At 42.3% G+C, this 121,896-nt stretch overlaps 6 protein-coding genes, 1 long non-coding RNA gene and 1 other non-coding gene across 8 annotated transcripts; 3 read left to right on the top strand and 5 right to left on the bottom strand.

The window, feature by feature from the left end:
- Positions 1-41,838: 41,838 nt before the first annotated feature.
- On the bottom strand, positions 41,839-50,126 carry SOD2 (superoxide dismutase 2). Its single transcript, XM_036380560.2, has 5 exons — positions 50,073-50,126; positions 48,716-48,918; positions 44,621-44,737; positions 43,835-44,014; positions 41,839-42,510 (listed from the first exon to the last, which is right to left on the bottom strand). The coding sequence occupies exons 1-5, from the start codon at positions 50,099-50,101 to the stop codon at positions 42,365-42,367; spliced, it is 675 nt and encodes a 224-aa protein (XP_036236453.1). The 5' UTR covers positions 50,102-50,126; the 3' UTR covers positions 41,839-42,364.
- A 3,045-nt stretch (positions 50,127-53,171) lies between these two features.
- Positions 53,172-78,748, bottom strand: WTAP (WT1 associated protein). Its single transcript, XM_036380561.1, has 8 exons — positions 78,536-78,748; positions 74,368-74,405; positions 74,229-74,284; positions 69,400-69,458; positions 67,705-67,832; positions 61,079-61,257; positions 56,207-56,361; positions 53,172-54,395 (listed from the first exon to the last, which is right to left on the bottom strand). Exons 2-8 carry the CDS (start codon positions 74,395-74,397, stop codon positions 53,812-53,814), a joined length of 1,191 nt encoding a protein of 396 aa, XP_036236454.1. The 5' UTR covers positions 74,398-74,405; positions 78,536-78,748; the 3' UTR covers positions 53,172-53,811.
- A 3,026-nt stretch (positions 78,749-81,774) lies between these two features.
- On the bottom strand, positions 81,775-85,934 carry LOC118684661 (uncharacterized). Its single transcript, XR_004979880.2, has 2 exons — positions 85,416-85,934; positions 81,775-85,200 (listed from the first exon to the last, which is right to left on the bottom strand). It is a non-coding gene; the product is annotated as an uncharacterized LOC118684661 (long non-coding RNA).
- On the top strand, positions 85,871-94,828 carry ACAT2 (acetyl-CoA acetyltransferase 2). Its single transcript, XM_036379689.2, has 9 exons — positions 85,871-86,042; positions 86,131-86,265; positions 87,412-87,593; positions 88,726-88,843; positions 89,624-89,767; positions 90,829-90,951; positions 91,644-91,798; positions 93,898-94,008; positions 94,578-94,828. Exons 1-9 carry the CDS (start codon positions 85,994-85,996, stop codon positions 94,743-94,745), a joined length of 1,185 nt encoding a protein of 394 aa, XP_036235582.1. The 5' UTR covers positions 85,871-85,993; the 3' UTR covers positions 94,746-94,828.
- Positions 94,829-95,012: 184 nt separating this feature from the next.
- Positions 95,013-103,565, bottom strand: TCP1 (t-complex 1). Its single transcript, XM_036379688.2, has 12 exons — positions 103,418-103,565; positions 101,776-101,861; positions 100,907-101,035; positions 100,458-100,555; positions 100,033-100,143; positions 99,202-99,383; positions 98,492-98,618; positions 97,985-98,160; positions 97,149-97,272; positions 96,048-96,240; positions 95,571-95,734; positions 95,013-95,317 (listed from the first exon to the last, which is right to left on the bottom strand). Exons 1-12 carry the CDS (start codon positions 103,488-103,490, stop codon positions 95,101-95,103), a joined length of 1,680 nt encoding a protein of 559 aa, XP_036235581.1. The 5' UTR covers positions 103,491-103,565; the 3' UTR covers positions 95,013-95,100.
- Positions 102,437-102,572, bottom strand: LOC118685777 (small nucleolar RNA SNORA29). The gene has a single exon (XR_004980034.1). It is a non-coding gene; the product is annotated as a small nucleolar RNA SNORA29 (small nucleolar RNA).
- A 1,394-nt stretch (positions 103,566-104,959) lies between the features above and the next one.
- On the top strand, positions 104,960-108,425 carry MRPL18 (mitochondrial ribosomal protein L18). Its single transcript, XM_036381422.2, has 4 exons — positions 104,960-105,108; positions 105,553-105,733; positions 107,730-107,964; positions 108,223-108,425. Exons 1-4 carry the CDS (start codon positions 105,057-105,059, stop codon positions 108,292-108,294), a joined length of 540 nt encoding a protein of 179 aa, XP_036237315.1. The 5' UTR covers positions 104,960-105,056; the 3' UTR covers positions 108,295-108,425.
- Positions 108,426-109,497: 1,072 nt separating this feature from the next.
- On the top strand, positions 109,498-120,953 carry PNLDC1 (PARN like ribonuclease domain containing exonuclease 1). The gene is made up of 19 exons (XM_036381327.2): positions 109,498-109,573; positions 110,031-110,088; positions 110,205-110,278; positions 111,199-111,232; positions 111,357-111,480; positions 112,109-112,197; positions 112,461-112,567; positions 113,937-114,016; positions 115,018-115,155; positions 115,747-115,816; positions 116,069-116,154; positions 116,378-116,433; positions 117,498-117,565; positions 118,368-118,421; positions 118,637-118,679; positions 119,220-119,319; positions 119,769-119,944; positions 120,112-120,210; positions 120,752-120,953. The coding sequence occupies exons 1-19, from the start codon at positions 109,498-109,500 to the stop codon at positions 120,816-120,818; spliced, it is 1,599 nt and encodes a 532-aa protein (XP_036237220.1). The 3' UTR covers positions 120,819-120,953.
- Positions 120,954-121,896: the final 943 nt, after the last annotated feature.

The following is a 121,896-nucleotide window of genomic DNA, read 5'->3' on the forward strand; positions in this document are numbered from 1 at the left end:
TATTGTGACACTACTCTGTTTATGTTTGTAAGGAAGTCCAATATTCTGTGCAGTCTGGAGGAGAAGAGACCGACCAAAACCAGGGATGTAGCTCTGCAGGGGATGCTAGGAACTGCCTGGGAAGAGGGATGAATTGGTCCAGCAGAAAGGACATACCAATGGGATGCAAAGCTTCAGGAGAAAGTCAACATTCATCCCCGTGCCCCCAGCCAACAAACAAAGAAACAAACCAAAACCAAACAAAACCACAAAACCAAACAAAAACCACAACCAAAAAAACCCCAAATCCCCAAACCCCCACAACTTGTTCATCGTGTTACCACAGGAGACACCAACCAGGAGTGACAGACTGACTGATTGGACTGGCCAGCACTGTAAGATCACATTTTCCAAGGAGGTTATGCTGGAAAACAAAAGTGCACAGCGAGGGCAGTCAGCTGGGATTGTCTGTACTGACACAATGCCTTTGGAGAAAAACCACAAGTATCACATGGCCCTAGGACCTCTTTGGCACGTGACAAACATAAATGGGCAGGAAAAGGGCTCTTTCTGCTCCTTCCCCTCAGAGAGGCCTTTCCAGGCTTCTCTGTCCCTGAAGGAGAAAGAACACAGTATAGCTTTGCTGGAAAGCATGTAAACAGATGTAGTATCAAATACTCATTTAGCCAAGCACTGAATTTTCCCTGGCACACATTACTACACAGTTGCAAAATTTCTTATGAGTCTGTAGGGGAGATTCCTATACTGCATGATCAGAGACAAAATTCCCGCCCACTTCAGCAGGGCTGGAGTTTTACCCAGTCTCTCATTCCTCCATGCCTTTTTCTGTCTGGAGGAGGAAGTTCACACTAATCTTTCATATCTTGGGCTGATTTCTATATACACTCAGTTACACCAAGCCCATAGCTTTGCTCTGCACCATCCTTCAGGTGCAGCTCCCCACCTTTATGCCCTTACAAAGAGCAGCAGCCAGAGCTGAAGGAACATCCTATTGCTTTCAATAAAAACACTCCTATGGTCTTTGGATTTTTCTGTTTTCTTACTCCAAGACAGTCACTTTAATTTTGTATTACTTGACCTGTATTTCAAAGTACTTTGTCCCCTTTGGGATCTGAAGTAAATGAAAAGTTATCATAAGCTAGAGGTTATAAAAGAAAAAGTGCTTGCACTATCTGAGCAAATATGCAGCAATCAAGTTCATTGCAGGGTTCTTGCCTCACAGAAATCCCCTTGATGTGCAAAAGATAACAAGGTTGCCTGCCAGACATTTATTCTTCTTTCTTCTCACTATGCACAGAAAAAATCAGGGGCTAAACCACTGTGATAAGATAAGGATCAAAGTGACAGATCAAACTACTGTAGCCAAAAACTGGCAAGAGTCCCCATGATTCCCCATATCAGGGCAGTCTGGTGGAAATCCTGTGGCATCAGATCCATCCTCTGCTGCCCAGCACAGGGAGCTGAATGAGCTAGAGAAGAGCCCTGCTGGATGCAGGTCCTACAGTGGGAAGTCCATGGGATTGATGGATCTCATCCCACTGGTGGGGTGTCAGGAAGGAGTTCCCCATTCCCACAGGTGCTGGCCTGGGTGCCACTAAGGCTGGCCAACAGGGAAAACCAGCAGCAAAGCTGCTGCAGCATATCCCAGAGAGCAGGAGGAGTTCCCCCTCAGTCCCTGTGTGTGCCCTGTGCTCACAGCCAGGCACTCAGCCCCTTCCAAGTGCTGACACCAGCAAAGCCATCTGCTGATGGGGGTCTGATCCAGGTGTCCCCCCACTGCTGCACAGCATGTTCCCAGTGGAGCCCCATGGGTCCCCCTGCCTGTGGGAGCCATCACCCTGCACCCCTGCTCAGAACCCACCTGACTCCACCTGGCTCCAGGCCAATCTCCTCAGGATGCCAAGGCCACAGCTCCGACACCACCTCAGAGATGTGCCTGAGAAGGCCCTGCACTGGCCACCACACTGGCCACCAAAGGTGCTCACCAGACTTGACAAGGGCAGGAGGTCCAGAATGAATGCATTTGTAGTGTGTTTTCCCTAGGAGGAGAAAAAATACCACACCAAGAGAGAATTTATGTAAAAATTGAACAGACACATGCAATGCTTTGCAAAGGAGGCCTGACTTTAGGATTAGATCATTTTAATAAGACACAGTAATAGTGTCTGCCAAAATACTGGCCATGTTAAGTGTCTCTCTATCAAAGGACTGAGCAGTGAAACCTGCGTGCTGTATAGCAACCCTAATTACCTTAAATCACATTTACCTCCATACTTTACTTATAAATGGTCATTTGACCAGTTCAATTAAACTGCACTTAACTGATGTCTATTGCATTTGCATGTCAGTGTTACTCTAAGACACCAGCCAAAATTGGTGTGAAGAACAGTGAAAGCCTCAAACCACAAAAAAGGGCGAAGATTTGCTTTGAATGAAGTAAAATGAAAAGTATTCTAGACATAGGTTTGAAAGTTTTTTGACACAGGTACAAAAACTACTCTCAGACAGTGTTTTAAATAAAAAAAAATTATACAGAAGGACTGTATCTCTAACAGATTAAAATGCTAGCACAAAAATCAGTATTACCATAAAAAAAGGGTAAGCACAAGCAAGCACAGTCTGTAGGGCATGGGAAAGATGAATAAGTAGAGATGCTTATGGTTAAAAGTTCCCAAGTATAGAAATTAAAAAGGCAAGTAGTTGTAAAGAAATGGAAATTTTTTTTCTACCATGTAGAGAAGGTAGAAGGACTGAAAAGTGTGGCTGATGTGCAAAATGGAGAAGGTTGAAATGAGGGGTAATCTAGACAAGTCCTACAATCTGAGTTTTTAATAAAGATGCTGATCTCAAACATGGGAACAAAGATGTAAGAAGTTGACACTAGTTGGAGAGAGCAGGTTCCCAAAACCAGGATGTAAGTAAATTTGAAAGAAGATAATGCATGAAATGTCAGTGGCACATACTTTCCTTCCCCTGTAACCCTGGAGAACCTACAACTGGAAAAGGGGGAAGCCATAGTAACTAAGGGCACTATGGCAAGCAGAAAAGGCAATGAAACCTAAAGTGTATTTATTTAGGAGGGCTAACATTTTGGGGTACAGGACAACTGCTTTCTGGAAGAAGAAAATTCAAAAGACCTGTTCTTTTTGAGCTCAAGTAAAACATTTCCCACTGCATTTCTTGTGGGGACAGCTGCAAGTGACAGCAGACTAAAAGCAGAGAACAGACTGTGTTGGAAAGGATTGGTGAAGTTCATCCAGTGGAGAGTACTGGATCTCATAGCAACACTTTCTGAAATGACCTGAATGACCTCTTACAGTTTTTCATGTGTTAATGAAATTTTTGCTAATGCAACATAGAAAGGAACTGCCAAGAGGCAAGGGCTGCAATGTCATTTGGGAAAAAAACTGGATGACCTTGAAGTCTGGAACAGTAGAAATTAAATTAAAAGTACAAAGTCATATACTTAATGTGCAGTAGGAAGGATCTCTGCTATATCCCAGGAGTTTGTTTGTGTGAGATGATGGAGGAGACAGACTGAAGTGTATTATTTAGGGTGATGTCAAGCCAAAAATGTGGTGCATCCATAAGAACAGTAGATGTGATCACAAGATGAAAAGATATTTTGAGTACAAGGACTCATGAATCAGTGGGATGACACAAAGTTCTTGTGAGGCCTAATTTGTACTGCTGTGCACAATTTTTTTGTAAGGAGTAAATTAAATTGGAGTAGTGCTAAGCAAGGTTACTGGGGGGATCAAGTGACCAGAGAAGTTACTCTACACAAGAAGAACAGAAAAATAAGGCTGAAAGTGTGCAATTGCTCTCTAAAGCTGTATCAGTTAAAACACACCAGGGATGGAATATACCTTTTTTTAAAAGAAAGGTAAAGTGCACAAAACCCCAAGTCAATAAAAATGGTCCTTAAGTGGCATGATTTCCTGCAGACAGCTCTGGAAAAGGGTTTGGGACAGGTATGTAGGGTTAAAGCAAAGCCTGATCCACTGATTCTACTTATTGCTTTCAGGAGGAGAGGAGAGGAGAGGAGGTTAGGATGCATTAGGAAAAAAGTTACCTCTGAACTGGAGCTCTTACTTCACTGTAGAGGTCATTGGGTTCCAACCCCACCCAAGGCAGCTGTGCTCAAGCTTTTCAAACTAAGCCCAAAGCTTGTGACTGTTTTTGGCTAAAGGAGAGAACAGAAGACTGCTTGAAAGGAATTCTTGGAAGGAACAGGGAGGGTGGAAGAAGAAAGCTGCACATGATGTGCTTGTCAGGGAGGATGCAAAGGGGCATCCACCAGAGGTGGAATAATGGAGATCCAGCAATGGCTGGAAATACCTGAAAATCAAATGGATAAATCAAGGGTAGCCAATATGCAGCAAAAGGGGATGCAACAAGTGTGCCTGACACAAATAGCACAGGCAGCCCTGAATACCTCTTCAAAGGCACTTTTTTTTTTTAATAGAAATGAAATTTACGACTCATCTGGGATTCATTTCAATGTTATTTTATTTTGTAAGGAAATGCTCCACATTTCATCTAATCATTTGCAAATGGATGGAAAAGGTAGGATGTGTTTAGGAATCCCCAATACATATTTTACAAACAATCCTGCAACTCACCTCCGTCATTCCTCTGCTCCGGGTGAGTCACCAGCAGACATAAAAGACAAGGAAGGAAGCACTGGGGTTAATGAAAAACAGCCTGCTCACAGACTTGATTCTTATGTTAACAATCAAAGTAAACAGAAGATACAGTATTCCTTCCAAAGCAAAACCACTCCCTTTGTTCAGAGCAAGCCAAAACCAAAACAGGAATAATCTATTCCCCATAGTGTTGCAGAGGAAGAATGAATACATTATGCATAGGAAAAGTCCTGAAATTTCTGTAGCACTGTCAGTGGTAACAGGAGCTCCTATATGGGGGTAAGGAAAGCAACTCCCAGCCATGGTTAGTCTTTGAGTGGTTATCCATGTGCACAATCCATGGTCACTGGGTGGCCTTGCAGATGTTCTCAACATCCAGCAGTGATGGTGAGTGGATGTTCATTGGATACTGCTATCAGCATCCCCATTTGAGCTGCCCTTTTAATTTATTAGGGTCCTTCATTTCAGAGATGTGGTTTTTTCTAGTTTGCCCGCATCTTCTCACCCAGGAATGGTGGGCATACTGGGAAACACAGAAACTGGAAAAAGGAGACCCTGCAGAGGAAAAGGCAATGAAGCCTGACCACCCAACAAGAGCTACTGTGTCCTGTGGCTCTTATTCTCATTATTGTATGTAAATCACTACTTGTATCCTTTCCTCTGTTACTTCTCCTCAGAAGCCTTATTTAGTCAGAGGATCCCAGATAATTTCAGCAGCACAAAGAATTGCCCTTTCCAAACAGACCTGCCCTGGGAATGTATGCCTCTGAAAGGATGTCAGGTGCTGCTGATGCAAGTACAACACCACCAATTGCTGGGACAGCTGGACTGGGCTGCCTTGGTGGCACTCTGCTGGCATGGTCAGCACTGCCTGCCTAAAATTACTGCTGCATGGTGTGCTCCTTCCTCAGAATTCCCAAAAGTGGCTGTGCTGGCAGAGCTCTTCTGTGCAGAAACCTGAGCTTATCTCATCCTGGTACATTCCCTACACCAGTCAGAACAGGATTTCATGCAGCAGGAATAGGTCAATTACCCTGGGGCATCTCTTTCAAAATAAATCTACAGATCATGTCTATAAACAATACCTTGTGTGTCTATAGCAAGAAAAAGTACTCAATCAATCAATCAATCAATCAATTACCTATCTCAAACAGCATCTCCCATTCTTTCAGCTGCTCAAATGATCAAATATTCACCTGCAGTCAGGTCATTAAAGGGGAGTCTCTACTTCAAGCCTACATTGGACTCACATCTCTGGATCTACCACTACTGATGTGCTTCTATCACATCTGGCCAAGTGTGACTCTTTATTACACACATTCTGTCAGAAAGCATTGCTGCTAACTAGAAAGGAGGCTCCTGCAGATGAAAGACAGGAATTCAGCTGCCAAAGGAATCATGCCTAGAGAAATTTCCCCAGAAAGTCTATTTCTTAGCCCACATGTCATATTATTTGAAAACTTAAAATTTCTATAATTTTCTGAAATGGATAAAAAGTCCTTTCCTAAATGACAAGTTACTTCAGGACCAAACAGAGAGTTAACTTTCTGTGGAACAAGTTTCTTCTCCTCCTAAAGTCCTGAACCATAATGCTTTGCACCCAGTATCTATTTCACTTACTGGCCTGCTCAAAGGTCTTTATTGTCTGTTAGAAAGACCTTCAGCTTGTTGAAATTATACTGCATCCTAGCTGCCAGTAAATTCCTCATGCCTTCCCTCGGCATTCAGTCAAATAAGCAAATAATGTGTGAATAAAAACCTTTTCCTTCTTAACAAGAAATCTTATAAACAATAGAACAACAAATTACATCTTTAGAAGTACCAGATAACTAAAACTAAATCTTAAAAAAATGTACTTCTGTAGGAAATATTATGAGCTGTTTACTCTGAAAAACAATTGAGAGCATTGACTCGTGTTTCACTAGACTAACAGTATGGAAACAAGTTGCAGCGGTGGAAAATGCAATGTGCATCAGGCTTGTTAAGCATAACCCACCCTAGAGATGAACACACAAATCCAGGCAATGAACATCTCTGCCCATTTAGCTCTGTGTCTGTCCATAGGACAGAGCAGCTTCTCTCCTGTGAACAAAGCTCTTAAGCCACTAAGCCTTTAGACAGTGAATAGTTCTCTTTTCTTTCACACTTAGCTATGACCAAGCATCCACACCATGGTAGGTGATGCTATTTGGACCTGATGATTCTCCAATCTTTAAGTCTTTGGAAACAGTATGGGCAAACCTTCCTCTACAGTGGTGGCTGCAACACTGGTGGGATGAAAAATGTTTTTCCTGATCTTCCTCTCTCACACCAACTTGCACTCCAATATGCTCAGGCATCCTGGGATGAAGAAGAAGTGGTTCCAGCCACTGATGTGGGAATGGGAGCAAGGCCACCCCTGCAGAGGAGGTCTGTACAGGTGGCACCATCACAGTGGCAGGGAGGGAGACCAGGAGAGGATACCTTTATGATGACTGGGGCTCACCAAATAATTTCCATAATATGAAACACCCCTAGAAGAAACACCTGAGCAGGTGCTATGAGACTTGGTACAGTTCACATGGTACCTGGCATCCCTCCATTAAGAACCCAGCAGCTCTGTGATGCTGATAGAGAAGTGCTGACCTACATCTGCTGGAAGGTTGGCACTTTTATTTTGTCTCTGAAGCAGCTCCAATTCAGAGTGATCAAAACACTGACAGACAAAGCCTGCGTGTCCTTTTTCAGGATAGTGTTGATATTTTTGATATGTCACACTGATACATCAATATCTGACTGGAGATTTCTCCTCTAGTCCTATTAATACTATAAATGTTCTGCAAGAGGACAAAGTTCATCACTTTTGCCTCAAAAACATAAAAGCAGACATAAATACAAAGCAGAGAAAGGATCCACCCTGAAGTCTCTTTCCTTTATAAGTGCTAAAAATATTTGAGTAGGTCTTGATGCAGTCCCACAGAGTTAAGTCATTATATACTATTGACTTTGATGTAATACATTTACTATTATCTACTGACATGTTTTATGATAGTTTCATACCATGATTGACATAAACCACTACAAAACCTCATATCTGAACTCAGATCAAAAGAGATTATGCACTAACTCAGACAGATGCTTTTTTATTCAGTTCTCTCAGAAATGCCTGGAATTTCTATGGCAAGCTTTCTTGGGACTTTCTGCAGATAGCTGGTCAGGCACTGAGCAGTCTGCAGATTTACAAAGCTTGCTGCAGAACTTATGAAAGCTGGAAGGAAACTCATTTTCCATAGCTCAGGCCACATTTTTCTCTTGGAGAGCCCTGCATTCCATGGGTTTCACTGTCTGAGTTTAATATATATGACATTCAAGTTTCTAAATGTGTTCTCTGTGAGATTCTTTATTTTTTGTTTTTCGCTACCACAAATACTTTAAAGCAGGCATCATGATAGGAAAAACACTGGAAGAGAAGTGTTAGATGATAGAAGGATGAAGTAATAGTATCATCATTTCCCAAAGGCTGATGCACTCAGAGAAGTCTGCACAAGATGGCCATTCATTTAGAAAGGAGAGTTAATAGGAGATAACTGGCAATTTTTTTTTTAATTTTTTTTTTCTGAGCTGATAGTCCCAACCCCTAGTGACCACCAGCTACCCCTGGTTTCAAGGCTCCTCAAGGTGTGGCCCTCCTTCTGACACAAGAAACACCCTCTCTGTCAGCAGAGCAGACATGGAATTTCTGAGCATATTGACAATCTTTACATTTTCTGACAGTACCAGCAATCACAGGAGGAGTTTCCTGTGAGCACCAGCAGCAAGTGCCCTATTTCATAAGTCTGGAACACAGAGTTATTTAGATCAAAATTGGAACTTGACACACATTTCTCCCTACATACCAGTAGAGCTGGGGCTGAGCACTGGGACTCTACAGTGACTTGCTTGACTTGTGCTCCACAATCTCTGTGGTTGCTTGTAAAAACCTATTGCTACCTGCTTATCAGTGGTTACTGCATGTGTTGTGAGATTTGGCAGCAAGAAATTGCCAAAGTGCAAGACAGAGTCTTGTTTCCTGTGCAGTGCATGCCACTAAGTTGATGCCACCCTTGGGGACAGGGACCTTGCTAAGGTAATTCTGTGTGCAAACCTTTGTGGTCTTGCCTTGTTGTGCCTCTGCACAGCCTTGCTGTGAGGTCCAGGAGCAGCAGAAGAGCCTTTCTTCTCCTTTCTCCTCCTCCTTCACACCTGGTCCCCTTGGCCCCTCAGCCAAGAATCCTGGGAAGTCCTAGCGCTACTGACTGTTCTCACAAGCACCCTTAAGTCACTGGCCACGTCCGCAAAGCTGGAAGGCAAAGCCCAGCTGTGGGAAGGGAGACTAGAACTGGGCAAGGACTCAGTGACAGCCATCGCAGCAAACACTCAAAGCCTGACCCCCTTCCCAAACACTGCCAGCTTCCAGATGGAGGGGTGGCCATTCCAGGCTGTCCTGTGCCCAGCCCTGCCAGCATGGAGGGAGAAGCTGGGGGCTGGGGGAATAAGGTGTCCCAGGGCTTGGATTTGGTTGTGATCCATCCCCCCCTGGGATGCAGGCAAGAGCACTGAAATAGGCAGAAGAGCAGTTCTGCCTAAAACACATTTCTTTACAGACAAGACAGCAGTGACATGGAGAGCAGTCCAGAAACATGATGTCATCCTTTTTATCATCCATAAATCTCCTGCTTTCTGTACTCCTAGCCAACTCTATGATGTGGATCAAAGTTTTCTAGAGAAGGAATAGGAGCCCACTTGTTATTTCCCATTAAATACCCTGTTGATCTGCTGCAAAGGGATATCAAACACTGTTTATCCAAATCTATAAATCCTGTAAAACTTAACAGAGGGATTAGGATATCGTTTCAGCGCAACTCCATTACGTATGCTACAAGAGAAATAATGTTACCCTGAAAGGATGGCACTTGCAAGTTTTGAGAAACCAGTCCCATAGAATATCCCCTTTGCTTCATATAAATACTCTCACTAAAGTCTTGAGCCTTTAGCTCTGCTGAAACCATCAGACAGATGAGTGTCCCTTTTAACCAGATAAACATCATGGCGGAGGAGGTGTCACCCTGAATTTTAGGACTGGTTTCATGTAAATGCAGCACTGTAGAGCAGACTGAAATATGATTCAGGAGACATGTAGGAGGACAAAGATAAGGTATGTCCCCCAATAAGTATCTTTTTTATCTAAGATACTGCTGTCAGTATCGAAGTATTTAAATCGCTTAGGACATAGCAAAAATCCATGTTTAGCCAAGGTCAAAAAGCAGTTGACCACTACTTAGAAAAGGAAGACTCAAGAACGTGTTCATCTCTGTTGCAATATATTGCCTCAATTTGATTGGCAAGTTAAAAGAAACATTCAACTTTCAATGTGAGTGCAAAAATGTTGGTGAGCTGAGAACCCTCAAACACTCCAAAACGTGACACTCCTAACACAATGCATCCAGCCCAAAGAGACTGTCCTAGGGAAAGTAATATGCTTATCTGAGGCAGAGCCTGAACCTATAGTCTCCAGCAATCCCTAAATTATCTTTGTATAGAAAAACTACTGTGGAGTTCCAATGTTAGTGCTCTGATCCCACCTCTCTCCCTGTGGTACCTCGTATTTGTGACTTTTGCACATTTACAAAGAGTTTGCTAAAAGCAGTTTGCGGGTCAGTTGTAGCTGTGGGTGTGATGTGAGGTGGATGTCTGTCAAGTGTGGGGAAGAAGGAACAAGTGTTCCGCTGCCCTTTCCAGACTGAAGCCTGATCCCTACTGCTGCTCTTGTGGACTGGGCTCACCCCACCACATTTACACCTGTACTCACCAAATAAAGAATAAATTCAGGTTTATTGTTCTTCTTCACAATATGTGTGAACTCAGCCACACAGAAAGGTGCCAAAAGACCTGAGCCTCAAGGCACTCTTGTATGTATCAGAAATCCTTGAAGAACTGCTCATACTTATAAAATTAATACCCTTGAGGGACTGCCAAAGTTATGGTTACCAACAACATAAATGGCAGATGCATAAGAGAAATGTGACTTTGCAGCAGGACTGCCTGCCAGAACTAACTCCTGCAAGCGTTTTCTGACTCACTGGGTAACCTCACCCTTGTATGTCACTGTTGTCAGGCACAACACATAATCAGCTTTCCATCCTGCAAAATCAGCAGAGTGACAGGAGCACAGATGAGGCAAACATAGGAAAGAACAGGTGTGTTATTTGGCTCTTGCTGGGTTACACCCATCCATCCTCAGCTGGACTGTCATATACAAAACCATGCTTGCCTTTGAGCCAGGAGATCTGTACCTTGGTAAGGACTGACATCAGTATGTGTGGGGTATTAGCAAAATCACATCCCCTTCCTCACTTCAGTTCAGCTTAGTGGTCTTCCCTTCATTCAGGGACAGATATCTTTGATTCTTGTCATGTTTAAAATCAGGAGGAAAATCTATAGTCTTTATCCAGTCTTTGCAGGAAAGGCATTTAGGTATTTTTTCCTGAAGAGCTGTGCAGAACATTTTTCAATACAACAAAGGCAAAGATCATCCTCCAGTTCCCCACATGATCTCACAGCAGTTCTGCCTATTGAACATTTAAACCAGGCTTTTCTTTGAAAAACAACATACCATGGACAACTCAGTCCTCAACAGGATGTGTGCATCAATCTTTCTTTTCCTTCAGAAAAGATGGAACAGGAGATACCTGTGTTTTTGTGTGAAAAGGACAATTCCATCTCCCTGCTGCAGGGAAAACACCTAAGACTCAACCTGAGCATTCCGTGATCCACCAGCATCCCAGGCCTGATGCATCCTGCCAGCGCACAGAGCCTACCAATACATGTGAAGTCATTTCAAAGGGAGATTGCTTTGGGGAGGAAGAGCTGCAACACTGTGCCACCATGGACAGTCAATTAATCTGGTCAGAGCTCAGCAAGCACGACACAAAGGTGCTGTCCTGTGGGGTGTGGAGTGGGAGATGCCTGTCCTTGTGTCCTGCAGCCATTAGCAGGTTATGCTGGATTAAATGCAGCACCAATGTAAGAGAAGGGGACAAGCATGTGTTGGGTGCAGGTGCTGACACTGCAGAGTTTGGTTACAGCACCCTCTCCCCCTACACCTCAGCCCTTATCTCACCTAGCATCAGTGGCCATCCAGAGCCATGTTCTCAGTAAGCAAAGGGTATCTAAAATCTGCATCACAGAAGCTGTAACTATTTAGGCTGTTACTTGTTGGTATTTCTTAAACAGTGTATCTGGCTATTCTCACAGCTTGTGAGGCTGGAGCTGTTCTGTTTTTTTACCTAGGCTGTTTACAGGAACATCAAACATACTTTTTGAGAAGTATAGATTATTCGTATTTATTTATATAGAGGAAGTGCCTAGAAATTCTAGGCATGGACCAATGCACAGCTTGGTATGGTTTTATTCAAACATAGAACAAAAGGATTTTCCACCCCACTTCAAGTCCAAGACCAAAACAAAAGAGAAAAACAGCAGGCACACATGGACCATAAGGAAGCAACATCTGTGTATGATGATTGTTTACCGTACAGCTTGCTGGGTTTGATTGATTAAAGACTGTGAATGTAATTTTGAATGAAACATCAGAATTAAACATAAGAATGGTTGTGCTGGGTCAATATAGGCTGCTGAGTTCCCTCCTCACCACTGTGCATGATCTCCTTGCTTTTCCAGCTCCAGGGCTGATACCTTTGCTGGACTTCTCTGTGACGATGGCTGTTCATGCGAGAATGACAGCACATTCCCATCCATCTTCCTTGCCTAGAACTCCACATTCAGAAGAAGTGCATTGTGACTTAGACACCAATCCCAGAGGCAGTTCAGATCCACACACAACTCCCAACTTCGGAATTTCCTCTGACCTGAGTGACTGCAACAAAACCCATGTTTGACCAGTGTACTTTATATAAGCTGTACATCACAGTCAGGTGATGGTGGCTTAAAACACTCTCAGAGGAATGCAGAGCTGTTACTGATTTACACCGCTGCTCTGAAGAAAAATCCTTCCTTCCTTCCTTCCTTCCTTCCTTCCTTCCTTCCTTCCTTCCTTCCTTCCTTCCTTCCTTCCTTCCTTCCTTCCTTCCTTCCTTCCTTCCTTCCTTCCTTCCTTCCTTCCTTCCTTCCTTCCTTCCTTCCTTCCTTCCCTCAGTAGAACATCTTCCCCCCATCTTTTGGCTCATTCACTTTAAGGAGAATATTTAAACCTAGTAGAAGAAATGCAATTTCTGTAATACTGCTTCACTTCCAGAAAGATACTCATGAAAACAAGGTGCAGGTGTGCACTTCTGCCTGTGCCTACACATCAGCTGCTCTTTCAAAAATGAATCCATCTGTTGTTCTTAGTTTTCCATTATTATTTCTTGCCCTCCCAATGGGTTTCAAAAGTTAATAGAGCTTCTTCAAAATGATGATAGTGTCCCCTTTTCTTGAATAACAGGAAAATCTGATACTCATAGTAATGGTTTATTTGAAAAATCTTTCCACTCAGCTACAGTTATGAGTAATACTTAAACATACTGTAAGATCATCAGTCTGAGACATCTGAGCAAAAATTCTTCTTTCTCTGATATTTTACAATGCAACTGAGGCTGATGGGATTTAATAAAGACATTTATACAAAGAGAGCAGTGTTAAAAGAGATGGTAAGAGCACTTTACAGGTGCAAAATGTCGGTCACCCGGTCACCCTCTCAGCAGATGCAGGTGGGTGGCTCCAGGGATGGAAATGCTTTTGAATATGGCACTATCACCTCCTGAGAGTCAGAAAAAAGTGGGGGTCCATTGCCTTCCTCTCAGGCATTTTGCTTGTAGTTGTTCATTTTCCTTCTTTTCCTGCAAGTTATTGAAATAACACATTTAACCTGGAGCCACAAGGGGTATTTCCTGCCAAACTGTGTAGACTTACTTTGATTCTGCTTCACTGGGTGAGAAACCAGACTTCCTTTTTTACACTGCTTCAATCCAAGGCCAGATAATTTTCTCCCTTCATCTGGCTTGACACAGCCTCACAAAGAACAAAAGGCACAGCCATGCCCCACACCACCAACAATTCAAGTGCAAGGAGAGAGGCAGGAGATGAGCACAACCCTCTTGACTCCTCCTGTCTTTGAAGAAGTGATGAGTGGACAAAGTCTGTCCCTGGTCCCCAAATTTATGGCAAGAGCTGTTGTTCCAAATGCTGCTTGCCTTGGGCTTGTCTCATCCTTTATTCCATGATGGACCTTTGAGTGGTGTCTGACATCTCATGGGCACCTGGGATAAGACAATATCTTGAAAGACCATCTCTTTTCAGATATGCCAGAGACCAAAACAAAACTGGCATACTGTCTGAAATAAACAGGATCTTGGTAGTAGTTACTGAGTTTCTTACATCTCAGTAGCTGCCCTCCATCATTTCTGTACCTGGGCATTTAATCCCATCACCAGGTGTTTCTCCCTTACAAGTTAAACACACCCATTTCAAGCTGCAAGGATGTTTCTCTGGTGCATTGATGAGGAATATACACCTCACACAAATACACAGCAGCCTTACTTGCTGCTCAGTGTTTGTGTCCCAATGCCCTCAGGAACTCCAGCCACCCCAGTCTGCAAGCAGAACAGCCTCCACAATGAGCAGGAGGAACCACAGTGGCAGCATCCTCCTGCCAACCCTGTTCTGTGCTCCAATCAGCTTGTGGGTGCCTCTGCCCTGGCACAGGTACCCTGCTGTGGGCAGAAAGCAGAGTGACCTTCCCCCCAGTGGTACAACAGCAGCTTCCTCTCTGGTGCTGCACATCTGGAAGCATCACTACAGCCACCTCAGCCAGCAGTGCAATCTCCTCCAGGCTGCTCAGGAGCAACACAGCCACGAAGCCCTTACTTAAGTGCAAGTACCTCATGAAGTGTAGGGGGATAGAATATAAGTAAATAAAGGTGGTATAGAAAGTAATCCTACCCCCTAAAGAGCTGCAGCTGGGTTAATTATTAAGCATTAGGAGCAGGCCTGACTTTACAGGCCACAGCTGTAGCCAATAATAAGAGTGCTATAAAAGAGTGGATTGGTTGGCTAAGGGGAGCTGGAGTCAGTTGGCTGCTGTGAGGACAAGGAAGAGTTGGTGCCTAAAGGAGCTGCCTACAAGAAAGCATCAAGGAGGTATGAAACTCTAGCAATGTGGAACCCTTGCAATGTCATGACAATTGAATTCTTGTGATATAATGACAACAATAAAGGGTAAAAACAATTTCTATGGCAGTAGCTAATCTTTTCTCTCTAGAGGAAATCTCCCCAAAATGCCTGTCTCAGGGTCTGAGTGCTTGGAATTTTGGTAGAGGGTGTGTAATTAATACTGCAGAAGAACAATTAGTGAATTGAATGCTTGTGGCTAGAAGGGCAAATGGTTTGGCTGAGGCAATCCCCAGTAACTATAGAGATCACTGTAATTAGGAGGTTAATGCTGTCCCAGGAGCCTGGAAAAGGAGCTGTCTTCCTGCTGGGGTCAGTAAGGAATTTTCCCCCCATTCCTCACCATGCAGCATTGCTTTGTCCAGAGGATGTCCTGACACACATTCCAGCCTGGGAATCTGGTGGCTAGCAGGACAGCACAGCAAATGACCAGTGCTGAGCTCCAGCCCTCAAGGGGAACACCACAAACTTGAGACCACCGTGGAAATGAGCCCCGGTAAACCTTTGTCTTACAGCTGAAACCACAGCTATGCCATTAGAGAGCATCCTCTGTTCCAGCAGTGACCCCCCCCCAGCTCCCTGCTCTGGCTGCCCACATAGATCAGCATTGCTTGGCTTGGGGTACATCAGTGCTCCAGTCCTCTTTGCAAAGTCACTCTGGCTTACCCAAACAGCAATTCCAAATGTCTCCTCTCCTCCTCTTCCCCTGGCCCTGCAGCATTTGGGGAAAGTGCAGCTGAGGTAGGAGATGTCTGCCCTACAGCTGCAGGGGTAAGTGACAGGCTCAGGCAACAAAGCTAGACCTGAAGACAAAGATCTTATTTATGTCTCTCCAGCTTGCCAAGACCTGTTTTTGGGGTGGGACATGACAGTGAGGAGGATGGCATGAGTTATCTTCAGGACTTCCTAGTCAGGTATGGAGCTGTAAGCATGGGCAGATACTCCTGATTATACAGAATCATATATGTATATATAAATATATCTACATGTCCCTAACTATAGCCATGTGTGTATAGAAGGGATCTCTGTACATGGCAAACCCATCAGTGAGCAGTCCTCCTGTTGGAGCACTCTAAGACCTTGGCTCAGGTCACATTATCTATAAAGAAGTAGAACATTATTTTTCCAACCTGTAGGCTGAGGTAACAGGCTGGGTTTTCCTCCTTCAGTTGAAGAATACTGAAATACTCAGAGGTCCCAGGTGAAGCGTAAATGTGCCAATTCCATTAACTTCCTTAATCATTGTCACAGCATCACCATGAAAACACATTTGTCCAGAGGTGAATTTTTCCCTAATGGAACAAACAGAAGTATCTGTAAGAAGTATTGTGCCCCTTCCTCCTCCCACAGAAAGCTACGTGAGAGACCGGCAAGACAGGAATCAATGAATCCAAAAGGGCCACGTAACAAGAGCAAAGATCTCTCTGCAGTGGCCTGGACCCAGCCAAAACTTTCCAGCTGTTCAGTTTACCTTCAGCAAGCACAAACCTGGCAGGTAAAAATGGAGAAACACCTTGGGAGTTGTTGCTTTGAGTTCAGGTCTTCCCTTCCTCATGCCCCCCATTCCTTGGGAGCACACCAACAGAGCTTTTGCTTTTTCCTGCAAGCCACCATCAGGCTACATGGACAGGAGATGACAGCCAGCTCTCTGAATTAAAATGACTGGCAGAGGCTTCCAACCATGCTCATAACTGCCTTGTCTTCAGTGCAATTACTTCAATTCTTCTTATTAAATTATCTGTTTACTGCAGCTAATCAAACAGGAGAATGTTTTCTCTGTGAGTCAGAGAAGAGTTTGGTTTTGGTAATAATGAAAGATGACAAACTCACATTTTCCCTTTGGTAATTCAAGATGATACAGCCCAGTGAATTTTTTTGCCTGCTTGACAGTTGCAGTCCGTATCTTCAACTGGGACTCTTAAAAAAAAGATGGGGACAAAATTCCCTTCAGAAAATATCATTGATGGAATTGACGATCAGTCCCACACCATGGGATGGCTGCAGTATAATTCTCTGAACAGAAAAGGAAAACAAAAGAAGCTCAAGTTGCTGAGAACCAGTGGACACACTGTGAGATTTTACCAGAAAAGACCTAAGGGATAGATGCAGGTGGATGTAGAGAACCTGCTTCAGGAGTACAGATGTACCACAAAGGTGCATGTTAAATGAAAATAAATTGCAAGGTGAACAGTGGTGGAAAAGACGACACACACAGTCTCCAAGGGGAGGCAGGTGGAAGAGGCTAACAACAGGATTTCAAAGTATCCATATCAGGATTTCATGATATTAATGTTCTGAATTCCTATTTCAGCCACTGAGCATAGTTGTAAATCTGTCAGTCAGCAGATGCTCTAAGTCAGAAAATACATCTCATTCCAATGCTTTGGCAGCAAGTTACAAGCAAGTTTGTTGTGTCAATGACACACATTCATGTTCAAATGTTTTATTGCATCTGAAGTTCACTTTTCACCCTCAAACAGGGATTGGAGTGTGAGCACTTCTAAACCTCTAGAATAAAACCTTTTCCTAAAAACACATTCCTAAGCCCGTTGCCTGACTGAACTTTCAGCTAAGCCTCAGCCAACCCAATAAAAGAAGTTATTGGCCAGTCACTAATGATTAATAATATGCTTTTGATAGGAAATATTTCAGGAGAAGGAGATCCCATTGATGATCTTGCAGAAAGAAAGCCCAAGAAGTCCAGTTGCTTGCTGAAGCACTCACACCCCCACACCACTGTATCTCCAGAGAGGACATCAACTCTACAGAAGTGCCGCATTTTCAGCACTAGAGCTAAGAACCTTCTTAGGCTTTTCTAAGTCTCTAATGTTTTGAAGCAACACAGGAATAATTGCTCTTGGCAAGCATTCTCTCCAAAATGTGCAGATAGTTCCTATACAGTAAAAATGAAAGATAAAATTGCACTGTGAAAGAGGAAAATTTATAAAACAGATCTTCCTGAGAGGAGCCAAGCTAAATGTGTCTAGCAGCCTTCAGGAACCTGCTCTGCTTCAGCTCCTGTTGCCCAAACCACAGGGCAGTTCTGGGCTTGGCAAAACTCTGAATGCTCATGCTGTTTACCTGGGGATCCTCAGTATGCACTCCCTCCAGGTGCACTTGGAAGCCAGCACCATCATCTTTTCTGTGGCAGGGCCAGGGACTGCTTTCATCACACAGCTTTGCTTGTAGAGCAGCACTTCTATATATCTCCAGGCTCATAATCTTTGTTTGTTTCCAAAATCTCTCATGTCCTTTCTCTGAAAATTTTCTTCCCTTCCCTATCATCCTTAGGGGTCTTCAGAAAAAGAAGCAGCTTATCCTCCTTCCTGCTTCTCCAGTGAGTCTACACCTTCTCTCTTTCTTTTTCTCACAGGCCTCCTGCCCACTGTGCCTGTGACTGGATGAGCTCAAACACCATCCAGGTCTTAGCTGCTCCATCAAAAAACTTCATTATGCATGATCCTTTGTGTGGCTGCTAGCAAGCTTATGTCATCCTGTTCTTTTTACTGGGTGGCACATGTCAAATCTGCCAAGGTGCATCTGCTTTCATGAACCAGCTGAAATTACAAGTTTTTCTTCATTTTCTCATGGAGAAAATGCAACCAGAACCAATTTCTCTCACAACAAGGCCTAAATTTATCCTAAGTATTCAAAGCAGAGCTTTTTGAAGAGTTTAACATAATACAGTGTGAGGTCACATCAAAAGAAGTGTGACCAGCAGGGTGAGGCAGGGGATCCTCCACCTGTGCTCTGCTCTGGTGAGACCCCACCTGCAGCGCTCTGGGGTTCCACCACAGGATGAGATGGATCTATAGGAGTGAGTCCAGAGGAGGGCCATAGAGATGATTAGAGGGCTGGACCACCTCTCCTTTGAAGACAGGCTGACAGATTTGGGATTGTTCATTCTGGAGAAGAGAAGGCTCTAGGGTGACACTTGAGCAGCTTTCCTGTACCTGAAGGGAGGCTACAGGAGAGTTGGACAGGGACTTTTTACAAGGGTGTGTAGTGACACGACAAGGGGGAATAGCTTTAAACTCAAAACAGGCAGGTTTACATCAGATATAGGCAAGAACTTCTTTCCTGGGAGGCTGGTGAGGCACTGGATTAGGTTGCCCAGTGGAGTTGCAGATGCCTTATTCCTTAAAGTCTTGGGGAGGGCAGGCTGGATGGGCCTTTGAACATCCTGGACTAGTGGAAGGGGCCCCTGCGCATGGCAGGGGGATTGGAACTAGATGATCCTTAAGGTTCCTTCCAACCCAAACCATTCTATGATTCTATGAAGTCCCATGGCCAGATGTTTCCACTGTTGTAAAGAGGATGGAGGGTTCACAGCTTGTTGCACAGCTGCAGCTCCATTGAGGCCTGACCTACCTGCTGCTGCACTTTGTGTCAGCAGCCATTGCTGAGTTAATCTGAACCATCTGGCTCTGCCATCCTTTAACAGCCACACATTTTCTGCATATTTTCCTGTCATTGCAGTGCTGTGTTCCAGGGTCTTTGAGAAAACATCTGCCCTGAGGCTCCCCCTTTTAGAATATCTTTAAAATATGTCACCATCTCCTCACTCTTAAAATCTCTTCCCTTATCCCACCACAAGTACCTGGCCCCTCAGTGACCTACCATTTCATAGCAAGGTGCTTGAGCAGGAACACTCATTTCTTTGTAATGCTCTGACAGGTTTTGATCCACTGGTTTGTTCAGTGTGTAGCAGAGAAATGCCTCTGCTTTAGCAAATGCCTCTTCTCTTGGCTGTTGTAGGCTCTCTGCTTCTTGGCACGGGTGCAATGTCAGAAGGAAGACCTCCACCCCATCTCCCCCTGAAGCAGCCCAACCCCAGGCAGAAATTCCTTTGGTCCTTGCATTGTAACAAACCATTTTTTCCACTGCCCCAAAACCCATTTGCACCACACACCAGCCATGACCACTCTGGAATCTTCACTGCTTGCTCTTCCCCTTGTCACCTTGATTCTCCTCCGCCCTGTACGTGCCACAGTCTTTTGCTGCACCCTCTAACAGCCCACCATGTGCTGTCTCCATTCACTTTATCTTCAGGCTCATTTTTCTCAAGCAGTAAAAGCCAAAATGCACTGCATGTCAGGTCCTTTGGACATCACAGAGAGTGGCTGATTCTTTACACACCCCTGCTGAATGAACAGAATAGTTCTTAAATTCCCTATTCTGAAGATAAAAAAAATTATGAAAATTGATTGTGAGGGCCCAAAAACTGTTTTCTCATGCCCTATGGGCATGGTTCCCCATGTAACTGTTATTTTACAGCTAGTTCCTGATAAGAACAGTTAATATCTGCTTTAAGATGAAAAAATCATCCCCAGGTCTTCTCCACAGCTCAGCTTTTAGCTGGAATTTTCTTATGTTTCACAAAGAAAGCCACCAGAATGTTCACAACTGCTAGGCAAACTGTTAGTATTTTAGCTCCAGACTATCAGTATAAAGAAATGCAACCTCTTTTTCCAAAGATTTGATAGGCATGAAAAATCTGTCTTGCTAATCTGTCTTGAAACAGAGAACAAGGAGTAAACCTTCCCTTGCATCTGTCAAAACACATAATTTAAGTGCTCAATGATTTGGTTTGCATGCAAATACGGAAAGATTAGAAAAACAGACTTTGATTTCCTCAAGTGAGTTTATATACTGAAGGCAATTGACTTAGCTAATTTGAAAATGTGAAGTATGGCAAGGATAAAACAGATCTGTAAGAGATGTCCTGGGCAAAAAACAGGGAGGAAGAAGTGCCCAAAGAGAAGGATGTCACTGACACCAGCAAAAGTGTGACAAATTGAACTTAATGACATTAGCTTGCAAACTGGGAGAAATCCCTGGGCTGGAGTCCTATGAGGCTGAAGGACACCCCCAGACTCTGCTGGGAGAAGCAGCTGGCATGCAGAGAAGAGTCCCCTTGGCTCCCCAGAGGGATCTGCTCTGGCAGCTGTGGCCCTTTGGCAACCCTCAGCACAGCCTGCAGCTAATTTGTGGCAGGTGTTGTCTTTCTGCATCTGAGAGCTGAGCCTTAGCCCAGCAACTCAGCTGGTCCTGGTTAACCAAAACATTGCAGAATCCTAGAGATAAATTCTAACATCTTAGAGACCTCGAGGATGTCACTGCTGTCACCGGACATTATTTTTGTTTATTTGAATGCAGCATGCTACAGCATTATCTGTGTTACTGTGAGGATCTGAAACTGGAATCTTTGAGATGAAAAGAAGAAATTGGTTGATTCTTCCTTCCCTTTTTTTCTTTTCCATTTGCTTTTAATTTATTAAAATACTTGTGAATTTTCCTGGAGATTCACCAGGAATAATTCCCAAGGGACTAATACTCGTCATTTTTCTGGATCCAATTAAATCTAACATCCACTGCCTTCATCACTAACATATGTTCAACAGAGCTAAATATTTCATCTTATTGTAAATTGCATATAATTTGGCTTCTTTGTTTTTCTTTTGTGGGCACTGATAGCTGTTTTCTGCTCTGAATTTGTCATCAATAAACAGAACTCATCCAGAGAGAGCAGCTAACTGCTTGTGTAAAGTAATCTATCAGAAGAGGTTCCCAAAGAATGTTTGTAATGGACATTACAGAGAGTTACAACCATTTCTAAAATGGGGGAAATGTTGCAGTTCCTGCCACTGTTCATTGCTCAACTTGGCTTCTAAAAACACTGGCAAACAGACATATGACACTGCCAACTTTTGCAAATGTATCAAAGTTCCTAACACTGAACTTTTTTATGAAGTCCCCACTCCTGAAAGCATATGGATTAGATGAAAATCTAAACTTTCATTTGTTATAAAAACACTGTCTTTCTAAACCACATGGTTAGAAAACCTTGGTAAAACGTGTGTGTCATCTTATCTGGATATACTGATGATACCTCACACAAGCAGGTTACCTACTCCACTCTGGAGTCCATGAAAGAGGCAGATTATCCTGCTGGTACCTCCACACATTATCCTGCCCTCTCTACTCACTGAGAGCTCAAAGTGAGCCTGAGCTCAAGGAGGTGGAAAGAACTCCTCCTTTGTGTTCACACATGTCCTGCATTGAGCCCCCAATAACTTGATTTCAAAGGAAATCCAGCAGTGGAAACAAGAAACAAATCCATGTGGCTGTGTGTCCCCACCATCACCAGCATTCCCTCTCCAAATTGTGGTCTTGCCTGAACCCTCGAATGCTGGGTGTTGCCTGAGCCACAAAGACCATCAGCTGCCCTGGCAGAAAGCTGTAAGGAAATAGAGGTGGTGGAGATGTGAGCCAAACCAGTCCCATGGGTGCCAAATCATATGGAAGAAGACAAGAAGCACAGATTGTGACATGGGAGATTTTTCTTAATATTAGGAAAAATCTTTTCCTCAGGAGGCACTGCTGTGCTGGAGCAAGTCCCAGGTACAGGGTGTGCTTCCCTTCCTTGAGGGTTTCCCAAGGACTAATCCAGTCTGGTGTCAGTACAGAGTAGGGCTGAACTAGGTGTGGTTCAGGGTTTATCTCCTGCCTGGCCCAGGAGATTTCATGATATCCTCACCCTGAAAGAAGTGACTGATTATGCCAGCCCGCCCTAGAGAGAACTTCTGACACACTCCTCAGGTGCTGCTTGGAGTCAGCAGAGAACCCATTTTGAAAGGCATTAATTGTGCTCCACAGGCTGGAACATGCTTCATTCCCATTTTTAATGCTCATCCTTTGTCTTCACTTTCTTAGAGCAGCTGCGAAATAAATCATAAAGTCTTAAGAGCTCCTTTCAAAAAATGGTTGTTCCTCTCCTCTCCTCTCCTCTCCTCTCCTCTCCTCTCCTCTCCTCTCCTCTCCTCTCCTCTCCTCTCCTCTCCTCTCCTCTCCTCTCCTCTCCTCTCCTCTCCTCTCCTCTCCTCTCCTCTCCTCTCCTCTCCTCTCCTCTCCTCTCCTCTCCTCTCCTCTCCTCTCCCAAATGTTTTATAGCCCCAGAAGACTTGTTTGAGAGTTAGGGATGTTTGATGATGACTGGAAATATTGTGTTAATAGAGGGAAATGCAAGTTCTGTGAAAGAAAAGTATTGTGTGCTATGCAAATTTAGTAAAAGACTATTTGAAAGACAGTTTATCATAGGTAAAAGTGATTTTGAAAGAAGTGATGGTTAGGAAAACCTAGCACTTGCTGTCACTTTCTAAGGAAGATTCAGAATTTAAAAAGCCCAGAAGACAAGTGGAAAACAACATGTTTTTCTATGTAAGATACAGCTAGACATGGAAGTTCCTTAAGTATGCTTCTGAAAGAGCAGGAAATGCCATGGGAGGAAGAACAGAGTCATTTCACAGTTTGAAGCTCAAAAGCTTATCAACATGGGGAATGCACCCTCATGGACCAAAAAATCACTGGGAGATTTTTCTTCATATCAGGAAAAATCTTTTCCTCAGGAGGCACTGCATTTCTGCTTCATAAAAACCCTAGATGCTCTAAATACTGCATTTAAAGAAAACATAGGGAACAAGAAAAATGTCATCACAGTGCAGGTAGCAGGCATGTCTGGACACCAGAACTGGAAAGCAAACTGAGCTCTTTGGGGTTGGAAGATCAATTGCACAGGTTTTGGGGTGCAGCACCTGAAAGATCTGAAACATTAAAGATCTGCTGCAGAAAGCATGCAAGGCTAGGAATAAGAGGAAGATTTTTTTTTCCAAGTCAAAAATTGGTACAAAAAGGCAAACACAACCCTACCCCAGTGGAGAAACAGCCTATCATTGTGCAGTCTTTCCTCTCATTTGGCATCTCCACAGCAGCATTACCTCATCTTGGCTGTTTGGGCTGTGGAAGAGCAGAGGCAGAAACATGCTCCTAAGGTCACATGCACACTTAGAAGTTACATTGCAGAGTACCTGCATTGCAGCCAGCAATAAACAATCTCTGTCCATGTAAGTTTGCTTTCAAGTTGCCATGTGTCCAGCACATGGGGAATGCCCTGGGGAATCAACACACTTATGGGCAGAATGAGCAGGAACACACACAAGGGAGAGGCATCAAGAGCAGTGAAAAATTCACCCTTAATCATCTGTGTGCTTTTCACAGGCTTGCAACAGAGTTTGTAAATGCAGAGCTCCAACAGCCCAGCTGTAGCAGGGTCTTGGTGGGACATCCTCCCTCTGAAGGATAACTGGTGCCCAGGTAGATGGCTGGGCAGGAAATTAGTTTAACCTTTCATTCCTGATGCCGCAGCGTTCACATTTGCTCAGGAAAAATTGCCAAGGGGATCCAAAAGCCCTTCAGTGGTTCTCATGCACCCCCAGGATTGGGACTAGGAAATGGTAATGCTACCCATCTTCAACAAAAGGGAGAGCTGCTGCAGCTTTGGGGGCCACTCTGCCCTTCTCAGAGGGATGGGCAGAGGCACCCTCAGGATACCCACTTGGGCTTTCAGTCAGGAGCAAGGAGGAGGCCAAGCCACTGCTGGACAATGAGCAAAGTGAAGACTGCTTTGAAGGGTAGATTTGTAATGTTTTTTACATTACTTTGCTAGCTGGACAGCAGCATGGAGCATCTGTTTCCAGCTAGAGAACTGCTCATGGAAAATACTCTGGTGATGGCAAAGACTCCCTTCTCCCTCCCCAAAGCCTCCCCCCGAAGCGCACAGGGCTGGATTGCAGGCCTCACTGCTCAGGGCATTTTGCCTGTAATCACTGGCAATAGATTTAGACATGTAGTCCAATTATGTCCCAAAATTTGTGATTATAACAGAATGATTTATGCTGCAAATGAGAGAGCTAATGGGTCACATGACTTGTCTTCCTGTGTTTCTATTTGTTTCCCCAGTGTTTGGGTTTCTTTTCTTTTCCACTTTTGGAGAGTTGGGGTTTGGGTTTTGTTGCTGGTTTGGGTTTTTTCCTGCCAGAGGAGCTGCCTCCTCATGGCTTGACTGTACCAGGCAAGAGGGAGGAGGAACGCCAGTGGGAAGCAGTGACTCGACGTGTCTTGCACGGTTAATTGGTTTTAATTTATGAGCTGTAGGCAGATGGTGGCTGCAGCACATTAAAGCTTCTTTAGGAAATAACACATAGATTTTTCCCTCCAGTGCCTGAAAATTTTGCATCCTGAATAAAAAGTTTGAGACTACACAGCCCAGCATGAGCACTGTGGTAGCACCTGTGTACAGCTGATGAGCCTTAGGCTCCATTGTTTTCCAGGGCTTTTGTTGCATGAAGGCAGCTAAAGAAAAGCACAAGAGCTCCAACAAAATCAGAAAAGCTGATGACAACAGATGCTTGCTCCCTCTCACCCTGTGCAACACTGTCTCCGTATCTGTTTATCTTCCCTGAACTGGTGAGAAACCTCAAAGGAAAAAGAACAAAGTAGAAGCACGCAGAATCTTGGAAGAGAAGAATAGCTGCTGCTATGATTAAAGGATGCCAGATGGGAAAATCACAGCACAGAAATGCAGTGTGGGTCACTACAGCGGGAAATATGGCTCTGCTGGTGAAGGCAGACGTGGTTGCAGACACCGTGTGTCAGAAGCTTGGCATGTACTATTACTGTTACTAAATATTTAATCACAGGTCACTTGGAACCTCTGGTTATAGAAAATGTTTGCAAGAAGACTGAGCAGCTGTCTGGATCTCTGCTGACAACTGTAGAAAGGCAGATAAAACCTTTAATTCTGCCATGACATGAGGACTCCACCATCAATATCTTTCCACTCCAAACAAACTTAGCATGGGATGCTGCAAATATGAAAGTCTACTTGGGTTCAAGTGACAACTTTACACATTCATGAACCAGAAATACTTCAAGAGCTATTACATACTCACTTCTAGCTTATACACAAATTTCTGGAGGAAAGGGAAGCATCCCTGTGCATTTGCCCCAGTCTTGCACCATTCCTTGGCTTCGAGTGGGAGTAGTGGCAGGGCTCATCTTGCTGGGCTGGCTGAACCTCTGTTCTGACCACTCGGTTGGTCTTATGTTCCTGTGAGATGCATTTTATGATAAGTCTGGTAAATTATTGGTAGATCATTTCCACACCTCCTCTGAGATCTTCCTTCCATGAAAGAGCACATCAGATGTTACCTACACAGTAGTTTTCATCGGTGTAGTAGCTATTGAATGTTTTAATGAGTCTGATTGAGCCAATGAAAGCTTATACACAGGCACAAAGTGCTGTAATACTCGATTTTAACTTTGAACTTTTTTTATTTTCATCAAATGAAATCAGAATAAGCCACTCTTTACCCCCAGTAGTTTACACCTATGCTGTCCTATATAGCCACACTGGTTAGATTATAATTAATCCCTGATATTTTGCATGGAGAACAGACCTTTCTTGCAGTTCCTTGGGCATGCTTTGCTCAGCACCATGAAACCACAGCTGCAGCTGTGGACAGAAATTTTTGAGAGAATATATAAAGATGATACAATGTTAGGGTCTAGCATGCCACTCTGCATGCACAGGGTTCCACAAACCCCTCTCTGGTTGTTGGGGGTGAAACACTGCAGCATTGACACTCTGCACTCATGCCTCAGATTTGAGGAGGTGGAGAGACATCTTTTCCCTGGAAAGGCTGCTTGTAGTAACAGAATGCCTTTGAGGCATCAGTCCCCATATGGGATGAGCACTTTGTTCCACTGCAGTAAGGAGATCAAGCCTAACTTGGATTTTGGACTGTTTTAGAATACAAGTATAAATAGGAATTATACCCAACACATACTTCACTCCTTGCAGTGACAGAATGTGCTTAAAATTGTTCTTTCCATTTGTCTGTCCCTGCTTCCAGTAAAATGATTCAACCTTGCACACTATTCAGAGCTTGAACCTTGTGGGGGTTATTTTACACGCACATGTCTGCAGAGATGAGAAACTCTTCTGGCCATAAGGCCATACTTGATGTGTGAAACAAAATCATATGGAAAATATATTGCAAAGAACCATATTGGGAATCTTAAAGCTTCAAAAATACAGTATTTAAAGCAGCTGACTTCTATTGAAGGACAGGGCAGAAGAAGTTGGTAAAGACTCGTATCCCAAACAAATCTCCAAACAGAAGGCAACTCCCTTCATAATCCCAGTTTGATGTTAACCAGCCTCCTCACACTACAAGCAATATATACCCTGAGGTCAGAGCAACCAGCTTTACCAGGTCAACACATTCAAGCCGCCCTTGTGCTCAAGAAAAGAAAGCATTGAAAGCCTCCTGGGCTCACCACAAAGAGCAGGACTGTGCCAATCCACACCATCAAGAGCGTGAGCAGAGTTTTTGTTGGCACCATTCTTTGTAACTCCCTGTTCAGTGCCTGCTGCTCCAGAGCACGGGCACAGCCTCTGTGGGCAGGCTGCCAGGAGCCTGCTGGTGCTGAGGGCTGGTGCTTCTTGCACAGATCATCCCGGCCCTGGGCACCTGCAGCTGGTCCAGCTGCCGTGGCCTCCCCCAGGCCGCAGCTCTAGAGCAGTGGGGGCAGAAGGCAGTGGAGGCTGAGCCCTGTCCCTGCCCTGGACACAGGGAGAGAGGAGCAGAGCTCCCCCAGAGCCTGGGAGTCCCTTTCCCACAGCCTGGTTTCCGGGAGCACTGCAGTCCCCATCCAGTGGCTCCTGCCAGCACTGCTGTTTTCTCTCTGGGCTCCTCTTGGCTTCATCCTGTGCAGCTGTGCTCTCCACATCAGAAGGGACTTTTCATAGAAAAGTGAAATTAGCAAAAATAAAGATAGTTGAATGCATTTTGTCTCACCAGAGAGACTGCTTGTGGTTAGCAAATAGACATGAAATGTTATAACATAATTTCTAACAGTACCCTATAGAGATGACTTGTCTGTTAAACATTAAATAAAACTGGCAGGAAACCACCATATTGACTTAATAAAGCATAACATTAACTGACACCAAAAAGCAACTTAGTTAAGAAGTAGAAAACTTTACAACCTCAGTTATTTGAAAAATAAAGAGGTAGCCCAGCAATTAAATTGAAAGTGGTCATTAGGGTAATTTGCACTATTTTGTTCACTGCAATTAAACATGATGCCATGAATGCATTGGGTTGGAATTTCTTTGACTCCGTTATTCTTCTGACTAGTCCTGATCAAAAACATATTAAAATACTAGCTGCCAGTTGAAAACCATACACTGTTTGGCAATATTCGTTTAGAGATATTTCTAGCTGAAGCAATCAAGGCATCAGAGTTTATGGATCACACATCTTCCCAGTCCACAGTGGTACATACATTCTTGACATACTCTGTGGCTCAAACTGGATAACTAGAGTACTGCCTGGGTCTAAGTGAGGCCCAGGTATTGTTAATCCCTTCTGTCTTTTAACTGGGATTTTGCAAGAACTACTATGCCCAAAAAAAGGAGAAAAACACAGTAAGATGGTAGAAGGTACTTTCTAGTTCATACTTGTTTTGGTACTGTGTTCACCCTCGTCCTGACTTAGCTCCTTGTGCCATGGGGCCCAGAAGAGCCTCACAGTCTCTACTGTTCTGCCTGTCATGAGTAGCTTTGTGGAAAATCATAGGATGCTCAAATGGCTGGTGAGGTGGGATCAGTGTGAAATCACAGAGGGGTCAACATCACTTGTTCATGCTGCGGGCAAGCCCCTGTGGCAGTGCAGCTGTTACTATTTTAATTGCAGTACCACAGCCTCAATTCCTGATTGTTTGTGTAGGGAATCTAGGGTACCAGATCGTCTCCTGATGACTGTCAGCAAAGGGCTGCTACAACTTCACCTTGAGGTGGTGCATGACATGATCTCAAAGCATACCATGAGGGCCTATTCCATAACTGGTTGGGCCCTGACACTATTCCTCTCTATTCTCCCCACTGTCTGAGGTGTCTCCTTTTTATCACAGCTCCTCAAATAGCACAGTTAGTCATTTGCTCACTTCTAGATGTACAGCTTCCCTAAGAGAATCAGCAATTACCCCTTTTGCTTAAGACAAGCACAACCCATGTTGGGGTATCAGGGCTGCTTCCAGCTGCCTCTTTGCCAGGCTGGTGCAATACTTCAAACACCCCTGGTGTGCAACAAGAAATACAGCTACTGTAAACATTTTCCCAGTACTTAGGCAGCCACAGGAAGAGAGAAATGTGGGAGTTTTTTGGTAGTTTAAAGAGTGTGTAGTACCATGAATTATAGCAAGTACCTAAATCTCCTAAGTGGTAAAATATAAGGAAATTAATTAGGAGAACAAAGTAATTATATGGAGTAAATGTATAGGAGCAATTGATTCAGCCTTTCTCCTTAAACTCTAGAGTTGTTGTGCCATTTGTCTAAAGATAGAAGTCTTCAAATGCCAACACACAAAGTTTTAATATGCTTTTTCCCTAAGGCTAAACTAAAGAAAAATTGGCTGCACTTTCCTGGAGTTAACAGGTCACATTTATCATGCTGCCACTTATGTTCAAGAACCAGCAATTTAACTGTTCCTAACTGGCTTGGTTCAGCCCTCCTGAAACTGGAGATGGGCTGAGGTTTTTAAGCAATCTTATCTGCTGGAAGTGACTAATATTAGAATAACACAGGACTACAATCTTGGCATTCAGGAAAGCTGGTGAGATCCTATCCCCAAATTCTCCTTAAATGCTTCTGCTAAGTTCAGTAGTGTTTCTGTTATTACTATGATTTTTATATATAGATCCCAGATAAGTTAGCCACAAAGGAAAAGATAATTGACAAATTCTCCACTAGTCTTCTGAGTTGTTTTTTCCCCTCCTGGGATCAAAATTTCTTTAGAAAAAGGATGATTATTCTCTCCCCGCAGCTATAAATTCCTCAGCCAGCTCCTCTGTTACCATGCAGTCTGCTGGGCATATTCCAGAATTATTTCTGAAGTTTTCTCAAACTTCCATATAAGTCCAAAAATTCCATAGTCCCACTCCATGCCAGCATGACAGTTGACCCTTACTGCTTGGTATAAATTCTTGAGACACTCAGTTCCGCTGATGAGGAGCAGCCAGTTAAATTAAGGACACGAAATCCACATAGTGCTTTGGGAAAGTGCTGCCACAATAATCACATCCATCTCTCCAGAAGCTGCAGTTCTTTGTTGCAAACCAACCTGCCCTAGAAACCATCCAGCCATCACACACTGATCACCGCCAGAGGAAGAGGTGTTGGGGGGCAGTTATAAAACAGAGTGGGGGAAAAACTCCAATATCTGTGCAAAAATACATGAACGGTACAAAACAAAACAGTGCTCCTCCATTGGAGGTAAATAAATCACTCCCAGGCTACAAGTCAAGCATGAATTGAAGCACTTCATGAAAATAGATGCAGCATTCTCAGCACAGTGGTGTCCACAGTGAGGGCTTCCTAGCAGAGCCTGGTGTCCCAGGCATGGTGTGGCTTCCACGCCTACCACAGGCTGGATGTGCAAGGCCAGCGTCTGCTCATGGCCTGTGCATCCCTGTTGCCTGCTAAAAGAGCAAGTTAGCCAACAATAACAGTGTCTGTTTTGTTGCCATCTCAGTAGACGCTCTAATAGAGCTAATAGGAAAAAGAAACCTCACCAGAGAAGGGAAAGGTCAGAAGGCTAATAAAATAAATGCAGCTATTGTGCGATCCCTTGGCAATTCATAAGGGAGTGTAATTTTCTGGGTTTTTTTCCTCACCAGCATGAGAATCTTCTAATGAATCCAAAATGAAATTTCAGCTTTCATGCAAAGTTTATTACTGACAGTCACACCATTGCAGAAGTAGGAATATTAGAGATTTAGGTCTACACTTGTTAGATGCTCCCCTCATTTCATGTCTCTAGGTTTTTCTGAGTTTTTCTTCCAGTCAGCTCTGTCTATCAAAGAGAAGCAGTGTCATACATATTGGCCAAAAAGGTAATTTACCCCAAGAGTCCTGTGTTGTCCTTGAAGGGCACAGCTGGCCAGCTGCTGTCCTTTTAATAGCACTGCCCATCTAGGTAAACCATGCTTGGTTGCTCTTTAATCTAGTGAGTGTTCTTCTGTTTATAATCAAATACCTGCTGAAGTGTTTGGCTGTTCTAGGGCTTCAAGTCAACAAAACACAGTCTAATAAATGGTTTTCTTCCAAGCACACTCCTCTCCAGCACTATGCTGACCCCACAGCGCTGCTGGATTCAGGGATTGCCATTCCTGAGTGCATCTGTCCCTCTCCACTGGGTATGAGAAGAGTAAGGCAGCTGTTGTAAGGGATCTGAACATAGGCTGTGGTATTAGAAAGGAGCACAGCACAAGCTCAGGGAGAAAGTAGCCTGAAAGATTGCAAAATAAGCTGCATGGCCTCACTTAAGGAGGTTTGTCCCCAGGAACCACAAGAGGAGGCCACCTGCTGCAATGACACTCTCAGATCTGCAGAAGGATGCACTCAAGCCAGCCCTCCTCCCTGCTATGGACTCCTACAGAGCCATCAGCTGAATCAGCAGCATCTGCAACTTCCCTAACAGCCCAAAGACATGGCCTAGTTTAAAAACCTATCAAACACAGGAAGAGGCTGCATCCTGGCTTCTTGTATGGCAGGCTGATGCAAGAAAACACCCAGCCCCCATGCCCTGGGGTGGAAGGAGGGCAGTGTTTTGGTGTGATACAATTCCCTTCCCAGCATACTAGAGGAGAAATTCACTGTACTAGAGATGAAAATCCATCTGATATCTGATATACTTTAAAGGGTCCACTTTGTGGCTTTTCACAGCCTGAGATTCTCCACAGAGTAAATGGGATGCTATAATAAATGAACAGGATATTAAGCATCACTCAGAGGCGCTTTTACCCTCTGCACACAGCTCTGGTGAAGGCAGGACAACGAGAGATGTAAGTACCAGGCTGACAACCATTCATTCAAAGGGATGCTGAAAATAAAGCAGGTTCAGAGATCTGCTACAAGGAAAATCTCATTTTTGGTTGGAGACTGTGTTCATACAATTGGTGACAGAGCATGAAGGAGAACTCAGTTAAACACAGCAAAGCATGGGAACACAAACCTGGTTTGTGAACATCTTAAGTTTTTAGTCCACATAAAAACCTATTGCTCACCACATATATCCTATCCTCTTGGCAACCCAGGTCTCCTGTCTACATTAGTAGTAAACCTCCTTAGTTCTCCCTGAAAGTTTCCTATCCAAACTCTTTCTTCTACGGAAAAAAAAAAATAAATTATATTACATCAGTGTGATTGAGAGGGAGATTAGTTATTGTTGCTTCTAAAACAAGATATCTTAATTTCTTTTTAAGGTTCTCTTGTATCACACAGAATTGGCCTTGGAAAACCTGGATATTCCATACACTTCAGTGCAGAGGCTCAGACCAGCCACAGACATCCTTCTCTACTGGATTATACACATTAGAAAGAGGAAGGCAAGGATTTGATCAAAGTTTTCAGCTTCTACAAGGAGAGAGAACTCAACTTCTCATCAAGGAGAAGACAGAAAGAGTAAATAAATGATGTAGGAAATGAGAAAGGGAAGATAAAAGATTAAATTTACAGGCTTTAAAACACAGAGAGACACTGTGATCATCCATTTTGCATAAATTCCTGCATAAGCCAGGCCATAACACGATTGATTACCTCCAAATAAATAGGTGGTTAGTTCCTCTATAGCTGTAATTACAGGTGTTTTCTGAAAATAACCCTTACTTTTATGCTAATATAGCAGTATTTTACCAGTGTCACCCATTGAAATTTGGGGAATACATTCTTATTTCCTGTTCCAGATGTGAACTTGTGCAAAAATACCTCAGATATGATTATACATTCACTAGGGAATCTCAGAAGAATATGGGATTTCCCAAACCTCTTTGTTAGAGAACATATATTGCTATTCAAACTACTTCTAAGTCAGCATCCCTCTGAGGAAGAGCTGTCTCAGATTCTTCTGCAAGCTCTCATTATGACAGCAGTATTTATGGCTGTGCCTCAGGGGAGCAAGCAGACAGCTTCACCCATCCCACACACAGCCAGCAGTTCCTGGACCCTGCTACTACAGAGGGTTCTTTTAATACTAATTTTATCTCAGGCCAAGGGTTCAGGCAATGACCTTCCAGACACCACCACAGCCCCAGCAATGATTGCTTGGACTGTTATGCCACATTAAATTTCATAACCCTAATCTTCTAAGTGGTACAGAAAGAAGAGTGAGAAGCCACGAGGACATAGCTGTTCTAATCCAGCCTTAGCAATCAGACAATCACAGACCATTGTCATGCTGCTGGGACTCCTAAGTTCCCAGCAAAAAAATACAAAACACTTCTCAAGATACGCCCTCTCCAAATAGATACAAATCTGATGTATTTTCAGAAAGCAGCAGCATTTTTTCTGGTCTCTACTGCTTATGTTCTTCTGAAATGTATTGATGTCCTATGTCTTAAGGAAATTTCAATTGAAGTTTCATATAGGACTTGTTAAGAATAAAAATTTTATGTGCTGAGGATGCAGGACAACATCAGCAGTCCTCAAGGACTTCAGCAGCTCTAGAGATGTGTTGAGACTTGCCTGATGGAGAAGTCTCTGAAATGCAGGAGGCTTTTTACTCCATTACACTCTTGGCTATGAACACCACATGTGAACAATTTAGCGTAAATCACGGAGAAATAGATTTGTCCAGAATTTAGACCTCTACATTCTGACATATGAGAGAGCACAAGAAGCAGATGGGGTTACCATTGTCTGTTCTCTTCTCTCTTTTGCCACATGGCAAAGAGAGTGACATAAAATGGATTATTTTGTTTCTATGGAAATAAATACCATCTCCTGCTGGAAGTGCTCCTCTCTGCCTGTGTAGATTGTGGCTGAACATACAGCTGCCTGATGCATTCATCCAGCTGCCTGCTCTGTTTGAGTCATGAAGATCTGAGCTGTGCAACTGCTGTCACTCAGGAAAGCTTGATGTTGGAAGCTGGAATGTTGACACAATAAACCCCACAAGCAGCTACAGGCTCTTCTGGGAGCTTTTCCTTTGGTGATAAGAAGCAGCTCCCTCTAAAGAGAGCAGAGGTCCCTACATACATTAATGCTGCCTAGTTTCATGTTACTTTGATTTGAGAGTGAAAATAATGGGGCAATAGGATATAGTCTGGTCTAAGTGGGGCCTCTGTTATTTGACATATTTTTCTTAAAGATTACTGCTAACAAGGCTGGGGCAGGCTTGATAATCCTTGACTGCAACCTGAGATATTGACAGATGATGGCAATGGAGGTGATGGATTGTTTTGAGTGGATGGTGGTAATACCACTGACTTCTATGGGCAGCTTTAAATCTCCACCAAAAAATATCCTCCAACAGATAACCAACATATGGGCTTCCTACAAGCACCTTTTTTGTTTTGTTGTTTTCCAGTTATTTTATTTTTCTGATTCCTTCATTTGGGCTTTTTTCTCAGAAAAGTTTTACGAATTTTTCACCATTGTCAAGAACTTTGCAAATTAGTATGAAAGACAAAACCAGAGCCTTTTTCCTCTTCCTGTCTCTTCCACTGCATTTATTTTTCTGGTTAAGGTGAAGGATAAAACCTGATTGTTCCTCCAACAGAAGGTGAGGTTATGTGGCTTCAAAAAAGAAAAGTATTATCGCAGTTTTCAAGCTATTGTATTTCTTTTCCCTTAAAAATCCAAACTAGTGTTGGGACTTTCCAGTAATTTTCTCCCTTTGATCTGCAGTCTGACAGTCTGGTAGTTCTTCTCTTTCACTTATTTTTCATGTTACTAGTTCCTACTTTGTGCTAAATTTAGTTTTGCACTATATTTAATTTTGCTCTCATTCACATAACCCAAATGTCACTGCCAACTGCCACCAAGACAGTCATTCTGACTTGAGATGAACAAATTCATTGTGAATTCCTTTGGAAAAGAAACATTCCACAGCCTGAATATCTGTGGAAGATGGAGTCTAAATTTGATTGTGACAAAAATCAGAAAATCAAAGTTATTGTTTAGCTGCTGTTACAGCTAACTGACTCACACAACAAATTTATTTCATTCCTCTTCCCCTTTCAAGCCAATAGAAAATAGTTTCATGCAACTGAAAAATGCTTTGGGCAAGACTGGGAGAAGCAAATAACTTATTTACTGAATATGGGGTGTTGACTGATTCAGAATGTCTCGCCAATTCATCCAAATTCACCAAATGCTTGGAGCTGGAAAGAGGACGTGGGGCTCAGTTAGTGGAATGAGATCATGCTGAGCAGTCAGGATTCTGCCCACAGTATTTTTTTGACATCCAGATTCTCCTTGTTAGGGGAGTACCTTGGGCACTGGTCTGGAGGGGGTCACCTTTGCCTGACCACCTCAGCTAAGCAGGAGTTCAGTCATTTTGGCTGCAGGAACTCAAAACACACCACCTCTGAAATGCTCCTGCCATGGCAGACAGGGCACCCCAGTGGGAGATACATGTTCAGGCCCATGTCAGCAGAGGAAGAATTCCATGCTGCTCTCCTGAATTTTGGAGTGTCTGAAGTGCCTAGCCAGACAGCAGAGGCTCCAGTACCCACATCCTCCTTCTTTGCATGAACTGCACTGTCATCCCACCCTTTTCATTCATCCACAAATAAATCAAAGAGGCAATACACAAGGTCTAATTTCCTTGCTCGTGTGTGTGTGGTGTGTAAGGAAAGCAAAGCACATTTTTCCTGAATTTCAGTTCTAAGGCTAACTGGAAGCATTCACTTTTATTGCATTCACAGTGCAGGACTGACATTTCACCTCTACAATATATCTAGGTAACTGCAAACACAGTGTCAGCCCAAGCAAGAGCTTTTAAGGCCAAGGCTTTAGTGATGAAGCACTAGGAGAACCATACACATACACTGCCACATGGATTACTCTGGAAACACTTCCATGTAAACAAAGTCTAATGGTGGACACCATCTGTCCTTCCAGCACACTGTCAAATCACACTCTGCCACGAGGGGCGAGTTCCTCTGCAGCACTCAGTCATAGCGGGGAATCAAAGCATGGAAACCACATGAGCAGAGATCACACAGCCTCTCAAGTCTGGCAGCCAGATGTTGGCTTGCAAGAGTGAGTGCAACCAGATGGCTTTTCTGCCATTTCTTTCTCCAAACATTTCAGAAGAGGTGAACAGAATGACACATGGAGATAAGTTTGTTATCGTATTTGTATATTTAGACACATACACATATTAGCCCCCTCAAAACTGTAATCCCTAAGGGTGGCAGGCAGGATTAAGATTTTCAGATGTCAGGTCCAGCTCAGACTCTGCAAGAAGCTTCAAGTGAGTAACAGCCAGACCAGGACTTTTCCATATTGCTGTTCTGATGTCAGGTTCAGCCTAAGGGTGCAATCAACAGAATCCCTTTGCGACCACTTAAAAAACATGCTCCTGGATGCAGTACCAGGGGACAACTCATCAGCTGGACATGGGCAGCTTTGCTTTTTCTCTACCCATGCAAAACTGCCTTACAGTGAGTGAACTGCTTGGGATTTGGAATGAAAAAATACAGCAGGAAGATCACTGCATTGTTGTGACATAGTGGGTGCTGATGCAAAATGCTCAGGCAAAGGACAGAAGGCTTTGATGGGATGGTCCTGCATCCCAACATGATCTAGCTGTTGGATACTTCTCTGAAGCAACAAAAACATGCTACTTTCTAATGAAGCTGACATCGCAGTCCACTGGAGAGAAATTTGGGAAGGTCAGCTCAGAATCAGTAGATGCAGATGTTAATTTCAAGCATCAGTTTCAAGGCTGAACCCTCATCACTAGCCCACACCTCTATCCATTCCACAGTGTCTATGCCAGACAGCCACATCTGGAACAAAACCATTTTGTTCCACTTAATATCCTGTGCTTTTCCCTGTACAAGACATGGGTTTGCCACTCACATACTCCATGTGCACTGCACAGTCTCACACCAGCTGAAGAGAATGCATTTGGGACAGCAAGGAATATCAGTAGATGGACAACAACCAACACTTAACTGCTATGACTTACATTCTAATGAAACAAAATCCAGGGACAACTCTATTTCCCAGCTAGATAATACAGAAAAGCAGCAATTCTGGCCCTGAGCTGCTTTTAACTGACCTGGATCTCATGAAGGCAAGTGAAAACTCCCACTGGAGCATTTGACCCTCAGACAGGCTAATTCCAGTTGATGGTTCCCATTTTATTTAGTTATGCAAACAAGCACTGAGTCCTACACTTAAGATTTTATAAATCATATCCCTTCATTCCCAAAAAGCCCAGGTGAGAGCTTTAGTTTTGTGACCCTTATTCTTTCACAAGAAAAATAAATAAGCAGAAACTAATGAATACATTTCCTTGAAAATACCAGTAGAAGCTATTGCAATTAAACCCAGGAAGAAGTGGGGAGCCCAGATGGAAGAAGTAGTTAGAGTTCTTCTGACACAAGTTTCTCTCAGTGACTTGGGAAACTAACTCAAATACTCAAGGGATCCAAGACCCAAGCTATTCTCCTGGCAGGCTGGCCAGGCTTGTGTGCATCTTTTTCAGGAGGAAGAAATCAAAGACAGCTTAATGATGCTTCCTTTGAAAGGCTGCATTTCCTCTCCTCCCTACAGCCTCTTAACACATTTCTGCTAGAGGGTTAAGAGTGGCTGGAAATATCCCAGTGAAGCATTTAGCCAGAAGACAGACACATAGAGAGACAGAGAGCTTTCTTAAACAATACCTTTATGAGCCTAAAAAGTTTTGTTTGAAACAGCTCTATGTGAATGACCTTTGGAGAAGCCTGAGGCTTGACGCCCACAACAGCCGCCCTGACAGACAAAACACCAGACTTCTCTGACAGCTGTAGGGCCTGGGGAGCTTCTGGATTCCTGGAAACACTGACAAGTTGTCAATTCTATCCAGTTTTGACCACAGCCAAATTTCAAAATTCCTGAAAATTGGGAGCCCTTGCTTTTAGCTACCTCAGGTCTGAATTTCTAGAGGCAAAACAAGGGTTACAACATCACCATTTCCTGTCGAGTTCAAATATTGAAACAGTACAAATTAGTCCTTCTCAGAATTGTGAGATTACCTTCAAATCATGACACTTAAATGAACAGATGTTCTCTTGCCTTCTGATTTGCAGACATCTAATATGTCAGTGATACTGATTAGATTTGTAATAACTGCACAAAGACTTTTCTCCTACAAAAACAAAGCAAAACTGAAATTCCTGTGCAGTAATCTTCTGAGTGTTGCAAAGGTTATGGATAAAAGTAGCTGCATCACCATGCTACTTGCTTCTAGATCTGACCTTTTAGAGCTACAGTCCCAGTGCCAGTAGCATAAAGGACAAGCCCTTAAGATGCAGCACTGTGGAGCAGCTGGTGAGAAGAAACACAGCTGCAAAGGAACACAACTGCAGAGCACACTCCAAAGGAAGTGGAGCTCAATAAGAGACCTCAGGAGAGGTAGGGAGAAGCCAGGGAAGTACAGACTTGGTTCCTCCTCAGAAAAAAAGGTGATGAAAACAAGAAAGGACTAAGGAATTGTAGTCTAACTGTAGACAGACCTGGACTTTTCAAAGTTTTTACCTTTCCAACTGAGACAAAACTCCCTTACAGGAAGTCAGATTCTCAAAGCCTCCAACCTGTCTGCAAATACCATGTGCAACAACCAACAACTTTTGTATGTTTCTGCACAGTTCCACAGAAATTAATAGTTTCAGAAAACTGTCATTTCCTCTTCAAATTTATATGCAACAGGAGCCCATAACTATGGGGACTGCCAGTCACTTCACACAGCCCTAATGTCAAGACTTCCCAAGTACTGTGCTACAGGGAGTTCTCTGAGCTCCAGGGATTTCCCATCAATCCAGACATGCTTTAAAACACTGCTGTAGGACACATGTCAAAGCTGCTTCTGTGGTGTCACAGGGCTGTGTGGGTCCACCTCCAGCTCTGGCAGGTCCAGGCAGCAGGTTTATTTCTGTGCTAATTTGTGCAATTTGTGCTAACTGGTCTATCAATCCTCTTAGGTAAGAAGATCCAGTGAAAAGCTGCTGCTGCAGCAGCATTATAAAGGAGCACAGTTGTAACTACAAAGCTCCATCCTCAGGTTGTGTGCTCCCTGCAGACTTGGCTTAATTACAGCAATGTGACAGGCTTCATCCCCTGCAGTTAAATCTGTGGTCTCTGGACTTGAAAGACCACTCAGGATGTCATGTACCACAAACACACTTAGAAGCATCTTCATTTTAATTAAGAGTACCTCCCTCTAGCCTCTGCCTGCCTGGCTCTATTTACAGTAAATTCTGTATTTGACTGTATGTATTACCACAAACTGCCTTCTGCACAGCAGCATTGTCTCCTCCCCACATAGTGCTCACTGAAGAGGGTCACCTCGATTATTTAGAAAGTGGAAATCCAAACAGATCTCCTCCTGAGCAGTGAGAACATCCAGCCAGGTTCCTATCCTGACTCTTGGAAATTAATTCAGAAGCCCAAGTCAGCAGAGTAAGACAGACAGACACTCCCACCTAGTGGGGAAGGCACAGCTCTGGGTCTCTGGGACTGGAGCTGCTTCAGCTCTGCAGGTTCACACACTCCTACCACAGAAACCTTTGCTTTTTGAATCAACAACAGTAACAGCAATGACAAAACCTGAGAGAATTACTTTTAATTATTAAGCAGAAGAAAAGCAGATTAAGCCTACCAAGTTACCAGTGCTTTTATTTCTTCAGTATTAGACATGACTGCAAACACAACTCTTTCATTTTATAGTAGTGTAATGATTAACTTCTGCAAGGTCAATGCAACAGGCATGTAAAATATTAGCTGAATGGCACAGTGGCATTTTAAACCAACTTTACTACCTAAAGAGAACTAAATTCTTGAATGCAAAGTACAGACAAGTAAGTTTTCAGTAAATAAAGAGCCTTTCATATCTAGGAGAGCATACCAGCTCACAAGCTGTGTCACTGTCAGTTTTCTGGAGACAGTTTAGGGGTTTACTACTTTGGGGGATTTTTAATGCATGCTGTAGATGAAGGTAAAATAAAAAAAATTGCAAGGTGGCAATTAGAAGCTAGAGGGGGAAAGCCTCTTTGATCTATTTCCATTTCTGCATGCTCAGCAGACACCCACAGAGCCCCCCTGTTTTCCAGGAGGCTGAAGGTGCCATCCTGAGGGCTCACTGGGACTGGCCATGGCATCATCCCCACAGCCTGCCACGGGGGGTAGCAGAAAGGCTGTAAGAGCTCAGTTTGGCTGGCTGTGAATTACTTTCATCTGTTCTGGCAGAGAATGAGATACACACACCTTGTGATTCATATTGGCCTTCTAATGCCTTTTTATCGTCTGAAAAGTCACAAACGTGCACTTGCATTTCTCAGCATAGATTGTCCTTTTGGACCCAACTGCATGTTTCTGAAAAACATTCAGCCACCAAAATCTGCAATGTGCAAACCAAAGTCTCTGTGTGCACCTGCAAGTATTTATTATGGGTTCACCCTGATGCACCCTGCTCTTTCAGCCCCATGACACACTATGATTTCCCAGGTTTTGGGTTAGGTACTGCACTTTGTTGCCCTCTTGAAAATTATTCCAAGTTTTTATTTTAACATAATGTGGCCTACACACAAATTAACTGTGTCTACAAACACGGCAGCGACATGCCCAAGCCCTGGGGTCTGTCTGGATGCAATTTTGCAACTCTTCTGTTTGGTCCAGGTCAAAGACTAATCCAGCACTGAAATTTGCAAACTCATTGCTCCTTTCATGCAGATCAATTCCATGCTCATTGGTGATACTGGGCACAGTTCGGGTTGGAGATGACTTAACACAGAGCTATTTTTACAACTGGGGTTAGGAAGGTCTAGATAGAACAAACTGGTAATTTCATGTTTGACTAATGCATCTCAGACTTGTCCACACAGGGCATTTGAGATCAGCTGTGAGGCTTCCCCTTCCTGTTTCTCAGTTCATGTAGGGAGAGACAGACCTGCCCACCTCCACAGCAACCACAGTAACACTAAATACTAGTTCTCAGCAGCAATTCTGAGCTTACTGCCTAATACAATTAGTAAGAGGTTTATGCACTTTCACTGCCCAGTCAACAGCTTTGCTAGCACACTTGCTAGCACACTTGCTACAGGCCCATACTCAACCTCATAGTGCTGCACACATTAAATGCTTTTCACTGCTTCACTGTCCCTACTATTTGCCTTCAACAGTTAATAAGTTCTCATCTTCCTATGCCACAGACATTGCTTTTTGTATAGAGCTGAGAACTTGGCACATTCAGACTTAGACAGGACACAAGGTAGCAGAACCGACTCACCAGCAGACTGGAAGCAGGAGAGGAATGGAACTTCTTAACCTGGTGCACAGCAGAAACTAAGCCTTACCAGCATGTGCTGGGTCTCACACTACTGCCTTTAGAACCTCAGCAAATGTTGGCTGTGCTTGAGGAGCTCTCTGTGGTTAAAAGCCTCAACCACTGGGAGCTAACTCAAGCTTCCTCCACAGCTTAAGCACTCCTTTCCAGAGCACCAGTCTACAGGTACATTTACCTCCTGCTCCTTTGGAGTGTGCAGAACCAGCATGAGTGGCACACACATTACAGCACTTACCACCAAAGCCCTGCCTGAGCACTCACTCATATTGAGGAGCATTCCACCACTTTGTTTTTCCTCTCTGCTATGTGGTACTTCACTGTATGTAGTAAGAACAGAAAAAACTCCAGTTTCCTTCGCCTTCAAGCAGACACCATGGTAAGCACAACATACCAACTATTTCAAGACCATGGGCATGCTCTGTTACAACAAAAAGGTTACTTCATGCCTACCTTCAAGCATCAAGTTTAATTTGTTACTACTGCTTCAGCAAGACAGCTGGACAGAGACAACTTGTACTTGATATATGCATGCAATCAGCCCCTTCAAGTTAAAGGATGGTTTAAGACACACCTGAACAGTTAGAATGAAATGAGTGCCACATGCTGTCATTCAGGCCCTATGTGAACAATTTGCCTGAGCCAGTACTGTAATCTCTGTGCAAAGTAATGCTTCCAATGCTCGTGCATCAGTGTGATACAAAGACCTCACATAAGAAATGCAGGAAGGGGTAGGGATGACTGAAGACAGTCAATTCAGGCAGGCACAGCAACACCTATTTCCCCTTTATTTATCTTTTCAACCTTTATGAAAGCTCTGCAGCCTGTAATACAACAAACTACAAAAGGCATTTTTCTCTTCCAACTGTTTTAAAATCAAGTAACTAGACCAGATATTACTAAAAATGAGTCTCTTGTAGACAGTTATAGAAGATTCTTCTTTTGAGTTTTATTTGTTTATAGTAACAGTAGCACATATTTCCACTTAGGTACCTTAGTGCAACAAGGAAATCCATTAGGCTTCAGCAAGGTGACCTATGTTTCTATATGCAATGGAACAGATTAAAGTGCCTGCCTTTGTTGCACAACAGTTTAAAGCTTCAGAACTCTAAGTAAATACCTTTCACAGAATTAAACAAGCAGACACTTTGCTTGATTATGAAATGCTTTTGTTGGATGAGTGAAGTGCTTTCTGCAGTAGAACAATTCATTTGTAAGCCACAGGCACTACTACAAGAGTGGCATCAGAGTAGAACTGGTGACATTTTAGTAGTCTGTGCAAGAATTCCACTCTACTTTTTGCAAGTTGCATATCTTGAAGATACATTCTCCCAGTTGATCACATTCCAGATGGCTTTCAAATAATCAGGTCGAACATTTTTATATTGAAGATAATAAGCATGTTCCCATACGTCAATGCCTAGCAAAGGAATGAGACCTGTGAAAAAAAGAGGATAAATATATGAAAACACACTTTACATGTAAAGTTTTACATTGCATCTTCAAGTTGTACCCAGTTTCTGAGTCTTAAGCTGCAGAAGACAAAGAGCTGTGCAGAACACTGGTCTCTTTACTGCAGTATTTTATAAAACTGTGCTCACACACACACACACTGCATAAATTCAAAGAGCTGATTTGGGTAAACACATCTATAAATATTCTGGAACTGCCTTGAAGACATAACTGAAACCAGATGAAGTAATTTTTGCAAGGTTTCTATCTTTTGCACACTTATGCAAGCACTTTCATAAAAAATTACGTTATGAAGGTTTCTTGTGATGCCAGCTTGCTTCCAATACTTTAATTACAGGCTATTTGTTAAGTGCCTAATTACCTCCTTGCTTTTGTGCTAAAATACCCTTGTCACTGAATTTTTATGGTAAATTTTCACAGGAGGGAGGGTGAAATTCACCCCCATTATAATCTATGTCCCTATACTAAATCTATAATTTCTTTTCACCCTACTGATAGGCAATACAGACTGCTGGCAATACATGAAATTCCTTCCCATTCTCTATGAATTCTGCAGAAGGTATCTGCAAAATGATTTGGACAAACTGTCACTGCAAGCAGATTCTCACTGATCATGGCCTCTTCCCTCTGTGAAGGGTGTCCAGCCTGCCATTATCACTTCCATGTCTTTCTAAGGAAGTAAGAATATCTTGGAAAAGAGATCATTGGCAGTACTATGCTGCTTGTCTAGCTGTAACACTTAACCACATCACAGACTAATTTGGTTGACACTCATTAAAGGAGTGTCATAACTATAAAGGAAGCAAATTATAAGGCTCCATCTTAAACCCAGTCTAGATAGGAACAATAGTTATTATGTTCATCTTCCCCTCTCATGTTGTCTGGCCCCCACTGACAGAGCTGTGAATAGCTCCTCTGCCAGAGAAAAAAAAATCTGAAGGCAAGAGGCTTAATGTTGCTTGATATGTGCAAGTTACTCCAGTTACTCAAAAATCTGAGGAAGCTGAAGCTAAAATATTCACCAAGCAAAAAGCACTTTCACAACATGGCCCATCTATTTTTCCTTGGACTAGAAGGACACTTAATCCTTCTGCTGTTCAAAGTTTTTAAGTTCTGCTTTACAAATGCTGCTCTAAAAACTGAGCTTTCACTTCTGCTAGAAGAGACATTTGGTTTTTCACATCTATTTATCAGCAATTTCTTCTCAACGTTTTCCCAAACCATTTTTCAGATGTCATACACTTGCCCACCAAATCTACAGAAGCAGAGGGGAAGGAAAGAAACCTGACCTGTTGTTCCTTGCAAAGGGTCTTGATTTGCACAAGCTGCTATCTGTAGGCGCCCCTGCTCCTTGTTATAGCCAAGCCAGCCCCAGCCTGATCCTTGGACACCAACTGATACAGCTGTCAGCTTCTCCTTGAAGTTTGCAAAAGAACCAAAGTCACGCTTGATGGCTTCCATCAATTCTCCTTTAACAGAAAAAAAGGACAGAAAGATCACAAGCATATCAACCTCAATCCAAACCTCCCAGGTTTATCACAACAGCTTTTGTGAGACCTGTATTAAAGGGCCTTTATCTTTAATTGCAGGTCACTTTAGGTAATCAGTACTACATCCTCCCCAGGGGGATTCCTTCCATTAGGCTTTAACTGCTGAACTATCCCTATCCAAACTGGAGCATAACTCCAGCCACTAGGCTGGGTGGACCTGCAGCACATTTCTTCCCTTTCTGTGAATTGAGTACATTGAGCAATTTAATTAGCATGGCTTTGTACAACTATTTTCTCTTATGAAGGTGGAAAGGGTATATATACAGCAGTAGCCAGGTATTTTGCAGTGTATACATAATCAGCTCTAGAAATTAAAAAAGACTTTGAACATTACTCGTTTTTTATATTTTTTGCTTACATCCAAAACCTCCCCCAAATACCTCAGAATTTTGGTAATTGTCACATAGAAAGGTGAATTAACTCTGAAAAATAAAGATCCTTTAGATTCCTTCAAAGAGAGAAAAGATCATCAATTCTACCTGTTAATTAAAACTGATGCAATAAACCACTGTAACATGCACTAACCTTTAGGTTCTCCTCCTCCATTAGGAGAAAGGTTTGTCCAGAAGATGCTGTGATTGATATGACCCCCACCATTGAACTTCAGGGCAGGCTGAAGTGACACCTGAGTTGTAACATCACCTAAGGATACAGAAAATAAAAATATATAAATAAAAACATTATCATCACCATAACAGGCAGTAAGTTTCTACTAGGCCTCCACTGATAGCCAAAATCTTTCTCCAAGCATACAACTTATCAATGGAAAACATAAAGTTTGTACTGTTATGCATATTTTAGACAGTCACAGACAAATTCTACTGAAGATTTATTATCTTTGACCTTTTTTTATGCTGTAATAAGTGAGCTGCAATATTGCAACTATCAGGCAGCCCATACTACACACCTAAGACTTACTGCCACTCTACAGCAGAATAAAGCAACGAGCACAGCCAGAACTCTTTGAGGACCCAGCACTTGTAAATTTGTCAGTATCATCACTACAATGCAAGAATAGTATTCACCCATTAGTTCACTGATTTGCAAACTAAGCATTTTTAAACTTCTTAAAACAATTTACAGGGCAAACGGCCTGTGCTTGAGAAAAGTCAGTAAGTACAGTGAGCACATACACAAAATGTTCTTCTCCTTCCTATCTTTTGTTTCATTTGGAGGGAGGTACTCACAGAAAGGTGATCGAAATAATTTTGCTACACATGACAGAATCCTGCATCTGAAACCAAGATCAAACAGCTCTGTACTTCCAGAGAAGAATTCTTGAAGAATTCACTGGTGCCTTGTGTCTTGAACAGTCTTGTACCACTTCAATGCAAGTCTTTTCATTACTATTTTGGCTTTTAAAAACACTGAAGCATTTCAAAGGTTTTTAAAGCTTCTTCCACCACTCCAATGCATTCTTTAGTTAGCAATCAGTGCGGGACCTGTATTCCCAACTCTCAGGACTGAGTTGTAGAAATTTTCTGAAACCTCAAGAACACAGACATGAAGACAATCCTCAAAGAAGTAGTGCACCTCAAAGCAATCTGTTACTAAGGTGATGCCTCAGGTTTTAACTTTTATATTTTTGAGATCTTGTGCTGCTTTAGTGTGTGGGTCTGGGCTTCACATTAGGGGATAGTAAGCCCTCTTCACAGAGTAGGTAGACAAAACAATTCCTTCTCTAAGCTGGGGACCCAAGGACAAGTGATCCAGATCTAAGGCCCAAAAACACAAACGGTGGACCAAAGAGAGAAAAACTAGAAGGATGGGACTTCATGGGCTAATGCTGTAATTGGACAATTAACTCCTATGTGCTAATGGACCAAAACTTATAAAGGTGTGACACCCTATGACTAGTTGTCCATTTTTTTGTGACCCTTTTGGGTTCTCCTGGGCTGTAGCCATGGCTGAACTCTTGTGCTGCTCAAGGTGGATCTATTGAGGCTTCCTAATAAATACCTACTTTATTCTTTAGTTCCATCTAGTCTCTGTTCTAGGACAGCCTTCACAAGGCATCAAAGGTTTTAATTCGGCATTTTGTGTTCTCAGCATTTCCTCACAACTTCAGAGAGGGGTGCAGCACTGAAACAAAGCATCCAATGCTTTGTTTGTAAAAACATTATTTGCTGGATTTAGGTATCAGGTTAAGGATAAGAAGTCTCTCATGGCCATTCAGATGACATCTTAGGGACATTTTCCCTGAATTTCTCATGCCTTAATGACACTTTCAAGCTCATCCAGAGCATAGAACATATAGCAAGTCAGAAATCAAAAAGTAACTTAGAAAGCCTTTAATGCGTCCATAACTCTTTATTCCACCATTCCTTAGAAGAACCCGCTCCTCAGGACCCCTAGAAACCAGAGATGGCATTTCACCATTGTCCTTAAACAGTATTTGTGCTGCTGAACTTTGCACGGGGGAAAAAAACAATTGAAAAGGGGTAACTTGCCCTTAAGTTACAGCAAAAGTATACTGGAATTTACTTGTATAGAATCCGTGGACAATTCAGTAAACCAAGACAAGAAGTTCAAAGGTGCTAAAGAGAGTAGTCAGCTCAGGATCTCAGCTTAAGTAATTTGTTTCCTTGTAACAGTCCAATCACAGGTCGCATGGTGGTCAAAGAAGAGCAGGGAAAACTATGGTAGGAACAAGTTTTCAATAAAAATGAGATTCAAGTTAATATCCTTCAATGAGCAAATCTGACACATTTTGATGGGCCAGTAGTCAGGACCAGTTTATGTTGAAACAAAGTCCTGCGCTGTCACAGAAATGTAAATTCATTTTCAAATGAACTGACAATGTAAGCCAACAGGATGGCTTTGAGTTTTCTATGCAAATATAGATAAATGAAGAACATGTTAAAGATAATCTGAAGAAAATACTTTGCTTTCTATTGCTGAACAAGAGACACTGACAAAGTTGTGCTGCCCAGAAAAGTTATTAGATAGTGATCAGATGCGCTATGTAACCCAACACTGATACACAGCCCAGCAAGATTTTTGACAGCGCTCAGTTTTAGTATGAAAAAATAACAATACTGACAAAATGAGGTGGCAGTTCAGACTTTGCCCGGTTTTAGAATTTTTTCTTATGAGTCAAAATACTGCACATGGTAAACTAAGATACCAATCAGGAAAAAACAAACTAACAAACCACACAATCACCAATATCCCAAGTAATTATTTGTCTGCTTTGGTGTGCATGACCACAACCAGTGAGTCACCCGTTTGGAAAATAATCTCTGCAGAATCCTTAAGGAAAAATTAATCTCTAAGTAATAAATGTTTCAACAAAATATCAAAAGCTGTATTTCCTAAAAAATAACTCAAAGGATCCACAACACAGCAGATGCTTCTGATAACCAGAAATTCTGTCTCCACTAGTAGCTGAAGCTTTTGTAATTTAACAGCATCACTAACAGCAGCAGCACACACACTGTCTTCTGACACTTCAGGTTCCCTCCCCAGTTGTGTTTGCACTAATTACATCTCCAGAATACACCTTTCCTGGATCTGCTACTGGCAGGGCAAGGCAGCAGTCAGTCTTGATAACCTGCTTCTTAAAAGAATCTGATTAGTTCATTAATTCAGACTGCACAAGTTATTTTTAGGCTCACTTAGGTACTTGAAAAGCCCCATTTTTTATTCAAATACACTGGCAATTAACTATCAAGGGACACATGGTTCAGGTTTACTCAGATATCAGCAATTCTAACTTTCACCCAAGTCCATGCATAAATTCCACTGTGAAGCCACCTGGCAAGCAGACAGAAGTGACTCCGTACAGTAGTAATTTCTCTGAGATAAACTGATACCTTTTAAGATCATGACAACAGAAAAAACCCCCAGAAAATATTCCACCTTCTTAAAAAGACATACATGTTATTTCACACACTTTTATCAGTCCAAATGAAAGACTCAAAGTTTGGAAAAAACATATCTCATGTTTCAGCATAGCTCTGATACACGTGCAAAGCTTTTGCAAAAAGCAGTGTATCTCAAATTCTGGGATCGTACCAAAAAATTCCATGACGGTTTCCTGCGTATTTTCGCGTCTCACATGGGCTTATCACCTACACAACCCTTTAATTTGACCCAGTGATATAAGTGATACCCAAATTCAGGTCTCTGCACTATGTGTTGTATACTTTAACAACATGTTTGTCTTACCTCAATTGCAGGCAACTGAGATTATTTACAAAGACTGAGCAGAGCATCTGATGTGAAAACTATCAAGGCACGCATTTTTCACTTTATCGAACTTTGCCACTAACCTTTTATTGCAAAGTACTTGTTCAGCAAAATGACTGCAATTTCCTACTGACTCAAGTCTTTGTTCAGTTTAAGTTACTAATGAAGTATGGACTAAACCCACAACAATCAATAAACCTTCTCGTTTTACAGCACTACAGAGAACAGAATTCTTGCTTTTTACTTACATTTGATTTCCAATTATCAGCACCACGGAAGCTACAATAAAAGATTTTCCCCTTACCATATTGCAATGACATAATCCAAAGCTTTTCAAAGAATATATATCACTTCTTTTTTTATTTTGTTCTTCTCTATCATCTACACCAATTAGCTTCCATCTCACCTGTTGACTGCAGAGATACAAACCTTTTGCCACTGCCTCTTTGTACTTCTCCTCGACAACGTTCAGGTTGTTCACGTAGGTGGCATGATGCTTGCTGTGGTGCAGCTGCATGATCTCTGCATTAATATGAGGTTCCAGAGCAGCATAGTCATATGGTAAGTCGGGAAGAGTGTGCTTTTGCCTAGAAACCAAGCACCCCAAGGGTGCTACCAACTTGGCACTGCTTCTAGAAAAGAAAAAAAAAAAAAACAGAAAGAAGTAGTCTTATTCAGTAAACTTGGGCTTCACCAGTGAAATAGACTGCATACACTGCTGTTCTGATCAGCTGCTTTAAATACCTGGGGTATTATCTCAGCCAAGGAAATAATATTTCCATTTCTCAAGAGTTTAAAGGAAACATTCTTTGCAGCTTAACTGCAAAGATGAATTCACACCAAGGTCGCATATCCAGGGCTTTGCACTGTGAAGCTGCTGCTTCTCAATCCGAGCCTCCAGGCCCCTGCAGAGACTCATGAATCCTCCCAAGCATGCACGTGAGTGAAAAGTAGGGACAGCAATGAAAAGCCAGTTGTAACCTGATGACATTCAAAGCTTCACCTAATCTTTATTCATTAAAAATAGAAGCAAAGATGTCACCTAAGTGTCCTTCCCTCGCTATCCACAAGGTCTGCGCACTGGGAAGTGCTAAAAAACCTGCACAGTCACGGGTTTCCAGGACTGAATCTCTCCAGCATTTGTTCACAGACACGTGTTTCCCTGTCCCCACAGGGCGTACCGGGAAACCACACGGGGCGTCACAGCCGCGATGCCCTACACAGACACCGCGCAGGTTGCGTTACCCTTCCCCATTTTAAAACCTCGCACTTGTCATGCGACACGACAAGGGCCACGACGAGAGGAGACTCGCCGGGCCGGCAGGGCGCTAAGCTCTGAGGGCCGCCGCCGCATCGCTATTGACCTTGACATAGGCCAGGGACACACCGCGAGCGAAGCCCTCGGGACCCTGAAAAGCGGCCGAGAGCGGCGACCCCGGCCAGCAACAACAAGAGTGTCTGGCAGCACCGTGTCACGCCGCCAGAGCTCCTCGGCGGACGGCGCGGGCAGAACCTGAGAGCGCTCAAGGACGACGGCAGCACCTCCCGCCCGGGCCGGCGCCGACCCGGCGGGGCAGCCGGCAGCAGTGCGACCTCCCTGCGCGCGAAATGGCGGGGGGCCGACACCGAGGGGCGACAAGACGACCCTCCCGCCGCCTCCTCCCCCGCTCCTGGCGTCCCTCCCCGGCTCGGCGGCGGAGGGCAAGGACGGTGCGGCCGCCGCCTCCCGGCGCGGGGCTCTGCCCGGCCCCGCGCTTTCCCTGGCGCGGCGCGGCGCGGCTCTCACCTGCTCGCGGCGGCGAAGCGGCACAACATGGCGGCGTCTGCAGCCGGGCGCGACTGTCACTGCGCAGCCGCGGCCCGCCCCAGCCGCGGGGGCTGAGCTGGGCCGAGCCGCAGGTGACACACCCCGCGGCCACCCCCGGCCTTCCAATGCGGATAAATAGCGTTGCTTAGCTTGTCCTTTTGAACGGAACGCTCCTAGAATCGTTATCGTAAAACTCAGGCCCGCCGTAGTCCCAGGCAAGGCGAGGCTGCCTTAGCAGCAGATAAAATGTCGCCCGATGCCCCCGGCAGGATGCAGCAGCACGGCAGAGCCCGGCTTTGAAAACCCGCCGCGCAATGACATGGTTCTGGCAGCATAGCGACGGCACCGGCAGCACCAACGCTACCGTTTCAGCTTTTTTGTCTACGACTTGCTTTTGTTGCTTCATTTCTGCTCTTTTACCCATTTTGTGGGCATCTTGTTTTCCCCAACACGTGCTTTCCTGCATGTAGCAATTCTGCGGCCTCTGGTGCTCATGAAAATCCTTTACCCAGTTAATGCAAATGAGTCCAAAGACCCATTACAAACTGGCTCTCCAGCGAAGTCAGGGAGGAGAAACACACTCCTCAGAGCTAGGAGGCACTCTGCAGGCAAGACAAACATTAGGTAAAATTTTAATTCCATACAATTTATCTCTGCTACCACAAAACCTTCTATCATCATATTTTGTCATTCTAAATAAATACATATAACCTTAAGATCTTCTAGCACCCACATTTACCAGACTATAAAAATTAAAATTACAGAAATTCAGTGGAGGCTAAGCCTGAACAATTTTGTTGAGAATAAATAACCTCATCTTGCCAGTTGTGAAGAAATCCACCTGGAAAGACCCACAAAGGGAATCCCAGCCCTGGAAGACAGTGCTTCCATCCCTCACTTCTCGAGGCATCCTAGAAAAGGACAGTAATTTAGTTCCTCTGATGAAGAGGAACCAGCGGTGCTATTGTGGGAATCTGAGCAGTGAAAATAGCTGCTTTAGCAGCAGCTAAGATAGAAGGCAAATTGTCCAAAATCACTGACTTGTTTCTTCATCCCTGACTACTGAAAATACATTCAGCGAGATATAGAAATTATATCTAATTTTAAAGAGGAATATATTGTATTTATTGGATCAATAAAATGTAATTTTTTGTTAAAATGAACCAACTATATTCAGGATTATTAAGTGTCATAATACAGGAACCAACAGCCAGGCAAAACCATGAATATTACAGGCTTTTAGTAATTATCATTTGCATATGCAGTATTACACTGCAGTTCACTAATGTTTGTAGCAAGTGTTCCATGAAAGCAAGTCAATTATGTAATTATATTTCTAATTTTATTATTAACTGGCATAGTTGCTGGGTTGCTTTCATTTTGGAAGAAAAAAAATCACACAAAGCACACCAGCCTGCTTATTTACGAGACACCTTCTAAGCAGAGGTGTCTGCTTAGGGGAATGGCTTTACACCATTTTTTTTTCCAAAAAGGTAACTTGAAGTCTGATAGTATAATTTGTATTTCTGATTATTTTTTTACTATTTAAAAACTTGAGAAAATAAAAACCTCACATAAAGATAATTTTGAAGTCATGAATGTCCTGTAATACCAGACTAAGTAAAAAGTCATCACCACCTAAGTGCTATGCCTTTTTTTCAATGACCACAGATTTCCTCAGTAGGCTTTTTACCATCTGATCACATAAAACCTGATTACTATATTGTGTTATCAGCATTGGAAGCTTCTTAAAAAATACTGTATTTTACCATGTACAGGATCCAGGTGGTACTTATATACACATGCTACATAAGCAATATGATGTTAAGATCAAATAAAATCCATCATGAGGGACTTCTGTGATCTAAAAACTCCTTTGGGTGCCAGATGGCAGTACCATTTTTGTATAGGTATTTGTCACTTCCCTTTCATGCATTCAACCATTCAACTGCTATTTTTCAAGCAAAAAGGCCTGAAGCAAGATTCAATAAGCAACAAAGTATCACCAATGGAATTCATACTTCCAGTGACCACTACCAAGTGATTTTAGAACACTGATGTGAACCCTATGAAATTAAAATAGCAGTGGTGCTAGCTATGGACTAGCATGATTTTAATACAAACAAGCATAACTGGTAGCTTTTAATTACATCCATTTGTCTTGGACAGTATTACTGCAGATACTAAATTTCTGCCACTTAAAAATGCTACCACAGAAGCCCTTCTGTAAGAATTTACTCTAACTGTAAATTTAAATCAAGGCAAGTGTGCTCTAGAACTTTTGAGAAATATTCCTTTCAAACAAGTCCGTTTCCACAGTGAATTGCAAAGCAGCTAAGCTACTTCTTATTACTTAAGTAGCTACATATGCATTAATTTTATTAATCATCTGGTAATTACAGGTAGAAAAATGCTGAAACTGGAAACTCTTTAATCCACCCTAAAATACACTACTAAGTACTTCTACCTTACCTTGAACAGTGTTTTTTCATCTTCTTGCTCATGTGCTACCAACACTAAACTAGTAGTTGAAAATAAACACCAGAAATCCAGGTTCTGAAATTCACAGCTCATTGCTACTGAGCAAAAAAAGTATATTTAATTAAAGGGAACTCTTTCATTCTCTGCACCTGTTAAGGAATCAGTTTCCTCAGGCAGGCATTTAAAAACAAAGTTAACCAGTTCTAAAGGCTGAATTGCTAATTCCTTATGTTTTTTAGTTTCATTTGTGCATTTACCTGTTACGTACTTCAAGCTTTTGGGTTTGGCTTGTTTTTTGGGTTTTTCTATAATTGCTAATAAAACCAGGTTCAAACTCTAAGGTTTACTTTTATTAACTTCTCCTTTCCACCTCCCCCCCCATCCCCACCCTTTTTCTGCCAGTCAGGACAAAACCTTTGGAACAAGCACTATCAGGCTGTCTTGAAATTAGTACTAGCACACACCTACACCTTCATGTACTGGGCATACGCTGTATCAGAGAGGATTAACACAGATACAAATTCAACTCAAAAACAAGGACTATAAATACACCACATACAAATAAGCCACGTAAACCAATGCAGAACAATGAGGAAATTACATTATTAAAAGTTTTTATTTAGGTTTGGTCAGTACAGGTAAGATAATATTGGAGTCACAGAGCAATATGCATCAACAGGATACAACAGTTCTTAAAAACTGAGTAACTATGCACACAATTCATAAACATTCGGTCACCTAAGGAGAAAATGCACAGATGTATGGTGGGAAAAACTGTAATTAACACTGAAACTACTACAGGACTCCTTCAGTAAGTCCATCTTTTTAGTGATAAAACTACTGTACTGGGCAAACTTGGCAGTCAAACCCACAGCTATTATGACAAATCTTGAAGGTGGTGTTAAGTATAACAGTATGAGTAAGAATGCCCTTACACAGCACAGGTTCTAGATATACACAGATTTGTACAGACATCATTTATGTTATACTTTATGGAAATAATTTCCATTTCAACTTCACATTAACTCATATAAAAATAACTTGAGCTACACAAACATCCTTTTAGCAACATTCAACGTAATTAACTGTTAAAATTTCCAAAGTGGCAGAGGTATTGAAGCAAAAAGAAACCCACAAAAAGGCAAAATTGTGACAAGTATGCACTAATTTAAACGGCTTCTGGACAGTATCCTCTCCCAATTTCAATGACACTGTATAAAAATTTTGCAGAAAAATGTTACAAAACTGAACCCTGCACATTTACACTGGAGTCCAAACCATTCTGGACATGACGAGAACCCACAGTTCTGTTACCTTTCATGCTCACTGTTTTCTCCTCTTGAGGATCATGATTGGAGTCTGTGTCATTTGAGTGGTGAGTGAGAGAGTTTTCACTGCCAGTGGGAGAGTCTACACTTTCATACCCAGTACTGAGCTGGTTTATGTAGCTACCACTTCCTCTACCAGTTCTATCTTCAGAGTGGTTGGATAGCTTATTACCATTCCCTGGAGAAGCCGGGAAGTCATCTTCCGTGCCGCTACCCTCCCTATAAAATGCAGGCCCAGATGTCCGCTGGTGGGAGGAGCTGCCATTGCTTGGTCCGTTTGCCAGGCGGCTGCAGTCTTTGCCCGCAGCCTCTCCCTGCTCCGTGGGCTCAGAGGATGGAGTCCTGCTGGTACCTGGGTTGGGGGCCTGCGCCTGCTGCTGCTGGTACTGTGCCAACTGCTGCCGAGTCTCCTTCAACTGCTGCTGAAGAACTAGAATGGTACTCTGCATACCTTCTACCTCCTCATCAAGCTGGATGATGAAGTCATTCAATTCTATGTAAAGAAAACACATTTGTTGCAAACACTTAATAGCCCATATATAGTTTAAATCTCAGACAAGAAATTAAAATTCCGTAACTCAACATTTTATGCTGAAATTTTTCAATGAACTATTTCTCAGCCATCAGGTATGCACTGGTTTTGATACTCTGCCTCTGAAGGAGAAAATGTGGTATCTACCTATTTTCTAAGCTGCTATTGAAAATATGTGAGAAAAATTTAACTTCTGAGCAAGAAAGGAAGATATTCAGGAAAAAGCTCAATTGCAGTAATTAATATTTTGCAAGTAGATTCTATTGTGTCTACTTTTACTCAAGTATAAATCCCTGGCAGAAATACTGTAAAAGTGACCGTGGACCATATCCATACGTAGCAAATCTGAGTTACTGCAAAACCCTATTCAATAGCCAAAAGTAGTAGTTTTTCATCCTATTTCAAGGAAGTTTCAATTCTTAAGTGTGTTTAATCCTTGAAATCGTTCAAGGGAGAGCACAAAAAGACCTTCTTACCAACAGAGGGTTAACTAATTTCATAATGTTTTAATATTTATATAGCAGAAAAAGGTTTTTACAATTAGTATTGCATTCTGGAACAAAACAAATTTGACCACAAAACAGTATAAGAAACACTGATTCAGTCTTCAGTTCAACTGCCCCATCAGTATGCCAGAGAAAAAAAATGCAAACTGCTTAATATTGTAAATTTCTTTTTTTAAATGTTCTTGCTGCTACAGGAGACAATCATTAGGAGAACTCTTATTGCAGGAGTATTATCATCTTCATTCATATATGGGGAAGAAGCAACTCAATGCTGGAAATTACTACATTCAAAAGCAGCAGTCTTTAAAGAACGTCTACACTTGCTTCAATTATGTACTTGGTAAATTTTGTTGAAGTGCATTATCAAAACAGTAGTTACTACTCCCACAAAATGACACTATACAATCATTTACCTTAAGAGTTCTAGTTATTTTATACTGCTGCATTCTCAAAGAGATGAAAATATGATTGGGGAATATGATCTATTCTTAAAAATGCATCTCAGATGGGATGCCATATCAAGTTTCTGGTAGCTCACAATCTTCAGATGCAAAACAAACAAAAAGATATTCAGGTCTATGTGATGTCTATATAGGTTATAACCCCGGGACAACCTATATAGGTTATATTCAGATAACCTAATCTAACATTCTATGAAGAGCCACTGACACTACACAGAATTTGAGACTGAAAACTTTTAAACCTGCATTTTCCCCTCCATTTAAATTGTGCAAGAGGTCAGAGTTTTTAGATCATTTCAATTTAGGCTTACGGTGTTGCAAAATTTAGACTATAAACACAATGAAACATTTTCATTCATATGAGTTACCAAAGGGAAAAAAAATCAGTTTGTCATATTCTTAGGCATTGTTGAAAAGTTGAATTTTTAAAAAAAATCCCAAATGAGTCAGAGTTAACACGAAGCTTTCTGCTCTCAGTGCATGCCTAGGCTATATGTTAACAGCTTTCATCTTGCCAATTCACCAGTAATGTGTGCAGTCTAAACATTCCCTATTAAATAGCAAGATTTACAGTATAAAAATCTCTATTTCAAACCCTGCATTACTGGAGCTCTGAATCCCATGAGTTCCCCCAAATTTAAGGATTTTGTTTAACTAATACTACCAATTAATACTTACTATTATATATTTTACTCAATACTGCCCTTTCATTCTGGCAAAGGTGATTTTGTATTATCTATATCATCACAAAATTAAACTTGCAGAAGTGCAAGGCAACTTCTATTTTTGTTAAAAAATCCCTTACCATCCTGACTGCTTTTAAGTTCCTCACTATATTTCTTCTGTAAAGCCAATTCTGCCTCAAGCTGTGCAATACGTCCTTGGGACAGCTGCCTTCCAAGCTCTTGATTCTCCTGGATAAGCATTCGACACTTCGCCATTAACTTTTTCCCTGTTTGGCTGCAAAGGAAAGAGCCATCTATCACAAAATGAATATAAAACCTTCAGTTATCTTCCTCAATCACGAATAAAGACAAAAAGGAGATGCAATTTCTGCATGTCACAATTCAAGGAACATTATGCCTCAACATAATTGTCATAGCAGAAAGTCTCCCTATAGTTACCACATGCTGTTCCAACGCCAGGTGATCTTCTGTCGCTGTCCCACAAAGTGGAAGGCAAGTTTTATTACTGAAAATATGAATAAGCATATTGCACTTTTTTAATACCAACATCTGGATTATCAGTATGCACAATCTTGCATGTGCCAATTCTTAATGTAGTTAAATATTTGATTAAAGATGTGTTTTTCACTTAATAAAATCAAGGACTGCACAGAAACTACACAAGCAAATTATAAGCAAAATCATTGCCCAGTTGTTGTAGTAATGAAATTTAATAACTGAATTTGGGCGAAGAAAAGTTGCTTGGGAGAAATAATAAATCTCATGTTCATTTTTCCTACTGACAACCATTTTTCTTTAATAGGTTTAAACATTCATTTAAATGCTGTCCAGGTACTCTTGTTTAAAAAAAGAGATGTCCAACTCAACTTATATGTTTGACAGTCACATGCAGAGTCTGCTTCGTAATTTCTATGGTCACCATTTCTGAAGTACATCTTGTATGGTGAAGAAGAATGAAAATGTAGCTGGACATTGTAAGGACATAAAGGAAGGGGTATATTATCTATCTACTTTCTTTAAATTGACAGATTTCAGACTGTAAGTAATGATCATTAGGACACAGTTTCTGAAAGAAATGTGAAACAGGTAGAAACTGACAAGATTTTCTTTACTAAATTGGTAATGTTACACATCTTTAATCTTCATGATAAAAATCTCATTGTAAAGCATTATAGGAAGTAGTATGCAAATTAATATATAGGCAATACAGCTGACTCCACGAAAGAAAGAAATTAAAAGTCCTTTAGGACTTTCAGTCTGCCAAGTCAGGATAGCATCCCCAAACAATTCTCCTTTTAATAGGCTCAGCACCATAATGAAGCTGTCTTCTTTTCTACAGAGGTGTAAGCTCTGGCAAAACCCCAAACTTGAACAGTTTTATTGTGAATTCAATAGCAAGACTTGTATTACTCTTCAAGACCAAGAAGGTCATTTAATTTTTTGTGTGCTTTTAAACAAGTGACAAATACTGAAAAAAACTGAGGATTAAAAAAGTAGAAGAGCAAATTTCTGCTACAATCACAGCCACAGTTCTCTCCTGCAACCAAAATACAATAATTTAAAACAGCAATTCCTTATCAGCTACCTTCTGAGCACTCAAGCCTTAAACAACTTTTAATTTCTCTGCCAACTCTGCCCCATTTAACATTTTTCAACTGACTTTCCCAAATCTTTCAGATGGGCTGCTCCAGAAGGAATCTGGCTGTGTAAAGTCCTGGAGGCCTGAAAATCTGCTAAAGGCAGCAGCCTGTTTTCTTTCTTGATGTGATGTCCAATGCCAGGTCCTTGAAGTTTAAATTGTGCCGACCTAATACAGTCCAAGTCGCACATTTAAGATGCAAGTTTCCTTAGAGGTGTTCATTCTGTGCAAAGCAGGACCACTTTGGAGATAACCAATGTGACAGATCCCAAAAGTTATTAGGCAGACATGATTTTTAGCCATTTGCAAATTCCTGTTAATGTATTCACCATCACTACAAATAGAAAAAGTTTACAATGCTTATGTCATTGAATGCTTTTCTCTTCACAAACCAACATCAACGGCAGAATCAGCAAGTACCAGTTACCTTGGAATTGGGACAATTTTAGAATCCCATTAATATCTTCAGGTTAACTCCTGCCAAAATGTAAAATATTTATTACCTGTATAGAAATTTGCATAGTTACCTATAATGCTATTTCTTCTCATCAAAATTTTTCCAGATGTTCTGAACTAGTAGAGAATAACCCTTGCAATTTACAAAAAAAGACAGTGCATTCAAGAAAATTAAATACAGTAACTATTAAAATAATTCATATGAACTGTAAAACTAAGTTCAGCATTGTTTTCACAAATCCTCTTGAACATACATGCAACAAAACCTGTAAGAATATAAATGGTTAAATTTCAGAAGACTAAAGTTTGTTGTACTACACTTACTGCAAAATGGCATTTCAACTAATTTTTATTCCAAGTTTATAATCTGCTTAATGATGGTTAAAATGGCTTACCATAGCCACTCCTTTGATTACATGTCTTTTATTTCCCCTCCAGACATCAGCAATGTTTATGCTGCACAGCTTTATCTAGATTATGGTCCAGAGCTAGCTCTGCTTAGGGCTGCAGTTAATGTGTTAACCACCCCGAGAACACCAGTTTAAGACCTGAATAGGGCCATTGCCTCTTTCAAAAACTAGGCCAGATGCCATGAAATGAGTAGTTGTGTACAAGGACGGACAATTAAAACAACTGGGGAGGAGGCCCAAGATGCAAAGAGAATGAAAAAACCCTACAAATATTTTACATGAGCCAATTTCTTCACCTTTCAAGAAATAAAACCAGTAAAATCTTAACCCAGTTAACAAAGCCTCAATTATTTACCAGGAAATAACTAACTTTCTATATTCCTGCCACTGCATGTATGAATTATGCACATTCACACCACTGACTTAAAATTATATTATGCAAATTAGGGGATGTTGTAGCTAAAGAAATAACTTCTTTTTTTGATGCCGGGTTTGAAAGGAAGTGGCAAGTTACTTGTCTCTCCTCAGTTGTACTCACACATTCAGAACCTGAAGACTTTAGAAAACAACCAACCTGTACCTAAATGTATTAAATAACTTTCTGAATTCCAAGTTAGAAACAAGCAATCTGCATGGCATGCCTCTTTCAACACACTGCAGTGAGCTTTACAAATGGCTTGGTAACATATTAACATTTTATTAATGTAAGTCTTACCTCTGTTTTGATGCTAGATCAATAAAATCATAGATACTGCTATAGCAAAATCATTCCAGATATATCACTTTTTAAAAGGTAAAGTTTTTCTGTGGATTTTTCTTTTGGTGTTAAGTCATTAATCATGCAAAAAAAAAAAACCCTGCATAAGTATACTACTCTTTGATCCCATATTAATCATCTGAAGCACAAACAGTTAAAGATACTTCCAAGTCAAAATTATGTAATGGCATCTTAATAAAAGTCAGCAAAACTGTTAGAATACATCACCTTTTGTGAGAGCTGAATGGCTCTTTAATTTAAAAACGAATTTTTTAAACTGAGTCATAAAACGTTGCCCAACTGTTTTGAAAAATCAACACCTCAGATTACTAAATAGAACTCTCTTTGCTATGGGAAGAAACAAACACAAATGCTACACCAGATCTACATTTTGCTTTACAGACCTTAGACATGCACTCCCAACTGTCCCAGACTGCTACTCTTACAAGTAACTTGGGAGGACAGAACAGAGGCATCAATAGAGTAGCAAAAACTCCTTCACTGAATCCACCAAAGAAAATGCATGCATTTAAGGTTTTTTTGGTTTGTTAAAATACTGACTTTGTTTTCAGCGAACGAGACAATGCAGAAATAACAATCTGTTCAATTCTCGTTCATCCGAGGAGTTTCACGATACAACAGTATAACCAGAAGTGTTCCTTGAACTATGTATTACAACTATTTCAAGGCACATTTTATAGAGAAGCACAATACAAAAAACCCCAGGTGTACAACGGAATAAAAACACCCCACCAACACTGAAGACAGTTGCCATCATGTGCCTTCTGTATTAAGCATTTGAGATCACTTCTTAGAATGAAGATCAAAAAAGTCTCCTTTCTGCATGAAAACATGCAGTGAAATTCTTATCACAACCAGTTTTTCTTATACATGCTAGTTGTGATCAAATATATATTGCTTCAAACAATTTTAAACCTGCATTTAGATGGAACGTACAGTTTTGTACAGTCCTAATTTTGAGGCGTCCACAGTATTACCAACCATCCAGAAAACAGTTCATTATTTAGCAACAGTGACTTAAGGCTGCATCAAGTGCTAGAGCGCCCAAAGGCTAAACAGTCAAATGTGTACACTACCACTGTTGTGATATCAAATAGCACTCTTGTGGCTATTCAAAACTGGTTAGCAAGTAAACTCTTTAATGCAAAATTCACCTCATCGAGTTTTGACCCAGCAGTTCAGTGAACAAGCAGGAAGTCCACAGTCTTATTGGCAAAACTGACTTACAGTGTCTCTAAGTCACTAGGCTCAAGGTTATGAGCGAAGCATATTCCACTTCTACATTTTTTGGGAATTTTACATGTTCAATTCATGATTTATAATCTCTAGGTTCTCTCTCCTTCAAACTGTCTGTAGACACAGTGTGCCACAGACTTAAGACTTCTGTTTCTCCCTCTATTTTCTTCAAATAGAACAATTTTGCAAATGTCTACATGTTCTAGAAAAGATTTTTTCGAAGATGGCCATTTCTTCAGAATAGTCCGACGTTGTCAGGCCTCTGAAGCAAAGGGGAGAAAAAAGCTGAAACACAAGGTTCATCTGGTAAGTTTTACATTAAGCATTACAAGCTGGACAGTATAAGAATGTGGCTTTTGCCTCAAAACGTCTGAGTCTTGGTGTGGAAACGAGTACTTGGCTGTCCCACCATAGCATTCTCGTAGTGGGACTGTCAGGGAAGTCTTGACTGGGGAGTATTTGTTTTGTTTACCTATCAGGCGTAAATTTCCAGGCACTCAGTTCATTTTGGGCTTGTTCCAGTTTGTCTTTAGTCTGTTCCAGTTCACCTTTCATTTTTAGGAAAAACAAGTTGATGGCTGGGTCTACCATTGTTGATCGCAGTTGGGCAACACTAGGCTGCTGGACTTGCTTGAGGTACTGAATCTGATTCTGCATAAAATAAGAAAAAAAGACTGTTATTCATAAATAAATATTATGAGTCATTTCAATACCAATAGTTACTCCAAAGTTAACATTAAGGTAGCTTGCCTTCTCTCACACTGTAACCCGAAAAACGCAGGATAAAAACCACTTGTGCACACCTTGCACCCCTGTCCATGTGCCTGCTCACCCAAGGCCCCATCCTAAGCACCTGCCATGCTTTACCTTTCATGGCAGACTCCCCTCCAGATCCCAAGATTATTTTCTACATGTCCATTTGCATTTTTCACAGCAATATCTGGAACATTAGAATGCTCCCTTTCTTTTCTATCTCCCTGCAATCCTTCAGAAGAACAAAGAGCGTATGGAAAGAATTACCTGCTTAAAACAGATAGTTAATTCCCACTTAAGTTCAGTGGAAGTTATTAAGGAACATTACAGCAGAAATTGACAAGAAATATTTACAAGCAAATAAAAAAGCTTTTTAGAACCTAAGGGTTTCTGCAACTGCAGTAGTCACTTATGATGCAAGATTGTGTATTTCTAAAACAAAAATTTAGACATATTAACAGCAATTAAAACAGATTTTGGTTGGATTTTATTCTCTTTGCAAAAAACATAAGCCAAAGGAGTTACAATTTTATATGTTTGAAACACTTGCAATAGTCAAAATTTCAGAAGTAGTAGCTGAGAGGTTTCCTTTTAAATATAGTATTTATTGCTCAAAACAAATGTAAATAAATAGGATTAACTTTAAAAGTTTCTTCAATTTTAATCCCATCACAACAGACATATCTAAAATTGTACGAAATGTACACATTTGGAACCCTGCTAATCACCAATACTGCATAAGCCTGCACAGAATGTGCTAATTCCTAAATTCAATTTATTATGCCCCCTGTATCACACACATTTATTCATCAGCAAGAGGGGAACATAATCACACACTGTTAAAAGACACTAATTGAAAGTCACATGGTTTGCTTCCCATGCAGGCAGTCCTGCAGACTTGAGAGCAAGAGAGTTGAACTGACAAACCCTAAAGGGAAAGAGTCCTCCTGCACTCTCCTTTCCTTGGGACACAGCACAGCCAGCAGCACTGACAGCTTAACCATGTTCCTGTACATGCAGCTACTTCCTATGGCGTCTTCACACAGCAGTGGTGAAGAGGAAGTACAGAAGTCCTACATACATTCAGTGCGCAGTAGCAACCTCAGTCACTTCTAAATTGAGTGTAACATGTTTTAATTTATATATTGTTAAGTAGTAAAATTTCCTGGATTTTATTTCAAGTAGTTTCAAAGGTGGAATAACAGAAGTATTTCCTTTGACACATTTATTTGTTATTATGAAAATAAAAATACTTAGCTACTTAAAATTGAAATAATCATACTTTAAATTTTAAATAGACAAAGTTCTATATATGCAGAAAGAAATATAAAGGGAATAAAGCACTTCATATAAATGTTTTAAGGAAATAAAGAATCCACATACAATGTGGGTAATGCACCTAGAAACAGGAAAATCCAGATTAAGGTTATGCTAACATTTCTTGGATGGCATTTTACCTCTCGGGCCTTTGCCTTACTGAATGCAAATATATTGCTCACTGAATAAAGGTAAGTTTTATTCATTGTTATTGATTTCTATTTGCTATCCACTCAATTATTTGATTCTTCTGCTACTGAAGTATTTCAACAACCTGTCAATTCTTTGTGATGGGTAGAGCTAGTAGACACGAAAATGGACAATTTCACTGGCAATATATTTCAGATACATAATCATGATACAACAACGTTGTTCCCAATCCATTTTTAAAGAGACATCACTACCTGGGGGGGATAAAGGCCGTGTTCCTTGTCTTACCAAGGCCCAGAATCCTCCGTCTTACACTGTAAATCTAAAAACTGGAACAGATTCCCTGGATCACTAGCACACAGAATTGCTGCTGCTGCTCCTCAGTCACACCAGAAATGCACTGAAACACTCCGGAGGACCCAGCCAATGCTGTGCAATGCCAGTTATTTGACAATCTCATTGGGGTCTCTCCAGCTCACACTCCTGAGCCCAGCAAGATGGCATCTACACAGGACTTCAGCTCAACCATCATTTCTAAAGCAGTCATGTAGAAGAAACTTAATTAAGCTTAACAATCCTCGCTCATTCCCTCCCCAAACCTCAAAGACCATTCTTTCCCTCTACTTTTTCCAACTTAAATTTTCTCAATTCCTCCACAAGTGCTTTCTCCAGTTGTTAACTCCAGAGTTCTCATCTGTGAGGCTTTTCATACATGAAGACCTAACAACCTCCTCCTCCCAAGTATGACCTGCTCCCAAAGCAAGTCCAAATGTCTTTTCTGCCTATTTCCTAATTACGTTTGTCTTCCTGCTTAGCCAGTCCAAACCTCACATTCTTGCTCCCCCTAATCACTTTCTGGTATGAGTCACCTCCCACTGATATTCCAGGTGGCAAGGGTTAGGAAGCAGGAGAGCTTGCCTACAGTCAGGACCAACTTCAAGCTATAGCTGAACATACAGGAATAGTCATGTTCAATGCCAGACCCCAGGGAATGCCCACTTCAACACCTGAAATGCCTACAGACTCTTCATGTTCCCAAACATGAAAGCGCACACCAGCTGGTATTTTTCAAAAGCCTATCAGATGGACAAGTAGAGGTAATTTTCACAAAGAGAATAAAAACCTTGCTATCAGCTTTCTCTCTGTTCCAACCCAAGGTAGGAGAGCACTGAAAGCAGTCTATTTAGAAGGCTGTGTGAGACTTTGTTCATGTGGATTTTTATTATTTTGTTAAAGACAGACAAAACCATTTTCAATCCCCCTAGTTCTCACATTCTTGGAAACAGTTGCACGCTTTCAGCTGAAATCATCCAAAGATAGCTACAAAAACCAGACACTCTAAACATGACGAATTTACAAAACAGATCACAGGTGCCTGAGAGAAAGCATAAGCAACCTAAATCAGATCACCTGCATATCCTTCTTATAAGAAAGGAATAAAGTGCACCACTAAGAAGAGAAAAAACACAACAGAGCTGTAACGTAAACCACAAGAGTGATGACTAGCTAGTGCTACAGTCCAATTGCACCCACAGAAAGTTCCACTCATCGTTATCTGTTCCATGAAAAGTATATTTGAGCAGCAAGTATTTCCAAATGTCTACCCACTGACTCTCAGTGACTGTGCAGTAGCCTGGAAACAGGTTAAGGCCTTTCCCTGAAGTGGTATTAACTTGACCACCACTTCTGCCAGAAATAAAGCTTTATGTAGAAACCATAGCCAATACTGCTCCCTAATAGCAGCAACCTCTTCTAGAGGGCTGTTCCTGCTGGGGGAAGGTAGCTCAAGGCTGCTGCTGACAACAGGGCACACAGATGTTAAACACCTGTACTTCAAGGTAGCCCTCAGTGACTCTAAAACCACAGAGTAACTTCGCAGCACCTGCCACAGACTTTTACTAAGCTGCTGGCTCTGAAGAAATCCATATATTCTCTTGCTAGATTCAGCACAGCGCATTAGAGAGAATGGAGCTATGCACCCCCCCTCTCATCTTCTTTCTTCAAAAACAGCACTGACACAGAATAAGGGCAATGATTCTGCTACTACTACTCTTGACATGCACACCTACACTTTAAGATGACAACTGGTGACTTTCATAAGCTGAAAACACACAAAAAAGCTACTATTTTTAAAAAGGGTGAAAATTAAAACACCAAAATAGAGCTCATCACACTCTTGTTTTAAAACAGAGCTAGTGTACTTCAGTAAGCAAGGTGTTCTACATAAGTGATCAGAAAACTCAGTCTTTGCCAACTACTAGCAGTTGAACATGGTATGGCATTAAGTTTTTAACCATTTAAATTTGAATGCGGTAAGTTTGTAAAAATAAAATGTCCCAAATCTGCAGGTTTTCAAGAAACTAGACAACATAAAAGCTCAGTCTTTCTAATTATAATGTGACAGGAAACACTGAAGGCTTACATATAAATGTTATTGGTATATTTTACCACTAACATGAAATGTTAATATAAACGTTAATGGTGTATTTTTAGATTATAAAAGAATTGTTAACTATAATAAAAATGTGGAAAATTTATTTTATGGATTAAAATCAGGCATGTCAAGTAACATCACATGATTTATAGCTTATTAAATGATTTAGCAACCTGTAGCTTCACTTTGCATCTTATCCAACATGACATTTTTCTACTGTTACTGTAGTGGAAAAAATACTCTCTAGTAATACAAAGCCAAGCAGTCCTTCAGACCTTCTTGAAACCAAGTGCATTTTTAAACTTGAAAATAACTAAACGTGACCATGTCTCCATTATACACCTCCAGTGTACCCATTTTACACCTCTTCTTCAAGGATGCATCTTCCCACCGCCATGTACTGTGGAGATTACATCCTCAGTGTTATTCTTGAGTCAAGAGCAGGAGAAATATAAGCCACTGAGTGTGTGGGCATGTGTCTGTTTTTTGTTTCTTTTTGGTAGGTTATTACCCACCCGTTTTTTTCTTTTTTAAGTACACGGAAAATAAAAGCTCTTCAGAAGTTCTTTTAAACAGATGTTCTGGGAAGATTATGCAGCTATGAACATCTAACAAAGTGCAGCCAAAACCCCTATAGTCTTCATGATATTCAAATCATTCATGATAGCCAAAATTCAAAGCATTAAATACTTGAAGTTTATAACTTCAAGGAAGGAACAAAGACAAACATAGCACACACAAATTTGGTTTTGGTGAAAAACTTGTATTTCTTTTTATTTATTTATTTTTAGTATTTACTGCTTTAGCTATATGCTAAGAGGTTCAAAAGAAAAAAAAAACCTATTATTACTGCTGCTCCACATAGCAGAATTTATCACTACAACTTCACAAGTGAAGCAAGACCAATACAGTAGCCTTACAACTAGGGAAGCATTGCAGTCCAGTACCAGAACATATCTTCACTGGCATCCTGGGCTGCATTAGCAGAGTGCTTACAACAGGCTGAGGGAGGTGATCCTTCCTCTCACTTGACACTGGTGAGAGATGTGGGGTACTGGGTCCAGATCTGGACACCCCAGTACAAGGGAGACACAGACATATCAGGGTGAGGCCAATGAAGGGCTGTGAGGCTGATTAAGGGGTTGGAGCATGTGACACACAAGCAGAGGCTGAGAGTGTTAGGGCTACTCAATCTGGAGAAGAGAAAGCTCAGGAGATGCTACCAATGGTGCATAAATACCTGATAGGGAGTAAAGAAAGCAAAGCCAACAGTGCCCACAGAAAGCACAGAAGGTGATGGGCACAAGCTGAAACACACAGTTCAGTGTGTTCAACACTGGCACAGGTCAAAGACTTTTGCATTTCTCTCTATTTCAGGATATGTCTAAAAAGCCAATAGTGAGCAGTCCTGAGTAACCTGGTCTGACTGATCTGCTGTGAACAGGCAGGCTGGACTAGAAACTGCAAGTCTCTTCCAACCTCAATGATTCTGGGCTTCGATTTTTGCCACTGCAAAGTAAGCTTAATCCGCTTTATTTTTTTCTTGTTTATAACACTGTGAACTAAAGTGATCTTATGGTCTTAAGAACAGTGAAAATACTGTGTACAGAGTTCAGTCACACTACTATACCTGACTGCTCTGAAAAACTTCAGGCAAAAAAGAAAGGAAAACTTAAAAAGCAAAGGAAAACTACAACACTAGTTATTAGTTTTGCACAGAGCTTGTATTTTTCATAAGAGAAGCTCTAAAGAGTGTATTACTAAAAGTAGCAATAAGCTTTTTACATTCCCCTCAGAAGCTGCCAGATTCAAGCAGAATGAAAATTATGTTAAGAAGGTAATCCAATATGAGATAGTTTCCAGGAAACCAAAACTAAACACAGATGTAAAAGACACAGAGAATGGCCAGAAATGAAGGAGCAAGAAACAAAGATCAACAAAATACATATTCAGAACAGAAGAAATTAAGCAGATCTGCCAAATTGCAAAAGAACTTTAAACAAGTCAGTAGCAACTTCACCTATCCGGCCAAGCAAACAGAGGCTTACAAATAGCCAAAGGCAATGTGTCAGCCTAAAACCTCCTAAATGAAACCAAACAAACACAATCGTATCCTTATGTTTTTATTTGTTCCTGACTCTAATGATACTCAGAAGTAACATTTTTGTAGATAGACTCTGCAGATAAATGCTAGAAGAGAGTAAGCATGGCACATGCAAGAATTAGCTTGGTTTGAAAATCAATAGCAATAACTAGTATTAAAAAAACCCCAAACTTTTAAGAAGTGATCTTTACTAATTCAATTAAACTACCCTGCTGTGCCTTTAAACACAGAAAATGTGATGGTGTAGATACACAAAGACATTGCACAGATCATAGGTACTGGCTCAACAGCTGATGTTGCTACAACAGTTTGAACACATTTATACTTTTTGAATACTTACAGTACACTCTTGCATCTCCTGTTCTTTAGTTGCCAGCCTCATCACCAGAATATTTTCTCTTCGGGCAGACTCTTGCTGTTGCTGTTTCAACTTCTCTTCAGATTCTCTCAGCCCCGTCACATCATTAGCTAACACAAGCAACAACAGAGAAATCAAGTTTTATAGTACCATCTCATAGGAAGTTTTAAAAAGACAGCTAAAAGAATCTAAAAACCAATTTCATAAACAGTTAAACTTTTTGCAGGCATGTTTCTAACTAGCATAAACAAAAAACAAAATGTAATTAAGTATTGGAAAAGCTTAACAACAGCTGGCTTTAAAGCCATATTCCTGGTCCTCCTTTAAGACTTACTAAACTTTCAAGATGTTTCCATGTTTGTATAGGAAATCACTTTGTGCTGCAAAAATCAATCTGCAGTCTGTAAAACACTGCTTTTTATGGACAATCCTCAAACTGGCCTCAATACTCCAGGAGCAAACAGCAAGACATTCAAGAATATTCTGTTCCAACTAGAATTCTGATCCATGGACATTTTTGAAAAATTATATATGAAATACAAGAGAATGCAGCACATTTCCAAATTACTCAAACAAAAACATGCAGGCAGCTCAATATCAACTGTTTACTTTCACTCTACTACTTGTTATATGTAACACAATTAAAAACTTGAAAAATTTAAATTTTCATTTTTTCCTAATTTCTGGAGAATAATCAGCTGTAAATAAACCTGAACATCAAATTACCAAACATCAAATTTATTTCTAAATAAATCCTTGCAGATAGTACAGGCCATAGTAGTCAGTGTTAATGAATTGTTTCCAAAATCAAGAAACTAGGAACGTTGAAACAACTTATTTATCTATGTTTAGACAGTTTGAGATGTGAATGGAATCACCTGTTTCCATGTGTTCTATTTTATTCTCTACAAAATATTATGAGACAGCAGTAGAAGAAGGAGGTAACAACAGCAAAAGAGAGGACATCCATTTGGACTGACAGAAAAATACCCTTCAAACTCAGTGGTACTACAGCTTTAAGTATTTAGACTGAAAAGGTGAGTGGAAAACAGGAAAGATAGCATCCCTAACTGGCAATACAACTTTTAAAAGTGACTTAGGATTGGCTGTTCAGTCACTCCCAGAATGTATTCATATTTTATCATTCAGAGTAGGATATTTTCCCCACATTATCTTCCAAAAGACCAAGTTTTAACAACCACGTAAGAATGACAATCAAATTTACCTAATCAGATCAAACAATCCTTGGGGACTCATTTTAGACATTTCCCTCTAAACACTGTTTCTCCTCCCAGCCTTATAATCCTGTAAGGCTACTAAAGGCACAGACACTGCTGGAGTATTTCAGTGAACAGAGAGCTTCTTTTTCTAATGTTAAAGTTCTGAAAGTACACCTATTTATACGGTTATGCTTTGAAGCTTTTCCCTGCCCAGCAGTCTGTGTCCTATAGATGCAAAAATAAGACTTTTTAGATGGTGGGAGAAATTTGCAACTGGAAAAAGTTGGTAAGAAAGCTGGGAGAGGCTGAAAACTTACAGCAGAAAAAAAGGGCTGTTTTCCTAACAAGTAACTGACATAACAGATGATTATATCTTACTTCTAGCACTTCTAGAAAGCACACATATTACACTATACATTCTGATAACGTGCACCATTTTGAAACCCAGCTAACTTACAATTAAGGTCTGTGTACTTGCCCTCCAGAGCTTGCACGTATGCTTCATATTGTTTCCACCTGTCACAGATATAAAGAGAAAAAAAATTTCTGAAGCTCTGCTTATTAAATCAAGGCATGTCATTCCTAAGCTTTCAGAGCACACACTGATACCATAATCAGAAAATGACAAGAAGGAATTACACAATTGCACAAAAGACAATTCCAGTTTTAAAAAAAGTGCTTTTAATTGTGGAAATAGTTAAGTTTGCTTTGCATCTCAGAGGAACAAAATAGTAGTTGTGTATTACAACACTTAAAACTGACATCTTAAAAATCAGTATTTTAGACAAACATTAGGATCAAACACTACTTATTTTTGTTATCTTTGTAAAGTACCCTATATGCATCTCATTCTCATAGCAGAGCAATTCAAACAAAATTCTGTAACAAAGTGCAATACAAATACAACATTAAGTATGTTACCAAGTGAACAGGACAAGCAGAAGTGTATCATAACACTAGAAATGGCAGTCTAGGTTAAGCAGCTCTATCAGCTCATTCAGGTTAAGATCACTCTCTGATTACATCCATCATCCATAAGCCAAACAGTTTAGTAACTCTTTGAAAACATGTTATTTAGGAAATTCATCCGCAGTCAACACGTCACCTAAAAACAGCACTGCATTTTATACAAACCATCAAATCAGTAGCAAATAAAGTCTGCTGTAATGTTTAGCATGAAATGCTTTATGAAAAAGTTCACAGCATGGTGTTTTGGGATTTTTAAGTAGTACTCTGCACCTAACGATGTGTGTTCCTCATGATGGTCCAACTGCACATTATAAAGAAAATTCATCTGATAGCTTACCACTATAGGAGGCATCTGCTCCCTCCTCCCCATTACCTTCTCTCCCTGACATGTATTTTATTCTAGACTCATCACAACTGCTCCATTTTAACTCTCTAACCTACACCACTACTTGAATTGAAACTGTAAAATCTACCTATAGGTAATTTGGACCATTTAGTGAATTCCAACAGCACACTGAAGGGTCTAAAAAGGCATCAGAGATCTGTAACAGCAAGCAAGACCACATCACTGGGAAAAGGAAATCACGAGATCTCTTCCTTCAAGCAACAACAAAATTTTACCTCTCTTCAGCTGAGCATGGCAGCAGCATGAACAAACTATCAAAGCTCTGTAAAAAAGAGCAGTAGTATTCATACTTAACCCTTAAACTGATCTCTCTGCGCTAAGAAGTTTCACCATTTGACCATTAAAAATTCTATGTTAATTCAGGAGATTTCAATCTCCCATAAGTAAAACTGAAATGGCCTCCTAAACAGCAAATCTAGAAAGAAAGAACCTAATTTTACATTAAAAAACTGACATGCAATAAATAGTTGGTCTTCAAATATACAGACTACTTCACTTTCAAGTTACACCTCACAGCCCAAACCCAGTAATTCTAAAATCATGAGACCCCCACACTCCCCTAACAGGAGCAATATACAGAGCAAGTGAAACGAGGACATTACACAAATTAAGTAAATGTGCCAGACCACTAGCTGAAAAAAAAAAAAAAGAAAAGAACCCCCGAAATAACCACCCACAAACAAACCATGTAGCCTATGGTCACCAAGAACGTTGTAGATAATAGCTCTAACTCACCTCTCAACAACTGTTAGTATTTAGGCAAGAATCAAACTCCTGGAAAAGAAAACCTAGATGGCACTAGACCATGTCATGGATTTCAAGTCATACGCCTACCAACACTTCCAGAAATATACCTATTCAGATGTGGCATTTTGTCAAAAACCTGGTCAAGACTCTTGCAGTTCAAGCAACCTGTACTGGGCCTGGCTGAGACAGAGGCAATTTTCCCCACAGTAGCCCTCACAGCACTGCACTTGTGCACTCATGGCTAGAATGGTGTTGGTAAAATACCAGTGTTTCAGCCACTGCTAGAAGGGCTCACACATCATCAAGGCACGTTTTCCAACATTCCCCCCTCACCAGTAGGCCAGGAATGGGCAAGATCTTTGGAGGGAACACAGCCAGGCCAACCCTTGACTTCCTTGCCTTGCCCCAGATTATGTCTTCCAGCACATCTGTAGCAGACTAAGGCAGCTCATCACTGAATCTGAGTGGGGGAAAAATGACAAAGGCTCAAAGGCAGATTTTTTTCTCCTCCCATCAGTTTGCTTTCCACTCAATATGGTAGTTTATGTCCATAATCTGATGGTTCAAAATTAATAACCTGAAGATCTTCACTGAAGTGCTACTTGCAAAGGCATTCAAGACCAGACACAGGAGAACTGAGAGGACACTCCTGAATCTGTTCTGTGTTCAAGGATTGCTTACAGTATCACAAGAATTGGAAGGTAACTAAGCAGCATTATGTCAGTTACTTAATTCTCTTAATCCTCTAAAAATATTTAGCAGACTTTATAGAGGTAATTTGAAGCCATGAAGTCATAAATACTTTTTCCTGAAGCACCCATTTTTTATGCTGAGCTTTGGGGTTCACAGTAAATGATTTACAGCAGTTAGGGGTTAAGAAACACACCGAACCCAGGCTATTCCAAAAATCACTGGCTCTAAGTCCCTGTTAACTGAAGTTTAGTAAAAGCACTGTATTTCCTCAGAAATACTTATGTGTATCAGAGTGGTTCAGTGTTTCACCAGGTAATCACTCAGCTAAACTATCACAGCAATACTGATGAGATTTTTAGCTATGATCCACAGAATATTTCTTTACCATGTTCCTGGCTCTTTCCCTCAGAAGCTCCTACAGTCAAGCTAGCTACTGCATTAAAGAGGGGAAAGTTTAGAATGACTCCAGAGCAACAAGTCATGAGACAAGCAGAAATTCAAGGTCAGGTCTAAAGGCTCTGTGTTGGTCCTGCTTGTGTTTAGTCAACAAAGTTACGATGAACAAACCTAAATTCTGTACTTCACGGAAAAGAACAGTAAAACTGGGACTCATGGCACAGAAACTGACCAAGCCCCCCATTTTTTTCTATGTATGTATTTCAGCACTGCAACTGTACAGCAATGGTGACTTATTACCTAAAAGACTTAAAGGTGATTACACACTTGTCTCAAAAACCATTTGCCTCACCGAAGCACAGACCAAAAAAACACATTCCAAATCTTAAGAAAATCTAAAGGTCAACACATGCTTTTCTACATCTCTAAGTAATATAAATGCCATTGATTAAAATATATGTGTAATAATATTTTATTCCAGCCTACAAGTGAAGCCAGCAGTTAGTGCAATAATTGCTAGTTTTACATAAAATCACAATTAGAGGTGAACTTAGTAGAAATCCATAATTTGCCCCCATACAAAAAAAAAGTGTTTGAAAGACTGATCTATGCAAACTAATAAAATGGACATGATCAAAATGGAAGAAAATTTCCATTTCTGCGTATATTGAACAGTTATATTCCTTAAATCCATTAAGTGCCCTTTTTGAGAGCATGATTGTTTTTCTACACACTAAGAAGATGATTCAATAGCAACATAGCTGTCATTAGCAAATTCCCTTCTGCCTCTCCATTAACACAGGTGAGCTGCTGACATACTTTACCTCCTTGTGGGCATTCCGTCACATTCTCTCCTGAATATGTGCTGGAAACTCATCTCTTCTATGTAGCGACTAATGATTGCAAGTTACAGAAACAGACTACAACTGATAGCCTTTTCTTGTTCTCACACTATCAGTCAGAAAGCAAGTGGCACAGAAGCTATGCTTTGGTACTTTCACATTAATTTTATCACAGCAAGTTAAGGGCACACCTTTGGAGACTTAGGAGTTTTCTATAAAAAGTATCACAGGGTCAAAACCACTTATGAAAGAAGCATTTTTTCTTACTGTTTAAAAACATTTTTCTTTACAACCCAAAAGACTGGATACTCAGAAGCAGACAGAAACTAGTTTTAAACATATGGAGCCAGACCGTTTACTCCCTGGAAAAAACTGTCACCCCAAAAGTAGCTGGCAGGACAGTTTACCCCCGAAGGGAGGGTAGCTGATCACCATGTACACACTAAGTATTGCATATGCAACCTCTTGTTTCTACACAATTTAGTCTTTGTTTTATGAAACAGCAAAATTTACCTTGAGACACTAATAACTCAGTGTACAAGAAGCCAAGAACTAATGTTTACCAAAATGGACAGACTATTCCAGCAGATAAACAGATGCCCCACAGAAGGCTGGTTTGGACAACCCCTGGCTTACAAATCAGGAAATTCAGGCATACAGAGACAAGTGGCCTGGGGTGGTTTCTTTAAGCAGGTGGTATGTGCAACAGAATTCCCTACAGTTTTTCCTGTCGTGACACTTAAGCTTTCTAAAAAAGTAAAAAAGACAGCCAGGTTCTTTCTTATCAAAGTTCTAGGCAATGAAAACTTCATTTTAACATTTTTCTGTTAATATCTGAACATGCTGAGAAGACAACTGCAAGGACTGAGAAAGCATAAAAAAGTACTGGAGAAGTAAAGAGTTGACATTTTTCTGATGTTTAAAATAGCTTGCTATCTGTCAAGGAATGTAAGCAATCATATCTTCTATCGTTATGAGTGAAGGAAAAAAAGTACTTGTACTCATGTTCTACAAAATACTATTAAGGATTTTGCCTCTCCGGAAAAAGGGTTCCCTCCCAAACTACAAATTTTTGAGGCAAGAGGAGAACTTTACAGAAGAGATACATTATGAAACAAATAAAACTGTTTTTCAGAACAAGGATGCTGAAAGACAATGAAAGAGTAAATTCACACATCTTCCACAGGAAGTTCACAAAAATGTTGAGATGGAAAAAAAGACTTTTTACATTACCTTAGGATAAGCTCATCTCTAGGTAAAACCTTAAAATCTGCTTCACTAAGGCGAACCTATGAAGCAAAAAGAAAAGCATAACTTATCAAGCTGTCCTGATTACCTGGAAGGGTGAAGTCACAAGTAATTTTACACATACCTTCTTTGGGAGAGGTTCTTCATTCGTCATTGTGAAGTCTGAAGGGAGAAGAAAAAAAGGAGTTTTAGTTAGTGTAAATAGAACACTGAACAAGTCAGAAACTTATAGCCTTAATTGTTCTGGTTTGCAATATTACACCACTGAAATATTGGTTCTGCACAATGCAGCACCAGAGTACAAAATAACACTATGATGTTTGCTCCTGTAATCTAGATATAGTCAGCTGCATTTTTTCTAGAAGTTATCTCAAACTTTCTATTTCTATCTAAAAAGCCAATCAGTAATCAATCCTTCCTATTTAACTAATCAAAACCACCCTACTTTTATCAAACTGACATTTAGTATGCGTCTACATCTACATAACAGTGTATTTTACATGGTAAAGGATAATCAGGGTCTGAGGAAAGCAAGTTATACTACTGCTCCTCCTCTTTGGAATAAAAGAGAATAATTTGTGAACATTGCAACATGTTCTTACAAGTAGTTATTCTCTTAAGATTCAAACAAACGGGAAGTACGGTTATTTTAAAACCCATGCAAATATTCTCAAGAAAAGTATGATGCAAAATAGCTTAGATAGGCCATCAAACTGAACTCCTCTGGTGCACACAGAGCACAAGAGGGCTGCATGTTGCTAAGTTAAATATTCACACTGCTCTGAGTTACAGGACATGCTTCCTTATCTCTAAAAAGTAGTACACAGTATTTTCTCCAACTATGATTATATAAGAAATACTGAGTTCCTAAATCTTACAGGCACTCAAGTAACAATAAATGCAGGGTTTGCTGGAGGCATGCATCTTCGCAATATGCTTTCCAGTGGAAAAGTTGCATAAAATATTAAGAGTTGACAAGCTTGTAAAGCTACTACTGCACATGTACCAGGGAAAGGATGTGTCAACTCCTTAGTTTTGAACACTGAGCTTTAAAGAAACAATGCTCTTAAGGAGTAGATATTCTATTTTCTCAATGATTTTTATGGATTATCTTAGTATTTTCACAATGACACTCAATGAACCAATTTAACTTTTGCAAATCCTAAAACTGTCGGTCAGTAAGACAAGCAAATACATTCCAATGAAGCAGCTTTCAACCCTCACTGACACTGCTGACAACTACACAGCACCCTACCAAACAAGGGCCTGGTTAACAACAAACAAAACAACCAACACTCACACTCCCTTCCTATAATAAATACTGACATTAGAACCCACAGAAAGAAAACATTCAGTAGAAGCGTCTCACTAATGAATAGCAGCTTCCTGCTGCTAGGCTTAGTAACACACAGACACCTAAGTGCTTCCCTAAACTACGAAGTGCCCTTCACTCCCACCCCCTTCCCTCCTGCTGACAAGAAGTTACTCAAGTATTTTGCTCGAACTTCTGCATCCAGCTCCTTATTTGAAACTGTTTTACCAAAAACATACCTCAAATATAAAATACAAGCATAAGAGGCTGCTGATACAAATTGCCAGCGCCCAATTCAATCATTCAGAGTAACTTGAGATTACAGAGGGAATGCTTGTGACCCCTGTATTTCAGCTGCCTACCTTCCCCTTCACTGCAATTTTTCCAAATATTTTTAGAGCTTTTAACTCCTTTGGAGTTTGGAAGTAGTCTTGAAGATCTCAGCTAGTGTTAAGTTCCTGACAGAGAGAAACATGCTTTTCAGATGTCTCACACAACTACGCCTAACACTGATTAAATGGTGCACACGTCATTACGTGTGTGTTCCCCAAAAAAGTACCAGAAGCACACAAGTACCAAAAAACATTAATTTCCCCCAAAAATCTGGCTTGTAACCCCTGCTGCAGCATATAGCAATTATAAACATAAAATTGCTGTCACAATCAAGACTACAAGAAATCAAAGGTTGATGCTCCAATGCAAAGGTAGTCAAACCTTGCATCTCCAGACCTCACACAGAATTCCAGCACCAGACCAGGCTACTCTAACTCTACACCCAGCACATCACTGTTTACAAAACCACTTCTTGCTTTCAGATAAGAGCACGAAAGACTGAAGTTATGGGTCACTGCATTACAGAAGTTACTCCTTACTGCCACCTATTATTACTTGCTTAGATAAAACCACACACTAAAAAATAAAAACATACTAGCTAAAAATATTCCATAGGTTATTCTGGAAAAGTTAGGTTGATAATATCTACAGATAAACACTTAGTGTTCTTTCCACACATATAAATTTCACCTTGCTACTGCCCTGCAACAGCTTTTTGGGAACCTGCAGTAACTCAGCAGAAGCTTGAGCATTTATTACTGCTGAACACTGCTGTCATTGTGCTCCGTGTTTCTCAGAAACAGCAGCAGTGCCAGGCCAGCTACGGCAAGTGTCACGGTGATTTTCCTTAGTTTTCTGTCCACAAAAGGTGAATCTGTATGCTACAGACACAACTGCCACTGAAATGTTCATTATTTTAACGTATTTTAACATAATACAGTAACTTCTCAAGCACTGCGCATCAAGAGATGCTTCTTATCACTCAGCTCGCCTCTAGAAGAAATCATCTCTCTCCTACCCACATCAGAAATATCTTGCAAGAACATGATGAAGAGTCACTTTCTACAATAAAAAGAGTCAATGTAAACAACATCCCTACATAACTGACTGGAATTAACACAATTGTATGTGTGATTTATATTATCAACAGCTTAACTGTACTATCCTAACTAAGCACTTGCATGATTTTGCAGAAACAGTGGCTGCCACACACCACTCCTGCATATCTGCTCCTGGCAACAACAAGCAACACAAAACCATACTCCATACTAAGAATAACAGGCAGTAAAAGAATTTTCAGAAAAACTCAATGTTTTTGGCATCTATGGCAGTTTCAATTAAAAGAAATGTGAAACAAGGGAAGTACATTTTAATTTTAATAACTCTGATAGAAACCCGCACAGCTTTTCCTACAATGTTTATAAAGCACAGAATTTAAAAACTTTTTTAAAAACCTCAATGAACAAAAAGTAATTGAATCAGGTATGAGGCTTTACTTGTTATACACAAACTGAGAGTTATTTTAACGATACCAAGAAAGAGTTCCATGGGGAAAATCCCAGTATGGGCTCCCAGCTCCCAAAGCACATACGTGTGTACATATATATACACAAACATATAATTTATAGAATCACAGAATCGTTAGAGCTGGAAGGCACCTCTGGGGATTACACAGTCCAACACACCCCCTGTCCCTACCAAGGCAGGGTCACCTAGAGTAGATGACACAGGAACGTGTCCAGGTGGGTTCCGGATGTCTCCAGAGAGGGAGATTCCGTGACCTGCCTGGGCAGCTGTCCCGAATGAGTGTGCTTGAGATTGCTCAAAAATTTCTCAGCTCACACTGCAGCCTGGAAGGGAGTTAAGGGGCAATGCACCACCACAGCAGCCTGTTCTGCTGCCCTCAATACAAGGAAGTTCTTCCTCATGTTGAGGTGAAACTTCCTATGTTTTAGTTTATGGCCACTGACCCTCGTCCTGCCGCTGGGTACCACTGAAAAGAGTCTAGCACCCTTCACTTTAAGACAGCATCCGCCTTCAGGATATTTGTATGTATTGATGAGAGCCCCTCTTAGTCTTCTCTTCCCTAGAGTAAACAGGCCCAGCTCACGCAGTCTCTCCTCGCAACAGAAACATTCCAGACCCCAAATCATATCTGTAGCCCTCCCCTGGACCCCTTCCAGTATCTTCCTGTCTCCCTCGTACTAAGGAGCCTTCTGACGTTTAGAAAGAAAAAGCTTCAGAGTAGCCCTGTAACTGCTCAGCCCTCACACTTGCCTCAGCAACAACCGCGGGAGTCCCACCCCCACCCCGAGGGCCGCAGCCGCAGGTGTTTGACAGACCCAGCTGCTGCGGCCGCCCCCCAGCCCAGGCAGTGCCCGCCCCGCCGCCCTCGCTCCTCTCCCACAAGGGAAGCACCAAACGCGGCTCCCGCGGCCGGGGGCGCGGCGGCAGCCCAAGGCCGGGGGAGGAGGATCCCGGCCGCGCTGCCAGGCCAGGCTCCGGGGCCTCGTACAAAATGGCTCTAAGTGCTTCCGCTCTTCTCCCCCGCGCCCGAGCTGAGGGATAGAGGCGCCGCAGGGTCCGGCACCCCGGGCTGCCCGGTCCGTCCGTCCCGCTGGGGCGGAGCGCTCGCACGGTCACTCACCTCCCGCCTGCGGCGCGGAGGCCCCGCGCCCCTCGCACGCCGCTTGCCTGGGCCGCGCTCCGCCTCACATCGAGCAGGGGCGAAACGCCGCCACCTCCACGCCTACCGCCGCCACCAGCTGCGCGGGCGCCTCCGCCACCACCAGCTCCGCAGCCAGGACGGCCGCACCTCCCCCCGCCCGAGCTCCCCCGCACGCCGCTCCCGCCCGCTCTTTATTTGCGGGTTCTCTGCGCTACAAAATGGCGCCCAGGGAGGAAATGAGCGCCCGCCCCGCCCCGCGGCCGGCGGCTGCGCGCGCACCCGGCGTGGGGGTGGGGGGGGGTGCGGTGGCGGCGGCTCCGTAGCTGTGCAGGGCCGTGGCCCGGGTACCTCAGCCCGCCTGCAGGGCGGCCGCTGTGGGGAATCCCGCTCGCCCCGCCGGGAAAAGTGGGCTCCCGCGGGTTATTAGAGCGCCGACTTAAACCCTGTCAGCTGAGCGGGCCGCGTAGGGCTCGTGTCCGTGGGGTGCCGCGCGGCCTCCTGCCAGCGGGGGGCGCCGCTGTCCGGCGGGATGGGGCGAGCGGCGCCCGTCTCCCGCCAAAGCGGCTGAGAGGAGCGGGACCCGGCGCCTCCTGGGAAGAGTGCTGGGCGCCTTCCCGGAAGGCTGGCGGGGAAGATGGGAGCTCTGGGAAGGAAAACTACGCGCAGCAGTAAATAAAGCAGAAGATGGGTGCCGGGCTGCTCGGCGTTGCTGCCGGGGCTGCCTGCCCGCCGGCAGTACGAGTCAGTGTCCTCCGCCACTGGTGAAAGATACAGGACTTAAATTCCAGCTGCTTCCAAAGAAGTGAAACATCAGTTAACGCGTTGGGGAATAAAAACTGATAAAGTGAAGTTTGCCCTTCGTTGAGGTCTAGCAGTGAGCTGGTGCTTTAAAATAAAGTTTATCCTTCTTACCGTCCGTGATTTCGCAGGCTGTGCTGTTGGGTAAATACTTCTGCCTTTTGTCGGCAAAGTCGAACAGCTGCTGCAGGCTAAATTAGTCTTGTCACCTGGGTAATTGATTGTCACTCACTATGTCAGTGCTGAAGGTCCTCTAGAAATCTCTCCTGACTCTTCATGGTACCAGAAACAATATAATCACTACAGAATAGAACCTAAGGCACGTGGTCCCACATCCACATGTATGTGTATATATGAATACACAGAATTTTCAGTGAGAACTTAAAACGTTTAAAAACCACACTGCAAATTATTTGATGTAGCTACCCGAGGTAGGGTGGTAAGGTGACCACAAGGAGAAAGGACCTGAATAAATGCCTTTGAAATCTTACCTCATTTAAAAGTGAAAAAAGACGCACTGTGATTACTGTACGGTTACCTGTTCCTGCTTTTCTTGCAGATATTTGTTTTAAGCATTCAAGATACCAATTAACAGATGAAGCCATCCCAGGATATGGCAGCATGAGAGATGAACATTAGAGTAGGCCTTAACAAAATCATTAATGTAGCAAATTGACTTGATTTCCTTGAGTGCAAAGGTAAACATTATGATACTAAAAATGCATATAAACCAAGCAGGAGAAGAAATTGAAACTTTTTCTACATAAAATAGATGCAGACGTATGGTCAGGGCTTCTTTTACTCTGTGTATAACATACCTAACGTGTTCTGTGTATCAGTGGTGATTTAAACTCAAGATCTCCCAGTACTTTGTCTAGAGTTTGGCTACTTTTTGTTATCTTCAGAAACCAAAACTCCTTTGTGTCTTCTCAGTAGTACAGATAAAGGGTCTAGCTCAGACACCCTCTAAGGTGTGGGATGGTAAACCTTCCACAATTGTTTGTGTTCATGAGCATGTAGAAAATATTCCTGCATTTTTTACCCCTTGTCAGCACCTAGTTATTTTAAATTTATCTTTACAAGTGTAGATTACACTTGTGGGAAATATGCTAGCTGAACAAGAGGCAGGCAGCCAGGGACATGTAGAGATAAGTGGAATCAGCCCGCAGAGCTTAATATTCTGGGCTGCTTTCCTTCTGTACTTTCAAGTTGGTAAGTGTATTATCAAGCTACACCTACAACTTTTGTTTAGGGAAATAAGGGCAACAATTTGGTAACCAGTCCTCTGATACTTTTGGGAAGAGGACATTTAACTGAAATACTCTTTTGTTCTGTTTGCACATCTCTTACACAGTGAGAACTAACCTGGGACTTTTTAGTGCTGCTGGAACAAACGTGTCAACACCCGCCTTGGGTTGTGTTTACAGTGTGGTAACTGGAGTAAATTAGCTTTTCAGGTAATAGGTGCTATCATAACCCCCAGCGGCAGCATTGGTCTTTGGATGAGAGGGCGTGTCCTGATCTGTCCAAGCATCAACACAAAAGCCAAATTCATATATTGATTTACCTATAATGATAAAATGGAATAGGAACCAGATTATGAATGAGTGGGCAGCAGAGCTCACTGGGTTTTAGGTTCCTTGAATGATGGTGTGTTACTCATTAACTTAATTATCCATTAACTGGATGGCTCCTCCTTGGTTTTACTGGCTCAGTTCTGGGTTTCTGTTCCACCCCTTGGTTTCACACAGAAGCCATGTGGACCAACACAAATACTACGATGTTTCCCAGCTCTGAGGGATGCTATTTGTCCCCGGAGAAGGCAGGCTCTGAAGGAAAACACTTCCTAGTGTAAAACACTTGTAAAAAAAAAATTAGTCTGTTGGTCAGGAAAGTAAGGAATTAGGGGGAAAATGACATAAAGCCTTTTTCAAAAGTTAAAAAAAAAAAGTTTGGAGTACTGTACATACTCTTGGCATTTTAAAGGACCTTGAAATATCAGGAACAGAAGAAAGGCCAGTCAGCTGTAGCAAAGACTGTCCTTGACTTGCAAGGACAGGAGATGGAGCAAGGCAAACCCATGGTACATCTGCAGCAGAGAATGAGCTCTCAGGAGCACTGGAAAAGGCTGCTGCAGCCTACAGGTGTGGGAGAAAGATAAAATCTGTGGATTGCACTGAGAGGAAAGGTATACAGAGAGGTCCTTCAGGTAACTACTAGGTAAAGATCTAGGCTGCAGAAAGCCCAAATTTGACATCAGAGAACTCTCTCTTTTAGAGAAGTTTCCTGAATGTGATGCTGCAGGCTTAATGCTGTCTTTATATCCCCTGCTAACATGCTTTTATGGGTCTTAGTGGAATTATCACCTATTTTGCTTACATCTTTATAGCAAGAAGTAAATAAACTTCTTCAGAAAGCTCTTGCAGTAATTACTTTTTATTTAACAGCAATTTATATATATATAGAGAGAGAGTGAACTCCAGAGCCTCTCTTGAAGACATCCCCTGACTGATAATCCATCCAGATACAATTACAACCAAATTATGACTCAAGTTAAATTCATTTTTGGGGATGCCTGATGAATACTGCATATGGAGTACAGGTGTGCATATAGTTGCTAAGGATATAAGCCCAGGTGTTTACTATACTTTTTTTTTTTAAACCATAGAAAGGCCAAGATAGTTTTAGGAGTGCAAATGTTTTCCTGACTGAGGGGAAGACTACATTTTTTAATTAAGCACCAATTAGATTACGAACATTCCCTTACAAAAATGGATTCAAGGAAAACACAGATTGGTCTTAGCACAGCCAATGACATTTCATTCCCTTGATTTCCAAGGACCCTGTCAGTCAGGTGGGAGATTGAGAAATTTTAGAAAATGTAGCTCTTTACCTCACTGGGAAAACAGTGTATCTGTCTGTTTTTAAAACAGGCCTTCTGTGCTGAACCTACTCATAGACAACTGAATGTCAGTCCACTGCTAAGAAGACCTGGAAAAAGAATGAATTGTCTTTCTACACACAAAGAAAGGTCTTAAAGTACTAAAGGCGTCCAGGAAGCCTGAGTTCCCATAGCAGATATTAGTACCAATATTTGTGTATAAGACTTTATAAACTAGAGAATTTGCTGTTACAGGAAAGTTGTGAAATCTATTTTAAAAAATAGAATTATCTCATATTGAGATTTATTAATTTAAAGTAATTGGATTTGGTTTGGATTTTGTTTGGGTTTTTTTTTTTTTTTCTTTAAGAGGTGCAGCTTAGTTTTTATTAAAATCACATTCCCAACACCTGGTTTTGCCAGTATTCATTGACCAAGTGTCAGATTTGAGGAAAAAACACAAGGGCTTCGCATTTTGGTAACAATACTGATCTTTTAAAAGGTCAGATTTAGAAAAAAGTTATTTAGCAGGAGAGTAAATCAGTGAACACTGAAATTCTCTAACTTTTTGTCTATTTCTAATAAAATAGAGCCACCACTAGCAAATGAAAATGCAAAAATCTTTGCACCTTGAGTATTTAACCAAAGGCACTTGTCCATTTGATTGTGTTCACAGCAAAGTAGTAAATAAACTTTGTGCAACTGATAGCAGGTAAGATTTCTGTTCTGAATTGATTACTTCATTTCCCAGAGTTTAGATTTCTGAGAAATGACAAAATGTACCAGCATAGGGCAGTAGTTTATTATTGAGTATTATGCTGCTCATTAACTACATTGAATTTAAAAGCACAGCTGCCTACTCCCATTCAGAAGTGTTTTTTCTGCATTTAAATAACTTAACTTTGATCTGTACCATGAATGTTTCATAATTATTTGCCTTTGTGTGATTGCTACATTATTTCAGTATGTTACATGCCCCTTTTGTCCATTTGGATATCAACCCTGGACACCACCCAAGCAGAGTTAAATAGAATACTGCAAACCTGATAGACATACCAAGATAAAATCCATCTCTGTTGTTTTGGGGTGCTCCAGCCTCACAGCCTGGTTTGTCACTAATGCTGAGCTGCAAAACTCTTCTGATGTTTGGGGCTGAGAGCAAAGGTGCAGCAGGTCAGCTCACTGGGGTATGCTGGCCTCAAGGCCCTAAGGCTGCTTCATATTTGAACTTTTTCTGTCTGCTAGTGAACTGTGGGGAGGGAAGGGGCTGAAGCCTCACTTTATGTTCCATTCAATATTTGTAAAGTTTTAAATTCAACAGAATCCTGTTCATAAGGGTTACTTCAGGTGTAGTGTCAGTTGTGAACACCTGCTGACATTTAATCTGCGCTCATCTCACATTATTGACTTTGTATTTCCATCAATGGCCTTAAGTTGTAATCAGTCAAATGTTGCATTAAGAATGACATATTGGTATATGGTACAGTTGATAAACGACATTACTTGGTGCTGCCCTCATATGTCTGTGTTATTCACTCTCTGCTGAATTTTGAAAATGTGCAGGGACTACATTCAGTCATGCAGGGTGCTCAGGAATTGTACAATATTTTTCTGAAACAATCACTGTATTGCTTAGAATCCTAGATTCCTGAGTTTTGCTTTTATGTTAGTTCTACTACTTGCTTAGTGACAGCCTTTTGAAAAGACACAAAACATGTTTTTCCCCTCCAGATTTAATCTTACATTTTTGTCAGTTTTATCAGCTGCTCTGAGTGCACAGCACCATTAAAGAAAAGCAGTGCTGCATGTATGTTGCCAATTAATGCATCTTTAATGCGCGGTCTTAGGCGACTGGTACATCAGTCTGCCTATAGCTGCCTGTGGAATTTTCCAGCAATTTCCTTTCCTGAAGACACCTGAGGGGATTCATCTCTTGCTGAAAGCCCCAAAGTAACTGAAGAACACATAGTTTTGTACTTTGGCCTTATCCTTCACAAAGACCAAATTACCTAAAAGGAGGAATGCATTTTGAGTGTTGGAGTCCTGCAGCATGATTTAACAGTTATTGGTGAAATCTAGGCCAATCTTGCCTTCCAAAGCTAAAGCAGGATTTTTTCCCTATCTAGTAATGCTGTAGTTTTTTACATTTTAAAGCAAGTATAGAGGCTGATAGGAGTCAGAAGAATCCAACTCAGGGATTGTAGTGCTCCTGTTGCTCGTTGTGCCCTCACAGAAGGTTCAGATTCATTTGGTGGATGCAGATTTAATACTGCCAAGTTCAGAGTAGCCAACATGCAGGATGTGACCACAGGTGTACTGGTGCATTCACTGCATATATAACCACATTTATGTTTGTGGGTGTTTGTCATCACATGCTATGCGCTTTTTTAGGACTTAATTTGTACTTCTGTTCTCTCTGTGAAAACCTACAGAATTTTACTACCTGGATAGAAAAAAAAAGTCTCCCGACTTTGTGGCTAAGTGGTGGTTAGCAGATTTTCTAACCATCTTCTTGGCCTTTAGATGCAAATTCAATGCAGTGCTTTGGCTGGCATGTCCCTTAGGCGGTATCCGTGAATGAGGAAGGAAGGAGTAAGGACTGAAGATCAAGGCTGTGCAATAGACCAGTTATTTCAGCCGGCGTAAATTTTCTTTTAACTGTTGTTAGTTGTTACTGTTGTTAGTTGTAACTATTGTTAGTTTGACTTACTTTCTTGGTTCTTCCCTTTATTCTTATTGCTTCCCACCTACATTTCCCGCAGAGAAACATTCCTGCCTGCCCGTCCGGCTGTGGGTTGCGGCCGCCTCCTCTCCTTCCAGCTCCTGCGGCCAGCGCTGCGTCCTTCCAGACCACCTTGCCTTTCCCCTTGAAGCATCGCTTCCCACGGAACAGCCTGGGAACAGCCCCCTGCTTGCCTCTTTCGTCAGGTCAGGCAGGAACAGCTTCTGGGCCAGCGGCGGAGCACTGTAAATATAAATATAAATATAAATATAAATATAATATAATATAAATATAATTATAAATATAAATAAATACCTATTTCAGGCTTCTGCTGAAATTAGGAAAAATATTAAAGATATTAAAACATTTTATATTTTAATATTAAATATTAAAATTAAATTATAAATGTTAATATTTTATTATTAGAATAGTAAGTATATTTAAAGGGTGTTGGTAACCTCTGCGTGTCAGTTGCCGTGCAGATCAAACCAGCGATAGGCAGTTTTGTATAGTTTAATTCAAATTATTATTCTTTTCTCCCTGCTCACGCAGATCCTAAGAAACGCCGCCATGAAAAATAAACAAACTGTCCGTAAAGCCACAATATGACAAGGGAGCACTTGACCCGCACGCTTTATTTTGTAAATAAATAATCCAGAGGGAGCTGGCAGCCGGCGCTGCGCAGGCACCGGGTGTGCGAGCGGGGGGCACGGGGAAGTGCCCGGCGCCTGCAGCCCCGGCGTGCCGGGCGGAACCGCTCCTCTCTCCCGGGAAGGGAGGGGAAGGAAGGGAAGGAGCTGGGAAGGAATCGGCCAAGGCCGCCCCATCGATCGCCCCAGGGGCCGGCCCGACCACGCCACCGCCCGCCCGGCCCCCGCGCTGTGCTCAGGTGTCCGGCGGCGAATCCCGTGCCCGGGCTCCGTCCTGCCGCCCCGCCCGGCGGCGGCGAGGGGCGGGACCGGCGCCGACTCCGCTTTTGCTCCGCTCCGCGCCCGCCACTCCGCTCCGCTCCGTGTCCGCCGCTGCCGCCGCCGCCATGAGCGCGGATCCCGTCGTCTTCGTGTCGGCCGCCAGGACCGCCGTGGGTGAGAGGCGGCGGCGGGTGGCGGATGCTCGCGGCGGGGCCGGGCGGGTGTCCCGGTGCTGAGCTCTCCCTCTGTGTCCCCCTGCCAGGCTCCTTCAACGGCGGGCTGTCGTCGCTCCCCGCGCACGAGCTGGGCGCCGCCGCCATCCGGGAGGTGCTGCGCCGGGCCGGGCTGGCCCCCGAGGAGGTGTCGGAGGTGATCCTGGGGCAGGTCCTCACCGCAGGTACGGCCCGGCGGGGGGACCGCTCCGCCCGCGCCAGCATCTCTTCGGGGCTGTCCCATGGGAACGGCCCAGCTTCCACCTTCCAGGGCGAATGCCTTGCCACTGGAAACACGGTTCCTTAACAAAGGACTTGATAGGCATCGTGGCTACTTCTCCACATGCTCTGGGTGACCGAAAGGATGGGGTTTTGGAAAGGATGTTGTGGGAAGTTCGGTTTTTTAAAAAATCCCTGAAGTAGCCAACAGTGTATATGTGAATGTCAGTTTCTTTTCTTTGTTACAGCATCCTTCTTACCTTGATCATCTCAGCTGCTGAGCTGAACATCCTAAGTAATGATAACTCTGAGATTTTAAGAGCTAGGCCTGCATTTGTGTTTTATCTGCAGGACTGACCTGCAAGATCTTGTGATGCAACTTGTTTGGAGACAAATATTTTGATTTAATGAAAGTGTAACTGGCAGGGAGTTGTTTGTTTTGAACTAGCTCCTGCTTATTCCAGGGTAATGTTTAATCAGTAGAATCATAGGCAGCTTTGTATTTTAAACGTGGAGGAAGGAAATATATATTTTTGTTTAAAGATGATTCAGATTCCTCTGTATTTTCAGTTTACTGAATGATGTGCTCTCGTTGTCCTTTGCTTTGTGTACAAAGAGCTTTGGCCTCGGGAGATGCAGCGTTTTCTTTGAATATAGTGCTCCTATTATCTCCATCAAGATCACAACAAAGACTGGAAGCTTTCAGGTCCATCTGTGCATAGTTGTGCTTTTGGTTTCCATATGAACTTTCAGGGAAAGTTAACTGCTGGTGATGTACAGAAGATGTCAAAAAGAAACTCTTCAGAAAGTAGCAATTTAAATGATTTCTCATCCTACACATACAACAGGCTAGGGCTGATCTGAAGTAGTGTTTCCTCTGACCTGGCATCAAAAGCAGAGCTGTAGATATCAAACTATCAGTAGCAGGTATTTATTGATCAATATAAATGAGAGAGGTTATCTCTTTATAGATTACTGCTGGGCACTTCTCTACCCACCAGCTAAAAGGAGCAAGCTCTAAATTTTTGTGGAATCGGGGTATTGTGACCAGTGACAAGGTGGATTTGTGTTTTTCAGAACAGACAAAAGCACAATGCTGCCTGTTCCCACAGGTGCTGGCCAGAACCCCGTGCGGCAGGCCAGCGTGGCTGCGGGAATCCCGTACTCTGTGCCCGCCTGGAGCTGCCAGATGATCTGTGGGTCGGGCCTGAAGGCTGTGTGTCTGGCTGCTCAGTCCATACTGATGGGAGACTCCAGTGTCGTAGTCGCAGGGGGCATGGAGAGCATGAGCAAGGTAAAGCAGAGGGTTAGACAAGCGTTGTGCTGATGTGCTGGGAGCAGAGAGCCCCGTGGCGAAACCCTGGGTCTGCAGGCTGGCACCGGAGGCAGAGCGAAAGGGTCGCTGTGCTTGCGAATGAATTTACACGTGCAACAGTAGCACACTTCTTTTAAAAAAAGACTTCATACTGTAGCTACTGAAAAGGTGCCCTACAAACACACCCTACATTTAAAATTCCATTTTTATTTCTGTCTAGCCCTCTTGTGGTGAATGATTTTTGTTGTTATCTTATTATAGGGGTTCCATGCAATTGTCTCCTTTTCACAAAAGTTTCATACCTTTTTGGTGTTTCTCATGGGCAGCTCCTCCAAGCACTGACTCTTTCTTCTTCACAAAGCAGCCAATTGACTCCAGTTCCCTTCTCAACCAGCCACCCCACTCTTTTATAGCACTCTTCTTCTCATTGGTTACAGCTGTGGCCTGGTAAAGTCAGGCCTGTTCCTAATCTTTGATAATTGGCCCAGCTGCAACTCCTTAGGGGTAAGATTACTTTCTACACCATCTTTATTTTCTTATATTCTATCCCCCTACAGATTTTCCTGTGACATAGCACATTAGACAGGATTTTTGTATTGTAAGAAGCCCAGAGAAGGAATAACTGAAAATGTTATTGTTTGCCAAGAAATTAGGGCTTGGAAAGAAAGCAAAGCAGTTTTATTTCGAGGTGTTCATTCCAAGGCTGTATTCAGGAATGGGTCGGAGCTGGTGATCTGATTCTCAAGAAACGGATGGCCTCTTCTGCCAGGGCTCAGCTGCCTGTGCTGAAAGTGGTGTTAACATTCCCTGACAGCAGAGTGCAATGGGGAACTAGCTGGAGCAGGCTAGTAGGATGGGAGAGCTACAGCCATGTGGCCCAGGAATGACAGATTTGGTCTGTGGAGAGGAAACAACACTTGCAGTGTGGTGGTCTTCTACCAGGGGAATGCACAGGCCAAATGGCATGCCAGCTGGCAGGCTCTGGAGGGACAGGCAGGGTTTGGGATGGGTACCTCCAGCCACCAGGCAGGGCTCCGTCTCTGCAATGGTCTGTCTGAATTGTGTATTGGAGATGTAAACATCTCACTCCTTTCAATATATGCTTTTGCAGGCTCCTCACGTCATTCACATGCGAGCTGGGGTCAAAATGGGAGAGGCTTCCTTGCAGGACACCATAATCCTTGATGGCCTTACAGATGCTTTTTATCAGTATCACATGGGCATAACAGGTAAGTGATGACAGTCCATAAAATGAAATGGTCAACTGAAAGAATTCATTGACATGAAATTTCAGAAATCTGAAATTACAAATAACATGTAAGCTGTCCTTATGTTGCAGTCATGAAAAAGAAAGAAAGAAATACATAATATTGAAAGACATTGAAGGCCTTTTCCGTTTTGTTTGTAAAGTTGCTGCTTTGGGTTTTTCTTCTGTCTGAGCTAATCTCTCTGCACCTCTTCTACATCTGAGAAATTTAATTTCAGAAAAAATATAAATAAAATAATCCCTGTATATAACTGGAGCATTCTGCAGCACAGATTTACGATGAGGGGGATTTACATAAAGTGCCCTGTGGATATGCATGGTTTTGCAGCTTCAGGTTATTGCACCCTGGTTGGGATGGTCAGCCAACTGCTTTTCCAGACCCTGCTCGTGAAACAGAGTGACTGCAGAAGTGTTCCCTTTCCTGATGTGGCTGTAGGGAGTTCCTGTAGAGAGATCTGAGCATAGTAGTTCAGAGAAGCAATAAACTACAAAAGCTTGTTTGCGTTTGTATTTAATTTGATAATATCATCTAGGAGGAGATTCCACACAAAAATCTTCACCCTCAAGTGTAAATACAGTAGAAAATCATGAGTAAACAAAATTAGGAAATCAGAACGAAAACGGTTCAACAAACTCAGCTGCTTGCTACAGCAAACATTATTGACTACCTTTGTGCTTACAATTTTGCAATTTAAAATTTTGGCATTTCCTGATGGCAGTTTGCATTTTCTTCCCCTTTCAGCTGAAAATGTGGCCAAGAAGTGGCAAGTCAGCAGAGGGGAGCAAGACCAACTTGCTGTACAGTCACAAAACAGGGCAGAGGCAGCACAGAAAGCTGGCTATTTCACAAAAGAAATTGTTCCTGTTCTTGTACCTTCTAAAAAAGGTAGGTGTGAATGGATAATGAGAGCTGATTTTAAGGAAAAGAATCTATTTTCTGTTATGGCTTCTGTAATCAGTGGATGGTTTCCCGGATGGTTTCCCACTTACACAGCTTTTTTGTAAGCATGTGGCCTGTTGCTCTCTTTTTCAGCTTTCAGTGGTTATATTTTAAATAAGAGAGAAGCAATGCAAATGTGGAATATCTCAGTGTAGCTTTCTGCAAATAGTAATAGTGTGTTTATTGAAGATAGAATAACAACCTAGACAAAGCACTGACTTAACATAGGTTTAGATATGGTACCGAAATCAGTGGTTTTCATTTTCTTAAGACTCCTGCTGCACCAAACTTAAAACAGTCATATTGATCTGGCAAACCTTGCCCACTTAGTAAAATACAGAGTGACAATAGTTAGGGTTATGAGTTAGTTATGTAGTCAGGTTACATATAATGGATATCCTTCTCTTTAGATTTGTGAGTGATAAAAACAGACCTATTACAATGCTTGAGCCAAAGTCTGTTTCTTGAGCAGGGGAATTCCCCAGCTCCTTGTGAGGTAGATGCAAAAACTGAATTTTCCAAAAAGATATCAAGAATTGGTTCTTCAACAATTCCATTGAAGAGACCCTGCAGAAAAAGTCCTGGCTTTAGGCTGGCTACAAACTATTACATGATACCAGTTTAGATGATAATATTCAATGACACTTGACTATTCTTTGTAACAAGATTACCAGAAGTATCATTTGACATATAGCCTTCTGCTGAAAGAGAAGGTATTGGGGTTAGGAACAGCAAGAGCAATACTGACTTTTGCATAACTAGACAGTATTTTAGCTGCTAGTGTTCGTCTTAGAAAACCTGAGCTGTCTGCCCTGCTAGAAGGAGCTGGAGGGTTGCAGCTGTTTGTTAAACTGCCCTGAGTTGGCAGCTGTCTCCAGTGTAAGAATGCCTTGTTGGTTGAAAGGAATATGGTGTATATTCCCACTCAGCATGTTGGTTTTGCTGTCTTCTGTTTGAGATGTGTCTGCGTGATTAGACACTCTTGTGAGCATAATGCTGTTTTGCAGGTCCTATAGAAGTTAAAATAGATGAACACCCTCGACATGGGAGCAACCTGGAAACAATGTCAAAGTTAAAGCCCTGTTTCTTGACAGATGGAACTGGGACAGTAACAGCAGCTAATGCTTCAGGTTGGTCCATCTGACTTAAATGACATGGAAAAGAACAGTAGCTGCTTGTGGCTGAAGGCAGGGTCTCTGTGAGGGGTGGGGCTGCTGTGTGTTCACTGCTTTGCAGGAAATGGCAATGTGTTTGACATCGTAGGCAGAACTCCATTTGAAATGTGGTGGAGGATTTCTTTAGAGAGTTGTCTTTTGTTTCCTTGTTTTCTATGAAACAATACAAGAGTTTGGGCAATAACAGCAGTATTTGATAGGCTGGAAGGAATATTTCCTTTTAAAACTGTCTAAGGGTTTCTGACACTGCAGGTTTGGACAGTGGAAAACTTAATGATTCATGTTTGAAAATGTTACTCCTGTGGGACTGCCACAAGCAGCTTTTAAATGTCTTCCTGTGTCTTTATGCTGCTCCTTCCAAAGCCTGCCTAACAAGTGTGATGTACTTATTTTTCAGATTTTATTTTGATTCTTCCACCTGCTGCTTTCCAAATAGAATCACAAATGTGTCGCATTTACAACAATATAGTTTCAAGTGTTTGTGGCAGAGAACAGACTCGGCTGGTATGAGCAGTACTGACCTAAATGAGTAAATTATTTGTGATTTTTGTTTTGTCTAGGTTGTGATTTTATGCAAGCAGGAGAAAGTGGTACAGTAAAAGCCATAAAGTCCAACAAATAGACACAAGTTGTTTGTTATTCCACAGGTTTAAATGACGGAGCTGCAGCTGTTCTTCTAATGAAGAAATCAGAAGCTGCTAGGAGAGGTCTTATGCCTTTGGCTCGGATTGTATCTTGGGCTCAGACAGGTATAGATCCATCAATTATGGGAGTAGGGCCCATTTCAGCAATAAGGAAAGCTGTAAGTAATCACTTATCTATGTATCCATAATGCTAAAACTCTTGGTTTTAATTGCTTTTTGTTTTCTGGCCATGTCTTGGTTTTGCCCTGTTCTAAAGAAAACTCAGTAAGAAAAAAGTAAACTATGTGAAAAACAGCCTCAAAATAGTGTAGTATATAAGATTAGGAATCCTAGTGCTACTAGGCTAGTACCTACATGTTGGAAAAAGAAAACCCCAATGTGTATGTGCATAAATGGACTTCAGAGCATAAACTAGTCAGGTTTGTGGAAAGGTATCTAGATAACCTAGGAAACTAAAGATCAAATTTCAGGCATGTGTGTAACTAACCCAATTCAGTGATACGGTTCTGATGATGTGTCTGGCCAAGTTAATTTTCAGATCATTGCCTGAATGTATTTTCAATAGTACAACACTGAGGGAAGGGCCACTGAGTGCCATCTGCATTAGCCAATGGGACCATTGTGTTCCAGTGCCCATTGTGTTTCAGTTTGGCCTGCAAAACGCTTGGAGCTTACAAACTGGATTCCTTTCAGGTGTAACTAAACAGGAAGGGGAGTTCCAAAACCACATCTAACGTGCTCAGAGCATTACTGCACCCACTGATGTGCTGAGTGTTCAGTCCACAGGACAAGGTTCTCAGTGCCCCAGTGAGCAGCCCTGCTGGTACCACACTGCTTGCTAATTGCATCCATAACCCATAGCAGCCCCAGCTGATTATTTGTTAAAGCTTAGCTATGAAAGTGAGCATGAAAAGAGCTAAGAGAGATTTGCTCTAATGTTATTTTTTTAATACTCTAAAGGCCTTACTTTGTTCACCTCTGAATGTCCTAGCAATGTGGAGGTCCTACCTGAACTCACCCAAGCTCTGTGGCTTTTGACAAGAAAATCAGAACTATAATGCTAAAGCTTTTTCTTACCAGATCTCAAATTGTTCTTTTAAATGAAGGGTGCAGTAACTGCATATACAATACAGTTTTAGTATAAACTGTGGAACAGAGCTGTACCTATAACTGTATACATACTAAGAAAAAGGGCACACTACTTCATAGAGCATGGTCCTAATAATACCAAGGCTGTGGTTGTGGCTTCAATTCCTTTATGGGTCATTTATTTAAGAGTTGGACTTGACGATCCTCATGGGTCCCTTCCAACTCAGCATATTCTGTGATTCTGTAATTAAACTTTGTGCTTTACCAAATGTTCAGATCCTCCATGTATTGTTTATCACTTCAGAATTTTAGAGTAGCACTTTACAGTAAGAGAATGACTATGTTATACATTAAGAGTTACAATAACATTGTGTATCTTAAGCTTTTCCCAGAAGAATGGCATACTCCATACTGTCTATTTTATCTATAGAAAAAGGCTCCCCTCCTTGACTGTAGCCTCAGAGGTGCACCAGTCTGGCCAGCCTAGGTTGTGAAACATCAATAGTGATGATTCTGCTGATAAAGTATTGCTGTCAGAAACAAAGCAAGTGGAAGTAAAAATGTACACACTTGAAACATGCCTACGCCTGTACCAGAGCAGGCAATTGCATCACAAGTTTCTCAAGTGAAAACATGACCAAGCCATCTTCAAAAATAGTCATCTGTGAAAAGCTTAAAGTGCAAGCTTTCAATGTAAAGGCAGGAGAGACTGGACAAATCAGATGTGGCACTGATCACTAATGGTTGACACCACACTCTTTCCTGTTTAAAAGTCTCTGTTAATATAATAGAGACCCTAATGGAGTCAGACTATGTCCTAAAAAAATTGGTTTTAATCTGTTAAAAGCCTGCTTCTGAATGCAGTGCTTGTTGAAGTAAGGGCACAGGGTACAGTTTGATTCTCACAATTGCACCACCACTGCTACTACGTGTAAAATCAATCAAGATTTTTTATGAGCAGCCAGCATTATTACAGCTCATTGTACTGACTTGTCTGACACTGAAGCCTGTAGTCTTCAAGAATTCTGTCAACACTGGCTATAAAAAATTGTTTTCCTTCAACTTTTCTAAAGCTTCAAATCACACAATTTACATCTTATGAAAAGCTTCGTCTGGTGCTAAGGAAGAGCTAAAAGATAGTAAGGTCTTATTTGCACTGTTTTCTCAGATTGACAAAGCTGGCTGGACTCTGGAACAAGTTGACCTGTTCGAAATTAATGAAGCCTTTGCGTCACTATCTGTTGCAATTTCAAAAGAACTGAAAGTAAACCCAGAAAAGGTAATGATTTGTAGGCTGGCATTAGCTTACCTTCTGTAATTCAAACTTGTCCCATTCTGTGCATGTGGATTGTAAAGATGAGCACAGCTCTCTTGCAATCCCTTTGGTGTAAGCAAATAGGGTGGGAGCCCCAGCAGGCATTTCCTCACACTGCTCTGTCCGCTGGCTTTGCTAGCAGTTTCCTAGCTGAACAACTTGCAGTGCTGTTGCAGTGGATTGTTGTGCAAATCTAGGCAACTGCTCAAACATACTTAATTCAGAATTTGAAATTGCTGCCTCAAGTATATTTGCCACAGTATTATTTCAGTGAAGGGAAAAACCATGGGTATTATTCTCCCCTCCCTAAATTCACCTCGTATCTTCAGAGTGAAGACTGCACCCTTGCAGAAGAAATACTGATTATTACCAGCTGTTGCACTCATATGCACGTTCTTGCATGAAGTGAGGCTTGGGGTTTCAAGCTCACAAATAATTAAGGGCTAGATCCCTGTGAAGTCATTTATGTTGAAAATCAGCTAAGCCAGTTAAATGTTCTTGACTGTCTATGTTGGCTTTTTTTTTCCTTTTAGATCAATATACAAGGTGGAGCTATTGCTCTTGGCCACCCTCTGGGCGCCTCTGGTTGTCGCATCCTTGTAACTCTCCTCTATGCACTGGAACGAACTGGTGGAAAACGTGGTGTTGCTGCTCTCTGTATAGGAGGAGGAATGGGAATAGCCATGTGCGTTGAGAGATAAATGTGAGGGAATGAATAAACAGCTAGTGTGAACTAGCTTTGAAACATTTTACTAATAAACTTCTCAATAACATTTTAACAACTAACATTTTGTTTGTTTTGCCTAAATGTAAGTAAGCTTACACCATTACTTTTTGACACTCAAGCACTGACTTGACAAAGAGGTCAGTGGTTACTGCAGGCACACTAGTTATTAACACTCGAGAGCCTAAATTCTCACTGCAAGAACCAAGCTTGCTTTCAAAAATTAAGTTTGTTCACAAGAAAATAGCAGCAACATTCAACCACTTGTTTTATTAACATTTTAGTTATAAGAGTGGGAAGTGTAAGTGAAACAAACATAAATAAAGCCTAAGTTATTCTTCAAGTGCTCCAGACTGAACTGCATCCTCATAGCACCCTCCTCTCTCTTCTTTAGTTTCAGGGTGCAGTTTAATAAGATCATCAATTCGAAGAATAGTAATTGCAGCTTCTGTTGCAAACTTGAGGCTCTTAGTTTTGACCATGGTTGGTTCAAAGACGCCAGCTTGCTTGTTATCACGAGGTTTTCCATTGATCAAGTCAAGACCAATCCTGCAAAGAAGGAATGCTGTCAGATGGAGAGGGAGAAACAGCAGAAATACAGCTGGGAGTATGCTGGGTAGCTACTGCTTCATTACAGCAATACATACACACAACTCAAGGGCAGGGGAAAAGGAGTTCACTGATGACATTTTTTTTTTTTTTTTACTATGCAAACCATGGTTCAGTAAACTGGGAGAACAATTTTCCATCTAGGTCACCAACCCACATCACTTTACCAGCCTTATACCAGACAGATACTTGCCATTTCAGATTTTTGCGATCTGGGTTAACTTGAGCCTCATTGTGGAATGCTCTCAACTTTGCAACAAGATCTGTGGCATCCTGAGCAGCATTTACTGCCAATGTATTTGGAATTACTAAGAGGGATCTTGCAAATTCTGCTATTGCAAGTTGTTCACGTGATCCCTAGAAAGAGGAAAAAAGTTTTTAGACCGATACTACAACAAGAGAGGAAAAAATACAGCCACAATCAAGAAAAGCACTAACAGGTACAGGTTTTCACATGCAAAACCTGTGTTTGGGTCAAAAAAACCATAGAATCTAATTATGAGAGAATTAACTAATATCCTCCATTTTAAAGAACCATCTTAGATTCTGTAAGATGATTATGTTTTCATGAACCACAGAAATGACTTCTAGTAGATGAAAATAAATGCATGGAGATATACGGTGCAAGTCTTAACACATACACACCACTGCTGCTTTGTGCAAGACTTACCATGCTGGTTGCATAATTTTCAAGATATATTGAAAGTGCTGCCTCTACAGCACCACCACCTGGGACAACAGACTTGGATTCCAAAACCCTTTTGACAACACAGAGAGCATCATGTATAGATCGCTCCATTTCATCACACATGAAGTCATTGGCTCCTCTCAAGATAATTGATGCTGAAGTACGAGCCTTTGTACTAGGAAGAAAAGGAATCAGAAGTCAGCTGTGTTGGATGGAACCTAGATTAAACTTCTTCTTGGTAAATTTTTTCTTCTGAAGCAAAGTTCAGTTGAGCCTCATTATTTCAACATTTAAAAGAAAATCTTAACATTATTATGCCCCCTTGCAGGATACATACATTGTAACTTAGTCACCATTTTAATTTCTAACATGCATGCGTCTAGTTTGAATTTTAGTCTTTTAAAGAAAGCTACCTGTCAAAGTGAGATGACAAGATATTTCCCCATCAAAGAGGGGAAAGCGTACTTAGTAAGAAAGATCCCTTTTGCACAGCCCTCAACTAAGTTAATGACTGCCAATGTTACAGAAAAGGCTGTCACATACAGCTGACACACAAGTGCTATGGGCAGGGTGTGTCATTCATGCTCAAATGACACCACAGGAACACAAACACGCAGAAGGGATACTGAAGCAGTGGAAAAGTTATTATCCAAAGTATGTTCTTGTGTAATGAATTGATATTTAAGTCTTCAGGTACCTGACAGCAGTACAAGCAGACACTGTCTTTCACTACAAATGGAAAGATTTAGCTCACACCTCTTTATTCAGATGAAATTACTCAGATGGTACCTATTTCCCTTTACCATCTCTAAAGGGAAGCCAGTTTAGAAACATTTGTTTATAAACAAAAATTTAAGTAAAAACTGCCTAGCAATCTGATTGTCTCATATACTGTAATGTATCCAGCTCCAGCAAAGGACTAGATACTGATACTTTCACCTCTAATTTGCACTGGATTTCTGTATAACTATTTTCCTATGTGTATAACTACTCCAACCACTCAGATAGCATCAAGTAAATAAATGCAATTTTATCTCAAACTTAGTAAAGAACAAAACTGAGTATTTTTAAAAGGATCCTTACTTCTTGATTAAAATCAGCTCATCATCACAGATTCTCTCTTGAATCACTTCCTCTGCCTGTCCCAGCATTAATGCTTCAAAACTCTCCTCACCTTCAAGGTTTGCAAGGGTTGAACATATGGTTGCTTTAACAAACAAACAAAAAAGCAAAGTTAACATTTACTTCCTGCACATCATCCTTTGCCCACTTCCCTGAATAGGTGTACAGAGAGAAAAGCAGAAATAAAAGCTGTGTTGAATAGATTTTTCTTAAACACTTCTAGTTCTCAGGCAGCAATTCAGTATTTCTAGCTGATAAATATCTCCTTTCGTTCAACTTTTACAGCACTTCTTTTTTCACAGCCAGTACAAGTTCCCATGCTTTACCACGATGAAAGAGTTTTCTTCCAAACTAAAGAACTGACAGATAAAAATATGTACAGGACCAGATTTTTTTTTTTTGAAAGTATGATTTAGTGATTTAGGAGTTCCTTATTCATCTTGAACTATCTAAACAATGTCCTTAACTGTCTAAACAGAGGCTTATGAATGCATGCATAATAAAGACTTCTAAATAAACACAGATTATGGCTCCTATTTCCACAAGAGGCCCAGTCTTCACAGTGCCAGGCAGCTGCTTCTCCTACCACAGAACATCTTCAACAATCAAGTTTTACTATACTATTACTTTGACAAAGGTCACTTAAAAGCGACAGTAAAGCTAAAAAGGCTCAGCTTTACTCATCCTGACTTTAAATGTTAAGAAGTTGTATTTATAAAAGAGTCAAGAAATACCTTAACAACAGCTTCTACTTTGAAGAATAAATTTATAAACCAGTTATTCTTACACAAGCATACCTCCTGATGCCTTAGCAATCCGCTTAAGGTCCTTTTTTACGACTCTTCGTACTGCCATAGCTCCAGCATCAACAAAGTATTTCAGACACATATCATCAATACCTCCAGTGGTGAGAATCACATTGGCACCAGTGGCCAGAATCTTCTGGATTCTTTCTTTGGTAATATCTGACTCTCTGCAAAGATTAATGTCAAAGTTATAAAAAGGTATTATAAAATATACCATCACATCTGTCAGCCAACTTCATGAAACCTTAATGCAGAGCTCTGTATGAATGGATCACTGCACAAACATACTTGCATTTCTTGAAAACTGACTTAATACTAGTTCTGCCTCCAGAAGTGAAGGCATCTTCCATTACTATTTGGTATTAGAGGGAAATGTTAACATTCAAAACATTTTTTACCTCTTGCACTCAGCCAAAATTAAATTGAGCCACCTCAACTGAAGACACCAAATCAAGCTTGTGAAACCCCACTGCCTCAGTTATTCAAACTTCCACACACCTCTGCCTTATCTGGTCCAGCTTCTCAGGGTCTGAGATAACAACCTGAACACCAAGCTTCATTTTTGCTTTCTGCAGGCTGAAGTCAAGGCATGCAATCTTTGCATTAACTATTCTCTTGGTCATACCTGATGAGGAAAAATAAGCAAGAAGGATTTCGTCAAATCGATTTAACAGAACATCAAGTCAGCATTAGAGATTAAAATTAGCATTACTTTCACATTTCAGATTCCTACTGTTTGCTTCTCCACCTTCAGTTCTGCCCTACTGCAGAAAAATGCTGAGACTTTCCTGTGTTACTTTTTGACATACCCTGTCCCCAAAATGTGCATGACCATGACAATCTGACCTATTGGTCTCACATCCTCTAAGTCACCTAATCACAGCACAGCTCTGCTAAATGGAACAGCTCCCCACAAACCTGGCAGTGGCTGCCCACAAGGGAAGCGTTGAAGTTCCACCAGAGCACAATGCTGACACTGATCCAGGGAAACTCCGGCAACTCACCAACACTTTGTGGATCATTGCTAGCTGGCAGGCTCTAGTCTAAGAAGCACTGGTGAAGTGCGGTATTTTGTGTTCCTGTTTAATTGTTCTGGAACTGAAAACCCACATGATTTGCACTGAGCACAGCCAGTAAGGAGAGCAATGCAGAAAGACGGAGAGGACTGAGGTGAGATGGAGGATTTCTGGAAGGCAGGCTGTGCTTACCCTGAGAGCCCACGACGCAGTTGAGCGCGTAGCCGTTGACGAGAATGCTCTCCTTCTGGCTGCGGCCGTGGGCCTTCAGGACATTGACCGAGTTGATGGGGTACCGAGCCTGACCCTTCTGGTCTGTGTATTTAACTGCCAGGGCAGCATCCACCACCATGTTAGCAAAGAAATCGCCATCACTGAGAGGCTGTTAAGGTTAAAACTGAAGAAGGAAACTACTGTTATGCTTAAGGGGAAAAAATAAAACAAACCCAAAACAAACCATGACAGAAATAAATGACAGTGCCAAAACTAAGTTTCCAAAAAAAGAGCTTCAGAAAGGCATATAAGTGCTAGCTCTCCTTACCATTGTCTTAAAGGAAAGAGTCATTCCAAAAGCTGAAACGCTGGTAGGAAATTATGACAGACTAGTATGAAACCTGCATTTTACGTACCTTTTGTTGCTAAAGAAAAATACGTATCCTATGGTCAGTCTGCATAAAAGGTAAAAATGCAGGTTTTTCTGTGCCCATGGAGTAAAATTCAACTTTCTTTCCTCTGATTCACTCCCAGGTACTTCTGTAACACATTCTTCTACTCACACAACTCTTTAACTCATCTCCCTAACAAGCAAAGCAATTCTTAGGAAACAATATGCTTTAAAGGCTATCATGATGTGCCGACCCAGATTTAAATGTCACAATACCTGTAAAATTCCTGTTATAACCACAACAGCTTCAATACTGTGTCATGCTCATAAAAACTGCTGCCAAGGATACTCTAGCCTCGCTACTGAAGCTCCCTAATCAACCACTCCCACTTCACTCACTTGATCAATTTAAAGGATACACTCCTATGATTTTTGAGGACATTGATGTTTTAGCAGCATTAATTAGGCACTCCCTGCCCAACTCATCTGTGTTAATAACAAGATTTTCATTGATGTAGCGAACAGCTTCCCTGTAAAATAAAGACAAATATACAAGTAAAGAACCACCCCCACAAAAGGACAAAAACTTACATGTTTTCAGCTCTTCTAAATGTTACCTCAAATAACAAAGGGATAAAATCAATTGCTCTCTAAGCACGGCTGTCATTCCTTTACATGATTATGAAATACAATTAGAAAAAAAGAAAACCCACAAGACAAATCCAACCCAAACCAACCAAAATCCCAGCCCTCCTGCAACAAATCACCATATTCCACTTGGTGCCAATAAGTCTGTATTAATGCAGGCACAAAATGCTGAAATTCAACTGTATCAGTTTCTTACTTGCAGGCAAGCCTGTATCCACCAATAATGGAGGTAGGATGAATCTTTTGTTTCACCAGCTCATCTGCGTTTTTGAGAAGTTCTGCAGCAATAATTACCTGTTTGAAATACAAACACGAAATATGTGCATTCCACACAAGCAAAGTAACTACTTTGTGCACCACAGAACTAAAACTAATTTCTGATGTGAGGTGAGAGCTACCTAATTCCAACCCCCACCAAGGTACCTAAAGTCTCAGGCAAATTTTCAACACTCGGTACCCGTGTTCATACTTCACTTCTAGCAGTTGTTAAAAATTAAAAACCTAAATTCAGCCTTTATGACCAACCTTCAAGATAGGAAAAATCAATAATGAAACAGAAGTGAACTAAATCCCTTCTGGAGCACCACTTTGCATATGGAAACTACGCAAAGTTCGATATATCTGCCTGTAAAATTTGTTACCTACCACTGAGGTGGTCCCATCACCAACTTCTTTGTCCTGCAGGTCTGCCAACTCACAAAGGACTTTTGCAGCAGGATGTTCCACTTCCAGCAGTTTCAGAATGGTCGCACCATCATTAGTAATTGTCACGTCCTAATTTTCAGAAATCAAATGTGCATATCAGGTATATTTCTATTACACTTTCACTGCTACGCTTCGTAATGTTCATACAAAAAGAAATTATTATTTCCAATTGCCCATAAAATAACTATTTATAACAAAATTTTCCTGCTTCTTTTTAGCGTGGAGTTCCATTCTAGCAACAGAAATGTTACCAGTGCAGAATCTGCCCCTTCTTTTGAAAAGCCTCTATGGTACAGAAACTCATCAAACATTTTGCAAATACTGGATAAGTAGTCATGCAACGACTTCCCTCCAAAACAGTATTTTATTACATCAGCCTGGAAAATGACAAACTTTCTTCAATTGCCTGAAATACTTTAAAATACAAAATACTGCTTAAAAGTTGGTTATGAATTACTTGAATTTTTTTTTTATTTCTCCTTATGTGGAGACCAGGATATACAGGTCAGCACCTGTTAAACCTGACTTAAATGGTGAAACTCTCTTCTTGCAGTCTGATCCATATTTTAAGTGGTTACAAGGACTTACCTACAGAAATTAAGTAACTGTAACACATACATTACCACCACAACAGATGAAACTAAAACGATGTACACACATTACACAATACTCAGTTTTACCACAGTTCTCCTACCCTTCTCAGGATAAAACAGGTACATGCACATTAGGCCTATGAAGCCCACTAAGTGGGAGCACTTTTACACAGGAATACAAGCCCTCCTGACACTTGCTGAAGTAACATTACTTACCCCAATATCATCCACCAACATCTTATCCAGACCAACTGGCCCAAGAGAACTCTTCACAATATTGGCAATAGCAGATGCAGCAGTAACTGAATACATGAAAGAAGTAAATAAAAAAAAGTTTTATCTTCCCAGCTTTAGGATGATTCTCAGGTTTGTAAGAAACAGTGCCAAGAACCAACAGATCTGGAATGTGACAAGTGATCTAATCTAGCATAACATTTCAGCCTATCTAACCTGAGGCTTTACCTTACTTTGCTAGGCTTGCTGCTACTAAAAAAATACAATCTGTGCCAAACCTCACTCTTCCCTTCTGGCTGGTTTAGCTAAGCTGACTGACCAGAAAAAGAATGGTTTCTCTGCTGTCTCGGTAAGATGGAGGACAGGACTGAGGTCAGAGGAGCAGTGGTGTTAGATCAGGAGTGGTTGGTAGCACTGCTGCTTTTGGCTGCAGCAAGCTGTGCCACGAGACTTCACTCGCACTTAGTCCTCAGTTCTGGGCAGACAGAGAACAACAGTATCACCACACATCAATCAATAAAACATCTTTTGGTCCTTATCAGGCCTGTGACTGAAACAAAACATTTACTTCTGCAACTAAGTCACTCAAAAGTGACTTTTGAGTCACTACTAAAACACAAAGCCTCTAAAACACTGACTCGTTTAAAGGTTGTTCTGCCATCTTCATATAGGAAAAAGATACAATCAACCTTTTCCTTCAGACCATGGCAAGTTTTTCTCTATCCCACAAGCATAGCCACTTAATCTAGAAATTGAAAAAGTGGTAGTTAAATGGGAAGAGTTATAACTCGGACAACAGATAACTACAAACAACACAATTTATTTTGCTTACAATGATTAATGTCAGCTTTCTGGAAGAAATAACGTTGTACCAAAGGTGCCACTATCACGTGGAATCTCGCCCGTGAATTAAAGCAAGGCTCGTAAATTTTAAGTAGTTGCCTAAAGTACCATCAGAGCTACAGGAAATAATCTCAGTTTGATTGGGAAGCAAGTTTTGGCTTCTTCCTTTGTCTTTTGTCTACTCAGAATCTGAGATTGATCTCGAAATTTGCAGCCTTCCCCCAGGACTTGGGGTTCAATCCTGAGCAATGGGTAACGTGTTTGAGAAGCGCAGTTACAGACACGCATTTGGAAGGTGGTCCCCACTTTCCGAAGCAGGTTATTTATTCCCTGTGCTGGGCGGCGGGGACCCTCCCCAGTTGCCCCCTCCCCTGCAGAATTCCCCGCAGGCCTTGCAGCCTCAGGCCCTACGCGGCCGGGACGGGGCAGAGCGGCCTCCGTGCAGCAGCAGCAGCAGCCGCCGCGGCCCGGTGTTCGCTGCTACCAAGGGACGGACGGAGGGAGGGGAACGCGGGGTCGCCACTCAGACTCCTGGAAGCGGCGCGGGAAGGCGTGCGCTCCTCTGCCGCCTGCCTCTCCCCCTCCATCCTCCATTTGCTCCCTCCCTGCAGGGAGCAGCGGCCCGGACCGAAGGAATCTCTCGAGAGGGGCGGCAGTTCCCGGGCAGAGCGGGGCGGGTGAGCACATGGCAGGGGTGACCATGGCCGCGCCATGTTCGCTCCTTGCTGCCCCTCCCTTCTCCCCCCGCTCCCCTGGCCCTCGCCGGGCGGGCCGCCCTCACCGTTTTGCGTGCGGACCGTGTCACCGCTGGTCCGCTCGCCGAACACGGCCAGGGGCCCCTCCATCGTCGACATCTTGCCGCCCGGGCGCGGCGCCACACGCACAGGGAACGGACGGGAGGGCGCGGAGAGGCGGGATGGCCGGGGCGGCGCGAGGCACGCTGGGAACGCGCCCCGCTGCGCGCGGGGGCGGTGGGGCGGGGCACGCCCCGCGGGGGGCGGGGCCATATCCCGAGCCTGCCCAATCCCAGGGCGCGGCGCCGCCCGGCCTCGAGCCGCGATTGGCGGGCGCCGCTGAACAAAGGCGCCGCGAGACGGGGCAGGGCTGGGGCGCTTCCACGAGCTTCTAGAAGGTGTCGCGGGCCTGGGCGCGCAGGCGCGGGGAGTGCCGCCGCCGCCGGTGGTGGGGTAAGGGATGGGCGCGCGCATAGAGCCCGCTGCCCTGCGCTGGGACAGACCCAGCTTCCCAAAGTGGGGACCTCGGCATGCGGCGCCATAACTGCCCTTCTCAAACACGTTACCCATTGCTCGGGACGGTACCCCGAGTCTGGGGAAGGCTGCAAATTCCGAGACCAATCTCGGGTTCTGAGATGCCAAAAGGTGAAGAAGCTGAAGACTTGCTTCCTGGAGAAACTGAGATTCAAGCTGATACTTTAGGCAGAACATTTTTAATGAGAATTACCCTGACTCATGACTGCGATTGCACTTGATAATGACACATTGTATGGTTTGAAGGTCTCTGAGCTGTAACTGTTCCCGTTATCCTACCACTTTTCAATGGCCAGGTTAAGTGACGATGCTTGTAGGATAGGGGGGAAAACTTGCTAGTCTGAGGAAAACCTCGGGGAGATGGCGAACCTGCAAGGTTCAGGATAAGCATGTATGAATTCGTAGGACATGATGTGAACAGGCTTCTTGAATTTCGACAAACAGGTACCTTGTGTGGCCAGGAGTGACCTCCACTGCCAGAGTTATACCTGGCTCCTATGGCAGTGTCCAGAGCTCCCTTGCCAGGTGGTGCCAAGAGATCTCCAGACCTTCATCCTCCTTTCAATACAATTTGCTCTTAGATGACTCAAAAGCATTTTCAGGACTACAGCAGTTAAACACAGCTCCAAAGTAAGGTTCCTGCGCGGTCATGCTGGCAGGAGGATGCTTTGGGAAGGCAGAGAAGCTTTGCTGTACCTGTGTGCAGCAGGAGCACTTGAAAAGAAGCCTAAAACAGGATTATGGTAGTTCCCGAAACACCTATTCTTGCTATTTACCCACTCCCTTTCCGCGCCTTGGTCCCTCTTCCCTACACCCCTTCCAGGAAAAGCCGACCCGAAGGCCGGCATTCCCTAAAGCTCTTTTTCCGCGGGCAAAAGTTAAAATATGATCCCCCGAGCCGGAGCGGTGTTTTTTGCTGTTTTACGAGACGTGAGTACCGCACAGGCGCCCCTCCCCGGGGAGCTGGGGCGGCTCCGCCGGCGGGGCGGCACCGGCCCCGCGCTCGGCGCTTCCGCCTGACCCGTCAGCGGGCGGAATTCCCGCGGCCGCTTCCGCGGGAAGCGCCGCCCCTCGCGCATGGCGGCGCCCGGGTGTCCCTGAGCGGAGGCAGGGGTGTGCCACCGCCCGGGGCCGTGGCGGCTCCGGCTCCCCATGGCGCTGAGCAGCCGCCTGCTGCTGGCGGCCGCCGGGCTCCGTGCAGCGGGTAAGCCCAGGGCTCGCCGTGCCGGCCTTTCCCGGCGGCAGCTCCGCGACCCCCGCGCTCCCGGGGCCATCCGGCGGCCGGGTGTCTTGGTGCTCCTGTGTCAAGGATGAAGGGTTTATACCTTGTTCTTTGGTAACGCTGCGTCTGATTTCTTGTGTACTTCGCTTTCAGCGTTTTGTAAAGCTTTGGACCTAGTCACGCGTGAGTTTGTATCTTATATACGAGTTTAGAAACGGCATTAGTAGACTTGCAGTTCACCTCATAAATTGGGGAAACAGGTTGAGGTCTTGTCGTTCATCTGTTAAGTGCTTAAAAAATAAAAGCAAGATGATTCTGCCCTGCTGACTTCTGTAAGTTGTGTCATTCTGTACTGTATCCGTTCTACTGGCTGCACTGCGTGTTTTTTTAATCTTTGGTGTTTTTTATCTGCTTTCCCCCCCCAAGGTGTTCGTTTTGCATCAACTACAGCTAGACTCAAAACTGAGACTGAAGTGGACACAAGTGAAAATGAGATTGTTGCCCCAAACTTCACTAACAGAAATCCTCGGAACTTGGAGCAGATGGCCCTGGCTAGGAAGGAGCGTGGCTGGAAGACCACATGGCCAAAGCGTGAGTTCTGGCACAGGTGAGTCAGGAAGTTACTACCAGAAATGAAGACTCCAAAAGAAAAAAAAAAAAAAACCAAACCCAAACAAAAACAACAAAACAAACCCCAGAAACCTACATACAAAACATGTATTTTCGGTTGCTCTATTAGTGTTTCTTTATCAGTAGGCATCCTCTGTGTTCAGAGAGGAGTGAACTAGTAGTATGTGAAAGCATATGTAGTCAAGATCTTTCCATCTATTGTTAAGGCAACGGTAATGTTGCTTAAGCAACAGCTTTTTAACTCTGCGTTCTCTCAACTCCTGTGCTTACCATGCTTCGTGGTTTTATTTGAGGCACCATAATAGTCTGTTTAGGGTTGTTTTAAATTTGTGGGTTTTGTTTTGTTTTAATTTACTTGTCCTCTGGAAAATAAGTTCATTTTAAGCTGGCATTTCAAAGTCTTTATTTTGTGGGAGAACCCCATTAGTAAAGCCTCTTATTTGGCCTTATCATAATGCAGAGCACTAGGGCTCAGGAGCTCAGTCCCTGGGTAGGGACCGGGTGCCCGAAGCTAGCTCGCTCATGCCAAGGCCGCAGGGCTACCATCTAGCAAGCATGGTGATTATCAGCTCTATAGTGATTGCAAGCTCTCAGGATTTCAGCCCTGCTTGCTAGGTAGTGGTGCCCTGGGCTTGAGGCTGCAGCAGACGGAGAGAGAGGAGAAGGAGAAGGCACAGCCTGTTCCACGAAGATGGCTTTATTTGGGGAGGTCCGTGAAGGGTCTCTGCTCTTCTTCTTTCTCCACTAATGGGGTACAGTATGCTTCTTTTATAGGGTTGGAAAGGATCCAAGCTTGACCAATGGGTAAGGGGTTAACATGACATTGCCTTATAGGGTTACAGAGGTAGGTTAAGGGGTGGAGGACAAGAAAACAGGAATTTTCTTTTGCTGTTTCAGCATTCCTATTGTTCATATCCTCCATGGTGCTTTTCCTAAATCTATGGGGTTTACTACACCCCATCCAGTTTGTTCATACCAGGAAGGCCGATACTATCGCAGTGCAATAAGAAATAGTTGCTCCTAACAAATATTCTACTGTTATGTGTGGATACTTATGGGGTACTTTCTGACCACTTGCAGATCTCAACAAGTTGCTGTGTCAGATCTCAACACCTGCTGTGTCAGCTCAAGCTTTTAAGGGACTGCATAGTGACCACAAAGTTCCATTTCTGTTGGAGCAGTTCTCCTCATATATATCTGTTCCACACCAAACAGGTGTACATTGCTTGGTTTGGAGTGGGTACTGCTCTGAGGCAACATAGGACTGTGGCCCTGAGGAACTGATGAGAAGTTGCTCTTGGAATTTCACTCTTCTGAGCTAGCAATAGGAGTTGTGTGAGTTGACACAGGCAGGCAGCTGGAACGACCACAAAATTATGGCTGAAATGCAAAGAGTACACTTAATTTCATTACCTTGCTAATTGAAGGATCCCAAAGCAACACCCAGGCGGAGACACAGGCAGGAATGCAGGCACTGTTAGGCCTGGTTTGTGCAGGTAGTGAGCCTGCTGTTGGCACCCATTTATTAGGGGCATTTAGGTTTACCCTCATGCTATGATCTCTGAGCTTTGATGGTCTGTCTGTCAAAAGAGGGAGCTCAAGCATGTCCATGAGAGAGCCTCCAAGGCTCTTTGAACACCTATGTTATCTCTATACAGAGATTCTACTTCTCAAAACAGTCAGAGGATAAACAGCAGTAGGCATAATATGTGGGGTTTCCCACAATGTTATTCTCCAGGACTTGGCATTCCCAGCTGCAAGGTCACTTGAGAGAATCCTCCTTGATATTCTTCCACTTTTAACCCTTTCCTCCCAACATGATTGCTGTTTTGTGTCTTACTGAGCAAAACTCGTAATATAATGTAATATATTAATACACTCAATTTTATTTCATAAAGGAAGCAATTTAAGCATTTGACCCTGTTCTCTGGAAAAGACATTATAATCCTCTTTTATTTCTTTCCTGCCCTCAGATTACGGCTAGAGCGGACGCAGCATTATGTAGAAGCCTTTGTCGAGCGCTCCAACGGGGATGTTGTGGTATCTGCCTCTACCCGAGAGTGGGCCATAAAGAGACACTTGTACAGTCCCAAGGGAGTAGCAGCATGCAGAAACCTTGGCCGTGTCATGGCACAGCGCTGTTTGGAAGCAGGAATCAACTTTGTGAACTTTAAAGCCATTATCCCCTGGGAACACCGTTGTGACTCGGCAAGTACCCATCTACTTATTCCTTTGGCCCTTCTTTCCTTTTTAGGCATTACTTTTACTTCTCTTTACCTTTAATTTACTTATGTAGCTTGACAGTCCCTCCTTGCAACACTCAGAAGGGCTTAGACAAGCTGCAGTTCCTGATATTATGCTTCCATGAGGCTGTTAACCTCTGCCCCTCCATATAACATGTTCCCACTGATATTTAAGTCCTGCTGGCTTTCTTATGTATTTATTTGTGTCTGTCTTTTAAACAAGATCCAGGAATTTGAGAAAGCTGTGAAGGAGGGTGGTGTTGTTCTTCATGAACCAAGAAGAATCTACCGGTAAAATGGAGATTGTTGGGAAGACTTTCCGAGGAACAAGGATCACTTCTTTAGGTTTGTGTACTGGCAAAGGGAAGGTCCAGAGCTGGAAAAAGTTGGAATGTGTCATCTTATAATAAAATATTTTCAAATGGATAGGAGTGTGTCATTTTCTTTATTCTAAAATGATCAACACCTTTAATGCTAGAATCAACTTACCATAGTTCAACTTGACAAAATTTATTAATGTTAATGTTAAAACATTATAATGTTTTAAAAATATTTTTTTATTTTTAATATTTGATTTTGTTTGTTCCAGCCTGAACTCTGGAAATGCTTTGATATTTGATCCCTGTATACTGCCAGTCTAACCTAGCAAAGTGTAGACATTACACTAATGTTTAGAACTGTGATAAAGTGATAAAGATGTGCAAAGTCTTAGTGAAAATATTAAACTCCCCCAACTCATCTTTGCACCTTTCTTGCAATCCTGAGACTCTTCTAACTGCTTAACCACATGGATAGGTCTACAAGGGAAGCTGCAGAAATTTGTGCTGTAGGGAATAAGAAGCCCCATTCTCCCCTTGTGTGTGTGTCCGCTGCTTCGCACAGGCTGGTGCTGTCAGCGTTTCTGCCTGATGGCTCGGCAGAGCTCCCAACTACGACCAGGCTGTGAAATCCCCACAGAAACTGTGTTGGAACCCTCTGACAGGCAAGTTCAGGAGGCCAGCCTGGGCAGTGCCACTGTGTCCCGGTGCTGTGCCTGCTGCCTTGTGTGTGCGTGCTCTGGGGCAGGAGAAGGGAATGCCAGGGGTCTGTGCCGGGATTCAGCAGCATGCGGGGTGAGCCCGGCCCGCTTCTGGCATCTTTATTTAATCCTCAGACATAATGAAAAACAACCACTGTTTTACTAGATTTTTACCGAGTTGTCGGTTCATAATAATAGCAACTCTCAGACAGTGACAGCCCCTGAGCGATCTGGATTTCCGGCAGGCGCGCAGTGGGAGCTGCCCCTGCGCTCCCTGTGAGCGGGGGCTGTGCCTGGAGAGGCTTCGCAGCCTAAACCTCCCAGCCTAAACCTCCCAGTCCTTCGTTCCCAGCGCTCGGGTCACGCTGGAGGCTCCCGCGGCGCTGCCTTTCCCGTCCCTCGGCGCGGATCGGGCCCGCCCCCCGGGGCAGCGGCGGGCACGCAGGCGCGCCGGCCGGGCCGGGCAGCGGGAGGGCGGCGATGGAGGTGGGCGCCGAGGGCTTTGCCCAGTGCCTGCCGCGCCTCCGGCGCCGCATCCTCCGCGCCGCATTCGTGGGTGAGCGTCGAGGGCGTCTCGTCTGGCCCCCAGTGCTGCCCTCGGCCCCTCAGGGCCCCTGCCTGACGTGGGGACCTGGGCACTGAGGGGTATCGCAGCCGATAATGGCGCTGCTGCGCCCACAACAGCGAGCACTGAGGCGCGGGGATTCAAACGGGAAAGGGAACTCCAGGCGCGGTGCTGGCCTCGGCTCGGCCGGCTGGGGGCCAGGGGTGTTGGGGTTCGGGGTGTGGGCACGAACACAGCACAGGGTGAGGCGGGCCCCTCCTGAGGGGCGTGGGGGAGGTGTCCCTGCCTCATCCTGCCTCAGGAATGAGGCAGCTGGAGCCCCACAGCTTTTTCTCTTGAGCCGGCTTCCTGTGGTTTGACAAAGGTTACGGTGAAGAGAAGTGTTAGAGACCCCCGTCCTGGTGGTGCGTCGAATTCAGATTTTCTTGTGTTCTTTCCACTTCAACAGCCCTTGATGTGGAGTTTACTGGTTTGCATTCAACTTCCCTACAAAACAACGAGCCGAGGTAAAGCTCTTGGACTTGAAATGTGAGGGAGACTTGTTGTTCTAGCCCTGTGAGAACAACCTGTACATAGCAGCCCTTCTTGTGTCCCCTCTCCCCAATTCTGGTTTTGTTCCCAGCCTGTTTGACTCCCCTGCGGAGCGGTATGTGAAGGCCAGGCAGAGTGTTCAGCGCTTCACCCTGGTTCAGCTCGGTAAGTGCGGCTCTGACACGGAAAGTGATGTCCCGCCGTCCTACGGGTAACTGGCCTTTTGCTAACAGGAGCGTCCTGCAGGTGCCTCTGGCATTAATTCACTCATTCCAGAGACGTTTGCTTGTTGGGTCCCCCCCCCCCCCCCCACCCCCGAAGTTTAACACTATCAGCTTTTTAATAAATAAAGTCAGGTGGGCTATATTGTTTTTACGGGTCTAAAGTTGACCATATTTAAAGGTCACATTTAAAAATACGAAGCTTTTAAATCAGAGGATGCAAACAAGAAGCGTATGACGGCAGCTCCCGTTCAAAGCTGTGTCATTCGATACAGTGCACTATGAGGAAAATGAAGGCTGCTATTTCTGTTATTCTTAAAATAACAAATCAGCATGAGAAAGGGCCTGTGGAGGAGAGCTATTGGCAGTTAAGAACCAGTAAGGAGTCATGAAGCAAGCTTGAAAACAGTTTGAAATATTGTTGAAAGTCTTGGGGTATGTAAGATCTTCATGTGCCTTTTAGGGATTAACAGAAGAAAAAAAAAACCTGAGAACCCATGTTTCAGTCCTCTGTGGTGCCCAGCTTGTTCCAAACACTATTGTAGTGTAGTTGGTCCCACAGACTCATCTGTGTATGCACAGTCAGGGACTCATCACCACCTCACCTCTCGCCATTGCTCAGTCTGTTTGTTGTTTAATTCAGATTTGACTCATTTTCCCACATAGCAGTGAAAGCTGGTCCTGTTCAGCTCTCAGGAATCCAGGGAGTGGCCTGGCAGTTGCTGCTAGGATTGGCACAGTGACATTCCTGAATGGAAAGCATGTATTTCTTGAGGGGCTCCCCACATCCCTCATCTCATTTGCAGGCGGTCAGTAGACATCCAGCTAAACGCTGCCATCTCAACAGAGGTTTCTTTCTTGCAGGGCTGGCAATATTCTCAAAAGAAAATTCAAACAAGTAAGTCAAAAAGCAGTTTTGTGTTACAATGAGGATAGTGCAGTAAAAATCTTATACATAATTCCCTTTGGGCGGAGTTATTTCTTGTAATTATCTTCTAGAGATATTTTTCTTTTCATTTTAGGTATGTGGTGCATTCATATAACTTTTTTCTCTTTCCCTCAACACTGGGAATAAAGGATGTTGAATTCACCCTCTCTGCATCTAGTATTCAGTTCCTGTCTCATTATGGCTTTGACTACAACAAGGTATGTAATCTCTTCCAGAAATGCAGAACAGAGGAAATCTCTGCAACTGCAGAAGAAATCAGATTAGTATCCCTAAATGTTAATGTTTCTGGGGTAAATAGCATCTTCCTAAAGTATGAATGCATCATGCAGTTTGTTACCAACAGGGGTAGTGAGTGCTGTTTTTTCTGAACTAATGTAAAGGCAATAACCACATCCTTGTCAACATCAGACAGATTCTCCTGCCTCAAAAAAAAACCCAGAACCTTATATTTGGTGAGTTACGGATTTGCTAAACAAACCCTGGTGGGTGTCTTTACTATCCATGAAGGTGCAGAAGTATCAGTTTACCAGCATCTTACACATTGTCACAATTCCCATAAAATTCAGACTCTGTTATCCCATAAGAGTACTGTTTTGCAATTCTGGGCAGGAACCATCTGACTTCTTGACTCTTGGAAGCATCTTATTAAAGGAAAAGTAAAAGAAGAGCAAAAAAGCTGATTACAGTTGACAAATATCCTTTTCTTTCTTCAATACCTGTTGGATTGCCTACAGTTTGTTTGTCCTGACTAATCTGCTAATTCTCTAATGTGCTGTGAGAAAATCCAGGGGAATGTAACCAACCTGGCATTTTCTCTCCCCTCAGTTCCTCAAAGATGGAATCCCGTACATGAATGAGGTACAGGAGAAGATCCTTAGGCAGCACCTCTTAGCAGGTACCTGGAAAGTCTGCAGGTGAGCACTTCTCCTCAGTACTGTGCTCATGGCTCAGCTTCACTCAGATCACATTTTGTAGGAATACTGAAACCTGTCAGGCTGAACAGCTCGCTGCCAGCTGTTCCAGCATGCCATGGTGTCTGAAGGAGAATTGAGATCTCAGGATATTATGTGGAGAATTGGGTGCACATTGGGAAATGAAGCTTTTGCATTCCTACAGCAAGGCACAAGGCTTCATCTGTAAAGAGCATTTCTCACATTGCCTCTTTTCCCTCATCCAGCACCAGTAATGCTGACAGGGATGTCCTGAAGAAAGCTATTGATGAAGTGACCACTTGGATAGCTGCAGCAAAGGAAGAGGATACTATGATTCTGCAGGATCTGAGTGGTATGAAACAGTGCCTCTCTTAGGTGCCTGTGGGCTCTGAGTGGCTTCATCATTTTTTGTGAACCTCTGGGGCTATAGCTGTCCTTTCTTCTGTTAAATTGCTCTGTTGAGAGGGAAAGCACCAGTGCCTATCCTGCCTTTACAACTCTTTTCCCCAGTTTATACTTCACCTCCTGTCAGGAGTTCATCTCTGGCCTCTTCTACTCTGCTCTCTTGGGGTGCTGGGTCTTTCTGAAGCAGATATGGATGTCTGGACGTTTGGAGCATGCTTTGTTGTAATTAGCTTCCATTTTGTTGTTCTTCTGAGCAGCAGCTGGAGAATTAGTAGTTACTCTGAATCAGGATAACATTTTAGATGCTTTAAATCCTGGGTGATTTGGGTTTTTTTTATTTTCTTCCCCTCCTTTCAGAGTTGAGTCCCTCTCGTTGGAGCAACAGGGAGCCCCATAGAGACACATATATGAAAGTGGGAATAAACAGGTCACTTACCCCTGTGTTAGGTTTTGGGAGCACTGTAGCAGAGCTGAGGAACTTCTGTGCTGACTTGAAGAACAGAGAATATTTGCAGGGAATAATTTGTAGGTTTACTCACAGAGCCCAAAACTTCATCTTCTAGGTCAGGGAGTATAATATGGAAAAGGTTAGGAAGAACAGAGTATTCAAGGCTTTGTGTGTTGAGTTTTTGCAGAGTATGCAATAGGAGGGGTGGAAACTGTGCTGTGATTTTTATCTGCTTTTTCAGCTAGATATAATACTGATATTTTAATAGAGTCTGGCACTGGTGAGTACCTGTGATAAGAAAGACATTTATTTAAGTAAGCAAGAAGACTGATTCAGGTGTCTCTTTTAATGCTGTTCAGAAGAGGACTGGGTTAGTTCCTTGTCAGCTGGGGGGAAAAATGCATTGGTACCCTTTGTGTGATTGGCTTCTGGGTCTGTTGCTCTGAAACTGAAACTGTCCCAAACCAGAGAGTGTCTTTTTCAGAGTAGTAGCCTTCCTCCCTCTTCAGTTAGTTTTTTCCTTTCCTCCGTGTCCTTACAAAAGCTCATTTGCCTGAAATTTTCACTGCAAATGTGATTTTTGGGGGTTTTTTTTTGTGTTTTGTTTATTTCTGTGGGTTTGTGGTTGTTGTTGTTTTCTTGTTGTTGTTTTCTTTCCGCTGTGTGTGTGTGTGTCTATGTTTTTTGTTTGTTTTGTTTTCTTTCAGTCATTGTGTGTGGTAATGTACCAGGATCATATGTTGAGGAATATTTTCTATATGTTGCGGGAGAGACATGTCAGTCTGTCTGTCTAGAGGAATGGTGTATTTTCCTTAATGGGCTTCTCTGCACCTCTGAAGCTTATATTGCCTTTTTTTGTGTGTCATAGGCTATCATGTGATTGAAGTTCAGCTGGTTCTGAGGCAGGCTCTTGAAAATGTTTGGACAGAGCCTCTTGGAGACAAGAAGGTGAGATGGAAATGTGGACCTTTTGAAAAGAGAATTTCTCTCTGGGCAGATAGGACTGGCATTCTTGCAGGACTCTGAAATGTTTCTTGTACTTTTAATGATAGGGTCAAGGAGCAGAAGAAGACAATGACAAAGGAAATGTAGATTGTGGGATCCTAAGAAAAGGGATACAGAAAACTGAGTAACTCTGGTTTCTGTTTGTCCTGTAACCCCAAAATCCTTTTAAATAGAAGTACTTGTCCTTGGAGCACTTCTGGAGGCACCCTCTCTGTGTCTTCAGACTTAATAAAGTCCCTCCTTCAATACTTCCATAGGAATATACAGTTTTAGCATTTTCTGTGGTTTTCCTTTGCTAACTCCTGCCATGAAGCTGCCTTGAAGACTTTTACTCTGTGATTTGCTGTTTTGCTATTTACTACTGGTATTTTACATTCAGTACAATATTTTCTGTAGTAAAACTATGGTTGTAGACTTCTCAGACTATGGGTTATGGCTATGATATCAGTCAGTTGCTTAGAATTAGCTTACAGGAATCTTTTTTTTTTTGCATTAGTCCTGCTTATGTCTGATAACCAGTGCCTCCAGAATGTCAGATTTACTCAGCCTTCTCATCTGAAGAATTGCCTTTGGTGACTCTGCTTGTATGATTGCTGTTTGTTTCTGGGATTTTGCTACTATGAACTTACCATATCAACTTACATATGAACTTACCATCAAGTTAAATTGAATTAGGTTAATTTGTGCTCAGAAAAGCCCTTTGGTAGGAATTGTCCTCTTGAGTAGAGAAGCACAATTAAGACTCACTTTGAGCAGGCCTGTTTAGTTACTGGAACACTGATCTCCATATAGAAGTGAGACAGTCCCAAGGTCCCAGGGAATGCAGTTTTTCAGTCCTTCAGTGCCTTGAAGCTGAACTTGACCTCAGCATTACTGACCCCCAGTAAGCAATGTACATACAACTAACATGGGAGGCTGAGATACTCAGTGACTGTTCTTTTCAGGTAATGGTGAAAAAAGTGAGTCCAGAGCATCGTCAGCTTCTGGAGAACTCTTCTTATGACCACTGTCAGAAAAAGCTCATTCTCCTGTCTGCCCGGGGCTTCACCAACCTCTTCCAAATACTTGTTAAAGTCAAGAAGGTAAAATGCCTTAACCTTGCTCTCATTTTTCATCTCTTTTAATTTTGCTGTGTTAAATGCAATATTAAAACCCTAATGTTACAGTTTGAGTCACCATCAAAGAAAGATGAGCAGATTATTGCCTTTTGGGCAAGCTGTGCTTTCCAGTATGCGTCAGACCAGTTTATTGGACCATGTGGGCCATTGGTCTGACTTTGTGTGGAAATTCTTACGTTCTGTATGCAGCTTATCAGATGGATTTCAGCTTTAGAGGACTATGGGTGATGTGCAGCAAAGACCATCCCTGCCCTTGCAAGTAAGCATATAAATCTGATGGCTGGAACCTTGTTCAGCTGAAGCCTGAATCCACTTAGCTCCACTGAAAATAGAATGCTGCTGAGACAATAGGTTCTCAGAGGGTCCACAAGCGTGATTTCTTGAAGGCAGTAGTTCTCCAGTGAGCCTTGCTGCCCGAATGACTCCTGTGTGAGTGTGTGTGGATGTTGTCTCCTGGATGAAAGGGTTACAGCTGTTGAGTGTGCCTGTGTTTACCTCTGAGCTCTCTTCAGAAATGTGCTCCAATGGGCTGTTATGTTTATATTCCTCCTGTAGCCCCTGGTGGGACACAACATGCTTATGGACCTTATGCACCTTCACGACAAGTTCTACAGGCCCCTCCCAGGTACTGCTGTGTGTAGCTGCTGTCCTGGGCTGCTGCCTTTGCACTGGGGGTGGAACAGGAGGTGCAGTGGCAGTTTGCCACCACAGACACCTGCAGGGCTTAGCCAGCAGCTGGGCTGGTTGCCTCTTCTGAGTTCTAAATGCTGAAGAGAGCATCATTGCCTGCTGTCACTTCTCTTTCCTATTACTTTGTGGTTGCATGGGATTTTCCTCAGTTTCCTGATGCCTTTCTCCACATGTGCTTTGCTTTCAGAAAGCTATGAGGAGTTTAAAAGGAACATTCACAACCTGTTTCCTGTCATCATAGACACCAAGACTGTAACAAAATCTGTGCAGAAGGTGAGATGCACAGGTTTTTTTGTTTGACATTTTAACTTGTGTTTCACCCAAGAGAGAGGATATCTTTCCTCAGTGCCCTGTGATAACAGAACTGCAAACAGTTCTCAGTGTTGCCTTGGGAAGTTCTAATTTTAGATCTCATTTAACAAATTGGCAATGTAAGTAATTGAACTCACCATAAGGTTTGTTGTGGTTGGTTTTCTAATACATTCTTCTTTTATAGAAATGTCTGTTTCCTCGAGTATCTAGTCTTGTGGAGGCATATGCAGTTTTGTGCAGGTAAGTGGTGGCCAATAGAGCTTTCAGCAATCCCTGGTCTTCTTTGGAAAGATATTTCACAGTCAGCCATATCCCATGTTCGTACTTTCCCTCCTCTCAAATGCTTTCAGTTGGATCCTTGTCTTTCTAAATTTAAGAGCAAAGGATTTGCACATCTTTCTTATAAAGGAATTGTGTAGTAAATTATTTGTTCTGAGTCACTTCTCTCATTGAATTGCCCTTATTTCATTGGTCACAAATTTGGTTTGCATACAACTGTACACTCAGCTTGAGAATTATGTTGCTTATGCCATGTTCTGAAATGAGTAAGATGCAGTTCTTGGTGAAAATACATCCTAATTTCAAATGCCTGTCCTAAGAGAGGGCTGCACTGAGCCCAAAGCAGTAACTAAGACAATGTTCAGATGGAGCACATGAGTAGATGATGTACCTCATGAGCATAGTCATGATGTGGCAGGAGACTTACTTCACACTTCTTTTGTGAATTAATTTTTTTTGCATGTCAATTTTGCTAAAGAAAGGAAAATTTTGCCTGTTTCCCGTTACCCCCTAGTCCCAAGAAGGAGATGCAAAATTAATATTTTTTTTTAAACAGTATTGGGATTCTGAGAGTTTGTTTATTAGCAATTTCAGACTGCATATTCTGCTTGATTGTTCATTGTTTTATTTCAGTCATTTCAGGGATATCTGTTTAACCTCCAGGGTTCCCCATTCAAATAGAACCATCTAGTAAACCTCTTTCCCTGCAGTTTTAATTCTGCTCACTTTTTTGTTTTGTATGCAATTAGAACAAATTTGCTGCTTATAAGTTTTGAGTGAGGGAAGAGACTAAGAAAGGATTTAGGAGTTAGTTTTCAGGAAGAAAACTGATATTTTGAAAATACTTACTTGAGAAGATAGTACTCAAGTAAGTATTTTAGCCTTTTCCTGGAGGCCTATCAAAGTTCACTTTAAAGTCTCCAGTAGCTTTTTTCTGAAATGAAGCTACAGGTCACTAGAGAACAGTAACTTTTCTCTAACATACTGAGAAAAGACAAAAATATCACACATCCACTTGTCTTCAGCAGCAACCTGAATCCCAAAGGTCCACCGTGCCCTGTTATAGCTCTTGCAAGTGGCTGCTCAAGATACGGTATGTTCTTAAGCAAATCTTCAGAGTAAGGAAGATCAAAAGAGGTTTGTTGCACTCTCTGGGTGACCACATACAAAGGATGAAGGAATGCCAGTGGGTCTGCTGAATTTGCCCAGAGCTGCTGATACAGATTTTTGTTCAGACCCAGAGCCTGGACTCCCAAGTTCTGCATGTCCCTGGTAGCTGCTGAGGGAAATGCAGGGCAGGTTTGCCTCATGCTGCTGGTACAGACAGCATTTACACTGTGTTGGGCTGAACTGAACCTGACTTGGACTGTGAAGTGAGGAGCCCTTGGAAGGGGCAAGGGGAGGTGGGGAACAGCTGTCTTAGAAGGGAAGGTGGAAGGAGCTAATGGCAAAGTAGCCGGAGCTTGGTGGCTGGTCCAGGATCATGGTGTGATACTGGCTGTGAGGCAGATGTTTCCTGGCTTCTCCTGGCAGCATCGTGTCCTGCAGCACAGGGCCTCCTGAGTTTGAAATGGTTCCCATACCACCAATAACAGAGACAACACAGTTTGGCTTAGACTTTCATAAAAGTTAAATTTTTTCAATGTGCATCTTGCTAAGCTTTTCAGGCATTCATGTAACTGCTGCTTCTTTTTCTGTGTTTTAAAATGCTTGTTAGAAGCACAGCCTTTTTACTGAGTGTCAAGTTTTCAGGGTGAGAAAGGAAACAGAGTTGAGGGGAGGGGGAAAAGAACCTTCAGAATAGCAGATCTCATGAATTAGGATTCTGCAGCGTAGTAGTTTTCACAGCATGCTAGATTTGTTTACTTCTTCCTGATTTTGTTGGACACTTACAGCCGAGAAGAAATTTCCTCATGAGGCAGGCTATGATGCATTTCTCTGTGGTTCAGGTAAAATGCTTCTTAAAAACTCCTTCAGAGGTCGTGTTGGGATTTGGCAATCTTTTCCTTCTCTCTAGATCTATTTGATGCTAAGAAATATTTGTTTATATACTGTCTGTTGCTCTTAGTAACTTAGCTGCACTTCAATGCATTTTTGCTTTCTATGTATTTAGCTGTGTTTCTCTAGCTTTCTTCTAATGCCACCTCATTATTCCTTTCTCTAGTTCTTCTGATGTCAGCTCATTTGCTACTGTGCAGATCCACAGAGTGAGTAATGTTTAAGTGTTGACTGAAAATTGCATTACAAGGGATGTTTTTCCTATGGAAAACAGTCTTCTGTTTGCTCTGTCTGACTTTTTGTTTCTCAGACTGGTCTTCCTTTTGGACAAAAGAAAGTGTTATTGGAAATGTCATGTCCTAATTTGATTTTTATTTTATAAATCTGAAAGTAGTATTTATGTCAAAGTTTTATGTCAAAGCTGACATTTTAAAAATGAAATCAGGGGCCATGTGATGGCTCAGAGGTTGGGAAATGACATTGTGACTTCTTTGTTCTTGAACAAGCTCTCTCAAGTTCAGTTCACTTGGGTAAGGGTCAAATAATTTTCCATTAGTTTCCTTTTTTGAAATCTGTGTGAATCGGTGCCTTCAGTTAAGTTCCGTTCCCTTTTCTTGCAGCTTTTTGACTTCTGTAGGAAGATACTAAGATCTGAAATATCTATTCTGTCACTAGTTGAAGAGCTTGGACTGTGTAGCAGTGCAGTACTGGAGAAACAAAACTTTGTTCTCTTTTGTTTTCTGATTTAGTGCTGCAGTGGAGGCTGAGCCTTCTTTCTCGCAGTACCTCGCCGTGTTGGCTGAGCACGTGAACAAAGTGAATTTCATCCGAGGTGGTGTTTCAAGCATTGTGCGTATGAATTGCAGGTCTGTGACCTGTTTGTGGGGTGCATAGGTTAGCAGCCTGCTTGACAGCTTCCTTTGAGGAGAGGAATCCACTGGTGCTGGGGCCCACCTTGGCAGAAATTGTCATTGTACAAGTGATGCAGTCAACCTTTTGAAATGGCCAATGAGTTGAATTTCTGCTTTGCACTATATTTATGTTGTTATTCTGTAAGATGGCATTAGCCAGTTTACATTACTCTTTCTCGGGTAGTTTCTCCATGGTAGTTGTGACAATTTGCTTTTATGACAATATTTAGATGAATCTTGGGGCAAAACAAAATTAATGTTACACAAACAGCAATATTACACAACCTGTCATTTATTTGTCATGTTCTGCATATTTCATTATTATATTAATAGTGGCTCTATAGTATTTGCAAATTCAGGTATGTCTCAATACTGTACATTTTCCAGAATTTTTCTGGGGAAGATTCTCCTTGCCGCCATCCCCCTGCCTTGGTTGTTCATGTCCGAGGCTGGCCAGGGCTGACCGAGGGACAGATCTACCAAGAGTTTAAGGCTCGTTGTCGCTTTGATGTCAGACGGCTTTCAAAGAACCAGTTCATTCTGCTCTCCAATAAATACAAGCAGTAAGTGATTAGAAAGTCTTAACTTTCAGTGTCCTCTCTTCCTCTGATCCAGGCCTATGTCCCACCCTCTCTCTGCTGTGACAGCTCTTGGATAGAAATTACTGCCCTGAGCTGTGGGGTGCTGTAAGCGGCCTGCGGGCTGAGCTCAAGCCGTGCTTTCATTGCAGGGTCAGGCACGTCCTGCGGGATTACAGGCACCACCCTCACCTGCAGGTCTCCGTCTATCGCCACTGGAGGCACTCGCCGAGCGTGAACTGCCTGCTGCAGTGAGTTGCGGGGGCGGGGGAAGCATTCCTTTCAGGTCCGAGGCCCTGGCACAGCAGCAGCCTGCCTCGTGTTTGCAGTGTCCTTCTGCCAGCCCTCGGAGGAGCAGGGGACTCGGGAGCAGGTGCTGGGTGGCTGCTCGTGGGCTTTCAGCCCTGGGCTACTGGACTTTAATCTTGCTCTTGGTTAACCCAGGAATGTTTCCCCGAGGATAGCACAAAACTATGGATGTGCTGTCACAGCAGGGAGGTTGTAATCTTACTGAGCTGTAGCACCACCGCTAATAAGCTTGGTGAGAGGGAGGCAGAATCTTAGGTGTGGGATGGATGTGGGTTTTTTTCTACAACTGAGTTGAAAGCTTGGCAGTGGGAGAGAATTCAAGATTCAAAGTGCACTCCTCTTGTGAGATGGTGACAGTGATGCTCATGAAGGGTGAATTTCTGCCTTGACATGGTCTGAAAAAGAATCTAAGCTCTTAATAAACAAAAAATTAAGCCATACATATAAGTAGCCTAACAGCATTTTATTATTCTTGTCTCTTAGAATCTCTGGTATTGTGGCACTGTGGTCTCTCTTGGCCTTTGTGCTTGGAGGAGCTCGCAGCTGTTGACTCTAAAGGACTACTGTAGAGATGAGATGAGAGGAACACTGATCTTATTTCTTGTGTTTGTCCATTTTGTTTTCTTTCATTCAATAAAATGAGGAAAAAAAAGAACAGGAAAAAACCCAGAAAATTAATACTCTTTGAATTGTTTTCTTGGAAATCTGTTTTTTAAAGGGTGTGTGTTGCTTTGCAATTCGTGGTATTTTGTAATCTGCTCAAAGCATCATCCCCTCCTGAAGGGGGAGATGATTGTTTCAATGCCTAATTTTCTTTGGTCCTGTGTAGGTTCTTCACAGCTATTCATTCCCTCAGTTTGTTCCCAGTGCCAGTGCTTGCTGCATAAAACACATTTCTGATAAAGTTCAGGAAGTTCTGAAATAAAAGATGCTATTTTTAGCTTCAGTTGTAAAGCAGGGGAAATGTCATTGTTTACCAAATGAAAATGGGCAGAGTTGATGGAGAAACCACTCTTGGGGCTCATGACAGATTCTGGGGAATAGTAAATAATTTGCAGTGCTGTCACTGCAGTATCATGCACTGGTATTTTCAGTGACAGTGTAGCTGAGGTTTGACACAGATAAGTGGAATTTATCAGGTTCCAGTTTGTGGAGTGTACAGAGGTCAGGTGAGTCAGCACACATTTCTGTTTGCTTCTAGTGCTCAGCATGTGAGCAGTCTTTTGTCCAAAGAAGCATGAGACATGCTTTGTGGATCAGTTTCTCTTGATAGAGCTGGAGTATTTGTCAATCCAGGGAATTTGGTATTCAGAGATTTTTTTTTTAATTACTCTCCTCTTCTTAAAAAGAACCTGTTGATCCAGGGTTTCCATATAATGGTTCTTAGATGTCATTAGTCAGACTTAATTGGATGGGGCCCATGCTCACCTAATAGGCAGAATGTGCCTTAATTGACTGTGACGTGGGAGCTGCTGCAGCGGACCTGAAGGCAGCAGCACAGCCCTGCGGTGTGCCTGAGGATCACGTGCTCTCTGCTGCTCTTGAGGGGAGGAGGGCTGCACATCTTCACATGTGGTTCTTGAGCTCTGCACAGCTGTGGTTTACAGCTCTTGTGTCACAAACAAGAC

The sequence above is a fragment of the Molothrus ater genome, chromosome 3 (genome assembly GCF_012460135.2).
Source record: "Molothrus ater isolate BHLD 08-10-18 breed brown headed cowbird chromosome 3, BPBGC_Mater_1.1, whole genome shotgun sequence".
In the NCBI taxonomy this organism is placed as follows: domain Eukaryota; kingdom Metazoa; phylum Chordata; class Aves; order Passeriformes; family Icteridae; genus Molothrus; species Molothrus ater.

Coding starts and splice junctions, on each gene's coding strand:
- TCP1 (XM_036379688.2), bottom strand. CDS start 103,490: ATGTCGACGATGGAGGGGCCCCTGGCCGTGTTCGGCGAGCGGACCAGC. Junction 101,036..101,775: donor TGTTGGTGGATGATATTGGG/GTAAGTAATGTT, acceptor TCTGAAAATTAG/GACGTGACAATTACTAATGA. Junction 98,619..99,201: donor CTGCGTCGTGGGCTCTCAGG/GTAAGCACAGCC, acceptor TTTCCTCATCAG/GTATGACCAAGAGAATAGTT.
- MRPL18 (XM_036381422.2), top strand. CDS start 105,057: ATGGCGCTGAGCAGCCGCCTGCTGCTGGCGGCCGCCGGGCTCCGTGCA. Junction 105,734..107,729: donor AAGCGTGAGTTCTGGCACAG/GTGAGTCAGGAA, acceptor TCCTGCCCTCAG/ATTACGGCTAGAGCGGACGC. Junction 107,965..108,222: donor GGGAACACCGTTGTGACTCG/GCAAGTACCCAT, acceptor CTTTTAAACAAG/ATCCAGGAATTTGAGAAAGC.
- WTAP (XM_036380561.1), bottom strand. CDS start 74,397: ATGACGAATGAAGAACCTCTCCCAAAGAAG. Junction 69,459..74,228: donor AGAGATGAGCTTATCCTAAG/GTAATGTAAAAA, acceptor TATCTGTGACAG/GTGGAAACAATATGAAGCAT. Junction 61,258..67,704: donor AGGAGATGCAAGAGTGTACT/GTAAGTATTCAA, acceptor TATTTTATGCAG/AATCAGATTCAGTACCTCAA.
- SOD2 (XM_036380560.2), bottom strand. CDS start 50,101: ATGTTGTGCCGCTTCGCCGCCGCGAGCAG. Junction 44,738..48,715: donor CAAAGAGGCAGTGGCAAAAG/GTTTGTATCTCT, acceptor CTGTATCCTTAG/GTGATGTTACAACTCAGGTG. Junction 44,015..44,620: donor TGGAGGAGGAGAACCTAAAG/GTTAGTGCATGT, acceptor TTTCTGTTAAAG/GAGAATTGATGGAAGCCATC.
- ACAT2 (XM_036379689.2), top strand. CDS start 85,994: ATGAGCGCGGATCCCGTCGTCTTCGTGTCGGCCGCCAGGACCGCCGTG. Junction 87,594..88,725: donor GCATGGAGAGCATGAGCAAG/GTAAAGCAGAGG, acceptor ATGCTTTTGCAG/GCTCCTCACGTCATTCACAT. Junction 89,768..90,828: donor TCTTGTACCTTCTAAAAAAG/GTAGGTGTGAAT, acceptor GCTGTTTTGCAG/GTCCTATAGAAGTTAAAATA.
- PNLDC1 (XM_036381327.2), top strand. CDS start 109,498: ATGGAGGTGGGCGCCGAGGGCTTTGCCCAGTGCCTGCCGCGCCTCCGG. Junction 118,422..118,636: donor TGCATTTCTCTGTGGTTCAG/GTAAAATGCTTC, acceptor TCCTTTCTCTAG/TTCTTCTGATGTCAGCTCAT. Junction 120,211..120,751: donor AGCGTGAACTGCCTGCTGCA/GTGAGTTGCGGG, acceptor CTTGTCTCTTAG/AATCTCTGGTATTGTGGCAC.